Source organism: Aotus nancymaae, unplaced genomic scaffold (genome assembly GCF_030222135.1).
Source record: "Aotus nancymaae isolate 86718 unplaced genomic scaffold, 86718_ANA_hifiasm-v0.15.2.pri h1tg000049l, whole genome shotgun sequence".
Classification (NCBI taxonomy): domain Eukaryota; kingdom Metazoa; phylum Chordata; class Mammalia; order Primates; family Aotidae; genus Aotus; species Aotus nancymaae.
In genome coordinates, this window is record NW_026988463.1 from 2549160 (window position 1) to 2679775 (window position 130616).

Sequence of the window (130616 nt, forward strand, 5' to 3'; positions counted from 1 at the left end):
ACCCTCTGCGGGGACATGGGGCCTCCATCCTTGGGCCCCTCAGAGAGCCCAGGCCCTGCACTCCAGATCCCCAGCAAGGCAGAGGTGTACAGGGTAGCTGGGTGAGAAGCAGGACCTGGCCTAGGGACCCCCCGTACCAGGGTGGGCAGCTCCTATGGCCACATCCAGCCTCCCTGGCCTTACCCCAAGGTCCCCACAAATAGGCTGGGGGCCCCAGCTCAGCCACCAGAAGTCTCAGGGACTCCCACTCAGGACAGCCACTGCTGAGGCCAGCAGGGGTGGGGGGTGGGGGGTGGGGGATGGGGAGTGGGGGGTAGAGGGGCTGGGGAGGAAATGGTTTACAGAGAAAGGTTTTATTGCAATTATTTAGAGTGCGTCCCAAGGGGGAGGGGAGGAGGGGGCGCTCTGGTATTAAGTGGAAACACGTGTGGAGCTGGAGATCTTTTTGGAAAAAAAGCAAAAACACAAATTCCTTTCAGTCAGCAGGCCCGGCAGAGCAGCAAAGGCCCTCACCCTGCGGCTGCCGCTCTGCCTCTCTCTCTCTCTCTGTCTGTCTCTCTCTCTCTCTCTCTCTCTCTCTCTCTCTCTCTCTCTCTCTGTCTCTCTCTTACATCTCTGGGTCTCTCTCCCCCTATCTTGCTGCCACAGGCCCCCAGTACCTAGCGGGCAGGGTCAGGATGGGGGCTCACAGGGGCTGGGGCTGATTTCTGGGCAGTGGCAGGATCACCTTCCAGTCCACTGAGGCTTGGGGAGCTCGGGGCGGGCTGAGGCCCAAGGTCCGTGCAGGAGGGGTCCCAGGGCCCTGAGACAGGCAGGGAGGGGCTCAGAAGTTGCTGAAGATCTCTCGCTTCCGGTTCCAGTCCATTTGTGGCGCACGCTTGTTGACTCTCGTGGCTCGAGCCTTCTCCTTGGCCTCAGCCGCTGTGGGGCTCAGGTGGAGGCCGCTCTCCTGGAAGGGGTCTCGCTTCCAGGCACTCCCATCCTGGGGTGGGCATGGTGGGTGGGGTGCCTGGAGTAAGCCCTAGTTCCACACCCCAGATAGGAGCCCCTCCCAGGGACCAACCACCAGAGGCCGCCTGCTGGGGCTGAGGCAGTGGGCTCTCGAGGGCTTCCTGGAAGCACAGACCCCCCTGCCCTGGCTGACATCTCCACAGATACCCACCCCGAGGTCTCTGGCACCCCCGAGTGTGAGCTCAGGAGTGGTGGAGAAGGACATCCATACCTCAGTGTCCTTGTCTGAACCAGGCAGGTCACTCCGGGACGAGCACGCAGAGCCACCATTAAGCTGGGAAAGCAAAGGCAGGTTGTGGCTTCAGGGCTCCCGCCCAGGGAGCCGCCAGTTCACAGACAGACACAATACCTGCACACGTGCACACACGCACACACGCACACATCCCACAGCTGTGTGTGCTCCTCCACTTGGCTGTGGCCTCCGGCCTCAGGTGCACTCCACCTGCGGCGGGGCAGGCACTGGGAACCCGGCAATAACAGGCGGGCATCCTGGCCGGCTCATGGTGCAGAGGGAGTCTGGGCACAGGAACGGCCAGCGTGACCAACGCCTGCGGTGAGGCCACCACCAGCTCCCTTAGGAGGCAGAGACTGGAGAGCTTACCAACTCCTTACCAGGTGCAGCCTAGGAGGGGATGGAAGGCAGCGGCCCCAACCCCAGGCGCCCCATGTAGCTTGGGTGTGGCACTGACCCAGGACTTGATCCACAGGGGCATTAAAGGGAGGTGACAGGGCCAGAATTGGGTGTCACTACCACACCTCCTCAAGGACAGGGATCTCCAGGGAGAAGGGGGCCTCTGTCGGCCTCAGTACCCCCAGAGGCACCATGTCTCATGGCACCCCATCCACTCACCTGGGCAGGGCTGGTCCCGTTGGTGATGGGTGTTGGCAGAGGACCTGTGGGTGGGGATGGCGTGTCGGTGGCTGCTAGGGCACCACACCGTGCCCGCCCTGTTCCCCCCGGGCTGTGGCCCACCTTCCACGTGCTCCTCGGTGGGGGTAACCCGAAGCCGCTTGAAGTGTTCGTCTGTCTCCGGGTCCACCACCAGCAGCCGGGCCTCATCCTCCCGGGCCTTGATGCTGGCCACGACCTCGGAATGGCGCAGCCCCTCCACATTCTGCCCATTCACCTGCCACCACCAGCACACGTCAGCCCAGAAGTGGGCCCAGACAGCCCCCCACACCACGTGGCCAGGTGTGGCATCAAATATTCATCACAACCACCGCCCGCTGAGGCAGCAGGAAGCATGCCAGCTCACGTTCCCAGCGGCTCCTTCGTCCCTGCAAGGACCCAGGGGCCCGATGCGGACGGGCATGGGGTACCCAGCACCCTGCAGCCCCGGTGGGCTGGTACCTCAATGAGCCGGTCCTGGGCGCGGAGGCCAGAGCGAGCAGCAGGGGAGCCCGGGTCCACAGAGCGGATGTACTGGCCAGGCCGGGACTTGTCACTGTGCAGGTTGAACCCGTAGCCCTGAGGTCCCTTTCGCAGGTGGCAGAGCCGAGGGCGCAGCTCCCTCAGGGGCCCACTGGCATCCTGCAGGCCCAAGACAGGATCAGTCTCTTGGCTCCAGCCTCCCACCCTGAGAGGCTACTCTCAGGTGGAGCTGCCCCTGCCCAAATTCAGTACCATGCCCCCCGACAGGCAGACCCAGGTCTCAGGGGCAAACGCTCTGGGTGCCCAGGCTGCCTGTGATGGAGCTCTAGCTGTGGGAACTTTCGCAAAGCCCCTAAACCCAGGAGCCTCCCAAATGGGCCCAGCAGCTTTCCCAGGTTGCTGGGAGAATTCTCTGGGCTCAAGGCCAGCGCAGTGCACAGGCGGGGTGGGAGGAAGCACCAGGTGGGACGAACTGTCACCGTCGGCCTCCTAGGCGGCAGTCCCCGAGGGCCCTGCCTGTGTGTCCCCCTGCCCCGGGCTCGCCTCCAGAGCGTGGGCCAGGCGATCCTAGGCCAGCACTTTTGTTTTCTCTCCAGAGTCCTCCGTGAGGCTGGCTGCGGTGGCGGCTCTGTTTGCTTTCACATTCCGGGAAAATGAGCTGCCCCACCCCCATGGGCCCAGCAAGCAGGGGCTGGGGCCGGAGCTTAGAGTGGACAGGGCACAGAGCGCCTCCTGGTCCCCGAGGGACCCCCGATACCATCCCAGGGCCCTGCCCCATGTTACCTCTGGCATCCTGCAGTGGGGCTCTGGGCCAGGGGACCGTGCAGGCAGGGGCCAGGCCCAGTGATCCCCCCAGCCAGGGGCTGGGCCGGGCGGGCAAGGTGGCAGTGGCCAGCGGCTACCCGTGCTCAGATAAACATGGCGGTGGCCGGAGCAGGCGGGTGACAGCTCAGGTTTCCAGGGAGTGCCAGGCTTGAGGGTGTGTGCAGGGGAGAGTGTGCAGGCAGGGTGGGGGGCCACCCCGGCCCCTCCCTCATCTCCTACCTCCCTGTGTGTCCCTGAGGGACCACAGGCCAGGCCAGGGCCGGGCTAGCATGGCGGGAGGGGCACTCAGACCTCAGGAAGGCAGGTCTCCAGGCCTCAGATACCCCCGACCCCTCCAGCCACCTACCTTCAGGCTCACTCCAAACCCCAATGGACTGGGAAGAGCCATGCTAGTGGGGGGGGCGGTCAGGGCGCACAGGGGTCTTTCCCCGAAAGGCCGTGCCCTGTCCCCTGGGCTCAGGCCCTGCCCTTGGTCTGGAACACCCTCCTCCTGTCCCACCTGCCAGACACCTCTTGTGGAGCCTCCTGCCCACCCTCTGAAGCCTCTCTGCATGGCCGCCACCCGGCCCATCACACCAGGAACTCCAGGGACAAGGCTGGGGCTCCTCAGCCCCCCAGGGGCTCAGCTGGGCTACATGGGTTGAATTGGAGGGTACAAGACCCCCAAAATCTCCAGGGCCCCACCACACAAACCCGCCCTTCCTCCAGACACACCTGGTGGCACAGGCATGGGGCTTTAAGGCTGACCCTGACACCTGCCCACGGAGGCGCCCCTCAGGGATGCATCAGAGCTCAGCCCCCGCGGCTGGCCTGAGACAGAGGGAAGGTGTGGGGACAGGAGCCCAATTCGGGAGGGGACGTGGGGGCGTGACACGGGCCAGGCTGCAGACACACGTCACACGGTCACAGACACGAGACGTCCAAATACACCTGGGAATACGCATAGCCGCCCACACATGTGGCCGGCCCCACAGTGCTGGCCCCGCAGCCCTTCCCACACCTGCACAGAGGCCTGCAGGGCAGGGTTTCTCAAGGCACCAGACAGGAAGCAGGATCTGGTGGGGCATCTGGGGCCCCGAGGCCAGGCCAAGGCCCCCTCCACGTTCCCGGGGTCATTCTGGCCACCGCTCTGTGTCTTTCATTCTACAAGGCAAGAAGTTCTGCCTGTCATCAAGCCTAAACCCTCCTCATTGTCAGCAGGGTCCCGCGGTGCCAGGCATGGCACTAAACCCTCAGCTAGAGGGGCTGCAAGGTAGGGGCCGGGGTGGGCTGCTGGCAGCACACGGGGCAGGGCAGGGGGGCCCAGAATGCGGAGGAGCTTGGGCGGGGCTCATAGCTCACATTCCTCCTCGCTGCACTGGCTCAGCACACACTTCCTGCCACCTCCCGCCAGGCCCTCTGGCTCCCATGGGCTCCAGGCTCCCTCCCCGCCAGTGGCCAGCGCAGAGCCGGGCCATCCCTGGTCCCCCAGCCATGCCTGTGTCCAGACAAAGAGGCTGGCATGGGGGTACCCTGGGACCCCCCCAGATGGTGACGCACCAGCCCTGGCAGAAAAAGGCCTCCATTGTTGCTCAGGGGCCAGCCTGCTTACATCAAGGTCCTAGAGTCCCCTCCTCCCACCCTGGGAGGCTGAACGGCTGCTGGTTCCTCTGAGCCCTCCCTTCCTCCCACCCCACCTGACCTGTACCATTCCCTGGGATGGGCTCCGTGGAGGGGCTCCTGGAGCCCGAGCAGGTGGTGTGGCTCTCCCAGTGCGTGCCATGACAGCAGGACGGTGGCAGCGGGTGTCCAGCCAGGGTGGCCTGAGCTCTCTGGTCGACCCAGGCTCCCACCCGACTTATCTACCTCCCTCAGAGGCCCTGACTCCCCAGGGATGGGTGGGGACGTGGGGGCTGAGTCACTTTGGGGAGCAGGGTGATGACTGAGCCCACTCCCCTGCAAAGGCTCCAGCCCAGCGTCCCCCACCCAGCTGGGTTTCCGTCCTAAGAAAGGAAGGAAGGAAGCTGCTGGAAGGCCCTGCCCTGCCCCAGGACCCAGGGCTGGGGGGACAGGGAGGAGTCCCGGCCCCAGAACACAGGACAGCGCTGCCGAGGTTCCAGAGGAACAAGAACCAGGGGAGCCCAGAAGCCCCCACAGGGATCGTGTCCCACCCACACAGCCGCCTCCCGCAGAAGTGTCGCCCCCACTCGCTCTCAGCCACTGTCACCTGCTCTTAGCCCCCAAAGCCCTCCAGATGGGGGTGGGACATGGGCTGGGAGCAGGGGATGGAGGGCCCGGGTCTGCCACCACCTCCAGAGCCTGGCACCGCTGGCCGCACTCTCTGTTTGGGGGCTGTCCCCTGTTATCACCACGAGGATCAGCTGTACTGCAGCTGTGACCATCCCTAGCCCGGTGTGGCCCAGGCCTGAGTCATCACTAACAAGTCTTTCATGGCCCCAAAAGGAGGGTCAACCACATCAATTCCTCCCCTGCCCACCTCCCTATCCCCAGCCAGGACAGAGGACACAGAGAACCACCCTTACCCCCCGGGGGACACCCAGCAGTGGGCCCTCTCCACCCTGCACCAAAGCCAAACTACACACAGTCCTCCCCAGGGCTCTGCCTCTCTGTCACCAACACCCCCACTGGAGCCATCCTCACAGGGTACGCTCTGCCTTTCCGGGCTCCCTGACCGTCTCGGGCTTGCCCTGCACCCAGGCTGAGGAGGGCAGGATCTGAGCCTACTCTGTGGAGGTCAGATGAGGCCCAGCTCTTCCTGTCCATGCTGGGAGCCCGGGTAAAGAAACCTCAGGTCTCGGGCCAGGCACAGTGGCTCACACCTGTCATCCCAGCACTTTGGGAGGCCGAGGCAGGTGGATCGCTTGAGCCCAAGAGTTCAAGACCAGCCTGGCCAACATGGCGAAACCCCGTCTCTACTAAAAACAGAAAAATTAGCCAGGTGTGGTGGCACATGCCTGTAATCCCAGCTACTCGGGAGGCTGAGGCAGGAGAATCGCTTGAACCCAGATGTAGGAGATTGCAGTGAGCCAAGGAAAATAAAAAAAGAAACCTCAGGTCTTGATGACAGAAGAGAGGGGGAGACCTGGTTCCTTGGGTGTCCTCTGACCCCCTGGAGCCCCTGTCCTCAGCCAGACTCACGCACAGAGGGACCTGCCACTCAGGCCACCCTTTGTTCCTCTAAAAATACGCCCAGGGAAGCCCCTCCTAGGGCTTCCTGCAGCCCCTAGAGCCTGAAATAGCAGAGGGGGAAGGTCCCACCCAAGGCAAGGTGCCTCAGCCACCGCACCCTCCAGATAAAGTCCGAGGGCCGGATTTTTCCACAGGAAGGTGACCGGTGCATTTGTGTCCCAATCAATGGACAAATGCCTGGGGCGGAGGGGGAGCTTCCTCCTGGGGGAGGGAGGGTGCCTGGGAAAGAGGGAGGCCCCGGCCCTCAGCCTGGAGCCAGGGGCCCGGGCCGGCCAGCCCCCCGTAAGGCCAGCCCCCGCCAACCCGCCCCGGGCTGGGCATCTTGGCCCTGAGCACTGCCATAGCCTGCCCTCAAGCCCCAGGAACGAAACAGATCCCAGAGGACCTATGGCCAGGCCTGTGCCCAGGCTGGGCTCCCCACAGGGAATGCCGTCTCCCTGCCAAGAGGGCCCCCGGGGCGCAGCTCCAGGGGAAATGTTTGGGAAAGGGAGAAAGTCAATGTGCAGACCCCCCTGCTCCCCCAGAAACTCCACATCTCACACCTCCGACCCAGGCCCGAGGTTCTCAAAGTAGGGCCTGGGGAACCCGTGGACTCAATCCCCTGAAGGGATTTCTTTGAGAGCATGAAGACGATGGCAGGGTGTCCAGGAAGGCAGGACAGACAGCTTCAGGCTGTTCCTCTCGGCCCCCAGGCCTGCCACGCTGCCCCTCCCAGCGGCCACCTAGCCGGAGGTGGAGCAGGCCGCGCCTCAACTTTTCTGCGTCTCCTGGCTGGGAGCAGGTGCAGGGGAAGGAGGAAGTGCTGCCCAGCAGGACTCCAGAAGGAACAACAGACAGGGTCCGTGGGCCTCCCTTATATCTAGGGGGAGGGTGGGCTCACCCTGGAGCCTCCTGGACCCCCAACTCCACTCCCATGCTCACTCCCTGCTCCCAGCCCCACCCACGACAGGCCTGGTAGAGTGGCCTCCTCATGGCGCTGCCTGCAGAGGTGGCCAGCCCGCTCTCAGGCCTTCCCAGTGTGTAGATGCCTCAGACAGAGACAAGGACAGAGCCACGGACGACTCCCAGCACAGACACACAGCAGGGCACACGGAGACCCGGAATGCCTCTTCCTAGGGTTCCTCAGCCAACAGGCTGGGGGCTGGGGAGGTGGTGGCTTATCAGAGTGACCCCTCTACGGAGGAGCAGTGGCTCTGGGGCGTCCCAGAGAAGAGGAACAGATCAGGATGCTCTGACTCCTCCCAGTTTAGAACCCGGGCTGAGGATGGAAAGAGTGGCCCCCAGTAGCCAACAGGATGGTCTCCGGGGCAGAAAAGGAGCCCCAAAAGGCACAAGAGACCAAGACTTCTGGAGGGGACCAGAGGCAAGACCGCTGTCGAGAGAGGCTCTGGGAGAGGCTAGGGCAGTCCCTGTGGCCCAGCCCACCATACCTTCTTGCTGGCATCGGAGCTGCGGCCGCCCACGTGTGCCCAGTCCGGCTTTGGCTCCCAGGGGTCGTGGGCGGGCGGGAGCCCTCGCTGGGCCATCTCCTCAGTGCAGGTCAGCTGCCGCCGGCGCAGCTCCTCATCCGTCTCCTGGTCCACCACCAGCAGCCGGGTCTGCCCCTCCACAGCCTTGATCCTTTGCACCACCTGGGACAAATGGGTGGCAGAAGCGGGTCAGTGGCCTGCACTCCGGTCCACACATGGGCAGTGGCACCGCTCTGGGCTGGCCTGGGCATGCGGGCAGGCGGCTGGTCTGCATGGGTGGGTGGCTGCACCAAGAGGCCTGCCAGCCCCGCCCCCCACCCCCGGACTCCAGCGGCTCCCTCCCTCTGCTCCTGGGCTCTGGACACTAAAGCCCAGGCTGTCAGGGCTTCAGGGTCCTCCTGGGGTCTTGCTCTTAGCCCTGGGTCTTCTCCAGAGGGGGCCAGGAAGGGGCTGCAGGGTACAGCAGCTGGGGAGTCCGGTCTGGAAGTGACGAAGATGGTGCCCAGCTGAGCTTCAGCTTTTCGGTCTTGTTGTGCATGTGCACGTGTGCATCCATCTGTTTCAAAGACTCTATTTCCCTCTGGGTTCGAGGAAGACAAGGGTCTCCGTGGGCCCCAGTTTGGGTGTATCTATGCCCATTCCCGTCACTCTCTGCCACGCAGTGCGGGAGTCTAAACCCCTGACCCCAGGCCCATCTGCTCGCAGACCATGACCATGAGCCCATTCCCACGGGACCTGCGGAGCGGGAAGAGCTGGGCTCCTGGCTCAGGCACCCACACGTAGCCCGGGAAGCAGGCAAGACTGAGGTGCAGCTGTCGAGGGAGAGGGCAGGTGCACCTGTGGACAGCTGTGGGATGGCTGTCAGCATGTGTGTGCAGGTGCCTGTGAAGTATCTGGATCACAAAGGGGCCAGCATGCACCCTCAGAGAGAAAGCAGTGCCCACTGGGCTGTGGGAAGGAGGGGGGGCAGCCCCATTTCCACCTGCGGCCTGCGGGAAGGTGGACAGGGCTCCCCACCAGCTGCCAGGCTCAGCAGGGGTGGTGAACAGATAGGAGGGGCCGAGCCAGGCCCATCTTCCCACTGGTCCCCTCTCCCCATGACACAGAGTGAGGCAAAAGGAACCCAGTGCCCAGCTGCTTCTTGACTATGTGTCCCAGACAAGTCACCCCAAATCTCCGGATTCAGTTTCCTCATCTGTCCCACGAGGCTGTAACTACCCCTCCTGCCCTCCTGGGGCAGAGGGGAGGGTCCACCATGACCTGTGTGTCCAGTCCTCGAGACCAGCACCCCAGGGGCCTTGGATAAGCAGGTGTTCCCAGGGCAAGGGCGGCAGTGACGTCAAACAGCAGCCAGGCCCTCACCCTGCCAGCCACACCTTCAATCCCTCAGGCCCAGGCCCCCAGCCTAATCCCCACCTTCTTCAGCAAACAACACTACACAGCAGACACTATGGGTGGAAGGCAGGGGGCGAGCTGCAGAGGAACAGACAGGTACTGGGTAAACAGGAGACCAGCTCCAGGCCTAGATGAGAGCCAACCTGCTCATCTCTTTTTTTATTTGAGAAGGAGTCTCACTCTGTCCCGATGTGATCTCGGCTCACTGCAACTTCTGCCTCCTGGGTTCAAGCGATTCTCCTGCCTCAGCCTCCTGAGTAGCTGGGACTATAGGCGCGAGCCACCACATCCGGCTAATTTTTTTGTATTTGTAGGAGAGTCGGAGTTTCGCCGTGTTAGCCAGGATGGTCTCCATCTCCTGAAATCATGATCCGCCCACCTTGACCTCCCAAAGTGCTGGGATTACAGGCGTGAACCACCTCGCCTGGCCCCAACTTACTAATCTCTAGGATCCAGGACCAGCCATGTAGACAGGATTTGCTGGTGCTGTGAGGGACAGGGGACCTGGAGGACAAAGGGTGTGTGGACGCTGGACTCCCACCAGGGTCTGGAGGGAGTCCCTGGCCTGTGGGAGACAGACAGACCTCAGGGGTCAGAATGCACAGAGAAAAGGCTCTGTTCTCACTGGCCAGGAGGCAGGAGGCTTCAGCCAATGTCCCCAGCCAAGGTAAGCAGCCTCTAAGGAGGGGCAGTGCCTTTGGAGCTAAGGAATGTGATTGCCACCAATGGCCAACTCCCACCTGGTCCCAGACACAACCGGCTGGGACACACGAGAGTACGGACACACAGACTCACCGGCCTGCAGACACACAGTGACAAACATACAGGCCAGGCGTGCAGACACACAGGACTGGACACTCATGTTCACACACAGAGTCCAGCTCTCACACGACCGGGAGTCTAAATCTGTGTGTACACACACACACACACACACACACACGTATGCAGACCTGGATTCTGGATTCTCACATGCACACTCCAGCACACACACAGGTGCAGACACACTGATGCCCTTAGCGGGCCCCCTCCTGGGTACACACAGGCAGGCGGGTGCACACATGGCTGACCCCAGAGGCACCTGCACACACACACCCAGCTGTGTTCACACGCACACGTGTACACACACACCCAGGCAAAAGCACCCAGGTCTCCACCTTCCTGGAGGGGCCCCAGGCTGCCTGACACCCTCCTTCATGGCACACTGAGGCCAAGACGCAACCAAACAGCGAAGCCAACGGCCAGGAGCCGCAGTGCGGGCCCCTCCCTGCCAGGATACACCCCCACCCCGGTGGAAGGCTGAGCTTCCTGCGCCGGGACTTGCAAGGCGCCGGGCCACTGCCTCCCGGCAACGTCCGCGTCCTCCCCGCGGGACGCCCCTCGGGCCCCGTGCGACCCCCGCCCGCCCCAGGGAGACGTGCTCGTGGAGGCGTGGGCGGGCCGGGGGCGAGCTCGGGCCCCCACCTGGTGGTGCGTCTCGCCCTCCACGTTGACGCCGTTGACCTCGACCAGGCGGTCCCCAGCGCGCAGCGCGGCGGCCTCGGCCGGGGAACCGGGCTCCACGCGCCGGATGAACTGCCCGCGGCGGCCCTTCTCGCCGTGCAGGTGGAAGCCGTAGCCCTGCTCGCCGCGCACCAGGCGGCACAGACGCGGCCGCAGCGCCTCCGGCGCGGCCATGGCGCCCGCTGCCCACCGGACGCGGAGGCAGGGGCGCAGGGGAGCTCGGGGGCTGTGGCGGCGCTGGGCACCCGGCGGTGGCTTCGGCGGCTCCCGCTCGGCTCCCGTCGCCTCGGGCTCCGGCTCCGGCTCCAGCTCGGGCTGCGGCACCGCCCCCGCGCCCGCCCCTTCCCCGCCCCCGCCGTCCGGCCGCCCCCGCCCCCGCCCCCGCCCCCGCCCCGTCCCCGTCCCCGTCCCAGCCATCCCGGCCAGGCCCCTGCCTCTGCGCCCTGCCAGTCCAAGGGGGTGCGGGGGGAGGGGGCAGGGCCAGGGAACCCCCCCAACCACCGGGACCCCTCTGTCTCGCCCCTTCTCTGGACGGCCGCCTTGGTGCCAGCGCCTTTGCCCTCTATCCCAGGAACATTTACTGGAAACCCACTCTATGCGCAGCACTGAGGCAGGTCTTGAGGTGGGAGACGGGTTGGAAAAAGGGTCTCCAGGCCAAGGGACTTCCCCCACAAAGGGGCCAAAGGCTAAGAACGAGGGCCACAGCCCTCCACCCTCCCCAGGTAGCCCTCCCCGACCCCCTTGCCTGTCTCCTCTCGGCTGTGCCTGATCCCGATCCCTCCTGCAGCCAGAGCTGCCCTGTGGCAGGGTAGCGGCTCAGGACCGCCCAGGAGGTAAAAAGAGGGGTTTAAAAGTGACACGCAGCAGCCCCTTTCTGCACCCTGGGGGCCGGTGACTGGGAGACTCCCTGGTCTACCCACCGTGTTCCGGCTATCTGCACCGAGTCCCGGTTATCTGCACCGAGTCCGTTCCCGAGCCCTCCCCGCATTATTTCCCTTGGCTGGGCCCCCTCACTTGTGTCCCAGTCCACCCCAGGCCTGGACTGTGACTTTGCAGTCACAGGCTTGGATGAGGGTGGGGGAAGAATCTGAGTCTCAAGGATCTCTGCTACCCGCTCCTGACATGGGATACGCTGCACTGAAGTGTCTGGGTTCTGAGCTCTGGGTGGGGGCCAGTGTGCACAGGCAGACCCCTGTAGGCCTCCCCTCCCCTGGCCCACAGCCTCTACCTGAAGCACAAGTGTCCCCACTTCCCCAACAGAACAATCACCATCACAACAAAATCATTTACGGCTGAGAGCATTTTACCTAGGGGCCCGGCCACTTTACAGATCTGAAAACTGGGGTCTGGAGAGGGAAGAGACCCACATAGTTTCCTCAGCTCCATTTGGGCCCAGGGATGTGAGATTCAGAGTCCATGCTCTTCACTACCCAGCTCTTCCTCAGTCTCCAATATGGGAAGGCAGCTGAGTCCAGGCACAGTCCCAGCCTGCCCTCCTCCCCAGTCCAGCCAGGCCCCCTGCACATACCTGGTTCCCAGGAGTTAGGCAGAGCCAGCCCAGGCAATTCCCCATGTGAGCTGGAGAAGCAGGCTTGACGCAGTCCTCCTCTCCCTCTCCTCTCTCCAGCGCCCTTGGCCTGGGCTCCCCTGCCCCCTCCCAAGCACAGGGCCCGCCTCTGGGCAGCCTCCTGGGCCATGGCCCCCTGGGTACCCACATCCCGGCAGCTGCCCCTAAAAGCCACTTAGGCTGAGGCCCCATGGTTGCTCCCTACCCCCACCCCTGCAATTCCTGGCTGAGGCTGCCTCAGGCTTCCGCCTGGCTGGCCACCTCCATCTGTCTGTCTGCATGTCCAGAGGCTGCCTATCCAGCCTGTGGCTGGCCTGCCTGGACATAGCCTGGAGCTGCCATCCTTGGAGCCTGTGAGGGTGGTTGTGGGCAGTGTGAGCCACCACGCACCCCACACACCACTCTGGGTGGGGCTTAGGGGGTCATCCCACATCAACCAGGGCCACCCAAAACCTGGTAGGCTGTAGCTTCAGGGCCACACCAGAGTCAGGAAGGTGGCTGGATGGGAGCCCCCAGCAGGGTAAGGTGGGTAAGGGGGCTTGCAGACCTTTCCCCCTAGCTGGGGCAGACTCCCGATCAGCCTTGGGCGTACATCAGCCTTCCCTGGCCCAGGACTCAGCTGATTCCTCCTCCCAGTGACTGAAGATGGGATGGGGGGCCAGGAGCAGTGGCTCATGCCTATAATCCCAGCACTTTGGGAGCTGAGGCAAGTGGATCACCTAAGGTCAACAGTTCGAGACCAGCCTGGCCAACATGGCAAAACCCCATCTCTACTAAAAAGACAAAAAAAATTAGCCATGGTGGCACACACCTCTAATCCCAGCTACTAGGGAGGTTGAGGCAGAAGAATCACTTGAACCCAGGAGGCAGAGGTTGCAGTGAGCCAAGATGGTGCCACTGGACTCCAGCCTGGGTGACAGGGAGACTCTCAGAAAAAAAAAAAAAAAAAAACAAGGCCAGCACAGTGGTTCATACCCGCAATCCCAGAACTTTGGGAGGCCGAGGCAGGTGGATCACCTGAGGTCAGGGGTTCAAGGTCAGCCTGGCAAACATGGTGAAATCCCATCTCTACTGAAAATACAAAAATTAGCCAGGTGTGGTGGCTAATGCCTGTAATCCCAGCTACTCAGGAGACTGAGACATGAAAATCACTTGCACCAGGAGGTGGAGGTTACGGTGAGCCAAGATCATGCTACTGCACTCCAGCCTGGGAGATAGAGTGAGACTCCATCTCAAATAATAGTAAGAATGACTTTTAAAAAGATAGGATGGGGAGCAGTGGGATGGAGGGAAGGGCCACCAGGGATGGGAAGTCACAACCGGGGCCAGGAACCTAGGATGTATCACTGGACACACTGCCGCTACAAAGTAACAAAGGAGTCCCCAAAGCCAAGAAGGAGCTGAAGAAGGGCTGAGGAAGGTAACAGAGTAGCAAAGGGCTGGGCAGCAAAGGAAGTGGGCCTGGCACAGGGGGAGGGGGGGCAGGATGAATTGAGGCAGTCAGAGAGGAACTGGAGGTCACAGTTTCAGAGGAGGTGCAGAGTCCTTGAGAGGGGACAATGAGTCCGGGGGCCTGGAGGAACAGGCGAGGAAGGGTGACTCAGCAGCTCTCGGGGGCAAACCCTCCCAGGCCTCTTCTCCAGCCGCCCCCGGAAGCTCTCAGCCCTGCTCCCAGGCTGACCTCAGCCCTCACACGTGCTGCGCTAGAGGCAGAGCAAGGTGAAGGGAAGAGCCTGGGCAAAGGTGTTTAGGGGCTGTCAGGTGCTTGGAGTTTCAACAAAAGGGCTACGGAGGCTGGGTGCCGTGGCTCACGCCTGTAATCCCAGTACTTTGGGGGGTTGAGGCAGGCGGATCACGGGGTCAAGAAGATCGAGACCATCCTGGCTAACACAGTGAAACCCTGTCTGTACTAAAAATACAAAAAATTAGCCGAGCGCGGTGACTCACGCCTGTAATCCCAGCACTTTGGGAGGCTGAGATGGGTGGATCACGAGGTCAAGAGATCGAGACCTCCTGGTCAACATGGTGAAACCTCGTCTCTACTAAAAATACAAAAAATTAGCTGGGCATAGTGGCATGTGCCTGTAATCCCAGCTAGGAGGCTGAGGCAGGAGAATTGCCTGAACCCAGGAGGCGGAGGTTGCAGTGAGCCAAGATCGCGCCATTGCACTCCAGCCTGGGTAACAAGAGCGAAACTCTGTCTCAAAAAAAAAAAATACAAAAAATTAGCTGGGCATGGTGGCACGTGCCTGTAATCCCAGCTACTCGGGAGGCTGAGGCAGGAGAATCACTTGAACCCGGGAGGTAGAGGTTGCAGTGAGCCAAGATCGCACCACTGCATTTTTTGAGACTCCATCTCATAAAAAAAAAAAGAAAAAGAGAAAGAAAAAAAGGACTAGGGAGGTGGGTGGGAGGGAGTAGGGTCAGCACCGAGAGGAGGGTGGACTTTCTTTTGCTCGTTCTGCAGGGTTCATGTGGGGTGACGAGGGCCCCCCAGGGCAGCAGCAGCAGGGAAGAAAGTCAAGTCAGGGCGATCGGAGGCTTGGGAGATCCCCCCTCCCCACCCAAGCCCCTTGTTCCCAGCATGCTACCCAGGCACTAGTCCTGTCCAGTAGAGGGAGAGCAGGTCTCAGCCTGCTCCGCTGCGCTGTGGGTGGGGGCTCCACCCGGGTGGGGGCTGCCCCTGCGCTCCTGATGCCGCAGGACCTTTCCTCCGGGCCTTGAACCCGCATCTCTCCAGCAAGGCCCCAGCGACCTCAGGGAGCCCGAGCCTGGGCCTGGACGTGGGCTATGTGGTGTGGCCGTGGTCTGGGGCCCTGTCTGGGGGTGGGACCGCTATTCCGAAGCCCCAGTAATGGCCCAGAGCTGCTCAGGCAGGCGTAGCTTCCTAATGGACATTAATGGCCCTGCAAGCATAACCGGACCGCGCCTAGGGCCTCTCCCTTCAGACTGCACCGCGCTTCTCTTTAGATTCCGAAACTGGAGCAGGAGGGACGAGCGCGACAGGAGAAGGTGACCAACAGAGACCCAGACGCGAGAAGGAGAGAGAAGAGGGGCGCTGCGACGACCCAAGAGAAAGGAGGTGGAGGAAACCGCCGCCTCGGACGGGGCGGCCCCGCCCACCCGCTGTGGTCCCGCCCACTGCGGCTTTAGCCCCGCCCATTGCTGGGGATGTGGGTCGGGGGGCTGCCTCCCGGAACCATGGCCACGCAGCGCCATCTGGCAGGAACTGCTGGCATTGCATCGTCCGAGGAGTTGCCCCAGGTCCCCCGCCCCTCTGACTTCCTTTCGATCCAGTCCTGTGGGGTGGGAACTGGAGTGAGGCTGGAGCCCTAGGGCTGGGGCGCTGCAGAGGAATAAGGGTGTGGAGTCGGGGAGGCAGAGGAGCCCCTAGTCGGTTTTGCCTCCTCATCTTGGACCTGACAAGCACCAGGGAACATCACTGAAACCCCCCCCCAAAACAGTGCTTTGAGCATCTTGGCCTGTGCAAGGAGAGGTGAGAGCTGAAGCAGCCTCAAGAAGGATATTTAACCCAGCCTGTGGTCCTGGAGTCCTCATTCAGGGAGGGAGTTCCCAAGCTGTCGTGGAACCTGCAGTCTGGAGCAGGTGGTGGGGACGAGGAGGGGGTAGTGGGAGGGGTGGTGACAGCAGACAGGGCTCACCCTGCCAGAACACCAGTATTGTCCCATAGGCAGTGGGGAGCCCTTGAGGCGTGGTTTGGGGGGTGACAAGGTCAGGACATCCATGTTCTTAGAGGTCAGGTTTGGTGAGGAACAGGGGCAGGAGTGGGAAGGAATGAGCTCTCAGGGAGGAGAATGGGTCGCCCTGTGGGGTGTGTAACCACCTTTTCACCCAGCACAGAGCCTGAGGGAGGGCTAGATGGAACCAAGGCATCCATAAGAATTGGCTGGTGCGCCGGGTGCTGTGGCTCACGCCTATAATCTCAGCACTTTAGGAGGCCGAGATGGGCAGATCCATTGAGGTCAGGAGTTCAAGACAAGCCTGGCCAACACGCTGAAACCACATCTCTACTCAAAAAACACAAAAATTAGCTGGGCATGGTGGCAGGCACCTGTAATCTCAGCTACTGGGGAGGCTGAAGCAGTAGAGTCGTCTGAGCCGGGGAGGCAGAGAGGCAGAGGTTGCAGTGAGCTGAGATAGTGCTACTCCAGGCTGCGAGACAGCAGAGCAAGACTCCATCTCAAAAAAAAAAAAAAAGAACGAACGAAAAAAAAAAAGAATTGGGAGTGTGAGAGCACCCACATTTGGGAGAAGGACACACCTCGGAGATGGAAAGGCCCTACCAGTGAGGGGGTGGGGCTTCCAGAAGCGGGGGTGGGGAGCTAGTTCCACGGGGCATCCTGAAGCCAGGCCCAGGACCACCCCTCCCCCAGTCTTTGCTGGGAGAACCCTGCCAGATGGCCACGGGAGGACTCCAAGGGTGGGCTGCATCAGGGCAAGTGACCTCGGTGGTTTGGGGTCCAGGACAGTCCTTGGAGTCCCAAGCCAGATTAGAGAGGGTTGAAAAGGGAGTGGGAGGGAGGAGGGGCCCAGATCCTTGGGAGGGGAGGTGGAGGGGGCAAGGGTGGAGGGAGGCCCTCGCTGTTCAAAATGGCAGGGCACATTTACATGGGGGGCTGGAGCCAGTGACCAGAAGTGCATGCAGAGGGTGACAAGACGTAGAGGAGCTCCTGAGGAAGCAAGGGGGCTCAGGTGGAGGAGCCGCTCCTCCATAGGAGGGGAGCAAGGCCCAGAAGAAGGGAACCAGGGGTTCTTAATCTTCTGCGGAAGACTTTGGCTGAGGGAGGGAGGAGGTGCCGAGAGATCCCGGTTTGAAATGAATGCTGAGTGCCTGGCGCTTCCCCTGGTCGGCGAGGGAGGGGCCACTGACATTTGCCAGGGCGTGGGCGCGCCTGTCTGGTCCCTGAGCTAGACGGCAAAGTACACAGGCAGACGAAGGGGTCCTACGCGGGGGCGCAGGAGTCAGGCGGATTTTATTGACCGGACAGCAGGCCGGGGCTGTGAGCAGCGCCTGGAAGCCGCAGCAACTTCTCCTGGGTCAGGCGCGGAGGCTCGGGGGCGCGTGGGGACGCTGTCAGGACAGTTCGGGGGCCAGGCGGGGCCAGCCAAGGCGGTTTGCTGCGGGGACCACGGCTGGGCGGGAGACATCTCTCCGAAGTCTCTAGCGAGAACAGAGCAAGGCCGTGGGGAGGGGGCCGTGCGCCCTCCACCGCCGCTCCCGGGTGCCAGGGTCGAGCCCGTCCCAGGAAAGCATTTGTGGGAGCGGAGCGGGGGATGAAAGGGCCCGAGAGTGCCGCGCAGCTCGGTGCTCTGGCTCAGACCTCCCGAGACCCCCTTGCCTGCGATGGTCCAGGCCTCCTCCCCTCTCACGTACCTGGCCGGCTCCGCCGAAGTCCAGGGACTCGGGTTCGAGTGCAGGCTCAGGGGCGCGCGGGCTCCCGGGCGCACGGACGGGGATCCCTGCCTCGGAGCTCCTGCGTCGCGCCTCCCACAGCTCCTGAACCCACGAGGGCGGCAGGAGAGGAACCTCGCGGGCGGCGGGCCCGGGGGAGAAGGTGTCCCTGGCCAGGGTCTCGGCGGCCGGGTGCAGCGCGCGGCGCCACAGGTAGGGTGAGCGGCGCAGCCCCATGAGCAGGCCGGCGGCGCGGCCCACCGTGTGATAGCGGGGACTCGCCACGTGCTTGTACCAGGCGCTGGCGGGCAGCGGCAGCAGGAGCAGGAGCAGCGGCAACGCCAGCGCCAGGCGCAGCCGGCTCGCGGGAGCCTCCCGCACCCCCCGGCCCGGCGCCAGGGCGCTCGAGTCGACGGCCGCCCTGCGGGGCGGGCCACGAACCGGCTCGGTTGGGTTTGGGCGCGCAGCGGAGTTGGAACGCCGGGTATCGGAGCCCAGGAGGCAGGAGGCTAGAGGCGAGCCGTGGGTCCCCTGCGGGTCCAGCTTTAACCGCTCGGTGGCCCCGCCTCGGTCCGCCCCTGCGGTACCCGCTCGGCTCCCCAGATGGGGGGAGGGACACAAGGAGGAGAGGGAACCCCCGCAGCTGGAGGGGCATGGGTTCCCGAACACCTCACTGAGTGGGCCGCTGGTTGGAACTGGGCTCGAGGCTCCCCTAGGGGGCCTTGTCCCCTTTTCTGCCTGCTCAGCCTCCTCCCCCCACGAGTGGACGTGCCAGGGAGGGAGTCCTGGGACGTGGGCCTCAGGGGCCACTGATGAGGGAGTAGGGGTGAGGGATGCCCCTTTAGCCAGAGCTCCTGCAGGCGGGCGCCAGCAGAGCGAATGCCCAGGGACCCGCAGAGCTACAGTGGCTATCACAGGAGAGTTATCGGGAGCCCTCAGCACCATTCAAGACCCCTCTGGGTGATTCCCTGCAAGAGTTGTCCCTTGTCCATGCCTAGCACAGCTCCCAAAGCTGCCCCCACATCCTGTCCTGTCTTCTGCCACCGCCTGCTTCTCCCCACCAATCCACCTCCCAGCAGAGCTGAATGGAGGCTTAGAAGCCTCATGTTGGCTACACCAAGCCAACCCTGAGGTCTCTGCTTCCCCGAGGCCTCCAGGAGAAAGAGTCAACCTTTTCATAAACTTCTAACTCTGAAGGGGCAGGACAAGACCTTGCAGACTTCCAGAGCCTTGTCCCTGGGCATGGTCCCCCCAGAGAACTTTCTCCAGCCAGTCTCAATTTTTGTCTGAACCAACAGCCTGTGGCTTTGCCTGCCTCTGTGCATCTGGGCCTAGAGCATCGTTCCCTCCTTCTCAGCCTGGCGAACTCCTATTCATCCTCCAGGATTCCACTAAATGGCCCAGGTCCTTGGCCAAGTGCGGTGGCTCATGCCTGTAATACCAGCACTTTGGGAGGCTGAGGCAGGTGGATCACCAGAGTTCAAGACCAGCCTGACCGATATGGTGAAACCCCATCTCTACTGAAAATAAAAAAAATTAGTTGGGTGTGGTGGTGAGCAGCTGTAATCCCAGCTACTTGAGAGGCTGAGACAGGAGAATCTCTTGAATCCGGGAGGCAGAGGTTGCAGTGAGCTGAGATTGTGCCACTGCACTCCAGCCTGGGCAACAGAGCGAGACCCTGTCTCAAAAAAAAAAAAAAAGGCACAGGGCCAGACAGTTCCCCAGAATATCCCTTTGTGCCCACCTGGGCTTAACAGCCCCCTCTCAGCCAGGCGACATGGCTCATGCCTGTATTTCCAGCACTTTGGGAGGCTGAGGTGGGCAGATCCCCTGAGGTCAGGAGTTCAAGACCATCCTAGCCAACATGGTGAAACTCCATCTCAAAAAAACTAGCTGGGTATGGTGGCACACGCCTGTAGTCCCAGATACTCAGGAGGCTGAGGCAGGGAAATGGCTTAAACCTGGGAGGCGGAGGTCTGAGCTGAGATCATGCAATACTCTGTCTCAAAAAAACAAACACAAAAAAACAGCCCCCTCCCAGAGGGCAGAGAACTCTTTCCGGACCTCTCAGCAAAGGTGAATCCAGCCCTCCCTCAGTAACCACACCAGTCATGGGGCAGCCCCTGGGTCCCAGACACTAGAAATCTTGTTTCAAGTCGTCATGAACAATCTCAACTTGACCTCCAGACAGTGCCAGGGATGGAACTATTATTGACTCCACTCCCCAATGAGGAAACTGAGGCCCAGGGAGAAGTTACCTGCCCCAGAGCATGTTGGGTAAATGGTGGCGGTGAGATACACGCTAGCTCGTGAGCCCAAGAGCCTCAGCTTCGGGGAACAGGGTATCCCCGTCCAGAAGGGCACAGAAGGGCTGGGGGCAGGTTGGGCACGGTGGCTCATGCCTGTAATCTCAGCACTTTAGGAGGCCAAGGTAGGTGGATTGCTTGAGGCCAGGAGCTCAAAACCAGCCTGGCCAATACAAAACTTAGCCAGGCGTGATGGTACACACCTGTAGTCCCAGCTACTCAGGAAGCTGAGGCAGGGAAATCATTTGAACTTGGGAGGCAGAGGTTGCAGTGAGCCAGGATGGCACCACTGCACTCCAGCCTGGGGACAGAGCAAGACTCCATCCCAAAAAACAAACAAACAAACAAAAACAGAAGGTCTGGGGGCAGAGTCAGGCCGACTCCTGAGGTATGAGGGGCCCGGGGGGCTCTAGTGAGCCTGAGGAGGTTTAGAAGCAGCAGCCCTCCTCACAAAGGCCCTCCCTGTTCAGGGCATGGTGAGATGCCAGCCCAGCTTGACAATCGCAGCTGAGGGCAAGAGGATAAAGCTCTTGGCCTCTCCTGCCTCAGTTTCCTCATCTGTAAACAGCGGGTAGAAACAGTGGCCACTTCATCATCTTGTTGGCATTGATAATTCAGAGGTGGGTCTGGGAACTGAGCCGTGCCTGGTACCCAGTGGGCACTCAATGAACGCTGTGGCTAGGATCTAGCCTTGCTGCGCCAGGGGATGACCACCCCCAGCCTGTCAGGAAACACTGTGACGGGGGCAGAATGGGGGATGCAGATGGAGCTGTCTGCGCCACCTGGAGGACCCCAGGGACTAGAGGCCCTGCAAGAAGCTGTCCTCGCCGCGCTCCCCCAGGGCCCCTTGTACTTGAGAGATGCCTGGAGTGTGTGGTGGGCGGGCAACACAGCACGATACGGGCCAGAGCCAGGCCCCATCAGGGTCCCTTGGCGCTGCCGCCTGCTCCCAGCTAAGGTGACGTGGGTGTCTCTGGAGCCCTGGGGGACTGTAGCCCAGTCCAGAGAGGGTCCAGGATGCCCCCTGGAGGTGGCCCGGGTGGCTTCTGCAGGGGGAACTGTGGAAACTGATCAATCAAAGTCTACTGTGGGATGGAAGTCCCTGTGACAGAAAACAGGAGAGCTGTAACAGCATAGACACATCTCAAAAATGCAATGGCGTACAAAGGAAAAAACTCCCTGCAGCACGGTAGGTTCTGTGTGCTGCCATTTTCTGAGCTTAAACCCCAGCAGTGGGCTGGGCGAGGTGGCTCACACCTGTAATCCCAGCACTTTGGGAGGCCGAGGCGGGCGGATCACCTGAGGTCAGGAGTTCGAGACTAGTCCGGCCAACATGGCAAAACCCCATCTCTACTAAAAGTACAAAAATTAGCCGGGCATGATGGCAGGCACCTGTAGTCTCAGCTATTCAGGAGGCTGAGATAGGAGAATCCCTTGAACCCAGGAGGCAGAGGCCCCAGTGAGCTGAGATCACACCACTGCACTGAGCCACTGCTCAAGGCAGGCACCTGCCTGCCACAGGCACAAAGCCTGGCCCCGAACAGGAACTCCCTGGTAAGGAGGAGATGAATAAGCAAATCTGTTTTGTCATCTTTAAAATTATTGGCCAGGTGTGGCATGGTGGCTCATGTTTGCAATTCCAACACTTTGGGAGGCGGAGGGGGAGTGAGAGAGCAGCCTGGGCATTTTTTTTTTTTTTTTTTTTGAGACAGTCTCTCTCTGTCACCCAGGCTGGAGTGTCGTGATGGGATCTCGGCTCACTGCAACCTCTGCCTCCGGGTTCAAGAAATTCTCTTGCTTCAACCTCTCAAGTAGTGGGATTACAGGCATGCACCACCACACCTAGCTAATTTTTGTATTTTTAGCAGAGATGGTGTTTCACCTTGTTGGCCAGGATGGTCTCGACCTCTTGACCTCATGATCTGCCCACCTGGTCTTCTCAAAGTGCTGGGATTACAGGAGTGAGCCACCGCGCCCAGTCCACTGCTGGGATTTAAGCTTAGAAAATGGCCTTTTCTCTCTTTTTTTTTTTTTTTTTTGAGACGGAATCTCTTTGTGTTGCCCAGGTTGGAGTGCAGTGGCACGATCTCAGCTCACTGCAACATCTGCCTCGCAGGTTCAAGAGATTCTTCTGCCTCAGCCTCCTGACAGCTGGGACTACAGGCGTGTGCCACCACATCCAGCTAATTTTTGTATTTTTAGTAGAGTTGGGGTTTCGCCATATTGGCGAGGCTGGTCTTGAACTTCTGACCTCATGATTTGCACGATCTCAGCAACCCTGGCCTCCTGGTTCAAGCAATTCTCCTGCCTCAGCCTCCCATGTAGCTGGAATTACAGTTATGCACCACCATGCCTAATTTTGTATATTTTTTTTAGTAGAGATGAGGTTTCTCCATGTAGGTCAGGCTGGTCTTGAAGTCCTGACCTCAGGTGATCTGCCTGCCTTGGCCTCTCAAAGTACTGGGATTATAAGTGTGACCCACTACGTCTGGCCTACAATTTTTTTTTTCTTTTTTTTGAGACGGAGTCTTGCTCAGTTGCCAGGCTGGAGTGCAGTGGCACAATGTCAGCTCACTACAACCTCCAACTTTCAGGTTTAAGAGATTCTCCTGCCTCAGCCTCCTGAATAGGTGGAATTACAGGTGCAAGGCACCACACCCGGCTAATTTTTTGTATTTTTAGGAGAGACGGGTTTCACCATGCTGGCCAGGATGGTCTCGATCTCTTGACCTCGTGATCTGCCCACGTCAGCCTCCCAAAGTGCTGGGATTACAGGTGTCGGCCACCACACCTGGCCTAAAAATTTTTTTTGTAGAGACAGGGCCTGATTATGTTGGCCAGTCTGGTCTGATTTTGTTGGCCAGCTAAACTCTGGCCAGCAACCAGGCCACCCCAGCCTCCCAAAGTGCTGCAATTACAGGCTTGAGCCACTGTGCCCGGCAGCTTTTTTCAGTAAGTGGAGAAACTGGGGCTTCAAGCCCATTTCTGTCTGTTTCTAAAGTCCAAGCTCACTGGGCTTGGATCACCTAAGCCAAGGAGGTTGAGGCCTCAGTGAGCTGTGACCATACCACTGTGTTCCAGCTAGAGCAAGACCTGGCCTCAAATAAATAAATAAGTAAAGTTCAGGCCTCTTCTACAGTATATTGCCTCTTTTCTAGAAGGGTTCAGATCTGGACCAGCCTTCTGGATGGCAGAGGGAGGAAGGTCCTGAGTGTGCCTGGCCTCCAAGGGTAGGGAGGAGGCCCTGTACAGCAGCATCCATACAAACACGCCCTGTGCTGGGCCCAGGGTAAAGAGGACACGTTCTGTTCCTGCCTTCTAGAGGCCCCTCCTCGGCAGGACTGGCAAGACTGCCCTGGGCTGGGAGATGGACATCACCACGCTGCCTTTCGTGTTGTCTTTCACGTAGGGATTTGAACAGGGCATTAGGGAAATGGAGGCGGGACGAGGCTTCTGCGTGTTCCAAATACCAGAGGTCGGCTTCCTAGTAAGTTGGCCAGAATTAGCAAACGCAAATACAGCACGTCCAGTTAAACGTGAATTTCAGGTAAACGAGGAGCAGCATTTTAGTATGAGTCTAACCCATCAATATTTGGGCTATAGTTACACTAAGACATGACTCCTTGTTCATCTGAGATTCAAACCGGGTGTCCCGTGTTTCATCTGGTAACGCCAGTCCGTGGAGCCCAGCGAGGATTGACATTACTACACGCGTGGCCCAGAGGAACCAGGGACAGCCTGGCCAAGCTGGCGGCGCGCACTTCCGAGTGGCCAGCTCGGGCTAGAGCGGCCGCAGCCCAAGACCCCGCTCTAGCCGGCGCCTCGTTGGGGCGGAAGTCGCGACGCGCACTTCCGCCAGGCGGGCCCGTTGCTGGGCGGGGCGGTGACGTTAGCCCGGAAGGGGCGGGCCCGCCAGAGCCAGGCCGCGCGGCGCCGCGCCGGCCGGGAGGGGGCCGGAGTCCGGACCATGGCGGCGGCGGCTGGTACCGAGGGGCGGCGCGCGGCCCTGGAGGCGGCGGCGGCGGCGGCGCCCGAGCGGGGCGGCGGGAGCTGCGTGCTGTGCTGCGGAGACCTGGAGGCCACGGCGCTGGGCCGCTGCGACCACCCGGTGTGCTACCGCTGCTCCACCAAGATGCGGGTGCTCTGTGATCAGCGCTACTGCGCCGTGTGCCGCGAGGAGCTGCGCCAGGTGCGGGGCGCCGGGGTCGCGGCTCGGGGTCGGCGGGGCTCCTGGCGGCCGGAAGGGGATTTTGCCTCCCTACGGTCCGGCCATGGGCGCCGACTTCCGAGACAGGCCTGAGGGCCACCCGGGGCGGGGTCCCGGCCGTATGGCTGACGGCGGGGCGTTGGGGCTGGGAGGCAGGAGGCGGCCGAGCGGGTTGGAGAGCGAGCATGCCCTGTGGGGACAGCCTGGGGACTTCCCCCACGTCCCTGGGGTTCCTGCCGGGCCACAGGAAGGGGGCCTGATCAGATGGAGAACTCTGTGACCTGCTCGTCTTCGGGAGTTGATTTCCCAGGGGCCTCAATTCAGGTGGAGGAAACAAGGCAAGGGGGATCCCCCCGATCCGTCCTGGCAGCAGAGTGTCAAACCCTGGGAATTCTCAGCCCAGCTGTTTCTCGGCCCTCATTGGGTGACCCTGAGCAAACTTCCAAGACTAACGTTTTCCTCTGTGGAGTGGAGATGACACCAGTCTCGGAAGGAGACCCACTCACCGGAGGGGAAGGTCTCCTCCCGGTTCTTGGCGGGAAGGGAGAAAAGTGTTGGGAAGTTCTCCTCCTCCTCCTCGCCGCCTCCTTTGATTCATCTCTAAAGCGAATGGGAGACGTTTTTCACTGTCCAGACTTGGAAGCCCTGGAGGGGTCAGAGGGTACCATGCAGTGTTCCCCCACCCTCCCTGCACTGCCTGCTGCTGGCTGCGGGCACCTGGCTGGGGCCCCTTGGTTTGCTGAGCTTAGAGATTTGTTTGCTTCCAGCATTGTGAAATTCTCCCGGTTTGTTCATAGAAGGCTTCGGCTGGTGACAGCTGCCAAGATTCTAACTTTCCTTTTCCTAGAAGTGATGCAGAGCAGTATTGAGGGATAGGTTCGTTCTTTCCTTTTTTCCTCTTCTTTTTTGAAAGTAGACGTTACGTCAAAGGAGCTGGAGAGACGCTGTTATTCTCTGAGCAATTTGTGGGCATCTACCGTGTGCCCTTTTTGGAAAAAGACATTTGGAGATGCTGTCAGTCATGTGACAGAAAGAGGCATACCCAGACCCAGGGGGGATCTCGGCTGCAGGAAGTCACAGAGGACCTTGGCTGGTGGCTTCCTCAGAGGGCGCTTCCTGGCTTTGCCAGAGCCTGGCTTGCCGGCCAGGCCTGCATAGCATGACGTCACTCCAACAGCCGGGTTTCCCAGCACACCTGTAGCTTCCCTCAGGAAAGATGATGCTAAGAAGTTGTTGGCACGTGAGGTCCCGGGCAGGCTGCAGGTCTGATGCAAGACATGAGTGAACATCGACATATGCTTACTCCAGCAGCCTCTGCCCACGCTCATTCCTCGCAGGCCCCACACCCTCCAGGACTCGTGGCCCGGGGCTGTTGACAGGAGCTGTCAGCCGGGGTGGCACTGGGTGCCCTCAGCTGAGCCTTGGCCTCCTCTCAGGCCTGTCCCCACCCTGCTGGGCTGAAGGAGGGGTCCTGGGAAGTTTGCTGTTGGCTGCTCCCCTCTGCTTGGCATTCATCCTGTTTTCCTTCCCATCTTGAACTTGCCGATTCACTCTAGCCTCTTTTCCCTTACTGAGTTCGGCGTCATCCCGAGTATGTTCTGTGTCCCATGCGTGCTCAGGAATTCCTACTGCAGGCCTCAACTCCTGAATCCTGGCGTTGCCATGGCCTTCCTTATGGGACTGAGGCTTTGCGAAAATTAGCAGGAAAGTCCAGGACGCCCTGTGGAATCGGCCGACTCCATGTGCTTGTTAGTTCCACACACCTGGACCCAGGCCTTCCCTGCAGAGGCCACGACTGCTGCTCAGGCGAGGAGCCAGATTGGCCCAACCCCTGGCAGGCCAGGGTGGAAGCTGAGGCTGGGTCCCCTTTGTGGGAGGTGGGGGCACCGGTCTCAGCCATGGCTGACCGAGCCCCTGGGGTGGTGGAGCCCCAGGTTCTGGGCCTCTTTTCTGGCCATGTGTTTCTTAAGGGCTGGTTCCTGCTGTTTGCATCTTGTTCTCCAGCTTATACTGGTCCCTGGTGTTACTATGGGAGTCCTGATGGGGCTGCGGGGCCCCCCAGGGCAACCCACCCCCACCTCACAGGGAGGCAATGGGAGGGGCAAGGAGGGCCAGCCCACAGCCACCCAGGGCCCAGGTCAGGAGGGTGACCTGCTAGCTTGGGTCATGCTTCCCTACTCCTACTGTCCCCTCCCTATCTCCCATGGCCCTGGCCCTCTCTGTAAGATGCTCACTGCTGCTGTCCCCATCTGGGCTCTTCCCCACCTGTGGGCAGGCTCTCACTGCCACCTCACTTTGCCAGCCCTTACAACTGTTCTTTTGTGTGCCTGTGGCATGTTAGGGGGTGTGGGGCGGCAAGGCCCCAGGCAGACACCACACCTGTCCCTGTGGGGGGCCAGGGGTGCCTCCTGTTCCTGAGCAGGCGTCTCCCATCTGCTTCTTTCTCATTCTCCTTGGGGCCCGATCTGGCCATCTCCAGGGCTCACACAGGGCGCCCTTCCCCCATCGTTGGATGCCTAGCCCATCCCCAAGCTTCTCCCCATGGTTTCTGTATTTCTGTTCTCAGACGTGCAACCCTCTCCCTCTCTCTAGGGGCGACCTAGAGCTGTTGCCTCCCTGTGTAGTCCCAGTCCAGCCATCTCCCCCGACCCCCACGTCCCACCCCGGCCATCTCCCACCAGCCTCTAAATCCCACTCCCAGCCATCTCCCCTGCCGGCCCCCAAGTCCCCTACTCCCAGCCATCTTCCCCGGCCTCCATGTCCCCTACTCCCAGCCTGGCTGTGCTGACGTGCCACCAGGCTGGGAGGGTCTTGCTGGTTGGCTCCTAGGTGGACCGTGCCTGACTCCAGCCTGTCTACCATGCTGTAGGGTGCAGTCTTGTCCAGCCCCCTCCTCACCCTCTGCTAGGGGTGGGTCCTCTGCCTCCAGCTGCTCCCTGGCTTCAGAGAGGCTCGCTTGACCAAGTCCGCCAGCCCCACCACTGCCATCCCACACAGGTTTCTCGGGACTTGCGATCGCATGGGGCGTGGGTGCCTCCAGGCAGCAAGGACAGAGGAGTCTACGTGCTCCTCAGCGGGGTCTGGCACTGTGCTCAAACACGGGCGGCACTCCGAAGATGCACGAGTGGAGGTTGGCTGCATGTTATGGGTGCCTGGGATGCCCCGTGCCCGCAGTCTGAGGGGTTGCCACCCAGGTGGATGAGAGCGTGCAGCTGAAGGGAGGGGTGCCAAAGTGGGGAGGCAGGGCCGGGGGCGCCCCTGGCATGGGTTTCCTCTAGGGAAGGAAGTTGTGTCTCCTTGGAGTCTGATGGGCTTGGCTGCTTTTTGGCAGTCTCGGGGGCTTCCCTCACAGCCAGACGCTAGCTTCCTCGCCCGCCCGTGCTACTTCAGGAGCTGTGGCGGGGGAGTGGCCCTGTCTGGTTCCTGGGAGTCCCGGCACTCAGCTCCCCTGGGAGGCTCATGCTCTGGATTCTGGCAGCACCCTGAGTGGTTCTGCAGAGCACGCCCATGAGGGTCAGGCTGGAGAGGCTCCCCTGAGACTAGAAGGCAGGGCTGGGTGTCAGCTGCCCCGAGGGTAGCTGCTGTGAAAAGAGGCCGCACAGGGCCCGGGGCCTTTCCCCATGTTTGGGGTGTGCTGAGATGCTGCTCGGAGGGAGGAGAGCTGGGGGACAGATCAGGGTGGTGTGGCCCACAGTGAGAGCCTTTGTAACAGGGCTCTGGGGTGGGGCTGCAACTCCCATCTGAAGGCGTGGGAAGCAGCTGTGATGAGGCGCCCATCTAAGCCCAGCGTGTGATGGGGACAAAGAGGTGGCCTAGTTCATCCTGCCCAGCCTTGCCTGATGTGACAAGGGCAGGAAAGGTCTGGGCTGCTGTTCCTGCAGCTTGAACTGTCCACCCCGCCCTAGCAGAGCTGACTTCTGTCTGCGGGGCTGGGGGCACCCTCCTCACAGCACAGCAGCCTGTCATGGCAGAAGTGGAGGCTGAGCTCTCCTGGTGCTCCTGACCCTCCCGGGGAGCCAGCTTTAACTACCCGCTTTAGGTGACAGAGATCACCCCAGGGCCCCCCCCCGAGCACGGGTGGGACGGACTCTCCCTGCCAGGCCTCAGGTTTCCCAACTTCACGGCCGTTCTGGCCCGACGTCCTCTTTGGCTAAGGCTAAATGTAACGTGACCTTAGTGTGATCCTTCCCAAGGTGAGGACGTCCCCCTGCCCTGGATGTGCCCGTGAGGCCTCGAGCTGCTTTCAGGGCCCTGAGCCGAGGACGGACCAGTGCCAGGCTTGGGACAGTGGCAGAGCCAGAAGGGGGTCTGACCAACCCAAGAGGTGCGGTGGCACCGAGGGTCCTCGCCAGCAGGGCTCTGTGGAGAGCAGAAGTGCTGAGCTGAGCAAGGGCACCTGGGCCATCTGGAGGCACAGGGCAGACAGGGGCGGGTCCTTCCACAGCCAGCTCTGCAGGTCCTGAGACCCCTGGGAAGGAGCTCATGCAGAGGCTCTGCAACGCCTGCTGCGTGTGTGTGGAGCTGAGGTGCCTGGCTTGAGCCTTCGGCTGTGGAAGTTCCATGGAAACATGGGTGTGGGGGCATCACGGGGTGGCTGGGCCTTGTCACCTGATGCATCCCTGGCTGGCTGCGATTGGTATTCTCTCAGCAGCTGGTTGGAACGCATCTCTTTTCTGTCCCGGAAAGCAACGCAGAGTGACAGCTGCTCTGTTCCCCGAAGGGTGGAGCCGCAGGGTGAGGGCCCCTGCCGGTAGGGCAAGGCCGCTTTGGAACTGGCCTGGCCGCCCCCTGGTGGAGAGCCCGGGCGTTGTGTCTCTGTGCTCTGCCCCTGGCCACTGTCTGCCACTGTCTGTTGGGGCCTCCCGGGAGGGCTCCTGATGCCTCCTTTCTACTCAGAGGGGCTGTGAGGGCTCCCTTGCCTCTGAACCTCTGTGGCATCCCAGGTGGGGGTCTCATCCCAGCCCTGCTCACCACCCCTCTGGTCTTTGGCTTTAGGTGGTCTTTGGGAAGAAGCTTCCTGCCTTCGCCACCATACCCATCCACCAGCTGCAGTATGAGAAGAAATACGATATCTACTTTGCAGATGGAAAGGTGTATGCGTTGTACAGGTGAGCAGGGCCTCTCCCTGGCTCCCGGCCTCCCTGTGTCTGGCCCTTCACCTCCCGCTCTCCTCACAACTGGAGGCACTTTGGGGGCCACATGGTGCATTGATGCTGGGGCCGGGCACCCAGGTTCCTGTGACGGGACGGTCACCAGGTCCTCCTGGGGGTAGAGCTGGCGGGTGTGCTGGGGGAAGACATGCCCAGGTGGCACAGCACCTGCTTCAGGGGCTCCTTGAGGGGCACTCGAGCTTGTGTGAGCCAGGCCTGTGGCCTGAAAACCCAGTAAAGGGCACAGCTGTCCCAGGGCTGGTCTCCCAGGGGAGGGGCAGCTCATGGGCTCAGGGTTAGAGCCAGGCTTCTGACCCAGGCCGTGTGCAGGCTCAGCCATGGTCTCCTGGGTCACAGACTCCAGCCTACCCGTGGTCTTGCGTCTGGCCTGGGTCATGGGCCTGGGGCCTGGTAAGTGGCCCCACTTCCAGCGGTGACACTGAATGTCCTGGGACCGTGGGCGGCTCTCGGTGTCTCCCTAGGCAGCTGCTGCAGCATGAGTGCCCGCGGTGCCCCGAGCTGCCGCCCTTCAGCCTCTTCGGGGACCTGGAGCAGCACATGCGGAAGCAGCACGAGCTCTTCTGCTGCCGGCTGTGCCTCCAGCACCTCCAGGTGTGCCCCCGGAGACCCCAGAGAGAGCCCAGGCGGTGGGTGGTGCAGGGGACGCAGCCACACAGCGGGGGGGGGGCTTGGCCACCTGCTGCCTCTGGCCCTGGGTGGCCCCCCCGAGGGTCAGGCTGCACGTAGCAGGGAGGACTCTGGCGGCTGGCAGGGCCCTCTCCTGGCCGCTACTGCTCCGCTGCTGGCCCGTGGGAAGAGGCGGGAGGCCTGGGTCCCCCAGCCCGTGCCCAGCCCCCTGTGCTCTGCAGATCTTCACATACGAGCGCAAGTGGTACTCCCGCAAGGACCTGGCCCGGCATCGCATGCAGGGGGACCCCGACGACACGTCGCACCGCGGGCACCCGCTGTGCAAGTTCTGCGACGAGCGCTACCTGGACAACGACGAGCTGCTCAAGCACCTGCGCCGCGACCACTACTTCTGCCACTTCTGCGATTCTGACGGCGCCCAGGACTACTACAGGTGGGCAGGGCGGCGCACAGACAGATGACCCTCCCCCGCCCGGCCGCGGCTGGGAGCTGGCCAGGCTGCAGTACTCCTCCTGACACCCCATCTCCTGCCAGCGACTACGCCTATCTGCGTGAGCACTTCCGCGACAAGCACTTCCTGTGTGAGGAGGGCCGCTGCAGCACAGAGCAGTTCACCCACGCCTTCCGCACGGAGATCGACCTCAAGGCCCACAGGACGGCCTGCCACAGTCGCAGCCGCGCCGAGGCGCGCCAGAACCGCCAAATCGACCTGCAGTTCAGCTATGCGCCTCGGCACTCGCGCCGGAACGAGGGTGAGCAGGCGCCTAGCCTGGACACCCGTGGGGTGGGGCTGTGTGACCACGCCCTGCTCTGGAGCCTCAGACCAAGCTGCAGATGTGGGAGGTGACCTCCCGCTCTCTGGCCAGGCTGGAGCCCCCGAGCACCCCGTGTGTGCCAGGAGCACTTCCTGCCTCAGGGTCTCAGATCTGCTGCTCTGGGTGCCTGGGGCCTTTCCCTGGAGCAGGAGGCTTGTACTGAGCACCTGCTGTGTGCAGAGATCACCAGGGACCGGGGGCCCTACTCCTCTTCCTTCCCCCTGTTCCTGTAACTCAGCACCTAGGTCGTTGAGGCCCGTGGCTGGCGTGGACCCTGCAAGGCACCTGTGCCATCCCTCGGTCTCATGTGCACTGTGGGTGGGCAGCCTCTGCTGCCCAGGCCTGAGCATTGGCCGGGTGTGGCCTTGACGGCAGGCCTGTCCCTCCTGTTGTCCTGGGGTCCCGGGAAGTGACACGTTGTCTGCTGGCTGCAGGGGTTGTCGGTGGCGAGGACTACGAGGAAGTGGACAGGTACAGCCGCCAGGGCCGAGCGGCCCGGGCTGGCACTCGTGGAGCCCAGCAGAGCCGCCGAGGAAGCTGGAGGTACAAAAGGTGGGGGGCCTTGTGTGCCGCTGACATTCTTCTGTGCTGACTGTGGCCAGTGGCCAAGCTGGGAGTAGGGATGGGGTCAGGGATTGTGGCCAGAGATTGTGGGGTCCTGAGTGGCAACAGGGTCTCCCCAGTGTCTTTGGTGCACAGAAGTTTCTTCCTCTTTCTTCCAATTCCAGCTGCAGCCAGATCCCAGGGTTAGTGTGGGTGAAAGGGGCCTTTGGCAATTGGGCAGTCACAGCAGCTGTCCAAGGAAGCACTGGCCTGGCAGGCTCTGCAGGGCATCAGATCCCAGATACTGCGCCACACACTGGGCCCAGGCACTGCCCATGCTCAGCCTGAAGGCTGGCCTCCTTGTCCCAGGGAAGAAGAGGACCGGGAAGTAGCAGCTGCAGTCCGGGCCTCCGTGGCTGCGCAGCAGCAGGAGGAGGCACGCAGGAGTGAGGACCGGGAGGAAGGTGGCCGGCCCAAGAAGGAGGAGGCAGCTGTTCGGGGTCCCGAGGAGCCTCGTGGCCCCCGGCACCCACCCCGGACTAAGGGCGAAGGCCCAGGTGAGTCAGCCCTACCTGGGGGTAGCTCTGCCCACACAGGAGGCCAGTGGCCAGCTCTTAACAAGCTTGGTGCCTGGGACCTTTACCTGGGAGGTCAAAGAGCACCCTGTGCTCCCAGTCCCCAGAGGGCTTGTCCCCACACTCTGACCTAGGGGCCTTGTGTTTCTCATAGGCCCCAAGGAAACCTCGACAAATGGTCCTGTAAGCCAAGAGACCTTCCCGGTGACAGGCCCAGCCACCCCAGGGTGTGTGTGGCTGCCAGGGTGAGGGTGTGGGTGCCCATGGGTGAATGGTGCGTGGGCAGGTGGGTGCTAGGAGGGCAGGTGTGGAGCCACAGAGCCTGATAGCCGCTGACCAGCTCCCTTCCCTGCGTCCAGCCCCCTCCCACCACCCAGCCCGAAGCTGAAGGACGAAGACTTCCCCAGCCTCTCCGCCTCCACTTCCTCCTCCTGCTCCACTGCAGCAACCCTGGCCTCTGCGGGGTTGGCGCTGCCATATGCCATCCCTGCCAGGAGCAGGAGTGCCTTCCAGGAGGAGGACTTCCCCGCCCTGGTGTCCTCGGTGCCCAAGCCTGGCACCACCCCCACCAGCCTCGTTTCTGCCTGGAACAGCAGCGGCGGCAGCAGCAAGAAGGTAGCGCAGCCCCCACCCTCGGCACAGGCTGCCAGCAGCGGCCAGCCCACCAGGAAGGCTGGGAAGGGGAATAGGGGCGGCAGGAAGGGCGGCCTGCCCCTCACAGAAGAGGAGGAAGGTGGCAGCCCGGCCGCACAGGAGCCTCGAAGCACACGCCCCACGGGCTCCGTCTCCTCCGCGCTGCGGCCAGCCTCCATTCAGCCCTCTAAGGTTGGCAAGAAGAAGAAGGTGGGTTCGGAGAAGCCCGGCACCGCCTTGCCACAGCCCCCGCCTCCCAGCTGTCCCCCAGGGCCTGCACAGGCCCCGGAAGCTCCTGCCACCAGAGCCGAGGGGCCAGTTGCCATCATCGTTAATGGACACACAGAGGGCCCAGCCCCGGCTCGGAGTGTCCCCAAGGAACCACCAGGGCTCCCGAGGCCCCTGGGCTCCTTCCCCTGCCCACAGGAAGACTTCCCAGCGCTCGGTGGCCCCTGCCCGCCCCGGATGCCGCCACCCCCAGGTACGTGTGCTGGCTCGGGCCTGCTCCCTGGGCGTTGGGAGGGGCTGTGGTCAGGATGGAGCAACAGGCACAGCCTGCAGCTGGGTGGTGGTGACCCCTATGCACTGCCATCGGCCACCCACGTGACCTGCAGCCTTCCCTTAACTGCCTTGCATCCGTTGCCTCTGTGAGACCAGCCCTCCTGGCACTCGCCGGGACTGAGGGTGCATGAGGTGACATGGGCTGGGCCTGCCACACCATGAGCATGGCTGTGGACAGAAGCTGGCCCCGAAGGCTGGGCAACCCGCACTCAGCGAGGGCTCTGGGTCTCGTCCCGCCGCCCCTCAGGCTTCAGTGCTGTGGTGCTCCTGAAGGGCACGCCTCCCCCACCCCCGCCGGGCCTGGCGCCCCCTGTCAGCAAGCCGCCGCCCGGCTTCTCTGGCCTCCTGCCTAGCCCCCACCCAGCCTGTGTCCCCAGCCCCGCCACCACCACCACCACCACCACGAAAGCGTAAGTGTGGGGGGATTGCCTGGCATCCACTGGGGGCTGGAGGAGGGTACCCTCCCCTTGGGCCGCCCTAAAGGCTGAAACCTCCACCTCCTCTTCACCTCCTGACCCCCAGACCCAGGCCAACGCCTGCTCCACGGGCCTACCTAGTCCCCGAGAACTTCCGGGAGAGGAACCTGCAGCTCATCCAGTCCATCAGGGACTTCTTGCAGAGTGACGAGGCCCGATTCAGCGAGTTCAAGAGCCACTCGGGGGAGTTCAGACAGGTCAGGCGGGCCTGGGGAGTTGAGATGGGTCAGGTAGGCCGGGCCGGGTGGATAGCCCGTCTTCATCCAGGGCCTGGGCCGGAGGGGATGACTGAGTCCAGCTCTCTGGCAGCAGGGCCTGATCTCCGCAGCCCAGTATTACAAGAGTTGCCGGGACCTGCTGGGGGAGAATTTCCAGAAGGTCTTCAATGAGCTGCTAGTCCTGCTGCCCGACACGGCTAAGCAGCAGGAGCTCCTGTCTGCACACATGGACTTCTGCAGCCGCGAGAAGCCTCCCAGCACCAAGTCCAAGAAGAACAAGAAGAGCGCATGGCAGGCCACCACCCAGCAGGCGGGCCTGGACTGCCGTGTGTGCCCCACCTGCCAGCAGGTGCTCGCGCATGGGGACGTCAGCAGCCACCAGGAGCTGCATGCTGCCCGGGACGATGACTTCCCCTCCCTGCAAGCCATCGCCAGGATCATCATGTAGCTCCCTCTAGCGTGGCCGGAGCTATTGCACCGTGAACGTCCTTCCTCCTTCCTTCCTCTCTGGGCTGCCAGGCAGCCAGGTGAGGCCGCCTACTCCGGCCACTTGGCTGGCCAGGCCCACCAGGGAATTGCCAGGACAGTCCACCCACCCTGGCGGCAGACTCAGATGGAAGTCCACCCTGCCTCACTGGTGGGCCGGTCTTGGTTTGCATTCTTGTGCTTTTGGAAGGCGCCAGGGGAGGGAAGGGCTGGGCTGCTGGGACCTGTTGCTGCTGTCAAAGCCAGAGGTCACAGTGGCCTGATCCAGGCCCTCCCGAAGCTGGAGCTACTGCAGCCCCAGAGCTGAAAGCTGCGGCTCCACTGGTGCCAGTCAGATGTCACGGATGTGTGTTGTATAAATAGTCGGCTGTTTCGTGTTTCGAGAATGTTAGGGATTAAAAGCAGACACGAAATTGTGCTACTTGAAGTTGAATCTTTTTATGAGACAAGCTGAATCTGGGATCTCAAATTGCCTCTGACCTTTTATAAGACAGTTTATCTTCAAATAAATTTATTTTGCAATACTGCACATAACTGGTGTTCTGAGCTTCTCTGTCTTCTGAGTACACCCTGAAGCCAAATTTAGAAACAGGGTGGAGGGACGCCTGAAATCTGCAGCAAAATAATTTGAGCTCAATTATCTGGATCTAGGGTTTTTAGAGGGAGACCAGACACATACATACGATAACTACCTTTCTGCTTCCAGCACGTGTAAGTAGGAAAAAAGCTCTAAACACAGCCATATTAAGGCCAAGAATACATCCTTAGATCAGAGAAAGTAGAAATATTTCTCTGAAGTAAGCAGAAAGGGATCTCGTGGTGATGAAGGGCCAAAGTCAGTGGGCTGCAGAGGGGCTGGGCCAGAGCATGTGGTGGCATTAGCACTGTCCCCCTGAAGCTGGGGACTTGGTCAGTGGGACTCAAGTGGTGTCCCCTGGGTGATGGCCATCCTGGGGCCAGCTAGGAGATAAGAGGCTGGGTAGATGCCACCTGCATTCCCCTCACAGCAGACACGCCTCACAGCTGATGCCACTTTGCAGGCGATCACAGGTTCCAGCCCCACAGAAGAGTAGAGCAGTCTGGGAAATGGGCTGTTTCCTTAAGGTTAGTGAAAATAACTTTTTATTTTTTTTTTGAGCCGGAGTTTCGCTCTTGTTGCCCAGACTGGAGTGCAATGGCACAATCTTGGCTCACCGCAACCTCTGCCTCCCAGGTTTAAGCAATTCTCCTATCTCAGCCTCCCAAGTAGCTGGGACTATAGGCATGTGCCATCACCCTCAGCTAATTTTGTGTTTTTAGTAGAGACGAAGGTTCTCCATGTTGGTCAGGCTGGTCTTGAACTCCTAACCTCAGGTGATCTGCCACCTCAGCCTTCCAAAGTGCCAGGATTACAGATGTGAACACACCACACCCAACTTGAAAAGAACGTTTTATTAGCTGGACGTGGTGGCACGTGCCTGTCATCCCAGCTACTCCTGAGACTGAGAAAGGATAATTTCTTCAACCAGGACCCAAGAGGTGGAGGTTGCAGTGAGTCGAGATCGCAGTACTATACTCCAGCATGGGTGACACAGAGAGACTCCATCTGTGGAAAAAAAAAAGCTGGGATTACAGGCATATGCCCCCATGCATGGCTACTTTTTGTATTTTTAGTAGAGATAGGGGGTTTCACTATGTTGACCAGGCTGGTCTTGAATGAACTCCTGACTTTGCGCCTGGCCTTTCCCAACCCACCCCCACCACTCTGTCACCAGGCTGGAGTGCAGTACAACAATATCGGCTCACAGCAATCTCTGAGTCTCAGGTTCAAGCCATTCTCCTGCCTCAGCCTCCCGAGAAGCTGGGATTACAGGCATTCGCCACCATACCTGCTAATTTTTGTATTTTTAGTAGAGACAGGGTTTCACTATGTTGGCCAGGATGGTCTCAAACTCCTGACCTCAGGTGATCCACCTGCCTTGGCCTCCCAAAGTGCTGGGATTACAGGCATGAGCCACCGTGCCTGGCCAAAAAATGACTTCTTAAAGAAGTGTAGGGCCACAGCCCTATAGGGTCGTGGGGTGTCCCCTATCACTGTGCTGAGGCACAGGATCCCAGAAGTAAAGAGACGTGACACCAAAGGACTGGAAAAGACAGCTGGGCTCGGTGGGCCACCAGTCGTCCAGGAGCATCTGTATTTATTAGGTATAGGTTAGGGGGCAGGGAGGTGAGTGAGGTCATCTTAAGAACAGTGATAGGGTCAAGACAATCACGTGTGCAATAAGCAAAGGGTCCACCCCCCTTAGGTCACCGAGGCAAGGAGGTGGGCCATGCACAGCGAAGAGGGTGCGGTGTGCAACATTTCTTATATAGGGTCAGGCTACTTCTAAGGAATTCTACAGGAGGATGCTTTTGAGTCAGCACAGTAGCTAAAGAGCTGGCAGGGTCTACAGCCACCTGCTGGCAGCTTCCAGTGATTTCTATAGGAGGAGGATCTGAGTCAGCACAGTAGCTAGATGTAGGGCTGAAGTCCCTACAGGGTCATGGGGTGTCCCTTATGCTGTGCTGAGGCGCAGGATCCAAGAAATAAAGAGACAGGACACAGAAGTACAAGGAAAATGCAGCTGGGCTCAGGGGGCCACGCCACCAACGAGCAGAGTCAGGCAAGGCCCCGAATGTGCAGAAGCGTGAGTATTTATTGTGTATAGGTTAGGGGGTAGGGCAGTGAGTGAAGTCATCTTTAAGGATAGTGATAGGGTCGTGAGCAATAAAACAAGGAGTCCACCCCCATTAGGTCACCTAAGCTAGGAGGTGGACAGTGCGCAGCAAGGGGCCCATTCCCATGAAGGCAAGGGCCGTGTGCAGTAAAGGGTCCACCCCCATTAGGTCACTGAGGCTTGAAGGTGGGCCGTGCGCAGTGAAGAGGGTGCAGTGTGCAATGCTTCTATCTATGGGCAAACTACTTCTAAGAAGATTTATAGGAGGATGCTTTAAGTCACATAGCAGTGGCAGAGTTATCAGGGTTACTGCCACCTGCTGGCAGCTTCCAATGAGTTCTATGGGCACATGCTTTTCGAGCAGCATAGCGGCAAGAGCTGATAAAGTTCACAGTCACCAAGGTGGATTGCCGGTCTGAGGGCAGCCCTCCACAAGAACTGGAGCAAGGTCCTACAACTCCTTCATCAGGAGGAGTGGCTCTCGCCCCAAGCCTGCCATACAGCGGGTATCTTTACGATACTGAACGCTGCCGCCTGGGCCATGGGTTCTTGTCCTGGTGTAACTGTTTGTCCCTTAAATCATGCTCTGCACTGTGTCTGCTCTAGGCATTCCTCCAATTATAAGCTGCTTAGTCCTTAATTCATGCTCTGTACTGTGTCCGCTCTGGGCATTCCTCCGACTATAAACTAAGATATAATTATAGGTATATATGTAGGGAAATATTCTTTAGGCACTCATACTATCAACTATTATATGATTATATATAGAGGATTATATAAAAGGATTCTTCAAGCCCTAATTCTATAAACTAATATATGATTGTATGAAGGATCATATAAAAGGAAATAGCTGAGTAGTAACACTATAAAGTGAGACACTCCTCAAGCCCTAACTGTGCCAGAATTCCGCTTAGCTCTCATTCCTCGGTGCCTATATGGGGGGTTACCCACACTACACAGCTGACAAGTTATACAGTCACCAAGGCGAGATTATACCGGAGGGGTTTAAGCCCTCGGACGCTCGCAGGATTCCCGGTCTGAGGGCAGCCTTCCACAAGAACTGGACACAAGGTCCTACAACTCCTTTTTCAGGACGAGTGGCTCTTGCTCCAAGCCTGCCATACAGCGGGTATCTTTACTATACTGAATGCTACCGCCTGGGCCATAGAGTCTTGTCCTGGTATAACTGTTTTTCTCTTAAATCTTGCTCTGCACCATGTCTGCTCTAGAGGTTCCTCTGACTGTAAGCAAGATATGCTTATATATGTATAGCTGTTTATCCCTTAATTCATGCTCTGTACTGTGTCTGCTCTAGGCACTCCTCCAACTATGAACTAAGATATAATTGTATATATGTGTGTGTGTGTGTGTGTATATGTGTGTGTGTATATATATGGAAATAACTGAGTGGTAAGATATTCTTCAGACACTAATTCTATAAACTAATATATGATTATATATAAAGGATCATATGAAGGACATAACTGAGTAGTAACACCGTAAACTGAGATATTCTTCAGGCAATAATTGTGCTGGGATCTGCTTAGCTCTCCTTCCTGCGTGCCTAGATGGGGGTTTACTCACAAGAAGGAGCAAGAATGAGAGGAATGTGAGGCAACACTGCAGTGGCAGTTGTGACAAGCACTGCTGCAAGCTCCATATGCCTAACCACAGAGTCCTCATCCTCCCTCGCCACAGGAACCGTGAAGATTTACAGAAGGAGGACTGGAGGCACAGACAGGTTGAGAGATGTACCCAGGATGACCGAGCTAGAAAGTGGCAAACCCAGTATTTTGGCTCCAGAGATGGTTCTTAGCTGTGCTTCACTCAACCAGCAGGTTATGAAAAAAAAAAACAATTAGAAATCCTAGGAATGGGCCCAGCAAAGTGTTAGTAATCCCAACACTTTGGGAAGAGGCCAAGTCGGGAGAATCATGCGGTCGGGAGTCGGGAGACCAGCCTGACCAACATGGAGAAACCCCGTCTCTACTAAAAAATACAAAAATTAGCTGGGCGTGGTGGCACGTACCTGTAATCCCAGCTACTTAGGAGGATGAGGCAGGAGAATCACTTGTACCTGGGAGGCGGAGGTTGCAGTGAGCCGAGATCGGGCTGCTGCATTCTAGCCTGGGCAAGAAGAGCAAAACTTCACCTCAAAAAAAAAAAAAAAAAACAAGCCGGGCGCGGTGGCTCACGCCTATAATCCCAGCACTTTGGGAGGCCGAGACGGGTGGATCACGAGGTCAGGAGATCGAGACCATCCTGGTCAACATGGTGAAACCCCGTCTCTACTAAAAATACAAAAAATTAGCTGGGCATGGTGGCGTGTGCCTGTAGTCCCACCTACTCGGGAGGCTGAGGCAGGAGAATTGCCTGAACCCAGGAGGTGGAGGTTGCGGTGAGCCGAGATCACGCCATTGCACTCCAGCCTGGGTAACAAGAGCGAAACTCTGTCTCAAAAAACAACAACAACAAAAAACAAATCCTAGGAATAAAAAGTAATTGAGACAAAAATCCCAATATAGATAGGTTGAAACGTAAACACCACCAAGCTGAGGAAATCTCCCCAGGATGTAACTGCGAAAGGTACTGTGAGAAATGGGGAGGGGCGTGGCCATGGAATAGGGACCCAGCTCTGGACGCTGCACAGTAAATCTCACGGGAGTCCCAGGAACAGAAGGTGCTGAGAAGAGGACATGGAATAGTGACTGCTCCCCTCAACACCAAGAGGGGAAAAACAAACCATCAAGGACCAAGCACGGTCAATGACAAAAAATTCTTGTCTAGATAAGGATAACTTATAAACAATGCAAATGGTACCAACAGCATTACCATCACTCATCAGCATTGCAGAGTGCTGGGACATTAAGAGTGAAATTATCACGGATGGACACCCGAAATCCCAGCACTTTGGGAGGCTGAGATGGGAAGATCACTTGATCTCAGGAGTTCAAGACCAGCCTAAGCAATATAAGGAGACTCCGTTTCTACAAAATACTTTAAAATTAGCTGGGCATGATGGCACATGCCTGTGGTTCCAGCTACTCAGGAGGCTGAGCAGGGAGAGTCACATGAGCCCGGAAGGTAGATATCGCAGCCTGCTAGAGGCTGAAGTGAGCCAAGATTTTGCCACTGCACTCCAGCCTGGGCATCTGGTTTTGTTTTTTGTTTTTTTTATTTGCTTTTGTTTTTGTTTTTCCCTCAACAAACAAAAAACAGGCCAGAGGCTGTGGCTCATGTCTATAATCCTAGCACTTTAGGAGACCAAGGTGGGCAGATCACTTGAGGTCTGAAGTTTGAGACCAGCCTGGCCAATATGACAAAACCCTGTTTCTACTAAAAATATAAAAATTAGCTGGGTGTGGTGGCAGTCGCCTGTAATCCCAGCTACTCCAGAGGCTGAGGTAGGACAACTGCTTGAACCTGGGAGGCGGAGGTTGCAGTGAGTGGAGATTGTGCCACTGTACTCTAGCTTGGACAACACAGCGAGCCTCCTTCTCAAAAAAAAAAAAAAAAAAAAAAGCAAGGGGTCTCTCCAGAGAACCAGACTAGTGTGATATGTGGTGGTGGGGACCTATGGACCTGGGGCCTCCAGAGCCTGGGAGTCAGCTTGGCCTCTATCTTCCTGTCCCCTCCTGTGGGCCCTGGTGCCTCTCAGATCCCAATCCCTGGCACCAGGAAGGGCAGAGGTAGAAATGATTCTGGGAGTGTCCAAGTCACAGTCAACTCAGTTACAGTCTTTATTGTAAAGAAGTTGCAGTCAGAACATGGGACACTGAAAATACACCATCTCTGGTCTTTCAGGAGAGGGGGAGAGAGAGAGAGAGAGAGAGCGATATATACAAAAATTGTAAACATTTCACTTAAATATCCACACAGAATTGGTCTAGGCTACAATGTAACAAGGTTGTCACTCAACTGCAACTCCAGAGGGAGGTGTCTGTCTGTCTGATGAAATGTGGCAACCGTGTTTGCTGTCGACTTAATGTGAAAAGCCAGCTTTGAGCAACGCATGAGTAGGCAGCTACGCAGAGGGACTCCAACCTGGGACTGGGCCAGGAAGTGGGGTGCAGGTGGAGAGGCAGGGACTGGTCCAGGAAGCCAAGGTAAAGGGAACCGCAGGGGCCGTCTCCTGGGGCACAGTGGCCAGCTGGAGCCTCTGGGCCTCTCTCCTGCTGAGGGGGCCTGTCTTGCCTGGCACCCAGGTGTCCTTCACCTCCCCTGACAAGGTCTTACTGAAGGGCCTAGACAGGACTGGTGTCCAGGCCCGCAGCTAACTTGTGCCTTCCTAGCTAGAACCACCCACACCTGGGCAGGGGCCAGGACCACAGACAGAGGAGTGGCTTGTGGGGCACTAGGAGGTGAAACCCGAAGACAGGACCACGATCACAACACTGACAGGGCCGGGCTGTTCTATGAGCCTGTGAGAGAGAGTGGAGAGCTGCTCCGGACAGGACGCATCACCATGACAAAAGCGAGACAGTCACTACCCACAGGGACATGGGATGGGAACAGTGGCAAGGAGCCCCAGCCTCGGGGCGAGAGTGGTGTCTTTGCCCTGCACCTGCTTTGTCCTGGGCAGTGCCTGCACCTGATCGTAGAGGGCAGCTGGACCTCTGACCCCACTGGAGTGGGCAGGTGAGCCGCAGGGTGGCTGGCCCAAGAGGGGAATGCTCCCCCAGGCCAGTCCATTCGCGGCTTGGAACACACGTCCTGGACGGTGCTATCCCCTTCTCAGGACCTCAGGCCTGGGGCCAGGTGCTGAGGGACTGGGGGAACTCAGCAGGGGACAGCCCAGGCACTCGAGGGGCCACCCCCTCTTGGCCCCGAATGGCCCAAAGTGGCCACCCACTCTGTCCCTGGCGCTGAGCTGGAAGGACCCAAGGGAGGTCCCGGAGACCTTGGGGCCGGCGTTGGTGGGGTGGCCTTGGAGCCCTGGTCTGTGCCTGCCAGCCACTAGTAGGCGGGCATCTGATACCCTTTGGGGCTGGTGTCCAGGGTCTCGGTGAAGGGCGGGCTCTGGTAGGTGTCGGTGCCCTCCACGCCACTGCCCACCGGATAGCCGGGGTAGGCCTGGCCCGCCCCGGCGCTCAGCTGTTCGGTGGCGAAAAGCGACATGTCTGTGCCCAGGCGGAACCGCTGCAAGGCCTTCACCGTGAGCGCCACCTGCGCGGGGGCGGGGTCAGCCAGGGTCAGCAGGGATCGGTCGAGCGCCCCGCCCCTTCGCCCCGTCCTCCCAGGCCCCGCACTCACCCAGCTGAGGATGGAAAAGAAGCTGAAGGCGATGGCGGCCCGCGCCGCGTCTCCCGCCTGCGTTGTGGCCGGCCCGGGCGCCGTGCGCTGCCACTGATTTGTGAGGAAGCAGAAGCCCACAAACCACAGGAAGGACCAGAGTCCTGCGGGCGGCACGGAGGGTCAGGGCGGCGCTCCACAAGGGGCCCACGGCGTCCTCTCCCGGAAGAGGAGGGGTCGGCAGGCACGCGGCTGGAGGCGCCTCGCCTGGGCTCGCCACGTGGCGCGAGGCCCCGCCTCCCTCCTCTCCGCTGACCCCGCCCTCCCCGGAGCGCCAGCGGCGTTCCGCGCCCAGGCCCCGCCCCCGCCCACCTAGGAATTCCCTCGGCTCTCCCCGTCCAGACCCCGCCCCTTCCCCGCCCACCCAGGAGGCCCACGGACTCTCGCCGTCTCAGGCCACGCCCACCTAGAAACTCCAGCGGCTGGCCCCGCCCAGGCCCCGCCCACCCGGAAGGCCCATTGACGCTCGCCGCCTCAGGCCCCGCCCCAGCCTCCCGCTCCCCGCCCACCTGAGAAGCCCAGGTCTAGCAGCACCGCGCGCCGGCGGTCGCGGACGCTGCTGATCTGCTGGAAGCGCACGTCGAGCAGCAGGAAGGCGGCGCAGGCGAGGAAGGCTCCGAGGCCCAGCGCGACGCCGAAGCGGCAGGCGCCCGCGTTCCCGTTGAACACGCAGCGCAGCTCCGGGCCGCTGTCGGTGTTCACGTAGCCCTCGTTGACGATGGGCCCGAAGACGGCGATGGAGAACACCTGCGGGCGGCGCGGTGCTCAGGGCCCTGCGGCGACCGACCTCTGCGTCGCCCACCGGGAGCGCCCGCGCCCCCGGGCCTGTCCCTGCGTTCCCAGGCCGGTATCTGGATGGGGGGCATGGTCACCTCTTCCTTCCCCAAACCCTCGCGTATTTAGTAATTGTTGACAACACGGACCGTTTAGTTAGCATATACTGTGCCCAGGCATTGTCCTAAACCGTCACTTTACATGCGTTCCCTCACCGAATCATCAGAAAGTCCCCATGGGATCTCCATTGTTCTTACCCTCTTTATAAATGGGGACATAGGGGCTCCAAAGGGGAAGTGTCCGGGAATGCAAGGGTGACAAAAGGCGGGGCACCGCTTGGGCCCGTGATGTCCCCTCAGAACCCACCCAAGAGTGTGGGAACAGGAGCCTTCACCTGGGCCCATGATTCCCAGGCTGGCGCCGGCAGGGCGAAGTGGAGGTAGGAGTGGAGCGGGCAGAGCGGGCCGGGAGGAGGGCATGTGGGCAGCGGGGCTGTTGCTCCCTGCGCGGTTGGGAGCTGTCTGGCCTGTTTCTAGCATGCAAATAGGGTGACGGGCAAAACTCCTGGAGTTCTGGGACAGAGACGTCCACCCAGCTTTCTGCACGTGGTGGGCACCTGAGGCATCACGGCCCCCACGTGACTGATTATTAATATCGCCCCTAAGTGTTTGGCCTGAAAGGATGACACCGTTGACCTCTGGGAGTCAGTCAAACCTCAGTGCCTCCTGCCCACCAGTTCCAGGAGGCAGGCAGCGGCGGAATGAGTGGGGAACGCAGTCATTTTAACCAGCGCTGTAGGGGGCAGCCCTGTGTTTCCAAGAAAAGACTTCCAGCCTCAACCTCATCCTTCATCCCTTCGATCTTTTCCCGCTCCAGCTCCGAGAGACCAAGGTGAGGGGGAAGCCAGGACATGCACTTGTCCCCCCAGGAGTGGGCCACAAGTCGGGACATGAGCTCATACTGGAACGCAGCGCCCTGCCTCCCGGTCTGGTCAGAGCCACTTCGAAGGGGAGACCAAAGCCCCCTGCCTCACCGTGGGCACCGCCCTCCTCCAAGATAGGCGCCGAGGTCACCACCTGGACAAAACCCAGAGCTCCGCCACCCACTTGCCACCTCCCCTGCCAGAGGGCAGGAAGGAGCAGCAGGGCCCTCCCAGAGACACCCCAGTGGGCTAGGCTGCCCCAAACCTGCCTACCACACCACCGCCGACAGGAAGCCCTCCCAGCCCAAACCTCTCCTCCCTCAACTCACAGCTGGACCTGGGGGCCAGGGGACAGGCTCCCTGCCAAGGAGCCCGGAGAGTGTGTGTGCAGGGTAAAGGGGAGGCGCTGCCCGATCTCTCTCGGTTCCCGTAGCCCCCTCCTTCTGCCCCTCGGTGAATCCCGTCCCCACCCGGAGCCTGCTTCCAGGTCACAAGAACAGGAAAAACAGGAGTAAGGGCTGCGGAAAGGGACTGGAATTAGACCCGGGGAGGAGGCAGGGGTAAGGGCCACCGGCGGTGACCTCTCAAGGTCCCTCTCCGTCGCCGTGGGCCCCTCCCCCGCCCGCAGGTGGGCGCGCCCTGCCCGGTGACGTCACCCCAACCTGAGGCCGGCGGGGGAGGGGCCGGCAAGGATGAGAGTGAGGTTGGGGGGCGAGAAGCAGGGGTCAGGGGGCGGGTAGGGGCATGAGGGTCGCGAGGCAGGGGCGGGAGTGGGGGCCCGCGCAGGGGCCACTCACCCAGGACGCGACCCTGAGCAGGGTCTGGGGCCGCCGCGCAAAGCTCACGGGGTCCAGGGCGGCCCCCGCGCGGCCCGCGCCAAAGGAGGCGCCCTCCATGGCCGGCCCGGGCGGGATGCGCGCCCCCGGCGCCCTCTGTCCGCCTGTCCGTCCGTCCAGCCCCGCCCGAGTCCGCTGCCGCTGATGCTGATGCTGATGCTACCGACGCTGCAGCCGTCGCCGCCTCCCGGGAGCGCGCGCCGGCCGCAGCGGGGGCGCGCGGGACGGGGCGGGGCCGAGCCCGCGCCCCTCACTAGGTCCACGCGCTCGGAGAGAGGGCCCTCCTCTCCCTCCGCCGAGCCCACCTCCCATCCCCCACCCTCACCTGCCTGCCCCGATCTTGAGATCGAGACCATCCTCAGGAACCCGCCAGCCAGGTCCCCGGGGTAAGGGGGCGAGGGCTCTGGGCGCAGACTTTGCCATAGCCGGAAGGACAGACAGGAAAAGGAACCCGCTCCTTTGCGAAGGGCCCTTGGGTGAGGAAATGAAGGAGTAGGAGGTCCACGGGCTCCAGCATCTTTCCCCAACCCTCGGGAGAGGGGACTGGCTCCCTGGCCCTGGTCCCAGGAAGACCAGATGGGCAACTGGGGTCTTTCCCATGGCCCCCCACAGTGCTCTAGCTGGTCCTTCAGCAGGTTCTAGCCTCGGGCTGGGAGAGTCTGGTGGAAAGAAAGGCCTCCACCCCGGGAGCACCTGTTGAGGGACGAGGAGGGCCACCGTGGCCAGCACCGATGAGAGTGTCGGTTTTGGTGTCTCTGCCCCTTGCCCGTGGCCAGGTGCTGGCGCTCCCAATGCCCTCCCTACTCCTGGATCTCCCTAGGGCACTTGCAGCACCTAGTCTGGAATCGAGGGCAGGGAGAGGCGTCAGAGACCAGCAGTTGGGTGGGGCTGGTGCCTGGCTGCCCCCTGCTGGGTCCCCTCCAGACCCCAGCCCTGGGTGCAACAGGGTCCTTCCCCTCACGTTCCTGCCGGGCTGGAAGTTCAGATGACTCCTAGGTTTCTGTCTAGAGCATTGAGACGTCTGCACTGACTGAGAATTTACAACACCAAGTGCATCACCTGTAGAGGCAGAGTCTGTTACCACCCTGTTCTTCAGACGGAAATAAACAACCCAGCTGCCTGCTACGAGAACCTGCTGTACAGGCGGTGCTGCCTTGGCCAGCCCCCCTGGAGCCCATTGGTTCTGGTCTGGAGCTTTCTTCAGTCTAGCTGGGCACAGTCGGGCGGAGCAGGTGTTGCCAGAGGCGCCACTCACTGGATTTCAAATCCATCATACTGCGCGTCCGATCCCGACCCGTCTCACCCATTGGCCCCAGGCCTCCCCTCTGTGTCATTCATTTTCTTCTTTTACTTCATCACTTAACACCAGCACCCAGACATGCTACACTTTCTCCTAAAAAGCCAAACACTATTGACCCCACCTCCCCTCCAGCTGCCGGCAGTTACTGCTCCCTTGAGCAGCAAACTTGAGTTTTCTATCCTCTGCCTGCACCACCCCTCCTCTCTCTCTCTCTGAGACCTGGCAGAATCAGCTCCCACTGCCACCTAAACTCAAGGTTGCCACTGACCTCTCCGTGCCAATCCCAAGGGCAAGTCTGATGCTGCTGTCAGCTCAATTTTTTTTTTGGGACAGAGTTGCACTGTCGCCCAAGCTGGAGTGCGGTGGGTCAATCTTGGCTCACTGCACAACCTTTGCCTCAGAGGCTCAAGTGATGCTTCTGCCTCAGCCTCTGGAGTAGCTGGGATTACAGGCATGCCACCATGCCTGGCTAATTTTTAAAATATTTTTAGTTTTGGTTTCGCCAGGCTGTGCTCTAACTCCTGATCTTAAGTGATCTGCCCACCTTGGCTTCCCAAAGTGCTGGGATTCCAGATGTGAGCCACTGCACCCCACCTGGAGATCCTCCTCCCTCCTGGTGCTCCTCCTACCTCATGGGCCCCTCCTCTGTGACCTGTGAGCCTTAGGAGCCCAGGGCTTGATCCTGGTGGTGGGGGGGCGGTCTCTCCTCCCTCTGTGCTGGCTCTTTTGGTCTGCGTGTCAACAGCTCTGGAACACTAGCTTGAGCTAGAACCTTTCCTTGAACTTCAGTTCCACTGGCCTGGATGCCCTCAACAGCCTCTGAGTCAAAGTGAAAAGTTTTATTTGGGAGTGAAACTTCAAGGAAGACAGGGAAAAAGGGAAGTAAGGCAGCTAGGAAGGACAGCAGATACAGGCAGTGCGTTCCTGAGCTGACCACAGCCTCACCAGAGGACCCGGCTGGTTCCTGAGGCACTCACAGGCCTCGAAAAAGGCCAGAGAGAAGCGCTGAGTCTGGGTGAGGAAGGGGCACCTTCTCTCTGGCCGAACCCCATCTCCCCTCTCTCATTTGTGCCACATGGCCCCCCGGGCAGCCTCTACAGAAGCCAGCAGCCCCACAGGACCAATCTGGTGGGGGATATGGCAGCTCCCTCCACACAGGCCTCAGGATAGAGGTCCCTGGAGCTTTATGGCCACAGGAGACACTGTTGCTGAGCTGCTCTGGCTGAGGAGGCCCAAAGGCTGGTCCCAGTCACCCCCTACTCGCTGCACTCATAGACTTTTCTGTCTCCAACACACACAGCAGTGCCCAGCAGTCTCCGAGGACTCCATCCTCACCTCAGGGTTCTCAGACTCTCCCCAGTGTACACCACGTCGGCCCCCAACATGAGGGTGAGTCTCCTCTCTGGGGTCACTCAGGGATTGCTCCAGCTTCCTCGCCAGCCCCCCTGCTCCACCCTTACCTGCCTCATCCCAGCTCAGCAGCCAGAGGACCCTTCAAAGCCACATCACTTCCTGCCAAGAACCTACTGTCACAAGAGCTGGGGGCAAAAGCCATGGCCCTTCTGGGGCCTGGGAGGCCTCATGCTGTCTGGCCTCCCTGTACTCCTCGAACCCCCATATCAGCTACTCTGGCCCCCTCTTCCCCAACCAATCAGCGTCCTTGCTGTTCCCTCTCCTCCTGAGGAACCAGGACCCCAGCAGGAAATGCAGCTGAGCACAGGAGGACAGAGCAGGCCCCGTGCACTGCTATAGGCCCCAGCACAAAGCACACGAAGCCAAGGTCCTCAGTCACTTCAATGTTTTATTTGGACCTCAAACTCTGAAGAAGCGGGCAGCACAAATCCCCTGTGGACAGGCATGGCACAATGCTGGCAGGCATCAGCCAGGCAGGGAGTGGGCAGGATGGTGGACCCTCAGACAAACCCCACCTGAGCTTTCCCGTAGGGACTGAGCAGAGTGGAGAGTTCAGTCCATGAAGTGAGCAGCACAGAGCCATGGGGGGCAGGGGCCCTGCGGGCATCCCTGGCTGCACAGTGGGAAGGCAACGGCCCGGGCTCCAGGGACAGGCACGGGGTTGCCCAACCAGGCCCAGTCTTCCTGTGTGAGGAGTGAGGCACCAGGGCATGGGGTGAGCAGGAAGCCACATCCTGAATGGCAAGGGGCAGCCCAGGCTCCTCCGGCCTCCCTCACCTGCAGTTCAGCTGCTGCTCCTTGGGGGCTCCACTGAGGAGGAGGCCAGCAGGTGCCTGCTGTGGGTGCCTCTCTGTTCCAAACCTGAGAGGGGCAGGGCCCCCCGGGTAGTGTCCTGGGACCACTCAACTGAGGCACAACAGGCTCTGGGCCTGATGCACTTTAATGAGTGCCCTGCCCCTATCCAACCAGGCTACTGCAAGGGCCCTGGCTGGCTGTCCCATGGGCTCTGGCTGACCAGCCTCTAGTCACAGGAGCCATCCTTCCAGCCGTCACGCCAGCGCTCATCCACTTTTGAGCAGTCAAAGTCAGGCTTGCCCAGCTTGCGGTTCACCTCATTGTGCAGGTGGCAAAGCCACTGTGTGAAGCATGCCCGGGTGCGGGTGTCTGGCTGGTTCCTGCACAGCCTGCGTAGGGAGAGCATGTGAAGAATGGGAGGACGCAGCGGCTCCACTGCCCCTGCCAGCTCTGTCTGCTCTCAAGGACAGAGAGCTGGGCCACTGCTGTGCGCTTCACCTCGGAATGCCCTCATGCTCCAAGGGATGGGAATTCTCACAACAGGCCTGACCCTGCAGCTCCCTGGGTGTGGTGAACTCCCAGGGCTGCTGAAACACCAACAGGGCCTCAAAGAAAAATATTACAGCACAGACCTAGCAATTTTACAAGCTCCTAACACCCAGGAGGCGGCATCTAGTGTCCCTGGCCCCAGGCAGAGTGTGGACTGGCTGGGGCTGGGCACAGCCTTGTAACTGAAAACTGGACTTGAGTCTTAGCACCTGAGGCTCTGATGCCTCAGTCAGCAAGAGACCTCATTCTGACTGCCCAGGCTGAAAGCAACAATGGCAGCTCTGCCCCACATGTCTGGCCTAGAAACACCTGCAAGGGCCACTTCTGGCTCTTGGCTGCCTCAGTGAGGAAGCGGTGGCTCTTGGGAGCAAAAGTAGTGGGTTTCCAAGATTTTAATACCAGCAGTCCAGAAGTCAGGCAAAGTGGAGTCCTCCCTAACCTGCGGGGAGCTGCCTTTGGTGCCAAACAAGGCAGGAAAGCCCTTCCTGGGAGACCTGTGGCTGTGGGAGAGCAGTTGCCAGCAGCAAATCCCGGCAGCTTGGCCTCTGAGACAAGAGGAGGAGGCTCAGATAGCCCCAGTCCTGACCTGTTGGTGGTCCCTGCTCCTCAGCAAGCTTCTGCCACCTCTGCAGGTTTCTCTAGGTTCCCCACTATAAGGTCAGTCAGGAGCCCCAGGCCCAGGCTCCAGTGCAAAGCTCTGATGCCTGCCAACACATCTTACCTTTTCCTTAGGTCTTCAGCACACTCCTCACAGGGATAAAACTTGGAAAATAAATGTATGAACTGGGCCATGTCTTGCTGCTGTTCTGGGGTGGGCAGGTCGGGGTAGTAGGCGGCCAGGGTGTGGAGGACAGCCCAGCTGTGGCGGCCCAGTTCCTCGCGATCCGGCGGGCAGTCCTCCCTAAATTTGCTGTCCCGCTGCGGAAGGCCGACCGAGAGTGAGTTCATTCTCCGAACAGAAGCGCCCAAAGCTCCCCCCTTGCACGGCCCAGCCGGTGGCCCAGTGGACTCCGGCCAGAGTCCTGCAGACGATCCAGCCCAAACGCGGATGAAGACTGTAAGGCCGGACCTATCTGGGGGACAAGGTTCAGGGAAAGGCAACCCTGGGGAGCTCCGCTGGGGCACCTGGGCGGGGGCGGGGGAGGTCGGGCAGGGATCTGCACCTTCTGCTGTGTCCGCATCCACGTCTTGAAGTCCACGCAGGCCCGGCACGGCCGTCTCCGGGAGACGTCCTCGGCGACCTGAGAATCGGAGGTTGGCGCCTGGGCTGGCGTCGGGGCTGACCTCTCAGACGCGTCTCTCTGCCCCGCTCCCCGGCCCCGTGCGTCGGTCGCCAGGTCGTCCATCACTTCGGAGCGCGCGCCACCGGGCAGGAAGAAGTAGTTCCCGCTATAGAAGCGGCCCCGCTCGCCGGGCGCCGCCATGTTGCCCGCGCAAGGTCTGCCGGGCTAGCTCGGCCTCCAGATGAGCCTCCAGGTCGGCCTCAAGGCCAGAGCGCAAAAATACGAGCCGGAGGCGCGCGCGGTGCTCGCGGGGGCCGGACCCGAGAGGGGGCTAGGGGCGGAGTCGGGGGCGGGGTCCGGCCAGCGGGCCCGGGTGGAGGCGGAGCCACAGGCCGCGGCGCTGGCCTGAGAGGGGACGGAGCTGGAGGATCCAGCCGCTCCGCGACCCGCGCCGGGTTTGCGCAGTCCGTGGCGGCGCTCTCGCCTCCTCCGGTAGAACAGCAGAGTGTGGCGGAAGGTGCGCCGCGGCCATGCTGTGGACCTGGGCTGAGGCCCAGGCGAAGTCCGTGTCGCGACCCGCGACGCCCTCATCGCTCCGCTCTGAGCGTCCTGCGTGCCCGCGGCCACGCTCTGTGCCCTCCGCTGAGGGGCGCGTCCACCCGCCGGGTGCTGGGAGCCCTGGCAACGCGGGGCCGGCGTGACCGCACAAGGTGCGGCGCGCGCTAGGGCCCTGAGCTCGCGGCCCCGCCCCGGCGCCATGGCAACGGGCGCCTGGCAACGCGGGGCGGGGCGCAGCTGCCGAGGGTTTCAGAGAGCCTCTGGCTCTCGGCGCGTCCCCGGCTGCCACTGATCCTACGACCTGGATGAGGGGTCGGGCTCCCAGTTGGAGCGACCTCTGGGATTCCTCTGCCTCCTTGCGTTCATTCAACCATTCCGCTATTATTTTTGCAATGGCCGCTCTGCTCCAAGCGCTGTTCCAGGTACTGGGCAGAGCAGGGAACACGGCTCTGCTGCCTGACCTCCTCTGTTCATAATTCAATGGTCAAGACGTGAAAACAAAAACAAAAACGAGTCACGCTCATGAATGTTCCCGTATAAACTGGTGGGGCTGTGCAAGGGCGGGGTAAATCTGGAAGGCCGAGGTGACCCTTGGGCAGAGGCCTGAAGGATAAAAAATCAGCTGAGGAGCGCCTTTGAGACCAAGCTCAAGGTGGCAGGGTCTTGGCGTTTTGCAGGAACAAAAAGGCCAGTGGGCCCATGAAGGACCTGGTCAGCAGCTGCGGGGATTGGAAATTTATTCTAAGGGTAGGGGGAAGCTGTCAGTCAATTTTGGGCAAGGCTACCCAATCTGATCCCATTTCAGTTTGCTGCAAAGATTCCTCTGGCTATCATATGGGGAGTGGATTTCTTTTGATTTTCTTTCTTACGGGGAGTGGATTTTTCTCTTTTCTTTTCCTTCCTTCCCTTCCCCCTCCCCTCCCCTTCTCTTTCTTTCCCCTTCCTTCTTTCTCTTTTCTTTCTTCTGGTAGGGTCCTGCTCTGTTCCCCAGGCTGGAGTGCAATGGCACAATCATGGTTCACTGCAGCCTCGACTGCTTAGGCTCAAGTGATCCTCCCACCTCAACTTCCCAAATAGCTGAGACTACTGGCACGTGCCACCACACCCGGCTAATTTTTGTATATATTTTTTGGTACATATTGGAGGTCTCATCATGTTGCCCAGACAGCTCAAGCAGTTCCCCGGCCTTGGACTCCCAAAGTACTTGGATTACAGGTGAGAACTACCGAACTCGACCTTAGAGTGGATTTTGTAGGGACAAGTGAGGAGGATATGGATGGAGGGTAGGGTGGTTTTCTTACCATTCAGGTAAGAAAAGAGGGTAGGAGAGAAAAAAGTGGGAAGGATCCAGGGCTGATGTGGTGTGGGGCAGGCTGTGTCAGCTGGGGTGTGGAGGGGCCTCAGAATTCCTCTAGGCTTCTGCTTGTGAATAAATCCTCCCTAGCTTCTCCACTGTCTTCCAGGAGAGCAAAGTCTCCCCTGGGTTGATTCACCACCAGGTCACTGGGGCCCTCAGCTGAGACAGGGAGAAGGTGAGAGCTGGCTGGGGGTGCCCTGCAAATCAGCCCTATGTGAGCAGGTGTTCTTAGTCCATGCCAAGACCAGGGACAGCTTGAGGGCCTCAGAGAGTGCTGGTGAGACACACACAAAGGCCCTTTGTTGCAGCCAAGGCAGATTCCTGGAGGGATGCCCCAGAGGCTGACCGCTCCCTGAAGGGGCTGGAGTAGGGGCATCCCAACACAGACCTGGTGGCTCCAGCACCAGGAAGAGCCACTGTGTGCCAAGGTTGAATGTGGCTTCCGAAGCTCAAACTATAAGGAAGCAGCCAGAGAGGTGTGGCACTGGGCGAGCCTCTGACTAGGCGGCGTTTGCAGTAAGTCACGGTAAATCATGAGTTGAGAGGTGGCTCTCAGAACAGTCCTGGTGACCACTTCCCTGACCACCCCTCACCCCTCAAGTGCCAGTGACTACACAGATGGGCCCTGTTTCTCTTACCCCAAGTCTCCTCACTGCAGGGGAACCCCTGGGGTGAGCCTGTGAGGTCTGCCCCTCCCCCAACATATACAGAAAAACTCACAATAATTATATATTTAGCACACATTTCCTCCTCTGTGAATTAGGAACATTAAGAGACCTTTCCTCCAGCATTAGGATTAAGCCAGACAAAGCACTTAAAGCCTTGAACACTGAGTCCTTGGTTCTGCACAGAAACCCCCAGGCCAGTTCTAAGACAGAGTTGTTGGGCGCACCCTGGCAGGAGGTTACACCAGGCCAAGTACCTCGAAGGGTGGGGGAATCCAGAGACGTGGGCAGGACTGGTGGCATTTTGATGGGCCCCGCCTTCTCCTCCCTCCTCCCTTGGCCAGAGTCAGGCAGGAGGGCCCCAGGCAGCAGTTCTTCCCACCCTCTGCCCCTTAGTCTTGTACGCCTCTAGGCCGGGACGCTCATTCTTCCTCCTAGCAGCTCTGCCTGGAAGTCCCCCAATCCCTGTGCTACTGTTCCCAGATCTTGGGCTTGGGGGACAAGAAGAAAGCTTCAAAGAACTCAGCTGAGACAGCCCCACAAGGACCCTACAGGCTTGAGGCATTGCCAGGATTCTAGCCCAGCCAGCCAGGCTCCTGGGTGCCCCAGAGCCCTCCGGAGCACAGGGATCCTTACCCATTTCAGGAGTCTGCAACCTGAAGGCCACAGCCATGGCAGGCCCCCGATACCCAGTTTCAGTACGAGGGGCAGCTCTGGTGCAGATCAAGAGGCTCCAAGTAAGACCTAGCTGCGTCTCTAGTGGCCCTAAGGAATAGGAAGGGGGTGCCTCGATCAGCATCTCCAAGGCACCCACAACTTTACGTCCCCTAGACGTTTGCCTTTTCCGTGCGCTGGTCAGACGGCAGCGACACCTTTGTGCGCAGGAGCTGGGAGGAATTCAGGCGGCTCAAGGTGAGTGACCCTGGGCCACCCTAATGCCATGGTTGAGGCTTCCCCGCCTGAGTACCTACCAGTGTAAGACCTGTCAGTGACTCTAACTGGAGGCCCTTCATCCTGCCTGAGGCTCCCAGCCCTTGCCATCAGGGTGAAGGACCCCACCCTCCTAAGGGTGCACAGTGGGCTCTGGGAGACTGATGCCCCGGTTCCTGCCCTCAGAAGACCCTCAAGGAGACCTTCCCGGTGGAGGCGGGCCTGCTGCGGAAATCCGACCGCATTCTCCCAAAGCTTCTCGGTCAGGCCAGCCTGGGTCCGGGGACAGGGAAGGCGGTGGCTTGCTGGGGGTGGGGGGGTGGGGGTGGGTTTGTGGCTCAAGGGACCAGTGAAGCCCGAAGCGGGGTCTCACAGTACGTTTTTGTGGTGTCCTTAGATGCACCGCTATTGGCACGCGGGGGGCGCACGAGCCGCGGCCTGGCACGCCTGCAGCTGCTGGAAACCTATTCTCAGAGGCTGCTGGCGACTGCAGAGCATGTGGCTCGGAGCCCGGCGATCACAGGCTTCTTCGCACCACAACCTCTGGACCTGGAGCCTGCACTGCCACCCGGCAGGTGCCTGACTCAGCGTTTGGAGCTGGGGGGAGGTCCAAGGTGGGGGTTACAGCCAGTGAAGAGCAGCAGACTGGGAGGCTGGCGGTCTTGCTGGGGTGGCGTGGCACGCCTAGTTTCACCCTGGAATCTGCCTACCTCTAACCCATGTGGGCTGCCCTTCCTAGCCGGGTGATCCTGCCCACCCCGGTGGAGCCACCTCTCTCCCGTGCTGCCGGCCGCCTCTCCATCCACAGTCTGGAGGCTCAAAGCCTGCGCTGCCTGCAGTCCTTCTGCACTCAGGACACACAGGACCGGCCTTTCCAGGTGCGGGCCCAGGAGACCCTGGATGTGCTGCTGCGGCACCCCTCCGGTAGGGCCCGCCGAGAACCCAGGGATTCGCCTCTCTGCCCCTGTACGCCCGAGAGCCTCAAGATCTGAGTCCCCACCCACCTCTTGTGCACAGGCTGGTGGCTGGTGGAGAACCAGGATCAGCAGACAGCTTGGTTTCCAGCGCCCTACCTGGAGGAGGTGGCTGCGGGCCAGGACCGCGAAGGAGGCCTGTCTCTAGGGAGCAGTGGTATGTGCCTAACCCCCACCCCTCATGCCATCACTACGGCTGGACCATGTGGCAAAACTGGGCCAGAAGCACTGCGGGAAGGGCGGCTTGATGGGGCCCCGGAGCCCGTGCTTGGTCACTGAACCTACAGGAAACCCTGAACCGGTTTTAGGGCGGTCCCGGCGTCAGCAGACTCAAGCCACGAGAATCCGGAGAAGGGTAAGGGCCCTGGCCTCTGCGGCCCAATGGTGACCCCAAACAACCACCCCCAGGTCCCCAGTTCTGTGCTTCCTGTGCCTATGAGGGCAGCCGTGCAGATGAGCTGTCTGTGCCCGCTGGGGCGCGCGTGCACGTGCTGAAAATGTCAGATCGAGGCTGGTGGCTCTGCAGGTGAGGAGTGGGCATGGGCAGGGCAGCCTAGCTGAGGCGGCGGGGCCCTAACCACACCCCCCCGCCCCTACCCCTGACAGGTACGGCGACCGGGCGGGCCTCCTCCCTGCGGTGGTGCTGCGGCCTGAAGGGCTGGGTGCGCTCCTGAGTGGGACGGGGTTGCACCAAGGAGACAACTCAGTGGATGAGGCCCAGGGCTCCCCCGAACCCTCCCAGGCCACTGCCCCTGCCCCCACCGTCCCCACCCCCACCATCCCCACCCGACCTTCACCAGGCACCATCCAGAGCCGCTGCTGCACCATCACCCGCAGGGCCCTGGAGCGGCACCCAGGGCGCCAGGGCCCCCATGGAGGGTGCGTGGACCCTGTGCCACACGCTACAACACAGCAGTGAGCGCGAGGATCCCCACGGGGGGGACGGACTGAGCCATCCCAGGGCCGGGGAGGAGTGGGGAGGGCGGATCTCCCTGGCCAGCAGGGATGGGAGGGGGCGATTTGCTGTTCCTCTGAGTAAAGCTTGTTCTGAATGACCCCTGCCGTCTCAGCCTGCTCAGCCGGGTCTCTGCCAGGCCAGGGTGTGGGGATGGGCTAGCAGGACCGAGACCATCGGCTCCAGTGCCCCTTTGGGTGGCTAGGTAGGGTGTTGGCCAGGATGGGGTCTGGACTGGAGCCCAAAGAGACCAAGCTGGCTAGGTGAGCGCGCCTTTGTGGGTTCCCCAGGGGGTTGGGATGGACTGGAGAGACAGGCAGCCAGCTAGGAGAGGGCGCCTTTATGGGTTTCCCAGGGTGTGGGAAAGCACAGGCAGCTTCATGTTGTGCCACAGGAAGTCCAAGAAGGTGGCGGCCTGGAGTGTCCGGCTGAGCCGCTGAAAGTGCCGCTCTGGGGAGGACAGAGGGAGGTCGGGGGGTATCCACACATCCCCCGGGATGTCCCCAACCCCAGGCTGTGCCTGCGTACCAGTGTAGGGCAGCAGGGCCTCAAGTGCTGCACGCACTCCTCCGTAGGCCAGCAGCTCCTCGGGGGCCTCGTGCCGCAGGAGCACGCCCAGCACGGCCTGCGCCTCGTGGCAGTTGCGCGAGTTGGTGTTCCACGTGACGCAGAAGCGCAGCAGGGCCTCTGTGGACGACAGGACCGTCATCCTCTCGCCCGGTCAATCCACCATGATTGGCCCCTGCCCACCGGGCCACCCACCCTGACCGGCCCCCAACCTTTCTGGTCTCGCCTCAGTTGGAGCACGGTGGCTTCCAGCTTCTCACAGGCCTCAGGGTCCCTCCGAATGGCTGTGGGAAGAGGGAAGGCTGAGCTGGGGAAAGCAGAGCCCAGTGGTCCAGAGACCCGGCTCCTCACCCCCAGGGGTGGGCCCTGACCCTGGATGACGGTCAGCACGGTGTGGGGCCGATCCAGGGAGATGGCCAGGCCCAGCGCCCGCAGGTACCGCTTCTCATGCAGCAGGTTGTCCAGCTCTTGTTGCCTGCCAGGAGGGGAGGAGAGGCCACTGAGGGTCGCTGGCTGGGGCTGCAGGCAGAGCTATCGGAGTCAGCAGGCGGTGGGCCTGGTGCTCAGCCTCAGTTTCCCTACAGCACAGAGCAGGGGTGATGCTGGGAGAGGCGCCACTGCCCTGGCTTTACCTGACCACCTGCTCCTCCTGCCTGGCCTGCTCCTCTGCCTGCTCCGCCTCGGTTACATCCTGGGGTGAGACTGGGGTCAGATGGGGCCCCCATGCCACCCCGCCTCTTCCCTACCCTCAGGCCCACAACCTTCCAGAGGATGACTCGGGAGTCGCTGGCGCCAGTGAGGGCGCGGTCATCCAGCCGGCTGCAGTGCAGCCCCCAGACCTTGTCATCGTGGGCATCCAGCGTCCGCACACACTCGTTGTTCTTGATGGTCCAGAGCTTCACGAGGCCATCTGAGCCGCTGGGTTTGGGGTGCAGAGAGGCTCAGCACAGGCAGCTCCCCACCTGGCCCCATCACTGCCCCGCCCCAGCCCACTCACCTGGATAGCAGCTGTGTGCCCCGGCTCACAAAGGCCACCTTCAGCACGGAAGCATCATGCCCCTCAAACGTCTGCAAGGTTGAGGGAGGGCATGAGATATCACCAGGGCAGGAGGCGTGGAGGGCCTGGAGCGCTGCTTACCTTGAGACAGCTGAAGTCCTGGAGCGCCCAGAGCTTGATGGTGCCGTCAGCTGAGGCTGTGGCCAGCACCTGGTCCATGGTTGAGAACTGGACACACCAGAGGCCACGCCGGTGGCCTGAGAAGACGCCCAGCAGCTGGCACCGCGGCAGGGCCCAGAGCTTGGCCGTGCGGTCCTGTGAGCCCGTGGCCAGTAGCTTGTCATTGGGGGCAACAGCCACGCTGTTGATGTCCTGGCAATGGGAGCAGGTGGTGGCTCAGCATCCCCATCCCCCTGCCAGCAAGGGCTGGGCCACACCCCCACCCCAGTGGCTACGGATTCACCTTATCGTGGCAGCGCTGAGTAGTCTGGGCCTGCAGGAGGACAGGGCCGCCGTCTGGGGCTGTGTTCTTAGACAGCAGGGCTTTGGGAAGGGGCCACAGCTTCACAGTGCAGTCCTGGCTGCCCGTCACCAGGAAGGACTCCTTCAGCCTGTGGCCCAACAGGGTAGGGAGGAGGAGACACAGCTGGGTCCCGGCCAGCCTTGATGGACAGCTCCCAACGGGGCCAGCCTGGGAGCCCCCGGCTCAGACCATAGGGCCTGTCCCAGGATGCAGATTGGCCTGGGTCACCTCTAGGCACCTGAAGGACCAAGCCCTGCCTACGCTGTCCACCTGCAGCACCTGGTGACTTAGCTTCAGCCACAGGACCCCAGCCCCACACGCAGGCCTCCACTCTCCACCTGGGCCTGATGCAGAGTCCCTCTCTCTGCCCCAGTGCCCCTCCCTCTTTAACTACTTTGCCAGGGATACTTCTGAGGACTGCCCCCAAGGCACCTAGGGATTCCCCCATCCTGTTCTGTTCCACACGTCTGGGCTGGAGCCTCAAAGCTGCCACCTCCTCATATCCCTGAGCAGCAGCCCCTGCTGGCAGGCCTGGACATCCACCTTCCCTGACACTCCGGGCCCAGCCCCGACTCACTCACTACCTAGAGCAGCAGACGGTGCCGACACTGTGCGTATGGCCGGAACCCTGAGCCACGCAGACCACCTGGCCAGCCTTGTTCATCCTCCAGATTCGGACACTCTGATCCTGGAGACAGGGAGTGGAGGAGAGAGGCTGGTCTGTGGGCCTACCGTGTGGCCTCCCCACCTAGTGCCCCTGCCCCAACATCTCAGGGCACCTCACCTTGGCACAGCTGGCAAAGAGCCACCCCTTCCGGAACACGTCCAGAGCCAGAACGATATCTGAAAACATGTTGGGGGGAGGTAGAGGTCACAGGGCAAGACGGGGGAAGGGAAGCAAGCAAGGGACCCATGTGGGTCCCAGGGTGTCAGGTGGGCTGGCCCCACTCACCCGTGTGGCCATGGAGGATCTGGCAGGCTGATGTCTGCAGCTCAAACACTTTCAGGCAGGGACTATTGGAGGCCACGATGATGTGGGAGTCCTCAGGCCCAAGAAACCGGACATCCAGGACCTCCTCACTATAACCAGCAAACTATACAGGGGCAGGAAGCAGGAGATGTGAGCCAGGACCCAGCAAGAGGAGGGCTGGCACCCACAACCCCTCCGCAGGCTAGGCAGGGGCAGATGTGCACCTGTTTCTGCAGCTGCAGGGAGTGAGCCTCGTAGAGCAGCAGGTTGTGGTCGGCAGTGGCGGTGAGGAGCAGGCCGGCGGTGCGGGCCAGGGTGCAGTGGGTCAGCTCCCGCCCAGGGCCCGGCGGCTGGGCCTGCGTGTACACACACTGCCCAGAAGCTGCCTCCCACACACGCAGAGTGCCTGGGGGCGTGGGGACAGGCTGTGAGACCCTAAGGTTCACAGGCCTTCCCCAGCCCCTACCACCTGCCTGTGGCCCGGCCCCACGCACCTTGGTTGCCAGCTGTCAGGAAGTGCAGGCCTGGGGACTTCACACCCAGCTCAGATGCCGGCTCCTCTGGCAACAGCACAGCGGACTCTACACTCTGGAGACGAACTGGGTCACAGGCTGCTGACACCCCCCCCCAAACCCAACTTACCAGGCCTGGCCTCCAAGCGTCCCTACCTCAAACACTGGCACAGTCCTTGTGGCCTGGTGGCTCTGAAGGTCCCAGATGATACAGATCTTGTCACGGCCGGAGCTGCGGGAGCAACAGCTACCTGAGGTCAAGTCTTAGCCTCGGCCCCCGCTTTCCCAGCCTCCCCCCCCACCAGGGCACGCTGCTGACCTGAGCATAGTGTGGCCGTCGGCACTGAAGGCCAGTGAGGTGACAGCGCTGTAGTGGGCAGTGAGCACAGCTAGGCACGACCGATCCTGCAGCGACCACACACGGATGGCGGCGTCCGCGGCCGCGGAGAAGAGCAGCAGGCATGTGGGGTCTGGGTGGAAGGCCACCAGGCTGCAGGTGGGACAGGACGGGTGAGCTGAGCCGCTTGGGGGTGCCTCTGCACTCTCCCTCACCCTGCTCATTCCCCTCACACTCACTGCACAACACCAGGCGAGCCTCGGAAGTGGTGTGTCCCGTAGTGCCGCACAATGTCCCAGACGCGCACAGCCCCGTCACAGCCGCCTGCGGGGAAGCAAGGTGAGGGGCTGGAACGCCCAAAGACCTTCCATCTGTGCCTGCCACCCACCTGCCCAGCAGGGCCCTACCCGTGGCTAGCAGCGTGGAGGTGGGGTCGAAGGTCATGGTGGCCACGGGGGCTGTGTGTATCGCCTTCCAAAGGCGGGTAACGCTGCCCTCTCGCCAGGCCCATTGAGCCAGCAGCAACGCCCGGCTGGCTGTCACCAGCACCTAGCGGAGGATACAGGTCAGCAGAGGGGTGGCAACACCCTCCTTGCACCTTCCAGGACTCAGTCCCCACTGGACCCCACCCTGCATACCTCATCATCAGGGCTGAGATCAAAGGCAGTGATGTCCTCCTGGTCCTCCTAGGGGAAAGAGCAGTGTGCAGAGGGCTGTGTGAAGGGACTGGCCCCGCCACTTGCCCCTCACCCACTCAGGTTGCCCTCACCTGCTCCAGACTCTGCAGGACGGCCCCTGAGGCCACCTCCAGAATGTTGACTCTGGTGCCACAGACGCAGAAGAGGTGCTGGCCAGTCTGGTCCAGCTGGGGACAAAGGGGTCTCAGCCAGGCAGCATTTGACACCCCCGCAGCCTCTGGCTGCCCCCCCCACCCCTCCCCAGACCTGTACCTGTGCTTTGCCACCCTTGTAGAAAGGTTCGATTTTGCGCTCCACAACATAGCTAAAGAAAGAGTGGGGGCAGTTAGCGCCACCCACCCCCTCGATCCCCAGGGTCCAGCCCTCTGCTGGGTGTTCCTCTTGAGGTGACCACAATGGCCCCTGCCCTTGAGTTTCAGGGCAACAGCAGGGATGGGGCAGGGGGTGGAACCAGCAGCACCGCAGGGGGCTGTTGCCACTCCCAAGTCACTGAGAAGCAGAGACTCAGAGCTGGCTGGTGATCCTCGAGGCAGTAGGGGGTGGGCCTGCGTCAGGCGGAGGAAACCCAACACTCCAGGGCTCCCAGGGATTCCTCAGCGAGAGCCAGGTGAGTCCCTGGGGCCACCCCTGCTGGCAGTGGGTAGCCAAGCCTGGGTAGCAGCCCAGAGCACAACCTCCCAACATCTTCATCCCTGAGATCTGCTATACCTCTTCCCCTCCCTGGCTCCTCCCTCTGTCCCCAGGCCTACCCAGAGTCCAGGTCCCATGAGCAGCTGTCAGTTCTGTGACCTCACCCTGCCCCTCCTCCTTCCCTCTCCACTGCCTCTACCTGATCCAGACCATCACAATCTCTGGCCACTTCACTGGGCCCCCTACCTACGTCTAAACCCTGCTGCTAGGTGCCTTTCGGAACATAACTGAAGATGTCACTGCTCCACGTCAGACCCTCACTCTGTCCACATGCCTCCCAGACCTTCTCCAGAAGGGCTTCTGACAACCTTGCCTCTGCTTCTCTTTCCTCTCATGGCCCACCATGGTTCCTTTCCCAGCCCCTGGGACAGGTTTCTTATCTTCCCCCTGTCCCCTGTGTGCGGCCTGGGCTTCCCTTCCCAGATGTCAGGGCCTGGCTCAGTGCGCTTCTGGAAGCTTGATAGCCAAGAAGAAAGCAACCCCTCAGCCCCTGAACCCTCCTACGGCGGTGCTGTCAGCCAGGGGCTTTCCTTTACCAGTGCTAGGCACAACCAAAGCCCCACAGCCACCAATAGAAACGATAATCTCATGAGACTGCGCTGCCAGGGCGGAGGCACCAGCAGTGCCGTTCAGCAAAGGCTTGGGGAGTGACAGGGCACAGGACTGAGGGACTCCTGGGCTTCTGCAGATCTGCCCCTCTCCTGCTGTCTCCTTGCTCCCTGGAGAAGAGGGTTCGCGGGTGGTAAGTCCCCAGGCTGACTGCTTAGAGGTGGTTCTTCGTCTCCCGCCGTTTGCCGGGACCAGCCCCGACCTACGCTCAGCCCTCCCCTCCCCTCATCCGGACTTCTGGTCCCCACTTCACCCCACAGCCGGCTTCTCGTTGAGCCCACGCTGCTGCGCCCGGGCTTAGGTCCCTGTCCTCCCCGAGAGCAGTCGGGGCCTGCTCTCCCACTTGGTATCATCGCAGCCTCCGCGACCCCGCGGGCCGGCGCACACATAGCCTCTCCCCTCCGAGACCCCAATGGGCGCCCACTCCACGCGCGCCTCCGCTACGCCTGCTGCGAACCCGGCTCCCTCCCCGCGTGGCCCCAGCGCTCCGAGCTCACTTGGCCTTGAAGCGGCCCACTCCGGCCGCGGTCTCTGCCATTTCGCAGCTGCCGCTCCCGCCGAAACCGGCTAGAACCCCTGCAGCCTCCGCCGCGTGAGGAGTGAGGTTGGCACGGAGCTCCGCACTTCCGGCGCGCTGCGATGGCGTCACCACGTACTACCCCTGTGACGTCACCGGGGCAGCGCGCTTGTCGCCATCTTTGCTGCAGGCAATGGCGGCTGCATCCGGAAGTGGAAGCGGGCGGAGGCGTGTCCGGCCTGGAGGGTGGGCCGTGAGCCGTGACGCTGCTGCGCGGGCAGGTGGGGGTAAACAGGCGTGGGTGACATCGCCGTAGCCTGGCCTTTTTTTTTTTTTTTTTTTTTTTTTAAGACAGGTTTCACCATGTTGGCCAGGATGGTCTTGGACTCCCAACTTAGGTGATCCGCCCTCCTTGTCCTCCCAAAGTGCTGGGATTACTGGCGAGAGCTACCGCGCCTGGCCAGCCTGGCCTTTTGATAGCAGTATAAAAAGGCATTCGTAGCCAGCGTTTACTCCTGCTCTCTGGCGTTCTGGGAATTGGGGCAGCAGCAGTCAGGTGAGGTCCAAGCCTAGAGCGGTGAACCTGACCCTGCCTCGGGGCTTGCAGTGTGGGTCATGATAAATAACACAGGAAAATGAATAAACCGTGTAATCTCAAAGGCATGCATATATTGAGCACCTTCTGTGTGCAAAGCACTGTTCTTGGCACTTGGGGAACACCAGAGAAGAAACTGAACGGGAGAAGAGTCATAGTTGCTGAGCGCTGTGGAAAAAAACAGAAGGGATGGAGTGGAGGGGACCCCGGAGGAGGCTGTATTGAGAAGGTGACGCCTGAGCAGACACAAGTTCGCGAAGCAGGGAGCCCTATGGTGACCTTGGGAACGAATGGTGCTGAGGAATGGTCATGGCACAGGCCCTGGGCTGGGGGTGCCAGGCGTTGAGTGGCAGCAAGCTGGGTGGCTGCAGGGAGTGGGTGCAGAGGGCAAAAGCCATGCCGTTGCCTGTGAGCCTTGGGAGGAGTTGGCTTTTACTCCGAATTCACGGTTTTGAGCCATTTGTGCTACTGGCTGTGAAGCTGGTAGAACAGTCTGGTAGAAAGTAACTGGGCCAGGCCGGGTGCAGTGGCTCACTCCTGTAATCCCAGCACTTTGGGAGGCTGAGGCAGGCAGATCACGAGGTCAGGTGTTCGAGACCAGTCTAGCCAACACGGTGAAACCCTGTCTCTACTAAAAGTACAAAAATTAGCTGGGGGTGGTGGCGGGAGTCTGTAATCCCAGCTACTTGGGAGGCTGAGGCAGGAGAATTGTTTGACCCTGGGAGGTGGAGTTTGCAGTAAGCTGAGATCACAATGCCACTGCACTCCAGCCTGGGCGACAGAGCAAGACTCTGTCTCAAAAAAAAGAAAAAAGTCTCAGGAAAAAAAAAAAAAAGAAAGTAACTGGGCCCGTCTGGGCATCGTGACAAGACCCCGTCTCTACACACACATACACAATTTAGGCGGGGCAGTGGTGCGCCTGTTGTTCCAGCTACTCCAGAGGCTGAGGTGAGAGGGTGTACTGAGCTGTGATCGGGCATCTGCACTCCAGCCTGGGCGACAGAGACCCTATCTCAAAAAAAAAAAAAAAAAAAAAAGAAAGAAAGAAAAACCAAAAGTAACTGGGAAGGAGAACTGAGAGGATGATCAAGGAAAAGCTCTGAGAGGAGAGACATTTGAGTGAAGTAAAGCAGGCCAGCGTGGTGGCTCACACCTCTAATCCCAACACTGTGGAGCAGAGGCAGGAGGATTACTTGAGCCCAGGAATTTGAGATCAGCCTGGATAACACAGTGAGACCTCATCTCCACAACAAACACAAAACTTATCCGGCAGTGGTAGTGTGCGCTGTAATCCCAGCTACTCAGGAGGCTGAGGTGGGAGGATTACTTGAGCCCAGGGAGGTTGACGCTGCAGTGAGCCATGATCACGGCACTACACTCCAGCCTGGGCGCTAGAGCAAGACCTGGACCCAAAAAAGAAAACAAGAAAAGGCTGTTGTGTCTATGGAGTAGCCATTCTTGTATTCCCTTTATTTATTTTTATTTTTTTGAGATGAAGTCTCACTCTTGTTTCCCAGGCTGGAGTGAAGTGGCTCAATCTTGGTTCACTGCAACCTCCGCCTCCCAGGTTCAAGTGGTTCTCCTGCCTCAGCCTCCTGAGTAACTGGGACTACAGGTTTGTGCCACCATGCCCAGCTAAGTTTTAAATTTTCAGTAGAGACGGGGTTTCGCCATGTTGGTCAGGTTGGTGATCCACCTGCCTCTGCCTCCCAAACTGCTGGGATTACAGGGGTGAGCCACGGTGCCCGGCCCCCTTACTTTAAAATCCCAGCCTGTAATCCCAGCACTTTAGGAGGCCGAGGCGGGTGGAACATGAGGTCAAGAGATTGAGACCATCCTGGCCAACATGGCGAAACCCTATCTCTACTAAAAATAGAAAAATTAGCTGGGCGTGGTGGCATGCGCCTCTAGTTCCAGCTACTCAGGAGGCTGAGGCAGAAGAATCGCTTGAACCCAGGAGATGGAGGTTGCAGTGAGCCGAGATTGTGTCATTGCACTCCAGCGTGGCAACAGAGACTCCAAATTAAAAAAAAAAAAGATTCCAGGAGAACTTCCCCAACCGAGCAAGGCAGGCAAAAAACAAAAAACAAAAAGAAAGAAAAACAACAAAAAAGATGAAAGCAGGCAAATGGAGGCGAAGGGAAGAGCTCTCCAGGCAGGGGGAGTGGCCTGGCCAAGCCCAGTGGTGTGACAGAACACAGAGCCCATGGAGAAAGCCCAGAGTATCCCTGGGAGGAAGGGAGCCATGCCTGGAAAGGGCAACAGGGACGCACAGGTGACAGTTGTGAGGCCCGCAGGCACAGAGGCGGGCCAGGCCTGGGCTCTGCGTTTATTTATTTACAAGGTACCTTGGCCCTGAGCACCCCCCACCTCAGCCCAGAAGCTGCCTTCTGGGGCAGCCTCGGCCTCGGCCGCCTCCTGTGGGGTGCCCTCCAGCAGAGCAGAGTCTTCCTCCAGGAAGTTGCCCAGCTCTGCCAGCTCTCGGTGGACAACGCTGGTGGCCCGCTGCAGCCGGCGCACATGCCTCAGCACGTCCAGCAGCAGGGTCCGACTGCGCTCCTGGCGCGCGCTCCAGGCGTTGTGCAGCTCGCGGTAGCAGTTGTGGTGAGCACGCTTGGTTGGGTCCAGGGTGGCCCCACAGCCCAGGGGGCAGCGCTGCTGGGCCCTTTGCTGGCAATGCTTCCAGTGCTCGGCCAGGGCCCCACACGGGACCCGCAAGGTGCAGCCTTCGTTGGGGCAGGCCATTGGCTCGAAGGGGCACGAATCCTGGTGCCCTTTGCAATGGGCCAGGGGGCATGTCACCATGCAGCCAGCGTCGGCGTTCTTGCACTGAGGGTAAAGGAGAACAAGTGTGAAGCAACCCAGGCGGGACACTCACGGAATCCCCCCATCCCTGGCTTTCCACTCACCAGGAACCAGGGTACCAGGAGCCTCCCACACTTCTCTAACTCCAGTGAGGTGGTGGAGAGAGAACACGGGCCAAATGCATGGAAGTGGGAAGAAGGTAGACATTCCAGGGGAGGGGTTGAGGCCTGACGCTTGGGGAACTGGAGGGTCCACGATTGGGTTGGTCTGGCGAGTGGTATGGATGCCAGGCTTCCCCCCTTGCCCCTGACAGAGATGGAGTCTCATTTTGTTGCCCAGGCTGGAGTGCAATGGCATGATCTCGGCTCACTGCAACCTCTCAGGTTCAAGCGATTCTCCTGCCTCAGACTCCCAAGTAGCTGGGATTACAGGCGTGTGCCACCATGCCTGGCTAATTTTTGTATTGTGTGAGTAGAAACAGGGTTTCACCATGTTGTCCAGGCTAGTCTTGAACTCGTGATCCACCTGCCTCAGCCTCCCAAAATGCTGGGATTACAGGCATGAGCCACCCATGCCCATCTCAGGTTTTCCTTTTTAACCTCAGTTTACCCATCTGTAAAACTAGGGGGCTAGAGAGTAGTGGCCAGCACACCAGGCACTTCATCCTCTAAAACTCCTTTATAATCTGCATTTAACAGCTGAGACCCCAGGGGATCGGAAAGGTTAGGTGACTTGCTTAAAGTCACACAGCAACTAAGCGGTAGAGCCACGATTCAAACTCAGCCATGTCTAATCACCCAAGACTGCACTATTTCTCTCCGAAGATGGGAATTCTCCTTACCCCCTCTCCTGGCCCTGCCCCACCCCTTCAAGGGTGAGAAGGGTCGGGGGTCGGGGGTCGGGGGAGTGGGTCCTTTGAGCTACCTTGACTTCCAGGCGGCTAATGGTTTTCCGGAGTTTATTCTCGTAGATGATCTTTCTCCTTTTCACCTGTTTCCTGCAGCACGGACAGGTCTTTTGTCTGGAGGGAGGCATGAGTGGGGGTGAGTGTTGGGAATGGGAAGGGAACCCTGGTCAGCCCTTCACTCAGTGACCCAGGTGGTCCCTTCATCAGCTAGAGGAGGCATCATGGCACATTACAGGGAGCTCTCAGCTATGAGGCTGGGGCAGGGGTCAGCAGACACCACCGAGAGAGGGGCACACGTTTTAGTTTAGGGAGATTTGGTGGCCGAGTCTTCTGGCTGACTTTCCCCTCTGCTGTGGGCCACAGCAGTGCCCCGTCTCACTGCTGCCCTCCCAGCCCCGTAGGTACCCGGTGGCACCTGGTTAGCCACTGAAGGATGCACTTTTTGCAGAAGATGTGGCTGCATGGCAACTTCACTGGCTTCTTGAGAACCCCATGGCAGACGGAGCACAGGAAGCTGGAGTCAGGAGGACTGACGAAGAGGTTGAGATCATACCCGCCACTCTGCAAAGGTCAAGCTGGTGTTGGGACCTGGCTGGGAAAGTAATCCAGTACCTGGTCCACATACCCAGCAAGAGAGCCCAGAAAGCTTTGGGTGGGGAGGTGGGCCACAGGAGAACAAGCAGAGGGGCTGGCTCAGCACCCACTTTGAGGGGGCAGCTGTGGGGGTTAGGGCCCCCATCCCAGGACTACTAATCCCTGGCTGGAGACGGTGGCTTTAGCCTGGAGTTAGACCTAGCCAGAGCCTTCCAGGTTTCCTTGTAGCATATGGGGCCTGCAACTCACTGCCCACCCTTTCCGAGTGCAGTGGGGTCGATCCCTGGACAACTGGGCATGTTTCTGCAGGCTCAGGGCTGAAGGCAAGAGGGCCCCAGGCTCACCATGATCTGTGACTAGACAGCAGTGCCACAGGCCCCCAGGGCTCAGGAGCCTGCATTTAACAGTGGGTGTGGGCTGACATCACAATGGCATTGTCCAGCTCGAGCCAATTACAACACTGGTTCAGGGCCCAGAAAACCTGCACAGCTCAGCAACGATCACAGTTAGCCAGGCACAGCGGCTCACACCTGTAATCCCAGCAGTTTGGGAGGCCAAGGTAGGAGGATCACTTGAGCCCAGGAGACCAGCCTTCAATGCAGTGAGACCCTACCTCTTTAAAAAAAAAAAAAAGTCACAGGGCTGGGTGCAGTGGCTCACCCCTGTAATCCTAACATTTTGGGAGGCTGAGGTGGGTGGATCACTTGAGGTCAGGAGTTTGAAACCAGCTTGGCCAACATGATGAAACCCCATCTCTACTAAAAATACAAAAAAATTAGCCGAGCAAGGTAGCAGACACTTGTAATCCTAGCTACTTGGGAGGCTGAGGCAGAATTGCTTGAACCCAGGAGGCAGAGGTTGCAGTGAGCTGAGATCCTGCCACTGCACTCAAGCCTGGGTGACAGAGAGAGACTCTGTCTCAAAAATAGAAAAAATGTCACAGGGAAGGAGTAGGGCAGCAGGGCAGCTCCTGACCTCGGATAGGTCAATGGAGCCCCGGGGCTTGAAGGCAGCTGACAGCTGATCCTCAGGAGCACTGGGCCAGAACCAAGCTTCATGGAGATATTTCCCCAAGGCCAAGGCTTCAGTGGGATCACAGTGATTGCTACCTTCTTCTTCTAATAGTGCCGCCCAGGTGGCTGGAGCTCCTAGGGCTTACGGGCTTTGGGCATTGACCCACTGCGGGTCTTCGCTTAGGATCCAATACTCAGGTGGTAGCTCCAGGGCAACAAGAACTCTAGGGTGACCTGCTGCCCCAGAGCAAAGGGCCCAGCCTCCCAAACCAGGTGTCTGATCCACTCCAGCCTAGCACCCTTAGAGCGTTGCGTTTATCTAGGCCTAGTTGGTCAATCCTTTAGAATCTCACCTGGTCTCACAAAGCAGCCACTCAAGTCTCTGAGCTTCCCATCCTTGCTAGCGCTGTTGGCCCCACCTGGCACCCCTTACTTAGGCCAGGGCACTTTACCTGCGAGTGTAGCGTTTACCTGAGACGTGCATGGTCAGATGACTGTTCCCAATCTGGCTCTGCCACTTAAGAAGTGTCCGACCTTAAGTGTCAACTGCCAACCTCCTACATCCTATCCTTGTGTCCAAGCAGAGCTGGGATGGCCAGGAAAAAGGAAGAGGCATCTCGCTAGGGTTCTCCCCAACACTTGCCAGGCTCATAGGCGGGACGGGGCCCCAAGAACACCCGCACGCAGTTAGACAAACAACTTTATTTGGAAGACATTTCCAGCCCAGTCTCCCCGACCTCGCAGTCCTGGCGACGTCGGTCTCAGGCGTGGGAAAAACCAGTGTCCTGCGGAGAGAAGACAGGGCTAAGGATCGGTGGCCAGGGTCAGTCCTCGCGAGCGACGGCATCCGGGCGGAGGCTGCGGCGCCTGTCGGGGCCTGGGTTTCACCGCCGCACACTGGGCAGCGCGTGGTGAGCTGAGGCCCCCGGAGGATCTAGGCGCCGAATCTCACCCGCGGCCACGGCCAAAGCCGGGAGTGATTTTCAACCAACGCCGATCTCCCCACCTACCAGAGGGATGCGAACAGCACACACAGCAGGACTTACCTAAGCACCGAGACCGGAGCATCCGGCACGCGAGCGTTTATAGCCGCTTTTCCGGTGACGTAGATTTCACGGGCCGCGGCTGGCGCCAGACGTGCAGACGCACGCAGAGCGCGGCGAGGGCGGGGCACCACGGAGCCAATCACAGGCTGTCTTATGGGAGTTTGTCGCGCTCCCGTCTGGGGCGGGGCAGCGGAGATCGCGCGGGGCTTGGCTTGATATAAAAGCTGCCTCCCAGCAGGCCTCGCTCTTCTTCTCCGATAAAACACGTGAGTGGCGTCGGTCGCTGCTGTAGACTTTGGCGTGGGCGGCGGGAATCCGTGGACATCGGATCGGGTCTAGTTTCCCGCGATTGCGCTCCTGGGCGGGAGCCCCCGTCTGGGTCTCGCGGGCGTCTGCTAGACGACTAAGTTTCCCTAACTGGTTCTTGTCGCTTTCTCCAGCAAATGGCGGATGACGCCGGTGCAGCGGCGGGGCCCGGAGGCCCCGGGGGCCCTGGGATGGGGAACCGCGGTGGCTTCCGCGGAGGTTTCGGCAGTGGTATCCGGGGCCGGGGTCGCGGCCGTGGACGGGGCCGGGGCCGAGGCCGCGGAGCTCGCGGAGGCAAAGCGGAGGATAAGGAGGTAGGTACCAGCTACGCGCGGGGTCGGGCCCTTGGGCGACGCCGGGGAGCGGCCCTGGTCACCCGCGCCTTTTCTGTTTCCAGTGGATGCCTGTCACCAAGTTGGGCCGCCTGGTCAAAGACATGAAGATTAAATCTTTGGAGGAGATCTATCTCTTCTCTCTGCCCATCAAGGTACTCGTCGGTCGCTGGGGCGCTGAGGAAAGGCGACCCCGAAGTCGGCTGGTGTTGGAGGGTTGACATCTGCCATTGACCCGCATTAAAGGGCCCAGCGTCTCGTTTGAAAGGTTGAGGTTGTGTTGTGAGCTGGCTGAGGAGAGAGGATTCGGTTGGAGAGAAAGGGCTGGATGGATACCTGAGCGAAGCAAGAGCCACCAAAGGCGTTTCAGAGCGTTTTCTCACATTCACTGCGAGATTGTTTCCCCCGTTGCCGAAGAGCTGAGACAGAAACACAGCGTTTGGTTCATGCCATCCAAGAGGGTGACATTCAGGTTGTGGGAGGACATTAAGGGTTAGCAAATTGGCATAGTTCGTGTGTATGGGACAGCTGTCATCCACGTGTAGCGGGTGCAGTGGGGAAAGGCTAATAGCACAGTTGGCATGTGAGCGTTCACTCCAGCAAGGTACTGTGGTCGTGGCTTGGATAAAGTAAAAGGAAACAGGAGTGGAAAGCCACATCTCATCAAACAAATGGGAAAAGGACAAATAGGAAGAAACGATTGAGGAAATGTAGAATTACAGTAACCTCGCATTTACATATATAAGCTTCCATTAAAACTGCCAAAACCAAGGGGAGAGGAAAAACTAGGGTTCATGACTTGGGTGTTTTTATTCTTTTTGAGGTAGAGTCTTGCCTTGTTGTCTAGGCTGGACTGCAGTGTTGTGATCTCGGGTCACCCCAACCTCAGCCTCTCGAGTAGCTGAGATTACAGGTGTGAGCCACTGCACCTGGCTGTGACTTTGGTTCTCGAATGGGATAATGGTGTTGAATTTTTTTTTGAGGTGCTGTCCACAATTCTCGTTTGTTGCAGGAATCTGAGATCATTGACTTTTTCCTGGGGACCTCTCTCAAGGATGAGGTTTTGAAGATTATGCCGGTGCAGAAGCAGACCCGTGCTGGCCAGCGCACCAGGTTCAAGGTATTCAGTTGTCCCGGAGAGGGCTGGGGCTGGACTTGGCTTCCCGGGCCTCTCCCAGCTCTGCATAGTTGCACTTGGCTTCACCCGTGTGACTTTCGTAATGGGGAGAGAGAGAAAAGATCTCCTCAGGACCTCAGATGGGCCTTACTGTGGCCTCTCTTTACTTGAGGGGCGCAACAGTCCTGGGGTCTGGGCAGTGATGGGTGTAGGGCCACCAGCCACCTCATACGTGTCTCTTCGCAGGCGTTTGTTGCTATTGGGGACTACAATGGTCACGTCGGTCTGGGTGTTAAGTGTTCCAAGGAGGTGGCCACTGCCATCCGTGGGGCCATCATCCTGGCCAAGCTCTCCATTGTCCCCGTGCGCAGAGGCTACTGGGGGAACAAGATCGGCAAGCCCCACACCGTCCCTTGCAAGGTAGGCTGGTGGGAGGTGGTGGGCCTGCCATGGGGCAGGCTCCCTCAGGCCCTTGTCTGCTGACTCCTGCCCTCACCAGGTGACAGGCCGCTGTGGCTCTGTGCTGGTGCGCCTTATCCCTGCGCCCAGGGGCACTGGCATCGTCTCAGCACCTGTGCCCAAGAAGCTGCTCATGATGGCTGGCATCGATGACTGCTACACCTCAGCTAGGGGCTGCACTGCCACCTTGGGCAACTTCGGTAGGTGACCAATGCATGGGCATAGCCACAGCCTCTCAGCTCCGCTTAATCACATGGGTCCAGTGTGTGCTTGGTGTGTTTTCAGGGAGGTAGAGAAAGGCTCTCCTAATGCACGACAGACCCGCCCAGAATGGCCTCTCTGTTCCTAGGAGTGCAACAGTTTTTGGGTTGGGGGTCTTGCCTTAAGCACATCACTGACCTTCCTGGGATTCTTTTGTTCAGCCAAGGCCACCTTTGATGCCATCTCTAAGACTTACAGCTACCTAACCCCTGATCTCTGGAAGGAGACTGTATTCACCAAGTCTCCCTATCAGGTACTGGGCCTCCTGGTGGGGCGGGGTGGGGCTGGCCACTGCCTAGACAAGCACAGGCCCCAACAAGGTCCCATCTTGTGTTTTAGGAATTCACTGACCACCTCGTCAAGACCCACACCAGAGTCTCCGTGCAGAGGACCCAAGCTCCAGCTGTGGCAGCAACATAGGATTTTTATACGAGAAAAATAAAGTGAATTAACATTGCATTTTTCCTGTGTCCTGCATGTTTAGTGGTGGTTTTAATCCGGGAGGTGGGGCCAAGAGATCACAGTAGAAACAGATTGAAGGGCTTTATTTTAGCAGTAGCGCCATCATACAGAGCTGCACAGCGGGTCTGCCTCAGGAGGTGGCAGCAGCGGCTGCTTTTGCAGCTTTTCTCTCTTCCAGCATCCTCTGCTTCTGTTTGGCCAGACATTTCCTGGCAGAATAGTGGGCCCCCAGGTCCTGATCTGGGAAAGCAATGGAAACAAGCTGGGAACCCAGGCCTGTGCTATATGCAAATGGAGCAAATTCAAGTGGGCAGAAGGGAGAGGGCTGGATTTGCAGTGGTGCTGGCCCCCAGGCCTCAGGAGGCCTCAGGCAGTGACACTGACCACAGAAGGATGGGGTTCACTCACAGCGATCCTGGTAGGCCCTGGCCACCTGGGTGAACAGCTCCACTTCCTTGGTACAGTTCTGCTTGTAGTTTTCTCCCTCCCTCTGCTGACAGGCCTTGAGCCGTTCCTGGATAATGTTGACAATTTTTTGATCAACTTTGCTGGGGAAGAAAGAGAGAGAGAGGCTATTCGCAAAGAATCCTTTCTCTGTACCCAGGAAGAAAAGTTGAAAGCAAGATCTTGGGGTCTGACTCCTCCCACTTCACCCCTGAGATCTGGACATATTCTGGGTGGCTGAGGCCACCCCGTGGCATCCCAGGGACCCCTGGCCCGGCAGCACACATGGTGCAGGTCACACTCCCAGCGCGGCTCACGTACTAGTCTCTCCTCCACTGCATCTCGGCTTCAAATATGCACAAGACATCATTCTCCTTGCACTCCGTGATGTCCGGCACGCGGCGGTACTGCCGGTGGTAGTAGTAATACCTGTTCTTAGCGTGCTGCCGCTCTATAAATTCTGCAAAGAAAAATCCACAGACAGCCCCATTGGGTTGGACAGGCTTTTAGCTTTGTCATTTCTCATAAGCCCACTGAAGAACTTCCTGAATGTTCCGGCATTTAGAGAACAGGCAATCAGTCTCTAAGAAGTGTGGCCAGCCAGGCAATCCTGTGAAGGCCTAGGCTACAGCTGATGGAGAGCATTACCTTACTCTCCCCCATGACCCCGCCAGCGGCTCATTCTCACAGACGGGACTTACTGGGACGCAGCTCTGCCAGTGCAACTCCCCCAGCTGCACAGGGAGCCTCCAACAAGCAGAACTTGACCTCCTTACCGCCTCAGCTTCCCCACTGGGAAATGAACAAGCTAGACAGAGAGCTCAAACATCCAGACACATAGGACAGAAGTGTTCTAGGACTGCCACAGAAGAGGGAGCTGAGTCCCACTGCTGCACGGTTTCCAGATCCTTGGGGATTTGATTGGCAGACTTCATCCTCTTAGGAAAGAACCCCCGGAGTATGCTACACACCCTAGTGTTCAAAGAGAACTGAACCAGGCTGAGCATGGTGGCTCATGCCTGGAATCCCAGCACTTAACGGAGGCCGAGGTGGAAGGATCGCCTGAGGTCAGGAGTTTGAGACCAGCCTGGCCAACACGGTGAAACCTCGTGTCTACTAAAAATACAAAATTTAGCTTAGCATGTTGGTGGGTGCCTGTAATCCTAGCTACTGGGGAGGCTGAGGCAGGAGGATCGCTTGAACCCGGGAGGCAGAGGTTGCAGTGAGCAGAGATTGCACCACTGCACTCCTGCCTGGGTGAAAGAGCGAGACACTGTTTCCAAAAAAAAAAAAAAAAAAAAGACAAACTGTACTCAGAAATAAACTTTAGGCTGGGCATGGTGGCTCATGCCTGTAATCCCAGCACTTAAGGAGGCAGAGGCGGGAGGATCACCTGAGGTCAGGAGTTTGAGAACAGCCTGGCCAACATGGTGAAACCTCGTGTCTACTAAAAATACAAAAATTAGCCGGGTGTGGTGGTGAGCGCCTGTAATCCTAGCTACCGGGGAGACTGAGGCAGGAAAATCGCTTTAACAGGGGGCGGGGGGAAGCAGAGGTTGCAGTGAGCTGAGATGGCGCCACTGCACTCCAGCCTGGGCAACAGAGCAAGACTTCATATCAAAAAAACAAAAACAAAAAAACTGAACTGGACATTCTCCTGGTTGGTTACAGAGATAGTGAATTTGGGCATCTAGGCCATCACCCAGACACCTGGTCATCTGGCAGTGAGACGGGTCTAACCACCCCCAGGATTTAGATGCTTCCCGGTGCAGACCCCCTCTTAACATCTGAGAGGGGCCTGAGGCCAACCGTGCAGTGGAGAGGTTCCCCGGGCGGCGGGGGCCCGAGAGCAGTGCGGGGTCCTGGGGCAGTGGGCGCTGGGTGCGGCATGGAGGGAAGAGTCCTGAGAAGAAGCGGGGCGTCCCGGGGTGTAGGGGAGATGAAGAGGTCCCGGGAGGTGAGGTCCAGGGTGCAGTGGGAGGCCAAAGGAGGCGACGGAGCTCGGGGGTCTGCGGGGGTGGGGGGTGTTCCCAGAGCGACAGGACCCCGGGGTCATTGGGGGATCCAGGCAGGGTGCAGGTCCAGGGGTCTCCGGAGGCCGACGAGGGAGCCCCGGGCTGGGTCCTCGTACCTCTCACGAGGGTCACGGGTCGGTCCACGATGAGGTCGAAGGCCTTCGTCAGGTAGACGACGGGGTTGGGTAGCCAAGTCTGCGACGACAGCGCCGGGGTGCGGGTCGGGGGCTCGGGGTACACATCCTTGTCCCAGGTGTCAGGCATGGCGGTGGCAGGCGCGGACTCCGCTCCCGGACACGCCGCCCAGGCCTCCTGCTCGGTGTGGGTACCGCGGCCTAGGTCGCCCGCTACAGAGGACGTCGAGAGCGGCTGCGCCTGGGCGCTGGCGGCCACGAGGCACCATGGGACTTGTAGTTCCCCGGCTCTGCCCAACGCGGGCGGGACCCGTCTCTCCGCAGGGCGCCCTCTCGTGGAGCCTCCGTTCTCTATCTGTGCCCAGCGCCTGCGCAGTGCTGGGCGCTGATCTGGGCGCCTGCGGGCAGCCGCGAACCAGACAGATCCTTGCTTACCGTTAAAGAAACAGAGAACAGGCAACAGACATAAGGACTAGGAGGGAGTCATTAGGTTCCCATTGCGTGCCGGGTATTGTGCTGAGTGCAGCAGCGAAGATAAACAGCCCGGCTCTGATAGTGAACAGAGGCCGTTAGAGCACACATGACAAAGTGAACAAATAACATGCAATTCCAAATGCCCTACTCCTCCAGGAAGCCTTCCTGGATTGCCTAGCCCTTACAGACTTCTCTGGGCCCCCCTCTCTACCAGGGCCCCTCATGGACTGGCTGGTGCCAGTGAACTTGGGGGCCTGCCTGGGGCAGGGCAGGAGGCAGGGCTTGCCCCTAGGCAATACAAAATTAGCCTTCTCTCTTACAGAGAGAAGGGACTCCTACTTTGGGCATAGGGCCCTCTGGCAGGCTTCGATGGTTCCATCCTGGCCCTGGGCACTTTGGTGCTTCTAGGCAGCTCTGCTGAGCAGACTCCTGCTCGCGCCATCTGTAATTACACCGGGCATGGCCCCTGGCTGGTATCCAGGAGGACACTGGTCATGTCCTGCCCTGAGGCTGAGGCCAGTGACACAGAGCCATCAACCCTACAGACAAACAGGATCTAAAGTCACAGAAACATCAGATCTTCACATTATGAACTTTTTTTTTTTTTGAGACAGAGTCTCACTCTGTCTGCCAGGCTGGAGTGCAGTGGTACGATCTCCGTTGGCTGCAACTTCTGCCTCCTGGGTTCAAGTGATTCTCCTGCCTCAACCTCCCAAGTAGATGGGACTACAGGCACCCACCACCATGCCCGGCTAATTTTTTTGTATTTTTAGTAGAGATGGGGTTTCCATGTCACTGGTCTCACCTGACCTCAGATGATCTGGCTGCCTCGGCCTCCCAAACTGCTGGAATTAACAGGCGTGAGCCACCAGGCCCAGCCAAACTCGTGGAAAGAAATACGAACCATGAGACCTAAAGAATCTTGACATTTTAGTAGCCTAGAATCTTAGTATCTATTGATGAAAGCTCCACAGATCTTAGAGACATCATAGGCCTGAAAATCTCTAGAATTCCACTGCTACAGAACTTTACAACCATAGAATCTTTGAATTGAAAGTGATTTCAAGGGGCACAGTGACTCACACCTGTAATCCCAGCACTCTGGGAGGCCAAGGCAGGTGGGTGGCTTAAGCTCAGGACTTGGAGACCAGCCTGGGCAACATAGTGAGACCCTGTCTCTACAAACAATATAAAAATTAGTAGTGCATGGTGGTAAGTGCACTTGGTCCCAGCTACTTGAGAGGCTGAGGCAGGTTTGCTTGAGCCCAGGAGGTTGAGGCTGCAGTGAGCGCTATGACTGCACCAATACATTTCAACATGGGCAGCAGAGAGAAACCCTGCCTAAAAAAAAAAAAAAAAAGAAAAGAAAAAGAAAAAATAATAAGAGATTTCAACTTCCTTTTCATTCAAAACTAAAGTTCAAAATTTAAATTTGGCCAGATGCTGTGGCTTATGCCTGTAATCTCAGCACTTTGGGAGGCTGAGGCAGGAAAATCACTCGAGGCCAGGAGTTTCAGACCAGCCAAGGCAACATAGTGAGAAGCCCACCTCTACAACACAGTACATTTAAAAATTAGGTCCTGCACTTTAAGCCCAGAAGGTTGAGGCTGCAGTGAGCTATGATCACACCACTGCGCTTCAGCCTGAGCAATGGAATGAGACCTTGTCTCTTAAAAATAAATAAATAAGGCTGGGCTCGGTGGCTCACTCCTGTAATCCTCTGTAATCTTTGGGAAGGCAAGGTGGGCAGATCACGAGGTCAGGAGTTCGAGACCAGCCTGACCAACATGGTGAAAACCTGCCTCTATTAAAAATACAAAATTAGCCAGGCATGGTGGCAGGTGCCTGTAATCCCAGCTACTCAGGAGGCTGAGGCAGGAGAATCACTAGAACCCGGGAAGTGGAGGTTGCAGTGAGCTGAGATCGGGCCACTGCACTCCAGCCTGGGCAACAGGGCGAGACTTCGTCACCCAGACTGGAGTGCAATGCTACAATCACGGGTCACTTCAGCCTTGACCTCCTGGTTTCAAGTAATCCTCCTGCTTCAGCCTCCCAAAATGCTGGGATTAGAGGCGTGAGCCACTTCGCCCAGGCAGGGATCTCAGTCTTGAAGCGCAGCGCTGGTGATCCTCAAGGTGCAGCCGGCCCTCTCCCTCCTGTCTCCCATCATTAGCCCTGCTCCCCGGCTGTTTACCCAGCTGTCTCCCAGCCCACAGGATGGGAATCCCCTCTGCCTCCATGTCAGGAAACTGCCCCGGGCCCCTCCTCTTGGCTGCTGCCCAGGAGAAGGTCCCCACCAGGCTACCGTGGCCTCCACCTTGCCCAGCCAGTCCTTTCCTGGGAGGGTCATGACCTAGTCCCAGGGCCACTGAGGAAAGGAGTATCAGCCCTGGCTCTGGGTGACCCTCCCAGGCTGCCCATCTGATGCCCCCAACACTGCCCCGCCCCAGCCTGCTCCTGGCACCAGAGACCCTGCTGACTGTGCCAGGGGCTAATCTGAGAGCTGGCAGCTGTGAGTCCTGGCTGTGCCACTCGACCTCTGGCGGCGAGCAGGGAGGCCCCTTCCTGACCTTCAGGGATCTGCCACCATGGTTGGTGGGACCAGGGTGACATGGCGGGTGGGCTGGGGTTGGAGCTGGAACTCGGGGGGAGGGGACAGCTGGGCTTCTGGACGCTCCCTCAGAGGGACAGCCTTCTGGCCTGTGAGGGGACAGGAGGCTGGAGGGGGCAGCAAGGGGGCGAGGGCTGGGCTGCTGGCCCTGGAAATGAACAGGCAGCAGCGGCCACCTGCCCCAGGAGCTCTTGGCTGCAATGTGGGCACGACCCTCCTGGACCCCAGCCTGAGCCCACAGAGGCAGGAAGCCTGTGGCTACGGCGGCCCCATCCATAAGACGCTGCCCCTTGGCAAACCTTCCTCCTTCCTCCTATAGACGGACGGGGGAGGCACGGAGCACCGGCCTCATTCTGGGGCCTCTAGTCCACTGTCCCAGGTGTGGGTTCTGGGATCATCCAGCTCCACCGCCACGGACACCCGGGCTCTGACCTCCTTTCTGCCCCCTAGTCCCACCGGAAGTTTTCCGCCCCTCGGCACGGACACCTGGGCTTCCTGCCTCACAAGAGGAGCCGCCGGCACCGGGGCAAGGTGAAGACATGGCCGCGGGATGACCCCAGCCAGCCCGTGCACCTCACGGCCTTCCTGGGCTACAAGGCGGGCATGACCCACACCCTGCGTGAGGTGCACCGGCCGGGGCTCAGTGAGTCACCGTGGGGCCCCTCGGGGGACGGGGAGGGCCGAACCTTCCAGATGCTCAGAACCAGCAGGGCCGCAGTCCCAGCACGAGGCCCCGCCCCCGGGAACGGTGGTGAGCGCTGGGCACACGCAGGGCTTCCGGGGGGTTCTGTCACGGCCCCAGCCCGCATATGCGGACATCAAGGCACAAAGCAGTGAGGAAACTGGCCCAGGCACACAGGCAGTGAGCGCAGGTATGGGATTCAAACGCCAGCTCGGCGTCCCAAGCCCTCGGTTCAAACCACCTGCCAGGACGGCTGCACTTTTTGGCCACTGTTGGTCTATTTCATGTACCATGATTTCAGATGTACACCTATGTATATAGTTTGGTTTTCACTTTATTATTTATTTTTGAGACAGAGTTTCGCTCTTGTTACCCAGGCTGGAGTGCAATGGCACGATCTCGGCTCACCGCAACCTCCGCCTCCTGGGTTCAGGCAATTCTCCTGCCTCAGCCTCCCGAGTAGCTGGCACTACACGCATGCACCACCATGCCGGGCTGATTTTGTATTTTTAGCAGAGACAGGGTTTCTCCATGTTGGTCAGGCTGGTCTCGAACTCCCGACCTCAGATGATCCACCCACCTTGGCCTCCCAAAGTGCTGTGATTACAGGTGTGAGCCACCGTGCCCAGCCGGTTTTGGTTGTTTTAATCTAGATTTACAAGTACTTGTAAGAAATAATGCAGGCCGGGCACGGTGGCTCACGCCTGTAATCACAGCACTTTGGGAGGCCAAGGTGGGTGGATCACCTGAGGCCAGGAGTTCCAGACCAACCTGGGCAGCATGGTGAAACCCTGCCTCTACAAAACATACAAAAATTACCTGGGCGTGGTGGTGAGTGCCTGTAGTCCCAGCTACTTGGGAGGCTGAGGGGTGGGACGATGGCTTGAGCTTGGGAAGTCGAGGCTGCAGTAAGCTATAATTGCATCCAAGACGCTGTCTCAAAAAAAGAAAAAAAAAAACCATTGTAATTATTTAGCTAACAAACGCTCATTTGGGCTCAGCCCCACCCTCTGGGGAAATGCTGCCCTGGCTGGCCCCATGCTCTCCTGGCCTGCCCCTGTGAGCCCAGCTTTTCACTCCCTCCCCCATGGGCTTTAGGAGCTCCCCTTTCATGCCCCATCCCTGCGTCTCATTCAGAAATTTCCAAACGGGAGGAGGTGGAGGCGGTGACAATTGTGGAGACGCCACCCCTGGTGGTGGTGGGCGTGGTGGGCTACGTGGCCACCCCTCGAGGCCTCCGGAGCTTCAAGACCATCTTTGCAGAACACCTTAGTGATGAGTGCCGGCGCCGATTCTACAAGGACTGGTGAGCACCGCCCTGGGTGGGCCGCCCAAGGGCTGCTGGGACCACAGAGGTTGGTGCCTGAGGCTCTAGCTCTTGCTGGAATGATAGGCGTGGAAGAGTAGGAAGAGAAGACTCAAAGTGTGCGCCTGTAATCCCAGCACTTTGGGAGGCTGAGGCAGGAGGATCAGTTGGGGTCAGGAGTTCGAAACCAGCCTGGCCAACATGGTGAAAGCTCATCTCTACTAAAAAAAAAAAAAAATTAGCCGGGTGGTAGTGGTACGCACCTGTAATCCCAGCTACTTGGCAGGCCAAGGCAGGAGACTCACTTGAGCCTGGGAGGCAGAGGTTGCAGTGAGCCAAGATTGCACAGCTATAGTCAGGGCAACAGAGTGAGACAGGGCGCGGTGGCTCACGCCTATAATCCCAGCACTTTGGGAGGCCGAGGTGGGTGGATCACCTGCAGTCAGGAGTTGGAGACCATCCTGGGCAATATGGTGAAATCCCATCTCCACTAAAAGTACAAATATTATGCCTGGGCATGGTGGCTCACGCCTGTAATCCCAGCACTTTGGGAGGCCGAGGTGGGCAGATCATGTGAGGTCAGGAGTTTGAGACCAGCCTGGCCAACATGGCGAAACCCCATCTCCACTAAAAATATAAAAATTAGCCGGGCATCGTGGTGCGTGCTCGTAGTCCTAGCTAGTCAGAAGGCTGAGGCAGAAGGATCGCTTGAACTCGGGAGGGGGAGGTTGCAGTGAGCCGAGATCGTGCCGCTGCAGTCCAGCCTGGGTGACAGAGTGAGACTCCATCTCAAAACCAAAACCAAAACAACAAAAAAGAGGCTAATTTTGATGGAATGTTAGCATTGGCTCTGAGTTTCCTAGCAGCCACAGTGAAAAGTGAAATAGCCAGCTGAGAAGTTCTTATACATAGGAAGAAAGGTATTCTCGGGCTTCAAATCGTCCTTGGCAGTAAGTCCTGAAAGAAACCTTGGTTTCGGCCAGGTGCAGTGGCTCACACCTGTAATCCCAGCACTTTAGGAGGCTGAGGCAGGCAGACCGCTTGAGCTTAGGGCTTCAAGACCAGCCTGGGCAACACGACAAAACCCATCTCTACCAAAAAATACAAAACATTAGTTGAGCATGGTGGCACACACCAGTGGTCTCAGCTAAACGGAGGGCTGAGGTGGGCAGATTGCTTGAGCCTGGGAGGTCCACGCTGCAGTGGGCCGTGTTTGTGCCACTGCACTCCAGCCTGGGAGACAAAGTGAGACCCTGTCTCCAAAAACAAAAATGAACGGATGGCTTCCAAGCCCGAGGCGTGGTGCCTAGCCACAGCACCCAGCATAGCCTTGAGAAGTGGGACCAGCCGTCCGAGCCACGTGGCAGGTGGGGGTGGCCTCTGGGTGCCTGGACTGCAGGGCTGGCCAGCCCCTTCTCTGAGCTTCTGCACTTCTGCCCCTCGCCCTCAGGCCCAGGGAGACAGTGGGGGTGCTCACATTACAGAGGAGGAAACCGGGTCCTAGACAGGGAGGGACCATCTATGTTCAAAGATGGTGGCTGGAACCAGCTCCGAGGCCTGCGGGATGGGGGGCAGACCCAGTGGTAGGACCCCTGCTTGGTGGGCTGGGGATGGGAATGGGATGGGGGCAGTATGGGCCTGGGGAGCTGCCCCAGTTGGGGGGCCTCTGAGCACCCTCCTGTGTGTGGCTCAGGCACAGGAGCAAGAAGAAAGCCTTCACCAAGGCCTGCAAGAGGTGGCGGGACACAGACGGCAAAAAGCAGCTGCAGAAAGACTTCGCCGCCATGAAGAAGTACTGTAAGGTCATTCGGGTCATCGTGCACACGCAGGTCAGCCCCCAGCCCTCTGCCGTCGGCCAGTCCCTAGGCCTGCGCCCCTCACCTCAGCTTCCACGGCTCTGGCAAATGTCAGCCTAAAAATAGCGGAGCCCTGGCACAGGCCCAGAGGAGTGGCTGACTGGCCTTGCTGGCCACACGCGACCCCAGGGATGGGTGCTGAAAGGCATCAGTGCCTTTTGGGGTACCAGGGGCGTCACCCACACCAGCTAGTCATCTAAGGCCCTGGCACGTGCTGAAGGGCTGGGTCCCCAGCCAAGTGTGGAGGGCTGGTCACCTCTCTTCGGGTTCCGGCGTAAGTGTGCGTGGGAATTGGGGTTTGTACCTGGGTCTGGCTTGCTGTAGGCTGACAGGCAGGCGGCGTCCTCCAGCTTATTCTGGAATACTCTTTAGCATCCTTGTCCTCAGGAAAAGCTTCCCCAGGCCCTAGAACAGTGCCCCCAACCTGAGCCTCCCGCAGCCCCCTGAACCCACACTCCCCCTAGGAACTCACACTTTCACAGGCCATGCCTGGACCAGTCACCGTGGCGTGTCCATCTCCCTGGACAGACTCCAGAGGGACAGAGGCCCTAGGTGGGGCCACAGCTGCCACCAAGAGCCTGGTATGCAGGAGGTGCTCTATAAACACCGGCTCCATACATATGCTCCATACATACCTGCCCCATGCACACCAGCCCCATACACACCAAACCCATACACACCAACCCCATACACACCAGCCCCATATACACCTGCCCTGTACACACCTGCCCCATACACACCAGCCCCATACACACTAGCCCCATATACACCTGCCCTGTACACACCAGCCCCATATACACCAGCCCATACACACCAGCCCCATATACACCTGCCCTGTACACACCAGCCCCATATACACCTGCCCTGTACACCTCTGTCCTGTATACCCCTGCCCCATACACACCTGCCCTGTACACACCTAACCTGTACACCCCTGCCCCATACACACCAGCCCCATACACACCAGCCCATATACACCTGCCCTGTACACCTCTGTCCTGTACACCCCTGCCCCGTACACACCTGCCCCATGCATACCTGCTCCATGCATACCTATGGGTCACTATGTGGTGTGTGCTGGCATCTCTGTCTCCACCGCTACATTGCACAGCCTGTGCTTCACACAGCACCAGCCAGAGACCTCACAAAAAAAAAAAAAAAAAAAAAAATCAGGGCCATGCACAGTGGCTCACACCTGTAATCCCAACACTTTGGGAGGCCAAGGTGGGTGGATCACAAAGTCAGGAGTTTGAGACCAGCCTGACCAACATGGGGAAACCCCGTTTCTACTAAAAATACAAAAATTAGCCTGATGTGGTGGCATGCACCTGTAATCCCAGCTACTCAGGAGGCTGAGGCAGGAGAATTGCTTGAATCTGAGAGGCGGAGGTTGCAGTGAGCCAAGATCGCCCCACCGTACTCCAGCCTGGGTGACAGAGTGAGACTCCGAGTCAAAAAAGAAGAAAAAAATCAGATTACATCACAGTCTGCACTTGGAAGAAAGTCTGAGCTCCCCGATCCCAGTCCTGCCTGACTGCTGCCCACGCTCCTTGCTCCCCCACCGTCTGGCCACAGTGGTCGCTCTGTCCCAGCAACTTCCCAAGACCTCCCCTGCCAGCAGGGCTTTGCACGTGTCGCCCGCTGTCCAGAGCCACTCCAATCTTTGCCTAGTGGTTCCTTCTTGTTAGCAGCCTCACCTCCTCAGAGAGGCCCTTCCTGCCCCTACCACTGTATCTGAAACACCAGCCCTCATAGCCTGTCAGAGCACTCTGTCCTCACCAAGAGTTACCTGGCTTAGGCCAGGCGTGGTGGCTCACGTCTATAATCCCAGCACTTTGGGAGCCCAAGGCAGATGGATCACGAGGTCAGGAGCTCAAGACCAGCCTGGCCAAGAAGGCGAAACCCCGTCTCTACTAAAAATGCAAAACAAAGAATTAGCTGGGCGTGGTGGTGGGCGCCTGTAATCCCAGCTACTCAGGAGGCTAAGGCGGGAGAATTACTTGAACCTGGGAGGTGGAGGTTGCAGTGAGCTGAGATCGTGCCACTGCACTCCAGTCTGGGTAACAGAGCGAGACTTCATCTCAAAAAAAAAAAAAAAGTTACTTGGCTTCCTTCTGTTCTCCAGCGAGATGGTGGCTCCTGAGGTGTGGGACTGTCTGCCTCATTCCACCCTGCATCAGCAGTGCCTGGCACTGCAGTCTCATCTCGGGAACACCTGTGAAAGAATGCACGTGTGAAAGACGGCAGGGGCCACGGCTGGCCATGCCATGTTTGGTGGGGGTGTGATCCTGTGGGCCATGGCGTGACCTCCAGTCATGTCCTGCAGATGAAACTGCTGCCCTTCCGGCAGAAGAAGGCCCACATCATGGAGATCCAGCTGAACGGCGGCACGGTGGCTGAGAAGGTGGCCTGGGCCCAGGCCCGGCTGGAGAAGCAGGTGCCAGTGCACAGTGTGTTCAGCCAGAGTGAGGTCATTGATGTCATTGCTGTCACCAAGGGCCGAGGCGTCAAAGGTAGGGCTCAGTGGGGATGGCAGCTCCAGGGCAGGCTGCCTGGAGGCAGTGGGGACCAGCCTGGCCTCTCAGCCACCAGCCCCACCCACTTGCAGGGGTCACAAGCCGCTGGCATACCAAGAAACTACCGAGGAAGACGCATAAGGGCCTGCGCAAGGTGGCCTGCATCGGTGCCTGGCACCCGGCCCGCGTGGGCTGCTCCATCGCCCGTGCCGGGCAGAAGGGCTATCACCACCGCACGGAACTCAACAAGAAGGTGCGTCCACAGCCGGGGGAGGGGGACACTGTGTGGTTGGACCCCTGCCCTTAGTACTGGCCTCGGCAGGTGGAGTGCATGACCCAGACACTGCCAGGGTCATGAGATGCCCTCACCAGCGCTGAGTCTGAGCACGTGTGCTGATGGGCGTATATGGGCTGCTGGCCCCAGAGACCACCTCCTGCCCCTGGCATGTGCCCCCTTTTTCTGGCAGATCTACCGCATTGGCCGGGGGATACACATGGAGGATGGGAAGCTGGTGAAGAACAATGCATCCACTAACTACGACGTGACTGCCAAGTCCATCACACCGCTGGTGAGGCTGGGAGGGCGCGTCTGCCAGGCCCATCACACCGCTGGTGAGGCTGGGAGGGCGCGTCTGCCAGGCCCATCACACCGCTGGTGAGGGCTGGAGTGGGGTCAGGCTGGCCCAGGGGGCCTTGGGTATGCCCCAGCTGGGTGCGTCCACCCCAAGGGCTCAAGGTTTGTGCCCCCAGCTGGACGCTGCCCCCCAGACACGCTGGGACACAAGGCTTTGACATCTGGGCAGTCATATGGGACCCTTGCCTCTGCTGTCCAAAACATATGGATGTAGTCACAAGCAAGAAATCCCTGCTGCATCCCACATCCTCCAAGCCTCCTCTGGAGGCAGCTTCCACTCCAGCTGCTGTCATGTGGGTGTGGAGTGTGGCAGCTCCTACTGTGGCCTGGGAGTCAGGCCTCATGGGCTCAAACCGCATCTCCAGGACTTAGCAGCTATGGAGCTTGGAGCAAGCAACTCTACTCTGATCCTCAGTCTCCCCCAACAAAAACGCAGACTGTTGAGTAAGATAACGCATGAAAAGTTCTCAGCAACCGGGCGCGGTGGCTCACCCTGTAATCCCAGTACTTTAGAAGGCTGAGGTGGGCAGATCACAAGATCAGGAGTTTGAGACCAGCCTGGCCAATATGGTGAAACCCCATCTGTACTGAAAATACAAAAATTAGCTGGGTGTGGTGGCACACGCCTGTAATCCCAGCTACTCAAGAAGCTGAGGCAGGAGAATCATTTGAACCCGGGAGGCGGAGGTTGCAGTGAGCCGAGATCGCGCCACTGCACTTCAGCCTGGGTGACAGGGTGAGACTCCGTCTCAAAAAAAAAAAAAAAAAGAAAAGGACTTAGCTTGTGACTCAGATGCTTTCCTCATAGGGGTGGCGTTATAGTCACCCCTATACCTGGGGGCTGGGCATGGGGCTCCTTCCAATCACAGCCCGCTATGGGGATTCTCCTAGGGCCCCCAGCCACCTGCTAACTCAGAAGCCCTGTCTGGGCCTGGCCCCTGACCTGTCTCCTCTGCAGGGTGGCTTCCCCCACTATGGGGAAGTGAACAATGACTTCGTCATGCTGAAGGGTTGCATTGCTGGTACCAAGAAGCGGGTTATTACACTGAGAAAGGTTGGAAGGGCCGGGTGGGCCGGGGAGTGGGTACCCGAGGGATGCCAGCCTGTCCTGCCCTGCAGCCTGCTACAAGGCAGATGCAGTGGGGGGAACAGAAAGGGAGGGGTCTGGCAGGAACTAGGTGTGCAAGACCTTCCTGGTGTAGCCTGGGGGTCACAGCAGGGTGATCAACATCCCCACCCTTGATGTCTACTTGACCACGATTCCCCAGTCCCTCCTGGTGCACCACAGCCGCCAGGCCCTGGAGAATATTGAGCTCAAGTTCATCGATACCACCTCCAAGTTCGGCCATGGCCGCTTCCAGACAGCCCAAGAGAAGAGGGCCTTCATGGTGAGCTGTGTCCCCCATCCTTGTTCTTCTCTTGGGCTCCCATTCCACATCCAGCCTGCCCGAGTAGGGAAGCTGGAGCTGGCAGGGACTCCCCTTCGGTCATCTGCAGGAGAAACTCTTTTTTTCTTTCTTTTGAGACGGAGGGCACTGGTGCGATCTTGGCTTACTGCAACCTCCACCTCCTGGGTTCAAGCGATTCTCCTGCCTCAGCCTCCTGAGCAGCTGGGACTACAGGCGTGTGCCACTACACCCAGCTAATTTTTTTGTATTTTTAGTAGAGAGGGGGTTTCGCTGTGTTAGCCAGGATGGTCTCGATCTCCGGACCTCATGATCTGCCCGTCCTGGCCTCCCAAAGTGCTAGGATTACAGGCATAAGCCATCGTGCCCAGCCTGCAGGAGAGGCTCTTAAGGGTCTACCCCTGGACACTGATTCTCTAGAAGAGAAGGGGTAGGAACCAGCCTTGGAATGGGTGACCCGGAGCCTGGCTGAGGGTGGTGTTTCTGGCCAGACTCCTGTGACTAAGCCTCCTCTTGCACCACCCCCACAACCAGGGCCCCCAAAAGAAGCACCTGGAGAAGGAAAAGCCAGAGACCTCGGGAGACTTATAGGCGTAGGGTGGATGAGCCCTAAAGTGCAGCGCACCCACTGTTTGCCCTGATGTCGAATAAAGGCCGGAGGCGACTCTTCCTGCAGTGTCTCGGAGCGATTTGTAACCGCCCGAAGGGGTTCACCTTGCCCACCACCTAGACAAAGCTGATTCATTAAGACAGGGGAATTGCTGGCCGGGTTGGCTCACGCCTCTAATCCCAGCACTTTGAGGCCGAAGCAGGTGGATCACCTGAGCTTCGGAATTTGAGACCAAACTGACCAATATGGAGAAACCCCATCTCTACTAAAATACAAAATTAGCAGGGTGTTGTGGCGCATGCCTGTAATCCCAGCTGCTCAGGAGGCTGAGGCAGGAGAATTGCTTGAACTCGAGAGGCGGAGGTTTCAGTGAGCCGAGATCGCGCCACTGTACTCCAGCCTGGGCAATGAGAGTGAAACTCCATCTCAAAAAAACAAAGAGAAAAGGGGATTGCAATAGATAAAGAGTAACTCACGCAGAGCCGGCTATGCGGGAGACTGGAGTTTTATTGTTACTTAAATCGATCTCCTTGAGCATTCAGGGAGCAGAGTTTTTTGTTTTCTTTTGAGATGGAGTCTTGCTCTTGTCGCCCAGGCGGGAGTGTAATGGCACAATCTCGGTTCGCTGCAACCTCTGCCTCCTGGGTTTGTGTGATTCTCTTGCCTCAGCCTGCTGAGTAGCTGGGATTACAGGCGCCTGCCACCATGCCGGGCTAATTTTTGTATTTTCAGTAGAGACGGGGTTTTGCCATGTTGGTCAGACCGGTCTCAAACTCCTGACCTCGTGATCTGGCCGACTCAGCCTCCCAAAGCCACAGGCCTGAACAGAGAGCAGAGTTTTAAGATAACTGACCTGTCTTCTCTGCAGGATGTGGGGAAGCCAGTGAGCCAGGAGTGCTGACTGGTCAGGGATAAAATCACAGGGAGTCGAAGCTGTCTTCTTTCCCTCAGTCAGTTCCTGGGTGGGGGTGGCAAGATCGGATGAGCCAGTTTATCAGTCTGGGTGGGGCCGGCTGATCCATCAAGTGCAGGGTCAGCAAAATATCTGAAGCACTGATCTTAGGAGCAGTTTAGGGTCAGAATCTCGTAGCCTCCAGCTGCATGACTCCTAAACCATAATTTCTAATCTTGTGGCTGTTAGTCCTAAAAAGACAATCTAGTAACCCTGGCAAAGAGGTGTGCTTTGGGAAAGGGCTGTTACCGTCTCTGTTTTAAACTATAAACTATAATCTGAGTTTCTCCCAAAGTTATTTCAGTCTACCACCAGGGATGAACAAGGACAGCTTGGAGGTTAGAAGCAAGATCGAGTCGCTTAGGTTATAGCCCCTTCACCGACTCAGTCATAATTTTGCAAAGGCAGTTTCAGCTGGGCGAGGAAAGGCTGCCTGACCTGCGGTGGCTCGGGGCTTAGCACCAGGGACTGAACGGGGAAAACACGGCCCTACGTTGCGCGCCACCACTTACCTGGCGAGGCCCCAAGTGGGCCCCCAGCCACCAGAGCGCTCCGGGAGACAGGGACGGGGCCTGGGGAAGCAGCCCAGAAGTGGTCCCGGGGAGTTACTATAGGCGGGGCCTGCTGGGGAGATAGGATTGGACCGGCCCCCGGGAGGGGCGGGGCCTAGAGGAAAAGGCCCAGCAGTGGTCCATGGGAGTTATTGATGGGTGGGGACTACTGGGAAAATGGGATGGGACCTGCAATTGGGAGGGGGCGGAGCCTCAGGGAAGCAGGCCAAGAGAGGTCCTCGGGAGTTACCGGTGGGCGGGGCCTGCTGGGAAGATCGGATTGGACAGGTCCTCAGGAGGGGCGGGGCCTCCCAGAGGCGGAAGCCGGAATTAGCATCCCGGGGAGCGATTGGTCCTCGGGAGGGGCGGGGAGTCGGGCGGGGGTCCCGGCGGTCATTGGGTCGACAGTCTTGGGTCTGTAGGCGGCAGCGAGTGCGTTGCGGTTACGGTGGCGCCATGTCGTTCTGCAGCTTCTTCGGGGGCGAGGTTTTCCAGAATCACTTTGAGCCGGGTTGGTCGTGCGGCCTCTCGCAGGGAGGGCAGAGCGGGGGCGGGGGTGGGGAAGGGTGGCGGGGACGCGCATTAGAGGGGGCGCCGCCGTCCTCCGGGGCTGATGTCTCCTCTAAGCCGGGAATGGGGGTGAGTGTGGCCGCCAGGGAGAAGCGAACATAAGTCAAGAGGACTGCAGAGGAGGGGGGATCCTGGGGGCGCGGAGAGTGGGGTACCCGATGAGAGGGAGCTTTGGAGGGTCACCGTCCTTGAGGAGGGCAGGCCTCGAGTGTGAACGTGCCCTTTCGGGTGGGGCGAGTCGAAGCGACCGGGGTACGTGGGGATGGTACCCCTTCCCTGCCCATTCACTCCAAAGTGGCGGCGGTGGGGGAATTCCGGTTAGGGTCGGGACCTTGGAGAGGCGGGACAGTTTTTCTCCAGGGCCAGCTCCTGTGGCCGGGCCGCCCCTCCGCAGGTCATCCCACAGGTCATCCCACAGGTGTTACCCTGGCCCTTCCCATTCCCCCAGGTCAGGGATCTGTGGGAGGAGTCCAGCAAGCATAGAATGTCCCCTTCAGATTTTAATGTGCCAGCCCAGGTTCCTCCTCACCTGCCCAGGGACTCCAGATTGGGGAATCAGGAGTGCCACCAGGCCTCTGCCAACGGCCAGTGGAGTTTGACCAGGCAGACAGGATGGGGTGGTCGGGGGCATGGCCAGCCCTCAGCACTGGTCCCAGGCTGTGAGAGGCCCTGGGGGCTGGGCTGTCCTGGTAGTGGACTAATTTGGTAAAAACACATCCACAGGCACATTTTAGATGCTGGGGCGGATCTGCTGGGTGTCAGCCCTGTAGGGGACTGGGCTGTGGCACAGAACCACCTGGCAAAGCCTCCCCCAACAAGACTCTCCAGATGTGGACCCCAGTTGTCCTCAGGCTGCTCTGCCAAGCCAGAAACTCCTCTCCCACGGCAGCTGCTGGCTCCTCTTTGCGTTTTCTCCAGTTCCTGGAAAAGGCTGGGTAGTTTAGTCTCCATGTGAGGCTATCCCCAGGTGATGGGTGAGAGGTGACTCACCACCCCTGGAGGTTCCTGTTTTTAGTCCTTCAAACGGTTTTGCAAGTCAGTTTTGCAACTTTCCTACTCGTTTCACACCAAAGTGATCCTTTGGGGGTAGGCTGAAATCTGTCCTCCCCAGCCCTCTTTCTTCCTGGGCTCCTGTGTGGCCTGGAGGCCTTTCTCTGGAACTGTTCTCTTCCTGCCTGGAGAGCAGGGCAGTGCCTGGGTGTCCAGCTTAGGGCCTTGTTGGGCAGCAGGGAGGGCCACTTGAGAAGGGAGAGGGACCAGGTGGTTGGGCCACATCAAGGCCCCTGCTGTGTATGTCCCCTGGAGGGCTGGCGGGGCAAGGGGGAGCTCCGTGTCCTCATCGGACTGCCCAGGTTCCTTCATACTGCACACGCTGTAGCTGGGTGTTTTTGCATCACCAAGCAAAGATGGAAATGGTACGAGAGGCCCCATCACGGGACTATGTGAAGAATCAGGGAGCTAATTGTGAAAGATGACTCCCCAGTCTCTGGCACATCTACTAAACATGAGCTCAGTGCAGGTTTCCCATGTCGGGTACATGGGGACGGAGTGTGGGGCCCACCCTGGGAATGGGGACAGCGCTGCCTTTGCCTGGGCCCATGGATTTGGGAGCGTGACGCCAGAAAGGCCAGAGCTGACAACTCCACACTTGCCTCTCCGTTTACCACAGGCATTTACGTGTGTGCCAAGTGTGGCTATGAGCTGTTCTCCAGCCGCTCGAAGTACGCACACTCGTCCCCATGGCCGGCGTTCACTGAGACCATTCACGCCGACAGCGTGGTCAAGCGTCCGGAGCACAATCGATCTGAAGCCTTGAAGGTGAGAGGCCACGGGGATGGGGGAGGCATGGGGGTGGCCAGGGAGAGCAAAGAGCCCACCTCACCTTCCTCCCTCTGCTTGCCCCATGGTTCCAGGGGCTTAGAGGCTGTCTGTTCCAGGCCTGTGGCCTTCACCAGGGAGCTGCCACCCCGGGCTATCAGGAGAGCCTGGCCTTCTGGTGCAAATGTGGGAAACAGGACAGAGTTCCTGTGCAGGCTCCAGGACAAAGATCAACCTCTTACATTGGGGATCTGCCTGGGAAATGGATGTGTGTGAAGAAACACCATCTGCCGTCCCCAGTGAGGGCCTTTACTGTAGCTGTTTCATGGCCAGAAGCTCATGAAGCTGCCTTGTGATCTTTCCAGGTGTCCTGTGGCAAGTGTGGCAATGGGCTGGGCCATGAGTTCCTGAACGATGGCCCCAAGCCGGGGCAGTCCCGATTCTGAATATTCAGCAGCTCACTGAAGTTTGTCCCTAAAGGTGAGCTTGCCTTGCACAGCTGGGGGTTAGGCCTGTTGGCCTTCGAGCCCAGGGTTGGGGGTTCCAGTGTTTGTGCCCATCCACTTACCACGACAAGGTACGGGGCCACTAAGTCATGCTGCCTGGGAACTGCTCAGGGTCCTCCTGAAAGGTGGCTGCAGGGCCGGGACAAGGGGGCCCGTGTTCTGCTTCCTCGCCTGGTTGATCATGAGTATACCAACAAGGGGCACTGGAGTGAGAATGTGGCAAATGCTTTTCTCAGGTGTGGCCTTACCCTGAGGCTGGTGTCAGGAGCGGGGCTGACAAAGCCTGAGGCTCTGGTCTGTGCAGCTGTGTCTCCCACTGGCTGGGACTGTGGCCTTTCTTCACAGCGCTCTGAGTCTGCCTCCTCCTCTATGGATTGGACATGGTAGTAGGGCTGCTGAGGACAGCTGCGTGTCATGTGCGCCTGCGCCTGTCATACCATAATAGGTTGATGATTCCTCATCTTTTTTTTTTTTTTTTTTTGAGACGGAGTTTCGCTCTTGTTACCCAGGCTGGAGTGGAATGGCGCGATCTCGGCTCACCGCAACCTCCGCCTCCTGGGTTCAGGCAATTCTCGTGCCTCAGCCTCCTGAGTAGCTGGGATTACAGGCGCGCGCCACCATGCCCAGCTAATTTTTGTATTTTTAGTAGAGACGGGGTTTCACCATGTTGACCAGGATGGTCTCGATCTCTTGACCTCGTGATCCACCCGCCTCGGCCTCCCAAAGTGCTGGGATTACAGGCTTGAGCCACCACACCCGGCCTGATTCCTCATTCTTTTATTTTGAGACAGGGTCTTGCTCTGTTGGGCAAGCTGGAAGCCATCTCGGCTCACTGCAATCTCTGCCTCGCAGGTTCAAACAATTCTTCTGTCTCAGCCTCCCGAGTAGCTGGGATAACAGGCGCATGCCACCACACCCAGCTGATTTTTGTATTTTCAGTAGAGACGGGGTTTCACCATGTTGGCCAGGCTGGTCTTGAACTCCTAACCTCAGGTGATTCGCCCACCCCAGCCTCCAAAGTGCTGGGATTACAGGTGTGAGCCCCCGGGCCCGGCTGATGAATCCTCATTCTTGTCGGCAGTGTTCTTTGCGTTGGTAGCTTGTGTCTGGGTGCTGTTTGGCATCTCCGTGTTTCATCTGAGCACAGCCTCCTCTCTGGTCCACTGCCCTCCTGCTCACACAGATCCTCAGGCATCATTGCACGTCTGTCTGCAGGCCCAGCCTCCCTGAGACTCTTCCCTGAGCTCTGCGTTGGAATCCCAGCTCATCCCTCAACATCCATAGGACCGTGGCCAGTTCCCTATTCTCAGCTTCATTCTCTTTAAAATTTTTTTTTTTTTTTTCATTAAAAAAAATCTGTATTTGCTGATATTTTCTTTTTTTTTTTTTTTTTTGTAGAGATGAAGTCTCACTCTGTTCCCCAGGCTGGTCTCGAACACCCTAGGCTCAAGAGATCCGTCCACTTTGGCCTCCCAAAGTGCTGGGATTATAGGTGTGAGCCACTGTGCCCAGCTTTTTCTTAAATTTAAATTTAATTTAATTTTTTGAGATGGGGTCTCACTGTGCCACCCAGGCTGGAGTGCAGTGGATGGAACAAGGCTCACTGCAGGCTCAAACTCCTGGGCTCAAGCAGTGCTCCTGTGCCAGCCTCCCAAGTAGCTAGGTCTAACGTGCATGTCAGCGCACCTGATTCGTTTTTTTTTTTGAGACAGAGTTTCGCTCTTGTTGCTCAGGCTGGAGTGCAATGGCGTGATCTTGGCTCACCGCATTTCCGCCTCCCAGGTTCAAGCGATTCTCCTGCTTCAACCTCCTAAGTAGCTGGGATTACAGGCGCCTGCCACTACGCTGGACTAATTTTGTGTTTTTAGTAGAGATGGGGTTTCTCCATGTTGGCCAGACTGGTCTCGATCTCATGACCTCAGGTGATCCGCACGCCTTGGCCTCCCAAAGTGCTGGGTTTATAGGTGTGAACCACCACGCCTGGCCCCCACCTGGTTAATTTTTAAAATTTATTTTTTTTGAGACAGTCTGGTTCTGTTGCCCAGGCTGGAGTGCAATGGCCGATCTCAGCTCACTGCAGCCTCCGCCTCCTGGGTTCAAGCAATTTTCTTGCCTCAGCCTCCCGAGTAGCTGGGATTACAGATGCGCGCCACTATACCTGGCTAATTTTTGTACTTTTAGTAGAGACGGGGTTTCACCATGTTGGTCAGGCTGATCTGGAACTCCTGACCTCAGGTGATCCACCTGCCTCAGCCTCCCACGGTGCTGAGATTACAGGCGTGAGCCCCTGCGCCTGGTCAATTTTTAAAATTTTTTGTAGAGATGGGGGTCTCACTGTGTTGCCAAGCTGGTCCTAAACTCCTCAGGGCCTTGGCCTCCCAAAGTGCTGGGACTGCAGGGGTGAGCCACCACGCCTGGCCTGAAATGGGGCTGTTAACAGCACATGCTCATGGCAATCGCAGTGCTGTGGGGTAAAGACAGCAGCCTGGTAAATATCCATGGTAAACTTGCAATGATATTTTTGTTCTTTTGTCATTATTTGTCCTCCATGTGAGTGGAGGGAGGAGAGACTCTGGGTTCCCCTGTGGATCTCAGAACAAAATGGGGTGCACAGACTCCCATGAGTTGGGCACCTGGTCCTTTCAGCTCCCCTGTGGCCTGCAGGCCAGGGCAGAGGTGAAGGGCTCAGGAAACGGTGACTTTTCTCTCCCTTCTCTCCTTTCTTTTAGGCAAAGAAACTTCTGCGTCCCAGGGGCACTAGGCGGGCAGCCCATACCCACCCCGGATGGCCACCGCACTGAGGCCACACACTGGCCATTCCACCTTGGAGTTGGGATCCTAGGCATGAAGACAGGAAGTAGGCAGGGCATGGTGTTTGAAACATCGGGAAGCTCCCGAGGCCTCAGCTCTGAACAAGACCTTCTTGTTTCTTGGAAAAGACACTCATTTGCTGATGGTTCATGCCTTCTGCCAGGACAGGCCTGGGCTGCACAGCCACTCTGTTGACTGACTTAGCTCCCCCCACCCACTCGAGGTGCCTCCAGGAGGTGGGCTCTGGGCGCAGCTGGTCTCTGAATGAGGTTACACCCCCACTTTCTTTTCCCGCCCCGTCTCTGCTCATTGGGACCATGGGTCCCAATTCCAAGACAGACTCTCATCGTCACCGAAGCTTAGGCCCACATCTCCCAGGCTGTGTAGGAGACAGAATGGAAATGGAGCCTGCCCCTGCCACCCACCCCGGCCCTTGGTCACTGCATGATCCGCTCTGGTCAAACCCTTCCAGGCCAGCCAGGGTGGGGATGGTCTGTGACCTGCTGGGAAGGCAGGCTGATGGGCAGACCCTGGGCATCTCGTCCACAAGGGGAGAAACCTAAACCCTGTTTCACAATCTGTGCGGAAGTAGCTTGCCTCACTTGGGCTTAGGAAAGCGCTGTTGCTCCATTGCTCTCACCGGCACAGGGCAGGGGCCCTGAGTTCGCACCTGCACGGAGGCCCTTCAGAGGTGTGTGACTGTGCCTTACTGGAAGTGCTCGGAGGTCTTTCCATACGGGAGGGTGGGTGATGCTGACGTCACCCTCCATCTTAAGTAATTTCTTTTCGGAGTAATCAGATGGAAATCAATAAACAAATGAAACACCCAGACATACTGTCTTTTTTCTTTTTTGAGACGTGGTGGGGTCTGGCTCTGACATCCAGGCTAGAGTGCAGTGGCGCAGCATGGCTCACTGCAGCCTTGACCTTGTGGGTTCAAGCCATTCTCCCACCTCAGCCTCCCAAGTAGCTGGGACCACAGGTGTGCACCACCACGCTGCATCATTTTTACATTTTTTGTACAGATGGCATCTCACCACGTTGCCCAGGCTGGTCTTGAACTCCTGGACTCAAGTGATCCTCCCACCTTGGATTTCCAAAATGCTGGGATTACATGTGTGAGCCACCGTGCCCTGCCCCTGCTGTCTTTATTAACATTAGAGATGCCAGGACATGAATGTCAGGCCTTTATATAATTAAAAAACTTCTTTGAGGCTGGATGAGGTGGCTCATGCTCTGTCTCAAAACAAAAAACAAAAAAACCTTTTTTTCCAAATATTTACTGAGTATCCTTTCAGTAAATATGTGCAAAAAAGGGCTGGGTGTGGTGACCACACCTGTAATCCCAGCACTTTGGGAGGCCAAGGAGGGCAGATCATGAGGTCAAGAGATTAAGATCATCCTGGCCAACGTGGTGAAACCCTGTCTCTACTAAAAAGACAAATATTAGCTGGGCATGGTGGTGCGTGCCTGTTTTCCCAGATACTCAGGAGGCTCAGGTAGGAGAATAGGTTCATCCCGGGAGGTGGAGGTTACAGTGAGCCGATATGGCGTCACTGTACTTCAGCCCAGGCAACAGAGCGAGACTCAGTCTAAAAAAAAAATAGAAAATAAAAAAATAAAGCCAGGCGGCCGGGCGCAGTGGCTCACACCTGTAATCCAAGCACTTTGGAGGCCAAGGCGGGCGGATCACCTGAGGTCGGGAGTTCAAGACCAGCCTGACCAACATGGTGAAACCCCATCTTTTAAAAAAAAAAAAAACAAGGAGGCCGAGGTGGATAGATCACCTGAGGACAGGAGTTCGAGACCAGCCTGGCCAACATGGTGAAACCCCGTATCTACTAAAAATACAAAATTAGCCTGTTGTGGTGGCACATGCCTGTAATCCCAGCTACTGGGGAGGACGAGGCAGGAGAATTGCTTGAACCCAGGAGGTGGAGGTTGTGGTGAGCCAAGATGGCACCATTGCACTCCAAACTGGGCAACAAGAGCAAAACTCTGTCTCAAAAAAAAAAAATTGCCAAAAAAAAATGGCTGGGGATGCAGCTGTGTGATGCTAGCATGTGTACAGGAAACTCCAGGGGTGGGGTCAGGGAGGGGGACTCTGAGGAGGCCTTAGCTCAGCAGTGACGGGCACAGCATGTGCACAGGCTCGGCACACCCGGACCTGCCTCATGCCCTGGAGGGCATGGAACAAGGTGTGACCCAGGAGAAGGCGTGCCGTGAAATGCAACGTCTTCCCCATTTATATCCACAGAAATCAGGGAAGCATGTGGGAATGGATATTAAGGGTGGATGTTTTGTCCTCCAGAACCCATAGCTGGCAGTGCCCCAAGATGGGGCCAGTTGGGATCTGAAGTAAGGAACACTGACCACCAGGGTGTCCAGAGCTTTTATTTACTTTTATTTATTTATTTTTTTAAGATGGGGTTTCACCATGTTGGTCAGGCTGGTCTTGAACTCCCGACCTCAGGTGATCCGCCCGCCTTGGCCTCCAAAGTGCTTGGATTACAGGCATGAGCCACCGTGCCCGGCCTATTTACTTTTATTTTTTATATTTTTTGCACTCTGTTAGGCTGGAGTGCAATGGTCTCATCTCACTGCAACCTCCGCCTCCCGGGTTCAAGTGATTCTCCTGCCTCAGCCTCCTGAGTAGCTGGGATTACAGGCGCCCTCCACTAACCCCGGCTAATTTTTGTATTTTTAGTAGAGATGGGGTTTCACCATGTTGGCCGGGCTGGTCTTGAACTCCTGACCTCGTGATCCGCCCGCCTTGGCCTCCCAAAGTGCTGGGATTACAGGCATGAGCCACTGCGCCCGGCCCCCAGTGCATTTATTAGGGGAACACACAGAAGGCCGCAGCGTATCCTTGCGACACACAGCAAGAGAAAAGGCGTGCCCCGCCTCACTATCTCTGCAGCAAGGGGACAGGGTGTGGGATGGATATGGGAGTTAAAAGGATTTGGTTCAGGGCTGGACCAATTTCTTTCCATGTTTTAGCCAACAACCTAGATTTTTTTCCTTTTTTGAGACGGAGTCTTGCTCTGTCATCCAGGCTGAAAGTGCAGTGGCACCATCTCGGCTCACTGCAACCTCCGCCTCCTGGGTTCAAGCAATTCTCCTGCCTCAGCCTCCCAAGTAGCTGTGATTACAGGCGTGCACCACCATGCCCAGCTAATTTTTGTATTTTTAGTAGAGACGGGGTTTCTCCATGTTGAACAGGCTGGTCTCAAACACTGCATTCAGCCTCAATTTTTTTTAATTTTTTTTTTGTTTTTGAGATGGAGTCTCGCTCTGTAGCCCAGGCTGGAGTGCAGTGGCATGATCTCTGCTTCTAGGCTTCCGGTTCAAGCAATTCTTCTGCCTCAGCCTCCTTAGTAGTTGGGATTACAGGCATGCGCCACCATGTCCAGCTAATTTTTGTAGTTTTTTTCTTTTTAATTTTTTTTTTTTTTAAATAAGATGGGGTTTCACCATGATGGCCAGGCTGGTCTTGAACTCCTGACCTCAGGTGATCCACCCACCTCAGCCTCCCAAAGTGCTAGGATTACAGGCGTGAGCCACCGCACCCAGCTAATTTTTGTAGTTTTAGTAGAGACAGGGTTTCACCTTGTTGCCCAGGCTGGTCATAAACTCCTGACCTTGTGATCTGCCCACCTTGGCCTCCTAAAGTGTTGGGATTACAGGCGTGAGCCAGTGCACCTGTCCTTTTTATTTAATTTTTTTAAAAATAGAGATAAGGCCTTACCATGTTTCCCAGGCTGGTCTTTAGTTCCTAGGCTCAAGCGATCCTCCTGCTTTGGCCTCTGTGGGAAGTAGAAAAGTTTCTTTTCTAAGTTTCCTTTCTTGTTAAAAATGTAAGTGTGCTAATAACTTTAAGCCCTATCCTATGTAGCTGTCAGACACGCCACGCTTACAGGCACGTAGTACAATCTATGTCCTTGTACTTTAACCAGGGTATCTGTGCTGGACGTGCTCACAGGCCTGTCCCAGCTCTCCATTGCTTTTACCTGTTTATAAAAGTTGTAAGTTGTTAGCCAATCGGGTTTTAGTTTAGATTGTGAGGTCTGGCTCCAGCCAACGGAGATCAGACACAGCAGAAAGGACGACTCCAAATGTGTAAGGGATAAATGTGTCTGTTTTCCTTTGTTCACTGTGCTCTCATGGCAGGATGGCTAGTCAGGAGGGTACCCTTCCTGCAGTCCAGGAAGTAAAAATTGCGTTGCTGAAACATCCCTTGTCTTAGTGCTGATTTTTCTTTGCGGCACCGAGCATCCATTTCCAACAGCCTCCCGAAGTGCTGGGATTACAGGTGTGAGCCACCACGTCTGGCTGCACTTCGTGGTATTTGGTCATGACACAGAAAGCAGGGGAGGCTGGGCGCGGTGGCTCACGCCTGTAATGCCAGTACTTTGGGAGGCCAAGCAGGTAGGTAACTTGAGGTCAGGAGTTCGAGACCAGCCTGGCCAACATGGTGAAACCCTGTCTCAACTAAAAATACCAAAATTAGCCAGGCGTGGTGGCGGGCACCTGTAATCCCAGCTACTTGGGAGGCTGAGGGACGAGAATCACTTGAACCCAGGAGGCGGAGGTTGCAGTGAGTCGAGATGGCACTGGTGCACTCCAGCCTGGGCAACAGAGCGAGACCCTATCTCAAAAAAAAAAAAAGCAAGCAAGCAGGGGGAGCCAGGAGACCTTACAGCAGAAATAATGGGGCAGGAACAGAAGATTGAGTCAGGTTGCAGTGACTCATACGGGTTCACTAAGCAGAGGTTCTGGACTCCATGCTGCCACTGCTGGGGTTTGAAAGGGCTCTGACTGGGGCCAGGTGTAGTGGCTCATACCTGTAATCCCAGCACTTTGGGAGGGCGAAGTGGGCAGATCACAAGGTCAGGAGTTTGAGACCAGCCTGGCCAACATGGTGAAACCCCGTTTCTACTAAAAACACAACAATTATCCAGGCATGGTGGCATGCACCTGTAATCCCAGCTACTCGGGAGGCTGAGGCAGGAGAATCGCCTGAATCCAGAAGGCGGAGGTTGCGGTGAGCCAAGACCACACCATTGTACTCCAGCCTGGGTGACAGAGCGAGACGCTGTTTCAAAAAAAAAAAAAAAAAAAAGGCTCTGACTGGTTGGTTGGTTGGTGAGCTACAACATAGACCAAAAAGTGACCTACACAAAGTGAGGCTGACATGCCAGGTCTACCTCTGTGCACGGTAGAGAATGGGACTCAAAAGCTTGGGGAGGTTGGAGCGTCAGAGTGGATTTATCATTTGAGACCTACTCACCCGCCCTGGGAGAGAGCAGAGGACACGCCTCTTACTTCCCCCATGAGAAATAAATTTGTGAGGGAGCACGCCTCCTTCAAGAGCTCTGTGATCGCGTTTCTCCCGCAGGTCTGGAATTAAACTGGCAACGGCAGTCCCTGGCTCGGGAAACCTATGTGGAGGGCAGTAGCTAGATCCCGGGTAGCAGGGGCCAGGTGGCAGGGCTCAAAGGCTCAAAACAAGGTGCGCGTGGCTGCTGCAGTGAACAGCATTCAATCTGCGACCACAGTAATGTGGGTGACCCCCCATCTAGGCACCGAGGAAGGAGAGCTAAGCAGAACCCTGGCACAATTGAGGCCTGAAGAATATCTCAGTTATAGTCTTATCACTCAGTTATTTCCCTTTATACAATCCTCTCTATATAATCATGTCAGTTCATAGAATGAGCGCCTAAAGAACACCTTACCACTCAGTTATTTCCATGTATATATATAACTATATCTTAGTTTATAATCAGAGGAATGCCCAGAGCGGACACAGTGCAGAGCATTAATTAAGGAATAAGCAGCTTATAATCGGAGGAATGCCCAGAGCAGACACAGTGCAGAGCATGATTTAAGGGACAAACAATTACACCAGGACAAGAATCCATGGCCCAGGCGGCAGCGTTCAGTATCGTAAAGATACCCGCTGTATGGCAGGCTTGGGGCGAGAGCCACTCCTCCTGATAAAGGAGTTGTAGGACCTTGCTCCAGTTCTTGTGGAGGGCTGCCCTCAGACCGGCACTCCACCTTGGTGACTGTGAACTTTATCAGCTCTTGCTACTGTGCTGCTTGAAAAGCATCTTCCCATAGAACCCATTGGAAGCTGCCAGCAGGTGGCGGTAACCTTGACAGCTCTGTCACTGCTATGTGACTTAAAGCATCCTTCTATAAATCTTCTTAGAAGTAGTTTGCCCAGGGCCGGGTGCGGTGGCTCAAGCCTGTAATCCCAGCACTTTGGGAGGCCAAGGCAGGTGGATCACAAGGTCAAGAGATGAGACCATCCTGGTCAACATGGTGAAACCCCATCTCTACTAATACAAAAAATTAGCTGGGCATGGTGGCATGTGCCTGTAATCTCAGCTACTCAGGAGGCTGAGGCAGAAGAATTGCCTGAATCCAGGAGGCGGAGATTACGATGAGCCGAGATCGCGCCATTGCACTCCAGCCTGGGTAACGAGCGAAACTCCGTCTCAAAAAAAAAGAAGTAGTTTGCCCATAGATAGAAGCATTGCACACTGCACCCTCTTCACTGCACACGGCCCACCTTCAAGCCTCAGTGACCTAATGGGGGTGGACCCCTTACTGCACATGGCCCTTGCCTTCATGGGAACGGGCCCCTTGCTGCGCACTGTCCACCTCCCGGCCTAGGTGACCTAATGGGGGTGGACCCCATGTTTTATTGCTCACGACCCTATCACTGTCCTTAAAGATGACTTCACTCACTGCCCTGCCCCCTAACCTATACACAATAAATACTCACGCTTCTGGACATTCAGGGCCTTGCCTGACTCCGCTTATAGGTGGCGTGGCCCCCCTGAGCCCAGCTGCGTTTTCCTTGTACTTCTGTGTCCTCTCTTTATTTCTCGGATCCTGCACCTCAGTACAGCATAAGGGACACCCCATGACCCTGTGGGGCCCTCAGCCCTGTACAGTAATCTGACTCACAGAGACCCACGGCATTGACCCGTGGACCATGGTGTTCCCAGAAGTAAAACAGATGGAAGCCGACTGAACTCTTTTTTTTTTGAGACAGAGTCTCACTCTGTCACCCAGGCTGGAGTGTAGGGGTGTGATCTCGGTTCACTGCAACCTCTGCCTCCTGGGTTTAGGTAATTCTCCTGCCTCAGCCCCTGGAGTAGCTGGCTAATTTTTTTTTTTTTTTTTTTTTAGAAGGAGTCTCGCTGTCACCAGGCTGGAGTGCAGTGGTGCGATCTCAGCTCACTGCAACCTCTGCCTCCAGGGTTCAAGCCATTCTCCTGCCTCAGCCTCCCGAGTAGCTGGGACTACAGGCATGTGCCACCATGCCCAGCTAATTTTTGTACTTTTAGTAGAGATGGGGTTTTACCATGTTGGCCAGGATGGTCTTGATCTCCTGACTTCGTGATCCACCCACCTCGGTCTCCCAAACTGCTAGGATTACAGGTGTGAGCTACTGTGCCTAGCTGGGGTGTTGGTTTTTTTGAGACAGGGTCTCAAAACCTGTAATCTCAGCACTTTGGAAGGCCAGGGCGGGAGGACAGGTTGAGCCTGGGAGGGTTCCTTGCGTCCTGCTCTCTGTCTGAATGTCCTCTGCCAAGAAACAGACATCAACAAGTTCCTTCTGCCCAGCCAGATCTCCCAAGGCCCCGGGGCTTCTGAGGGTCCACACTGCCCGAGCTCATCTTGACCCCTGTCTAAGCCAGATGACCAGGAAGATGTTCTGTCTGTCCATCCTCCAGCTGTGAGACACGCGGAGGGTCAGCCTGATGTCGTGGCTGGGAGAGGATCTGGGAGGGGAGATGGGCTGTGCTGCTCACGCTGCTGGGCCCAGTAAACCTCGTCCCTTGGGGAGGTGACAAGGAGGGCCAAAGCAGGAGGAAACGGAGAGGGGAAGAGGCGGGGAAGGTCTCATTTGAGACCTACTCACCCACCCAGGGGAGCCAGGCCATGCTGGGAGGAAGGCCCTGCCAGGCCTCAGATCCAGGACCAGCGTTCTGGCTACATCTGTGCCCCCTTCACAGACTGTAACTATTTCTTCGATTTTTCTTTTCTTTTTCTTTCTTTTTTTTGAGACAAAGTTTCACTCTTGTTGCCCAGGCTGGAGTACAATGGCAAAATCTTCTCAGCTCACTGCAACTTCCACCTCCCAGGTTCAAGCCATTCTCCTGGCTCAGCCTTCCCAGTAGCTGGGATTACAGGTGACTGCCACCACACCCAGTTAATTTTTTTGTGTTTTTAGTAGACATGGGGTTTCACTATGTTGGCCAGGCTAGTATTGAACTCCTGACCTCAGGCGATCCACCTGCCTCAGCCTCCCAAAGCTCTGGGATTATAGGCCTGAGCCACAGTGCCCAGCAACTATAACTATTTCTTTGTGGGTGATTTTGATCCCTGTCTCCACCTACTCATGAGCTCTAAAAGGGCAGTGACAGGTTCAGTCTTGATTCCTTTCATGGCTCCACGCCTGACCAGAGTGAGAGCTCATGTTTGTTGAGTGACTAAGTGACTGCGCATGCTCCTATGCGTGTGCGTGTGTGTGTTGTGTGTCCCTCCCTCCCTGACACCCCTCTCTACCTCTTTCCCAGTCTGTCCCCTCCCCAGGGTGGGCACCCCCAGCCTGGGCCCTCACAGGTAAAGGCAGTGTCTGTGAGCTGTGGCCCCACTCTGGAAAATGATTAGTGGCCCAGCACTCCACAGGGAACAGCTGGGGCAGATTTCACACAGCGAGGAGGAGCTCCGAGAACTCCCTCTCCCTGAGAACCACACCCTCCACCCCTGAGACCTGCTCTGCCCCATCTGATCTGCACCCCCACTGCGCACTGCCTGCCAGGATTCCTGTGACGGGAGCGAGAGGAGGGGGCTGCGGCCGGAGGGCAGGCCCAGCTGTCCTGGATTTGCGTGGGGTTTTTCCACTTTGGATGCCTGATTAGCCTGAGCTCATAAAGCATGTGGTTTCCTCCCAGGGAGGGGCTCCACAGAGGGGCCAGCCCCCCATTCCTGCCCTCCCCGAGGGCCCACTGTTCCCAGTTCACCCTGGTGGGAACTGAGGCGGGGCAGGAAGCCTTTGCTAGGGGGTGGGGCAGTGCTAACAGCAAGGGCTGTAGGGGCCCTCGAGGCTGACTCAAGGCCAGCTCCGGGCCCGGTGTGGTAGCTCATGCTTGTAATTCCAGCACTTTGGGAAGTCGAGGTAGGAGCATCACTTGAGCCCAGGAGTTTAACGCCAGCCTGGGCAACATAGTGAGATCCCATATCTACCAAAAACTGTTTTTCATTCTTGACCAAGCCACTTTAATTTGTAACTTAAACGTACAATATAAAGTGGATAATCCTTGAAATTCTCACCTGGCTCTTGTAAAGAGTGAGTCTGAGTCTACACCTTCAGTCTTCGTTATGAGGAGGGATATGTAATTCTTCATCTGTCCACTGGAAAGGATCAGGAGATGGATAGTGACTCAGCATGACTTCTGAGTCGTGCCAAAAGCGCCAGAGAATCCAGAACCACATGGGTGCACTTAAGATCTCACTCCAGATCACCTGGGTTCTGGTCGGTTGGGGGAACTGTCTATACCAGGGCTCAACGTGCACACCACCATCAGCACGAAGGACTCCATCTCCAGCAGTCCGTGCGCGGCCGCTTCTGAAAAGAAGGCCTCCAACGCCAGCGAAAGACGCCAGCCAAGTCAGAGCCAATATGCTCGCCCACGTCCGTCCCGTTGTCCCCGGCCCAAAAACTGTTTTAATTAGTCAGGCATGGTGGTGCACACCTGTGGTCCCAGTTTCTCAGGAGGCTGAGGTGGGAGGATCTCTTCAGCATAGGAGGTCAAGGCTGCAGTGAACTATGCACCACTGCACTCCAGCCTGGGCCACAGAGCAAGACCCAATCTCAGGAAAAAAAAGCCACCTCTGTCCCCTCCTAGTAGGTGACCTTAGCAGGAATCCAGGCCCTGTGATCCTGTGAGCCTCACTTCCCTACTGTATTAAAGTTGGCACTCGCCCCACTCCCTGAGCACTGAGCTCCTAAGTGCTTGGTGACTGTTCTGTATGGTAAGGACCCAGAGAACATGCAGAATGGGTGCCCGGAGGGTGCTCCCACCCTGGGGAGCCTAAGTACCTACCTCATAATCCCGTCTTTTCTGCAGACAAGGCTGGAGCAGAAGGGCATCACTGGCCTCACGGTAGCTTGCTGAACCCAGGGACGCCATGACAGGGAAGGGTTGTGGGGTGCCCAGGATTTGCCAGGGCAGACCAGATTCCCAGCGTTGGGAAGGATGCTTCCCCAGTCTTCAGTCCCACTCCTGCTGGGAGCCTGTCTGGGGCTGCAGGGTTTGCCAGAGGAGCCAGACCTCTCTCCTGTGGAGGGGTGGCCCCCAGCCTGCTTCCAGTCACCCTCGCTCCTTTCCCTTGGGTCTTCCTGGAGGAATCAGCACAGACAGAAGGCGATTTGTTACTAGTTCCTGTCCACCTCCCCCAATGAATAACTGGGCCCTGCAAACTGATTCTTGCCCACTAGCCTGGCCCAGCTCAATTTGTAACAATGTTGGCTAGGCATGGTGGCTCACGCCTGTAATCCCAGCACTTTGGGAGGCTGAGGCAGGGGGATCACAAGGTCAAGAGATCGAGACCATCCTGGCCAACATGGTGAAACCCGTCTCTACTAAAAATACAAAAATTAGCCAGGCGTGGTGGTGTGTGCCTGTAATTCCAGCTACTGGGAGGCTGAGCCAGAAGAATCGCTTGAACCTGGGAGGGAGGAGGAGGTTGCTGTGAACAAAGATCATGCCACTGCACTCCAACCTGGCAACAGAGCTAGACTCCATCTCAAAACAAACAAACAAAAACATAATTGACGGAGCTCAGGAGCGCACACCTGTAATCCCAGCACTCTGGGAAGCCGAGGCGGGGGATTCCTTGGCCCAGGAATTCAAGGCCAGCCTGGGCTCAGGCCTGTAATCCCAGCACTTTGGGAGGCCAAGGCAGGTGGGTCATTTAAGCCCAGGAGTTCCAGACCATCCTGGACAACACGGCAAAAACCCATCTCTACTAAAACTACAAAACTCAGCTGGGTGTAGTAACCAACCTGTAGTCCTAGCTATCCGGGAGGCTGAGCTGGGAGGATCGCTTGAGTCCAGGAATTCGAGGCTGCAGCGAGCCATGGTCGCGCCACTGCACTCCAGCCCAGGTATCAGAGAGCCCCTTCTCAAGAAGAAACAACCAAACCGTAATTATGACAAACGAAATCAAACTGGAGAGGTGGGGTCAGCCCAGGTCAGCGCAGGCAAGGACTGTGGAAACCTCTGAGGGGGCGACCTGGTCTGGTTATCACTTTGCAGAGAGGCCTCTGGCTGGGGGAAGGCAGCTGGGAGCTGTCTGGGTTGTCGGGAAGGGAGGTGGGCGAGGAAAGAGGCCTGGGAGGTGGAAACCCAGGATCTGGCCCTGACGGCGGGCCAGGGCCGGGCAGCCTAGGTCCCACCCAGCTACCCCGGAGAAGCGGGTGGGGGCGTCCTGCTTCCACGCACGCCCCACTCACGCCTACCGTTCTCACCGGCCGCGCCGCCCCCGCCCCCAGCTCTGTCCTGCTCCGGTGGCCCTGGAAAGGGCACGCGCGGCTGCGACTGCGCTGCCTGTAGCGGTCACTTCGTGAAGGCCAGCAAGCCCCTGCAGCCGCCCCTGCACCCTCGGACGCCCAGAGGCCTTGGCCTGGGTCCCAGGCACCCGCCGGAGGGCGGGCGTGGCGGAGGAGACTTCTCCTCGAGGACCTCTCGCCAACTCCGCCGCGCCACCCCGCGGCTACCCGGGGAACTGCAGCGTCGGCCCATTCCCCGCGCCTGCGCACTCAGACCCGCCCGGCCCGGCAGCGCGGAGCGAGCTCGCCCCCTGCCGGTCACGTCTGCGCACGGTCCCGCGCCCGGGTCCGGGGTGCCGCCTCGAGGGCCGGGGCTTGCACCGGGCCGCGGTGCCTTCCCAGACCCTTCCAGAGGCCCCGTTCACACCAGCCGGCCGGTCTGCGGGTAGGCGGCTCCCGGAAGCGGCCCACGGGCCTCACCCCCACCAGGGGCCGCGGTCCCACCAGGGCTAGGTTCTGCGCGGCACCCGACACTCGGGGGAGCGGAAAGCGGTGGGTGAGCAACAGTCCAAAGCGTGGTCAGTCCCCGTTCGTGCCGCAGACGTCTCCTGGTGGCTGCTCTGAGCCAGGCCTGGGCCCTGGCCAGGGATCACAGTGTCCTGGACACAGAGTTCCTCTTTCTACCCCGTCCCTCGCCCGAGGTGACCACCCAGCCGTGCCCAGGCCTGCCCGCTGCTCCTGAACCCAACTCTTGAGAGGCAAGGCTGTGCCCTGGGGAGGAAGGGGCGGCACCCTCAGAGTCTTCTGTTTCTCAAGGAAATCGAGAGGGCAGCCCCGAGGATGGGGTGTAACCCAGAAGGAGCTGGAGGGCGGGGTGGCTGATTCTACACAGACTACCTCCATTGCTGGAAACACCACCCCGTTCTCTAGTGACGCCGGCACACAGCCCCTGCCCACAGCCATCCCTTGCTGGGCCCTCAATTTGGAGTCGACTTTGCTGCCCAGCCCCAGAACCCAGTCGCCCCCTCCCACCCTCACCTCCCTACCACACCCCTCCTAACATGGATGTGGCCCTGGGATGCAGGCAGCAGTCACTACTCCCCAGACCCCCGCAGGCTCAGCACCCCTGCGCTGCTGTGGTGAGATCTCCCGGCACCAGCAGGCCTCCCGCCTCCCACGTACAGGCGCAGACACAGCGACACAGTGGAGCCCGGGACACAGCCCTGGGGACACAGCCCTGCACACAGGGGCCCAGTTTGCAGGTGAAGGCCAGTCTGCTCTGGGGCCTGAGTCCACTCTTGGGGACATGCTTGCCCCAGATACAGAGGTGGGAGTGCTGGGAGAAGGCAGCACAGTCCAGACCCTGCCTGACCCCGCGCCTTTGAAGTCCACTGCCCGCTCAACAACTCCCTCTCTGCTGCAGCAGAGCCGCCTCCACAGGCCCTGCCCACAGAGCCCTGCCCAGAGCCACTGTTCCTCCTGCAGGGAGAAGCAGAAAGGGGCAGGTGTGGGTAGAGAGGACCTGAGCTGGCGGCCTGGAGCAGTACTGGAAGCCCTGTGCACCCCTGCCAGGCTGACCATCACCAGCTGAGCCGGCATGGCAAGACAAGGACCCTGATCAGAGGCCACTGGTGGTCGGCCACGTGTGGCACGGAGTGGCAGGGCCCTAGCCCAGGGAGGGAGTTCTCGGAGCTCCTCCTAGCTGTGTGAAGTCTACCCCAGCTGTCCCCGGTGGAGGGCGGGGCTGCTAATCATTTTCTAGAGTGGGGCCACGGCTCACAGGCCCTGCCTTTGCCTGTGAGGCCCCAGGCTGGGGGTGCCCACCCTGGGGAGGGGACAGACTGGAAAAGAGGTAGAGAGGGGTGTCGGGGAGGGACACACACACACACACACACACACACACACGCAGTCACTTAGTCATTCAACAAACATCAGCTCTCATTCTGGTCGGCGGTGGAGCCATGAAAGGAATGAAGACTGACCCCATCTCTGCCCTTGTAGAGCTCATGGGTAGGTGGAGACAGGGATCAAAATCACCCACAAAGAAATAGTTACAGTCTGTGAAGTGGGCAGAGACACAGCCAGGACACTGGCCATGGATCGGAGGTCAGGCAGGGCCTTCCTCCCAGCATGGCCTGGCTCCCCAGGACTCCCCGCCTCTTCCCCTCTCTGTGTTCTCCTGCTTTGGCCCTCCTTGTCACCTCCCCAAGGGACGAGGTTTACTGGGCCCACCAGCGGGACCAGCACAGCCCATCTCCCCTCCCAGATCCTCCCGTCCCAGCCATGACATCAGGCTGACCCTCCGCATGTCTCACAGCTGGAGGATGGACAGACGGAACATCTTCCTGGTCGTCTGGCTTAGACAGGGTCAAGATGAGCTCGGGCAGTGTGGACCCTCAGAACCCCCGGGGCCTTGGGAGAATCTGGCTGGGCAGAAGGAACTTGTTGATGTCTGTTTCTTGGCAGAGGACATTCCGACAGAGAGCAGGACGCAAGGAACCCTCCCAGGATGCAGGGACACTCCCCACCCTCTGTCCCTACAGCCTGGTCTGTCCATTACCTTGTAGCTCAGAGAAGGGGATCCACAGTCCACGGGTCGTACAGGAAGGAGCTGGCAGAGCATCGGACCTGGGCCCCCCAGCTGCAAGGCCAGGGAGGAGCTGCTCAGGTGTCCTGGGACGGAGGGAGGAAAGCTGCTGGGTGGGTGAGGAGCATGGATAAGAAGTTCCTGAAATTATCAGATTTAACCTTCACAAGCCACTCAACGCAGAGTTACTATATGATTGAGCAATTCCACTCCTAGGTATGTTCCCTATAGACAGGAATCCTATGTCCACACAAAACCATCTACCTGGATGTTCACGGCAGCATTGTTCATAAGAAGCCCACGGTAGACATGAATGAGGGAATCCACAAAAGGCGTTCCATGCATGTGATGGAGTACTACTCAGCCACGAAGAGGAGTGAGGCACGGACACGCGCCACAGTGTGGATGAAACCGGGGCACGTTACGCTGAGTGAGAGATGCCAGACACAAAAGGAAACTGTATAATTCTTTCTTTTTTTTTTTCCTTTTTAGAGATGGGGTCTCACTCTGTCTCCCAGACTGGAGTGCAGTGGTGCAATTTCAGTTCACTGCAACCTCTGCCTCCCAGGTTCAAGGGATTCTCGTGCCCCAGCCTCCCACGTAGCTGGGACTACAGGTGTGCACTAGCACACCTGGCTAATTTATTACTTTTATTATTTGAGGTGGAGTTTTGCTCTTGTTGACCAAGCTGGGATCTCGGCTCACTGCAACCTCTGCCTCCTGGGTTCAAGTGATTCTCCTGCCTCAGCCTCTCAAGTCACTGGGATTACAGGCCTGTGCCATCATGCCCGGCTAATTTTTTGTATTTTTAGTAGAGATGGGGTTTCTCCATGTTGGTCAGGCTGGTCTTGAACTCCCAACCTCAGGTGATCCACTCGTGTCAGTCTCCCAAAGTGCTGGGATTACAGGGGTGAGCCACTGTGCCCAGCCCACATCTGGCTAATTTATGGTAGAGACGGAGTTTCACCATGTTGGCCAGGCTGGCCTCAAATTCCTGACCTCAAGTGATCCGGTCGCCTTGGCCTCCCAAAGTTCTGGAATTACAGGTGTGAGCCACTGTGCCTGGCCATATTTATTTATTTATTTATTAAGAGATGGGCTCTCACTCTGTTGCCCAGACTGGAATGCAGTGGTATAATCACAGCTCACTGCAGCCTCAAACTCCTGGGCTCAAGTGATGCTCCCACCTCAGCCTTCTGAGTAAGCTAGGACTACAGGTACATACCATCCTGCTTGGCTAATTTGGAAATATTTTGTAGAGACTGGGACTCTGTGTGTTGCCCAGGCTGGTTTTGAATTCCTTGCCTTGAGTGAACCTCCTGCCTCAGCCTTCCGAAGTGCTGGGACTACTGGTGTGTGCCACTGTGCCTGGCTAATTTGTAAATTTTCTGTAGAGACGGTGTTTTGCTTTGTTGCTCAGGTTGATTGTAAGGCCGGTTGCCTCACCGGGAGCTCGGACACACATCCCCACCCCGCCACCGCTTTTTTCCGAAAGCTCAGACATGCTCGGGCATGTTCCCTTTTCCCCTTCTTGCACAGCCTGGCTTTCCCTTAAAGAACCCAGTATGCAAGCGGGGTCTTGTGATTCTAGTCAATAGTAGCCAAGTCTTTCTAGCCAATAGCAGCTGAGTAATTCTAACCAATAGCAGCCAAGTCCTGTATGCAAACAAAGGCTTCTAACCTTACCCAATAGTAGTCTTGCTCTCCCACAACCAATCAAGCTCCTTCACTCCCTATAAAACCCCACGTCTGAGAGGAGTCTGCGCAACTTCTCCGGCCCCTCCTGTCGGACCGCAGAGCCTCACCCGGGAGCCTGAATAAATTCCTTCATATTGGATCTTCTTATGTTGGCCTCAGTTTCTTCCTTTTAAACTCGGCAAGAAACCAAGAACAAACCTGACATTGATCTTGAACTCTTGGCTTCAAACAATGATTCTCTTTCTGTGAAATGTCCAGAAAAGGCAAATCCATGGATACAGAAGTAGATTCCTGGTTGCCAGGGGCTGCGGGAAGGAGAGAATAGGGCATAATTGCTAATGGACACAGAATTTCTCTTTGGGGTGACAGAAATGTTCTAAAATTGATTGTGGTGATGATTGCACAACTGTGAATATACTGAAAACCAATGATTTGCATAGAACAAGTGGCTGGAGTGTATGGTGTGTGAATAACATCAAAATAACGCTGTTACCGAAGAGACCCTTCAGAGTCATGACTGGGGTCTTCGTTTTACAAAGAAGGGTCTGGGCCAGGCGCAGCAGCTACGCCTGTAATCCCAGCACTTTGGGAGGCTGAGGTGGGCGGATCATGAGGTCAGGAATTCAAGACCAGCCTGACCAACATGGTGAAACCCCGTCTCTACTAAAAATACAAAAATTAGCCGGGCGTCGTGGCACGTGCCTGTAATCCCATCTACTCTGCAGGCTGAGACAGGAGACTCACTGGAACCCGGGAGGTGGAGGTTGCAGTGAGCGGAGATAGAGCCACTGCACTCCAGCCTGGGCGACAGAGCGAAACAGTCTCAAAACAAAACAACCTGGTGGCTCAGAGTTGGTGGGAGCCTGAGGAGGAGGCAGGGCTGGACCAGCCTCAGACCAGAGTCTAAGCTCCCTGTTCCTGCTGGGCCTTACGCTCCACCCCATCCTCTACGTGGTTCCTTGGCCTGAAATGCTGTTCTCCTCCTCTTCACCAGGCTGTCACCTCCAGAAAGCCTTCCCGACCTCTCCTCCCACGCATACCCTTCCACTGAGCGACATTAATGGAGTGCCTACTGCGTCCCAGGCTGTTAGGTGCTGGGGATCCACTGGTGAACAAACAGCCCCGGTGCTGCCATCCTGGGCATCCCTGGGAGTGCAGCCACCCGTCAGCCGACTGCCAGATGGAGGGAGGGATCAGCTTCCAGCAGAACCCTCGGAGCTGACTCCCGGTCCCTGGTATCTCTCCCCCTGCCCCCAGTGAGTTCCACATCCTGCTGTTCCGGTCAATTCCTCCTGGAAAGTCCTTTGGCCCTCAGCAGGGACTAAGGAAAAAGCATCCAGCAGGGAGATGGACGGCAGAGGAAAGGCCGGGAGATGGACGTGACCATGGCGGGGCTGGGCAGGGGGCTGGAGGGGCGGCCAGGGAACCAGTGCTGGAATTTCAAGTCCTGGTGGGGACTGCTGACATTGTGGGGTGGGTATTGCAGGGTGGGACACCTGCTCCTGCCCTGAGCCAGTCCATCTGGAACAATCCCGTGTCAAGCTAGACCAGAAGAACTTCCTGTGCGCTGCATGTGCCAATGTGCTGTCCTCACAAAGCCGTGCCCAATGCCTGCCCATGGGGCTCCTGTGGAGGCTTGCACAGACGAGCTGGTGCCACCCATATGTCTGGGGCCCAGGCTGGGGGTCTGGTCAGCGGTCTTCACCCCATCAGCCCCGTGTGGCCCCCTCTGACCAGGGCTACCGCTGGGTGGGAGCTGTGGAACGTCTGTGGGTCATGGAGGCCCTCTGCCCCTTGAGGCAGCCCAGCTGCTGGGACTTGTCCAGATACCATTAGGGCTGGAATGGCTCAGTAAAGAGCAGAGCTCAGGGCAGGGCCTGCGAGCCAGTGGCTGGAAAGATGCTGGGCCTTTTCGGGGAGCCTGTGCCTGCCTGGCACCAACCCTTCAGCCAGGAAGGCTGGGGCAGAGGCAGAGAGAGGACCTGGGTCTGATGCCATCTTTCCCCTGGGATGGGGCGAGTTGCTCACCCTCTCTGAGCCCCGCTGGCCTCCCCTGCAGGCTGTTGCTGGGCATTCAGTGAACCTGGCGGGATGTGAGGTTGCTGCAGTGTCCAGTGTCCCAAAGGTCCCAGCCGAGAGACCCCTGAATCTCACGCCCCTCAGAGGCAGCCCCTAGGGCAGGTCCTGGGCTCCTTCTCTTCCCCAACACAGAGCTCCCTGAGTCCTTCGCACCTCCAGTGGGGGCCACTTTGCCAACTTCCAAAATGTGTCACTGACGTCTCAGGGGAGTGCCAGGTGGACCAGGCTGGGCAAATGGGGTGACCTAGTAGACAGAGTAAGTCTCAGGCCTGAATGCAGCTCACCACTGGGAGGGAAGCCTGTCTTCTCTGAGCCTGTCCCCTCCATTCTAAAACTGTAACTAGAGGTGACTTGGCCTCTCAGCCGCCAGGCTGTGACCCTGATGTGTGGCAAGGCAGACTGTCAGCTGGGAGTGTAGGACGCACCCCATTCCCGGCCGCAGACTTCCCCCACACGTTCTGGGATCCCTGTCTGCACACTAGGGTGCTGGCCGGTCCTCGTTCTCCCTTGGCAGGCCGAATGCCCGGATCGACGCGCTTCCTCGGTCCCCTTGGTCTGGCGATCAGGCTCCCATTCCTGCAGGCCAAGGCTCAGCCCGTGCACCTGCTGCGCACGTCCCGGAGTAGGTCGCGGCGGGGGAGGGCATCCGCTTTCAAACAGAAGGTCCGGGGCCCGCGCGCCGCCCTGCCCCTGCCCTGCGTCCCGAACCGCCGCCGCTGCTGCATCAGCCCTGCGCAGGGGCGAAGACGCCCTAGCCAAGCGAGCCAGAGCCTGGGGTCTCGGAGCGGGAGCGTCCTTGTAGTCCTGGCAGCTTGAGTCGCGCCCGGGTGGTGGCGGCTGCCGGCTGGTCCCAGCCCCGGCAGTGGCCTCGGAGGGGGAGGGCGTCCCGGCCCCGCCTCTGGACCCGCCCCGCGCCCGCTCCCAGGCTGCGGGGCCGCGGGGCGCAGAGCAGAAACCGGGCGCCCACAGGCTGAGTGTCGCGCGGGCCGGGATGCGCGCCCTCCTGCCGCCCCCGCTCCCGCGACAGGGCGCGGCGCGACCCCATGGCAGGTAGCGGCGACCTGGGCGGCGGGGCCGTGGGCGGCCAGGGCGCGGGGGCCGGGCAAGGGGCAGCTCTGCCGGCATCCCGCGCGCCGCTGCTGCTGGTGGTCCTGGTACTCGGCGCCTACTGCCTCCGCGCCCTCCCTGGCCGCTGCCCGCCGGCCGCCCGCGCCCCGGGGCCGGCCCCGGCGCCAGCCGAGCCTTCCAGCTCCGTCCGCCGCCCGGGAGCCACGGACCTGCCCGTAGCCATTGGCCCCAGCCGCCGGCGCTTCCCGCAGGCGCTCATCGTGGGCGTGAAGAAGGGTGGCACGCGCGCCCTGCTGGAGTTCCTGCGGCTGCACCCCGACGTCCGCGCGCTCGGCTCCGAGCCCCACTTCTTCGACAGGTGCTACGAGCGCGGCCTCGCCTGGTATCGGTGAGCACCCTGGCCCGTCCGCCCCGTCCGCGCCCCGGCCAGCGCCTTCCTGGGGAGGGTATCGTGCGCCCCAGGGAGCAGCGGGGCGAGGTCTCCAGGCACTGGGGCTGGGACCACCCTGTTGGGGGGCCCAGGCTTGACCCGGGGACGCGGCTCGGGAAGGAGGAATGGTATCTGGCTAGGATTCCCTAAAACTTTGAAGACACTGGGGGAAAGCCCCGGTTCTCTTCGCTCTGCTGAGGGACCTACCGGGACTGGGGGAGGCGGTGCGATCCCAGCCCGGAAGTCCTTCCTAGCCCATGGGATTACCTGGGGAGCGTTAGAAATGCCTCTCCCACCCTGTCACTGGGCGCGCAGGTGTGACTCTCTGATCCCTGGCCAGGTACCCTAGAAAGGGCCCTCCAGGTTCCAGGCTGGGCAGATGGGGTGACTTAGCAGACAGAGTAGGTCTCAGGCCTGAAAGTGTCCTTCCTCCCCAAGACCCCCAACTCTGGGCACAGGAACCCTCTCGGTGGTCATGGGAGTCCGGAGAAAGTCTGGGCTTTGGAAAGGAGGAGGCCGCCTTTAGGTGAGTGCCCAGTGACTCCAGCCCCGCGCATGGGGCTCTGTGGCTGTTCTGCCTCTACTCAGGATGGATGTGGGCTGTGGCAGGGGAATGTGGGGAGCATGCAGCCCCAGCTGAAGCACCCCGCTCTGGTGGCTGTTCACCCCCAAGCTTGGACCGAGCCCCTGCCAAGAGGACCCTGCCCAAGGTCACCTGGCAAATGAGTGGGAGCGGCAGGACCCAGACGCTTCACCTCCAGATGCTCCAGTTTCTCTGTCTGGATCCGCTGATCCTCTTCCTCCCCCAACTCCTACCCCTATTTGTTAACTTTGCCTTTTGCCTTTTGTACTAAAACTACTCGGGTTTGGAGGGCAGGCAGGGAGGGGCTCCGTGAGAGCAGGGGGGCTAGCTTTTGAGATCTGGAGGGCTGGTGCCAGCAGCGGGTGCTGGGGAAGTCAGGTGGTGGCTGGGGATGGTGGAGTCCATCCTGGGGCTCACCTGGCTGAATCAGGCATCCTCAGCTCAGGCTCCGGGGACAGACCTCACTCCCCTGATGGCGGGCAGGGTTCAGAATGCATCCCTAATCCCTGCTGCTGGGAGGAGGGGAGGAGGAGCTACTTGGGAGGCTGAGGCAGGAGAATCGCTTGAACCCGGGAGGCAGAGGTTGTAGTGAGTCGAGATAGCACCACTGCTCTCCAGCCTGGGCAACAGAAAGAGACTCTCAAAAACAAAACAAAACAAAAAACCAAAAGAAAAGGAAGAAGAGGCAAGGAGTGGGGTGAGTAGGGGAACCCCTTAGTTCCTGGGGTGCAAGAGCAGTGGGTGCAGGGAGGGACCCAGGCTTCTGTGGGACTCCACTTGCCATCGGTCCTGGAGAGAGGCTCCTGTGGTGGGGATGCAATCCCCCCAGCACTTTCTGGCTGTGGCATCCGCTGAGTCCCAGGCCCGAGGTGTGGGGCAGGAGGAGGGAGGGTCACCCAGGGCTGGATGGAAGCCGCAGGGAAATGCACACCAGATGAGGTGGGCTCCGCAGGGAGGGAGGGTCGGGAGGGTCCTCAGAGCAACTTGTCAGATGTTTGTCACACGGAGGTCAAGTCCTCTCCCCTCCCTCCTCCCCCATCTCTCCCACCCTCATCCATACCCGGGCTAGGACAGGCTTCGGATGCCTGGGGAGGGAAAGTAATTGATTCCAAAGATCTCAAATCTCTGAGCTGGTTTGTGCGAGAGGGGACCTCGAAAGCCCTTGCCGCCTCTCCGTGTTCCCACCCCCCTTCCACAGCAGGGGGTCTGGGAACTCCATCCCGCTTCGGAGTTCTCGGACTCTTTGGAGAGAAAGCCTGGGGGGCGAACATTCCTGCGTCGGTGCTGGTCTCTCCAGCAGCGTGAAGAGGAGGATATTCAGTCACTGGTGTGGCGTTTGGGAAAGGAAAGGGGTGGGCTCCTGGTCTCCCCCGGTGCCTGAGGTCAGGGTGTGTCCATGATGGGAGGGAAGGGCCTGGGGTATGAAGGGAGGCAGTGACTTCTGATGAGGCCTGGCAGGGTCTGCCCTCCCTGGCTTCTCTCTGTGGGTATCGTCATCGGGGTCCTGTGGTGGGGGGGTGCCTCCCCTTTGCATGACCTCCTTTCAGGGACAGGAGTGCCCCTCAGCTGCTGGGCCTCAGACCACCTGAGGTCTCTGTGTTTGTTCCTGGGACTCTGGGTGTGGTTCCCAAGTGGATTCCAGCTGCAGGAGGTGGGATGGGGAGTGCAGGGGTTCGGGGACTGACCCCACCCTTCCAGGTGGGCTGGAAGGAGGCAACCCCCAAGGCTGGGAAGAGGGAGGGCCGAGCCCCACGCTCACCCCTGGCACCCCTCCCTGTCCCAGTCTCAGTGTGGCTGCCTCCAAAGTGGCAGCAGGCCGGTGGAGGGAGTCCCTGCTCCCTCTGCCACCAAGATGGAGGAGGACTTGTCCGGTGACGTCTATAGGCCAGCTCTGCCCAGGGCCTGGCTCTGAGGGGCCAGTAGGCTCCCGTGCCGCCCACCCCCACTCTGCCCTGCTTATGGGTGGTGTTGTGGGGAACCCTGGATTCTCTCCACACACATCCTGTCCCACCTCCAGCATTCTCTGCTGAGCACCCCAGCCGAGTTTTCCTGGGGGTCTGAGCAGGAAAAGGGGACTCAGGTCCTGAGTCTGGGGGTCACTTCTGGTATATCAGCCTCCCAGCAGGGGGCACTCCTGGGGCAGTCAGCAGGGATGTGGGAAGCCCCCTCAGAGGGCAGGAGGATGAGGAGCCCCCTCAGGGCTGGGCATGACCGGGCAGGGCACCCCTCCCTAACACAGGTCCCACAGCCTCTGCCTCTATTGACCTAGTTCCCAGCCTTCCCCAGCTCTCCCTCGGAGCTGTTTGCTCAGCTGACCTGCTCCGCCCCGCTCTGCCCTGCCCAACCTCACCCTGCACTACCTGGCTGGCAGGTGCTGCCCTGGACACTGCTGGGGGTGCCTGGGCCTGCCTGGGCTGGGCACCAGGATGGGCTCTCTGCCCAGGTAGGCCAGTCCTGGGGTAAGGTCGGCTGATTCCCCTGGGACCTTGGGACTCCGTCAGTGCCCTCCTCCCCTGTGTCAGAATGAAAGGCCCCCTCCCAGGCCTGGCACCAAGGCAACTGGCAAGATCTGGGGGGCCACAGCGGCCCAGGGTCTTGGGAAGGATCCTCAGACCGGCACGGCCACTTTTCCGACTTTCCTCACATGTGCTGGGCTCTGCTGGTAGCTTTTTGGCCTCCCAAGTCCAGGTGCAGGTTGATGAGAATTCGCAGACCTACAATTAAAGTACTGTAATCCCAGCACTTTGGGAGGCCAAGGAGGGTGGATCACTTGAGGTCAGGAGTTTGATACCAGCCTGGCCAACATGGAGAAACCCCGTCTCTACTAAAAATACAAAATTAGCCGGGTGTGGTGGTGCATGCCTGTAATCCCAGCTAATGGGGACGCTGAGGCAGGAGAATTGCCTGAACCTGGGAGGTGGAGGTTTCCGTGAGCCGAAATCATGCCATTGCACTCCAGCCTGGGCAACAGAGTGAAACTCCATCTCAAAAAACAAAACAAACAAACAAACAAAAAAAAACACAAAAAATGGATGGGGAGAGAGGCTGGGCCGGGTGGCTCACCCTTGTAATCCCAGCACCTTGGGAGGCTGAGGTGGGTGGATCACTTGAGGTCAGGAGCTCAAGACCAGCCTGGCCAATATGGCGAAACCCCATCTCTACTAAAAATACAAAAATTAGCTGGGTGTGGGGGCGGGCACCTGTAATTCCATCTACTTGGGAGGCTGAGGCAGGACAATCACTTGAACCCGGGAGGCAGAGGATGCAGTGAGCTGAGATCACGCCACTGCACTCCAGCCTGGGTGACACAGCGAGACTCTGTCTCAAAAAATAAATAAAGATGGAGGGAGAGATGTAGTTACATCAGGGCGGGGCAGGGAGGGCCACTTTATGTTGAGGACATTGTCAATAATTGGTGATTTAGGGGATGCTCTCAGCCACTGAGTGAAAGGGGAACCTGGAGGGATGACGGCTGGGAGGCCTGGGGGGTGGCAAGTCTAGGTGGGCCGGCCTCAGCGTCCTTGGTCTGGAGTGAGACAGGAGTTGGGGCAGCCTAGTTCCTGGAGAGGGTGGGTCCAGTGGGAGGGAGCTGGCGCTGGAGGCGAGGATGGCAGAGACTGTGTAGGGAAGATACATGGGTGGTGAGGGGCATGTTGGGGCGTTATCCTCAGAGCAGCAGGAGGCAGGGCAGGTGGCGCTGGGCTGTGCACCCCCACAGTACAAGTTCCAGGCTGCCCAGCCACACACGTTAGGGGCGTGGGCCGGGCGGGGAGGAAGCCTTGCCTACCTCGGAGGCCTGGGCGTCTCCTGGGGGCGGGTCTAGGGCTAGGGAGGCTGAGGCCCCCTCTGCTCACACCCGTCCCACAGGAGTCTGATGCCCCGAACCTTGGACGGGCAGATCACCATGGAGAAGACCCCCAGCTACTTCGTGACGCAGGAGGCACCCCGCCGAATCCACGCCATGTCCCCGGACACGAAGCTGATTGTGGTGGTGCGGAACCCCGTGACCCGGGCCATCTCTGACTATGCCCAGACGCTCTCCAAGACCCCGGGCCTGCCCAGCTTCCGCGCCCTGGCCTTCCGCCACGGCCTGGGCCCCGTGGACACAGCCTGGAGCGCCATCCGCATCGGCCTGTATGCCCAGCACCTGGACAACTGGCTGCGCTACTTCCCCCTGTCCCACTTCCTGTTCGTCAGTGGGGAGCGCCTGGTCAGCGACCCGGCCGGAGAGGTCGGCCGCGTGCAGGACTTCCTGGGCCTTAAACGGGTCGTCACGGACAAGCACTTCTACTTCAACGTCACCAAGGGCTTCCCCTGCCTCCAGAAGGCCCAGGGCAGCCGCCGGCCCCGCTGCCTGGGCAAGTCCAAGGGCCGGCCCCACCCGCGCGTGTCCCAGGCTGTGGTCCGGCGCCTGCAGGACTTCTACCGGCCCTTCAATCGCAAGTTCTACCAGATGACGGGCCAGGACTTTGGCTGGGACTGAGTGGCGCCCTGGGGATGCCCAGCACCTTGACTGACATCCGCTCACCCGGCCAGAGCAGGCTGTGTGCACATGCTGCACGGAGAGGAATGGTTAAGAAATAAAGCTTGGGACCCGGTGCGGTGGCTCACGCCTGTAATCGCAGCACTTTGGGAGGCCAAGGCAGGCGGATCACAAGGTCAGGAGTTCGAGACCAGCCTGGCCAACATAGTGAAACCTAGTGTCTACTAAAAATACAAAAATTAGGCAGGTGTGGTGGCTGGCGCCTGTAGTCCCAGCTACTCGGGAGGCTGGGACAGGAGAATCACTTGAACCTGGGAGGCAGAGGTTGCAGTGAGCTGAGATCATGCCATTGCACTGCAGCCTGGGTGACAGAGTGAGACCCTGCCTCAAAAAAAAAAAAAAAAAAGCACCGGGCGCGGTGGCTCACGCCTGTAATCCCAGCACTTTGGGAGGCCGAGGAGGGTGGATCACGAGGTCAAGAGATCGAGACCATCCTGGTCAACATGGTGAAACCCGTCTCTACTAAAAATACAGAAATTAGCCGGGCATGGTGGCACGTGCCTGTAGTCCCAGCTACTCAGGAGGCTGAGGCAGGAGAATTGCCTGAACCCAGGAGGTGGAGGTTGCGGTGAGCCGAGATCGCGCCATTGCACTCCAGCCTGGGTCACAAGAGTGAAACTCCATCTCAAAAAAAAAAAAAAAAAAAAAAAGCTTGGACCCAGATTTTTCCTCAAGACCTCGAGGTTGGAGGGTGGAGGCGCCACCCCCAGGTGTGTGATAACCATACCAGTGAACTCTACTGGGCACTGACTGTGTGCCTCTTGTCACCCAAAACTCTTTTTTTTTTTTTTTTTTTTTTTGAGATGAGGTAAACCTCTGTGGCCCAGGCTGGAGTGCAGTGTCGTGATCTCAGCTCACTGCAGCCTCCACTTCCCGGGTTCCAGTGATTCTCTTGCCTCAGCCTCTCAGCTAGCTGGGGCTACAGGCGTCTACCATCACACCTGGCTAATTTTTGTATTTTTTGTAGAGATGTGGTTTTGCCATGTTGGCCAGGCTGGTTTCGAACACCTGACCTCAAATGATCCGCCTGCCTCGGCCTCCCAGTGTGATTACAGGTGTGAGCCACTGCACCCAGCCCAAAACTCATTCTTTGTACACCCTCAGAGGTGGGCTGTGTGCCTTGTCAGGTCTAGCATGTGAGCTTGGAGAGGCTTAGGGCCTGCCCAGTGACATGCGGCTTAGCCCTAGTGACACTCGGGGCCACACACTTCTCAGACCTGGGAGGCTGGGCAAGGCTATCCTCAGGTTCAGGATGAGGAAACTGAGGCCGCAGGCTGCTCTGTGGACTGGTGGGGCAGGATTAAAGTCGGGTCTGCACCTACCACCTTGGTTCATCCCGCATCCAGGTGCGCAGTGGACTCTTCCTTCTGGAGCTTTCTGTGGAACTGCCCAAGTGTTCGAGTGTTCGTGAGAGCAGCTCAGCGAGTGTTGGGTGCGTGGGCAGAGCGATGATTAATAGCCTCCTAGACTTCCTTGTAGAGCCCCACCCACTCCCCCAGGCCCCACCCACTCCCCCAGGCCCCACCCACTCCCCCAGGCTCCAGCTGCCCCAGTTCCGCTGTGTTCTGCGCCCTCCACTGGGGATAGGGCTGGAACCAGTAGCCATCTGCAGCTCAGCTGCCCGCTCGTAACTGAGGCCAGACTCAGGCAGGCTGGGATGCCCCGCCTAACCCGTGTCCCGGGCGTGGGAGGGTCCTCTTAGTCATGACTCTCACCTGCTCCTGGCCACGTGCGGTCTTCCAGGTGCTCACCAGCTGTCCTGACGATGACCCCGGGGCTGCTTGGGCTCAGCTCCAGGCCTGTCTCGGGGCCTGGCTGTGGTCTCCACAGCCCGGCTGAGCCTTGGGTCCCACAGCCCTGATGTGGTCTTTCTGCCTCTCTTAGAGGCCCAGAGATACAGGCAGTGAGGAAGGATTTGCAGGAGGGCAGCCTGTCAGCCTCCCCTGCCCTCTGGCTTTGAGCCGCTGTCTCTGCCACACGACGGCTGGGTGAGGAGGGGAGGCAGGGGCTGCGTCTGGACACCCACCCCCGTTCCTGTTAGTTTCTGGGCCCAGTGGCCTCTCCCATCTGTCTGCAGCTGCCCTAAGGGGCAGGCGCTTCCTCCAGGCCACGACAGAGGCAGGTTCCGGGCTCCCCTCCAAGCACCCACCCAGAGACTGCAGTGGCAACGTGGTGGGCAGATGTGGCCCCAGATGTGGACAAGTCATAGGCCTCGAAGTTCTGATGTGGGTGGAGGGGAAAAAGCCCGCCTGACCGATAGTAGCCACGAGAGGAGGGAACAGACTCCACCTGGGATCCCTGCCCGGAGGGGATCACTGGGCTTGGCTGTTCTGTCCCCACCCCCTGCACGGGCGCCCCCTGTGAAGATGGCCCGGCTGCCTGCCCTGGGCGGTGGGGCTGGGAGGGAGACAGGACAGTCCCTGGCCCCTGGTGGCCCAGTTCCCACTGGGTGCATGTGGATTTCTTCTTCCCAGACACACCCTTCTCGTGCTGCTCTCCATCGTCCCAGCACCTCTTGTGTTCTACAGTGAGCTCTCTGGATGGCAGCCTGAGGCAGTCACAGAGTAAACCAGTTCCTAGTATTTTACAATGCTCTGATCCCTGCCTTTACCCCTTACTGGTTTTAGGATGAAAACCAGACTCCTGAATACAGCTGTTACGGCCCTATACGCCTTGCCTGCCTCTCAGCCCTACGTGCGCCCCTCATTCCAACACACCCACCACACTGGCACCTGCCAGCTCCTTCCCCACTGTGCTCTGTCCAAACTCATGGGCTTTGCATGCACTGTTCCCTCTGCCTGGAATGCCTTTCCCTGCAGAAGGTGCCCACGGAGATGGAGGCAGCCTTTGAGGGGCAGCTGTGCTTTCACTGAGGCTGTGCTACTCCCCTCTGTTTAGAGTTCCTTTTCTGAGCCCACCAAGTCACCCCACTGTTCCCTTCCTGACACAGAGCTGTGAGGGGTGGGGCACTGGTTTGCCTGGCTTTGGGGCCTGAGCCCAGGGCCCTGGGGGGCGGGCCCTGGAAGCATCGAGGGGAGAGGGTGGGCTGGCATGTTCCCCTGCAAGTGGGAACTCCACCTAACCGCCAGCACCCCATGAGGGTGAGGTGCCCAGCTCTGCCTCTGAACACACGGAGGGCAGATGTGGGGGGACCTACGGGCTGTGTGGGGAGGGGCTCCCTGGGAGAGTCATCGGCCTTTAATTAAAGTCCCTAAATTGCTTCCCTAGCTGCTTCGTGGGTTTTCCATGTTGGAATGTTCCAGATGGGTCTAGAAGTGCTGATTCAATTACCCTCTTCCTGTTCCGCCCTGGGGAGGGAAAGGGGCTTGGAGCATCTGCAGCCCTCCTGCCCCAGCCGGACTGGGATGGAGTGGGTCATGGGCTGGGGTCGGGCTTCTCACAGTCCTAGGAGTCCAGGGAGGGGCTCGGAGAAGCCTGGGGAGGAGGCTGCTTCCACCTCGAGGGTCCTCACAAAGCCCTGGCCCTCCTGTCCCTTCTGGCCGACTGGGACGGGTGGGTGGGACCGGGTGGCCATGCTCTCCACCCTGAGCCTTGCACACATGGGCATGGAAGCCTTGAGTAGGCCCTGGACCCAGCAACTCAGCCCCAAAGGGAAGACAGGGAGGGGTCAGCCCCTGGGCCCACCCTCTCCACAGGCCTGAAAATATTTATGAAGCCCCATAGCTGTGATAGAGGAAGAGAGGGGACAAGAAAGGGCCAGCAGCTTGCCTGCCTCTCACTGTTCCAGCACTTCCGGCGAGGCCCAACCCTGGGACCTCTGAGATCCCCGGTTTGCAGGGAGTGGTGGAGAACCTTCCTCCCCTGGTGCAGGGGTCCTCACTGGGCTGATTGCCTGACCTGGGGGTCCTGAGAGCTCAGTTGGGGCTGCTGACCCCAGCCCTCCGTGGGGGGATGGGTGGCCCCTCTGCCTGGGGCTGGGCCGGTTGCCCTGTGGTCACAGCATGGGGCTGGAGGGTCAGGGCAAGGTGGCCTCTGACTCCCTCCCTCGCAGGCTTCTCAGGGTGGTTGTGCAGGCCAGAGCCAGGGGAGGGACGGGGAAGCTAGCCCCCCACCTAGGGTGAAGCCTGGATTGTGGGGTTCCATGGTGGTGAGCGCCTGTGGGCCCCCTTTATGCAGGAGGAGAGGTGCATTGGGGAAAGGTCAGTTTCCCCTGGGCCATGTGGCCAGATCTGAGGCCCCTCACATGCCGAGATGGAAACATCCCGGGCTCCAGGAGGGGGCTGGGCCACAGGTGAGTGACTTAAAATGAACTGAGTCCCCTTGAAGCTTCTGTCCCTACCCCTTTCCTGGCTCCCCAGGCCTGAGCCCCTTCTCCTGTCTGCCAGCCTGCCCCAGGTGCCTTGTTCCCCTAAGGAGCTGGGTTTCCAGGTGCGTTGTGGTTTCCAGGCGGGTTCCTCTGCAGCCGCTGGGCCATGGCCCAGGACAGGCCGGGGACCCCATAAAGGCCTTGGATGCTTCCCCTGTCCCTGCAGAAGGGAGGGGCTGCAACTTTGTTGACCTCAGGAATGTGGTGGTTCATTTCTGCGGGGCCCTGCCTTTCTAGAAGGTTCCTCTCAAACTGGCAAGGGCTGACTTCTGCAGTCTCTGTCATTGGGACCAATGCTTATGCCAGAGGGTGGGGTGGGAGGCGGGGGTCAGGGGCAGCCTCGGGTTTGTGATGAATCCGTTTTATCCATTTTAGCCCTGGGGATGCTCTGGGCAGCTGGGAGCCGTCCGTGCCCCTGGGCAGGGCCATCGCCTACAGGAAGTGCCCGCTCTTGAGGCCCAGACTCCTTTCGTGCCCTCACGAGCTCTCGGGTCCTGGGCTTGCTCTTCCTCTGTCCTGCATGCCAGCTTTATTCCCCTGGCGGCACATGAGCCCCTCCTCCGTCTGTGCTCCTGGATCCAGGGAGGCTCTAGGAGTAGGGGTGGAACCCGGCTGAGGGTCTGGAGAAAGGGGAGGTGTTCAGGGCACAGTGTCTGAGGGCGCCCCATGGTCCATCTCCTTCCGTGGACAGGCACCCACCCAGGGCCAGAGCGTGTGCTTCTGAGAACTCCACGGCCCACAGGGCAAGGGTGGGGGGCCCACACAGAGGCCCAGCAGTGCGGGCGACGAGCAAACCACACAGCTGCCAAGAAAGCAAAGCATGGGCCGGGCGCGGTGGCTCTCGCCTGTAATCCCAGCACTTTGGGAGGCCGAGGCGGGTGGATCATGAGGTCAAGAGATCGAGACCATCCTGGTCAACATGGTGAAACTCCGTCTCTACTAAAAATACAAAAAATTAGCTGGGCATGGTGGTGCGTGCCTGTAATCCCAGCTACTCAGGAGGCTGAGGCAGGAGAATTGCCTGAACCCAGGAGGTAGGGGTTGCGGTGAGCCGAGATCGCGCCATTGCACTCCAGCCTGGGTAACAAGAGCAAAACTCCGTCTCAAAAATATAAAAGAAAAAAAAAGAAAAGTTAAAAAAATGAAAAGTTTATAAAGTAAAATATTTATAGTAAGCTAAGTTTCACTTATTATTGTGTATATATATATATTTATTTATTTATTTATTTATTTTATTTTTATTTTTCAAGATGGAGTCCTGCTCTGTCAGCCAGGCTGGAGTGCAGTGACATGATCTTGGCTCACTGCAACGTCTGCCTCCTGGGTTAAAGCGATTCTCCTGGCTCAGCCTCCCAAGTAGCTGGGATTACAGGTGCCTGCCACCATGCCCAGCTAATTTTTGTATTATTAGCAGAGATGGGGTTTCACCATGTGGGCCAAGCTTGTCTTGAACTCCTGACCTCAGGTGATTCGCCAGCCGTGGGCTCCCAAAGTGCTGGGATTACAGGCATGACCCACCGTGCCTGGCTTTCTTTTTTTTTTTTTTTTTGAGACAGGGTCTTGCTTTTGTTGCCCAGGCTGGAGTGCATGGCATGATCTTGGCTCACTGTAACCTCTACCTCCTGTGTTCAAGCAATTCTCCTGCGTCAGCCACCTGACTAGCTGGAATTACAGGTGTGTGCCACCACGCCAGGCTAATTTTTGTATTTTTAGTAGAGATGAGGTTTTGCCATGTTGTCTAGGCTGGTCTCGAACTCCTGACCTCAAGTGATCTGCTTGCCTCAGCCTCCCAAAGTGCTGGGATTACAGGTGTGATCCACCGCGCCCAGCCTTACTGTGCATTTTCTATGTATAGATATGCTTAGATACAGAAATACCTGTCATTGTATTACAGTTGTCTACGGTATTCAGTACGGTAACGTGCTGGATGGGTTTGCAGCCTAGAAGCAATAGGCTAGACCATGTAGCCAAGGTGTGCAGTAGGCTATGCCAGCTAGGTTTTTTTTTGAGAAGGAGTTTCACTCTTGTCTCCCAGGCTGGACTGCAGTGGCGCCATCTCAGCTCACTGCAATCTCTGCCTCCTGGGTTCAAGCGCTTTTCCTGCCTCAGCCTCCCAAGTAGCTGGGATTACAGGCACCCACCACCACGCCCAGTTAATTTTTCTTTTTTTCTTTTTTTTTTGAGACGAAGTTCGCTCTGTCGCCCTGGATAGAGGGCAGTGGCACGATCTCGGCTCATGGCTACCTCCGTCTCCTGGGTTCAAGAGATTCTCCTGTCTCAGCTTCCTGAGTAGCTGGGATTACAGGTGTGCACCACCACACCTGGCTAATTTTTGTATTTTTAGTAGAGATGGGATTTCACCATGTTGGTCAGGCTGGTTTCGAACTCCTGACCTTGTGATCCACCTGCCTCTACCTCCCAAAGTGCTGGGATTACAGGCATGAGCCACTGTTTCGGCTTTTTTTTTTTTTTTTTTTAGAGACAGGGTCTTGCTCCGTCCCCTAGGCTGGAGTGCAGTGGTGCGATCTCAGCTCACTGCAACCTCTGCTTCTCGGGTTCAAGCGATTCTTCTGCCTCAGCCTCCCGAGTGGCTGGGATTACAGGCGCCCACCACCATGCCTGGCTAATTTTTGTATTTTCAGTAGATACCGGGTTTCACCACGTTGTCCAGGCTGGTCTTGAACTCCTGACCTCAAGTGATCCGCACGCCTTGGACTCCCAAAGTGCTGGGGTGACAGGGGTGAGCCAGCCACCCCACCTCCTGAGGAACTAAGAGACTCTTCTGACGCAGTCACCAGCAACGAGCATTGCTGAGGCTTCCAGGGACACACAGGACAAGATCCTCCCCCTCAAAGCCAGGCTCTGGTTCCGAGGCTGAGGAATTCCTTTCATGCTGCCTAATCTCAGCCACATTGTGTGTGCTTTTTGCTGGAGGAACTGCCGAAAACAGTCAGTCAACCAAAACAGTTAATGCAAAACTGTTGCCAGCAGGATTTCATTTACAAGTGTTCTGATGACGGGAAGCCAGTCGCGGATCTTGTTCTCGTCTCTGCTCCCAGCACTCCTGGGCCGGCCCCGCCTGCAGGGGGAGAGCTGGACGGACCTGACAGCCTCCCACGGTCAGATGCCATCGTCCACGAGGGAGGACCACGGCCTATCTGATGGAAAGCTGGTCTCCTGCTGAGGACGGGCAGCTGTGCAGCAGGGGAGGGGACTCCTGCCAAGCACGCCGGGGTTTAGGGGAGAAGCATCTGGAGACTGTCTGGCCCCTGGTTTCACTGTCTGGACTCTGGCTGGGAACTGGGGCAGCTCCCTTGTGCAGGGATGATCGGGGGTTCTAGGCGTCCATCACTGGCTGGTCCTGTCAGGGTGCACAGTTGGGGGATGCGTGCAGGCCTGGGGAGAGCACGGCTAAGGGCCCAGAGTCGCTGGCAAGCCTCGGACAAGCTGGAGGACGCAAAATCGGGACTCCCCTGGTCCCTGGGGAGATCACTGCTGGACTCACCGTAAGCTTAGAAAAAGCCCAGGGTGGCCAGGATGGCTCACGCCTGTAATCCCAGCCCTTTGGGAGGCCAAAATGGGTGGATCACTTGAGGTCAGGAGTTCAAGACCAGCCTGGCCAACATGGGGAAACCCTGTCTCTAGTAAAAACATAAAATTAGCCAGGCTTGGTGGCACATGCCTGTAATCCCAGCTACTCTGGAGGCTGAGGTACGAGAATCGCTTGAATCCAGGAGGTGGAGGTTGCAGTGAGCCAAGATCGTAAAACTCCATCTCCAAAAAAATCAAAAGAAAACAAAACAAAAGTTAAACTTTAGCCAGGCATGGTGGTGTGTGCTTGTAGTTCCAGCTACTCAGAAGGCTGAGGTGGGAGAATCGCCTGAGCCCAGGATTTCAAATTCCAAATAATCAGTTGCAAACTGATTTTCTTTCTATACTGATTAGCCCAACTCATTCCAGGATTCCTGCAACACACTACGCTGATGTACAAAGATAAATAAGACGTTGACTTACTGATCAGAGGACAAAGAAGGAAAAATCTGGGTTGCATCATCATCCAACAAGAAGCAGCATTCCTGTGACTTGTATGCAAAGACGAGAAAACCAGGGAGACGCGATTTGCAGATCCAGTACGGGCTGTGCTGGTTTGTAAAAAAGAGAATAGCCAGGCGCGGTGGCTCACTTCCGTAATCCCAGCACTTTGGGAGGCCAAGGTGGGTGGATCACCTGAGGCCAGGAGTTTGAGACCAGCCTGGCCAAAAAGGAGAAACCCCATCTCTATAAAAATACAAAAATTAGCTGGGCCTGGCGGCAGGCACCTGCAATCCCAGCTACTCGGGAGATTGAGGCAGGAGGATCGCTTGAACTTGGAAGGCGGAGGTTGCAGTGAGCCAAGATTGTGCCACTGCACTCCAGCCTGGGTGACAGAGCGAGACTCTTGTCTCAAACAAAGAAAACGAAAAAGACATGCTTAAATTTTAGGTTTCATTTCTCATCTTCTAAAGCCGTGCTTCTCAAACAGCGAGCAGATGAATGGCCCAGGAATCTTGTTAAAATGCAGATTCCAATTCAAGGGGCCTGGGAGGAGCCTGAGGTGCTGTGTTTCAAACCAGCTCCCCGTAGGGCTGATGCTGTCACCAGTGAGATCCCTGTGCACACAGCCTGTGTAGGCTGGGTCTTCTCTAATTTGCATACACAGTATCCCAGCTCTGACATCCAGGAACATCAAGCTTGTTCTTTCCTGCCCCTTGATGCTGCTTTTCGTTCTGTGCCTCCTCTTGAACCCTACCGTCTGCTTGGAATACTCTCTACCACCTCTTCACTCCTCCTACAAGAAGCCTTCCTTGACTGCCTGCTCTCTGCCCTCCGAGGACTCTCCAGAGCAGACCGGGAGCAGCAGGCCCCAGGGCAGAGGTTCTAGGCCTTGGCTACAAATTAGAATCTGCTGGGAGCTTTAAGCCACCCACTGTCACACCTGAGACCAATTGAACCAGAATTTCTGGGGATGGGACCTAGCGTGGGTGAAAAGAAATAGTTCACAGGTGTCTATCAGGCACAATATTTGCAAAGTATTGACGGCATCTGATGTCTCTTTAAACCTGTTGGTAAAAGTTCACTGTAACAGTTCACCACAACCAGGTGTGGCGGCTCACGCCCGTAATCCCAGCACTTTGGGAGGCCAAGGCAGGCAGATCACCTGAGGTCAGGAGTTAGAGACCAGCCTGGCCAACATGGTGAAACCCCATCTCTACTAAAAATATAAAAAATTAGCTGGGCATGGCGACACATGCCTGTAATCCCAGCTACATGGGAGGCTGAGGAGAATGGCTTGAACCTGGGAGGCAGAGGTTGCAGTGAGCAGAGATCATGCCTTTGCACTCCAGCCTGGGCAACAAGAGCAAAACTCTATCTAAAAAAAAAAGAAAGAAAGAAATGTTCTGGCCCCTCGCCTGAAAGCCCCCTCAACAGCAGCTGCCACGTGCTCTAATCATGTACAAGTGCCCTAGTCCCTGGAATAACCGCTGTTGGGATTTTCCTTTGACGATTGCAGGGGAAGAATTGCACCCACACGTTCAGCCCGTCCTGCTCTCAAGATTCCCTCCCCGAGAACCTGCGTCCGGCCTGCCCTGGCCCCACAGGCAATGCCCCCGACCCTGGGGGCCGTGTGGACCCAGAGGCGCAACTGACCTGGAACACGACTGAGTGACATCAGACCCAGCGTCAGGCGCAGAGCTGTTCGTTCTGTTGGAGAACATTCCAGAGGTTCCAGCAGCCAGCAGGGCTTGGGTCTCACCTGAGTTTCTGTGTCAGGAGCTCTCCCCGAGCATCTGCTGTGACTCAACTCAAAAAAGCTTCACTGAGTACGAGCTTGGGTCAGGTCCCGAGAGGGGATTGAGGGAGGAACCACACAGATGGGGGGTTGCTGCCAGGGGGCACCGCCAGTGCTTGGGCAGAGCCCGGGGTGTCGGAGACACGTTCAGGAGCTGGGTTCACCAGTCTGTTTGGTCATGGGATCAATAGGCCCCCATTGGAAAGTTCTGGAATGAGGGACCCATCTCGGAGGGTGCGCTAGTGGCTGGCTGGCCACCGCCCACAAAGCCAGGGGTGGGGAAGAGGCTCCTGCCCAGCTGGCCAGTGGCTGAGACGCCAGGCTCCAGGTCGGCTGTGGGTTCCCTTCCCCCCAACCCCGGCATTCGCGGAACACAGGCCGTCGGGAGTGCATTCGCTCCATCTCTGGGCTCTGGCTTCAGGGTGTTAGTTCTGTATACACTTCTTTTCCTTTATTTTTATTTTTATTTATTTATTTTTTTGAGAAGGAGTCTCGCTCTGTCATCAGGCTGGAGTGCAGTGGCACTGTCTCTGCTCACTGCAACCTCTGCCTCCCGGGTCAAGCGATTCTCCTGCCTCAGCCTCCCAAGTAGCTGGGATTACAGGCATGCGCCACTACGCCTGGATAATTTTTGTATTTTTAGTAGAGATGGGGTTTTGCCATGTTGTCCAGGCTGGTCTTGAACTCCTGACCTCAGGTAATCGGCCTGCCTCAGCCTCTCAAAGTACTGGGATTATAGGCGCACGCCACCACGCCCGCCCTACGCTGCCTTTTTTTTTTTTTAGCTGGAGTCTCACTGCGTCACTCAGGCTGGAGTGCAACGGCGTGATCTCGTCTCACTGCAACCTCTGCCTCCCAGGTTGAAGCTATTCTCCTGTCTCAACCTCCCAAGTAGCTGGGATTACAGGCGTGCGCCACCACGCCCAGCTAATTTTTTGTATTTTTAGTAGAGATGGGGTTTCACCATGTTAGCCAGGATGGTCTCGATCTCCTGATCTCGTGATCTACCTGCCTCGGCCTCCCAAAGTGCTGGGATTACAGGTGCAAGCCACCGCGCCCAGCCGTACACTGCTTTTAAGTCTTATATTGTGCACCAGAGAAGAGTCAAACAAAGCAAGTATTAGCAGCAGAAAACGCCCTGTTTCTCTGTACACGCGACCCAGGTGTATCGCAGAGTGAACGCGGTGAGTGTGCGCACTCGGGAAGGCGCAAGAACTGACATTTTACCAAGGTCCCTGAAGGGGCAGAAAACAGGCCCTGAGAGGCACAGGTGCCAAAAATGATTGTCATGAATCAATGGGAAAGTGTGTTTGTGCAGCGCTACTGGAACCTGATGTGTTTGTTATAATTGGCTGCCGCCAGCCCTGTCTCCTTTATTAATTGCACATATTTCTCTTGACGAAAGTGACACGCTGATAGCAGCGATGTGGGCTTGAAGGCGAGAATGCCTTTCGATCTAAGCCTAAAGTCCCATCTGTGATCCGAACCTAAGACAGAGAGGAGCCCAAAGGTCACTTCTCCTCCAGGAATGTCTGGATGGATGTTACTGGAGCTGCTCGCATAATTGTACCACCTTGAGGTAGCCACATAGTGACAGTTTTCCTGGGTCCCTTAAATCATGATGCTTGATAGAATGACTCTGCCTGAAGCCTTCCAGCAGCTGGAGTTTGATTCTGCAGGCAAAGAAAACAAGGCCGTTCCGAGAACTTCCAGAATTCAAACCACTCAGTCCACCAATGATTGCTAAGATCGTGGGCTCGAGTTCAAGGAGGAACAGGATGTACACATGACACCAAAGTATCAAAACGAAAACAGTGATCCGGCTGGCGCGGCGGCTCATGCCTGTAATCCCAGCACTTTGGGAGGCTGAGGTGGGAGGTCAGGAGTTCAAGACCAGCCCGACCAATAAGGTAAAACCCCATCTCTACCAAAAGTACAAAAATTAGCCTGGCATGGTGGCGCATGCCCATTAATTTCAGGTACTCGGGAGACTGAGGCAGGAGAATTGCTTGAACCTGGGAGGCAGAGGTTGTAGTGAGCCAAGACTGAGCCACTGCACTCCAGCCTGGCCAACAGAGTGAGATT

At 58.5% G+C, this 130616-nt stretch overlaps 13 protein-coding genes, 2 long non-coding RNA genes and 3 other non-coding genes across 34 annotated transcripts; 8 read left to right on the plus strand and 10 right to left on the minus strand.

Moving 5' to 3' along the window:
- Positions 1-334: 334 nt before the first annotated feature.
- On the minus strand, positions 335-10950 carry NHERF2 (NHERF family PDZ scaffold protein 2). Of its 3 annotated transcripts, XM_012441799.3 has the most exons (7): positions 10723-10950; positions 7828-8028; positions 2363-2542; positions 1985-2138; positions 1862-1905; positions 1223-1285; positions 335-982 (listed from the first exon to the last, which is right to left on the minus strand). In XM_012441799.3, exons 1-7 carry the CDS (start codon positions 10933-10935, stop codon positions 824-826), a joined length of 1014 nt encoding a protein of 337 aa, XP_012297222.1. In that variant the 5' UTR covers positions 10936-10950; the 3' UTR covers positions 335-823. The 3 variants fall into 3 exon arrangements, with proteins under 3 accessions (XP_012297222.1, XP_012297224.1, XP_012297223.1); XM_012441801.3 differs by lacking the exons at positions 7828-8028; positions 10723-10950 and adding an exon at positions 4896-6553; XM_012441800.3 differs by lacking the exons at positions 7828-8028; positions 10723-10950 and adding an exon at positions 4890-6553.
- A 6346-nt stretch (positions 10951-17296) lies between these two features.
- Positions 17297-18686, minus strand: NPW (neuropeptide W). The gene is made up of 2 exons (XM_012441798.3): positions 17724-18686; positions 17297-17510 (listed from the first exon to the last, which is right to left on the minus strand). The coding sequence occupies exons 1-2, from the start codon at positions 18684-18686 to the stop codon at positions 17424-17426; spliced, it is 1050 nt and encodes a 349-aa protein (XP_012297221.2). The 3' UTR covers positions 17297-17423.
- A 5257-nt stretch (positions 18687-23943) lies between these two features.
- Positions 23944-34887, plus strand: ZNF598 (zinc finger protein 598, E3 ubiquitin ligase). 5 transcript variants are annotated; one of them, XM_012441794.2, is made up of 12 exons: positions 23944-24236; positions 29250-29362; positions 29887-30016; positions 30274-30485; positions 30587-30804; positions 31302-31419; positions 31780-31967; positions 32140-32230; positions 32345-33099; positions 33427-33589; positions 33702-33852; positions 33968-34887. In XM_012441794.2, the coding sequence occupies exons 1-12, from the start codon at positions 24015-24017 to the stop codon at positions 34319-34321; spliced, it is 2715 nt and encodes a 904-aa protein (XP_012297217.2). In that variant the 5' UTR covers positions 23944-24014; the 3' UTR covers positions 34322-34887. The 5 variants fall into 5 exon arrangements, with proteins under 5 accessions (XP_012297217.2, XP_012297219.2, XP_012297218.2 ...); XM_012441796.2 differs by having other exon boundaries at positions 32140-32212; XM_012441795.2 differs by having other exon boundaries at positions 24015-24236; positions 31302-31410.
- A 6630-nt stretch (positions 34888-41517) lies between these two features.
- Positions 41518-44939, minus strand: SYNGR3 (synaptogyrin 3). The gene is made up of 4 exons (XM_012441803.2): positions 44841-44939; positions 42857-43094; positions 42309-42451; positions 41518-42221 (listed from the first exon to the last, which is right to left on the minus strand). The coding sequence occupies exons 1-4, from the start codon at positions 44937-44939 to the stop codon at positions 42012-42014; spliced, it is 690 nt and encodes a 229-aa protein (XP_012297226.1). The 3' UTR covers positions 41518-42011.
- A 3023-nt stretch (positions 44940-47962) lies between these two features.
- Positions 47963-50360, minus strand: GFER (growth factor, augmenter of liver regeneration). Its single transcript, XM_012441860.2, has 3 exons — positions 50100-50360; positions 49658-49854; positions 47963-48776 (listed from the first exon to the last, which is right to left on the minus strand). The coding sequence occupies exons 1-3, from the start codon at positions 50358-50360 to the stop codon at positions 48614-48616; spliced, it is 621 nt and encodes a 206-aa protein (XP_012297283.1). The 3' UTR covers positions 47963-48613.
- Positions 50361-51095: 735 nt separating this feature from the next.
- On the plus strand, positions 51096-56040 carry NOXO1 (NADPH oxidase organizer 1). 3 transcript variants are annotated; one of them, XM_064362347.1, is made up of 10 exons: positions 51096-51932; positions 52383-52590; positions 53385-53476; positions 53571-53651; positions 53856-53931; positions 54067-54244; positions 54409-54593; positions 54687-54800; positions 55052-55169; positions 55250-56040. In XM_064362347.1, the coding sequence occupies exons 3-10, from the start codon at positions 53411-53413 to the stop codon at positions 55560-55562; spliced, it is 1131 nt and encodes a 376-aa protein (XP_064218417.1). In that variant the 5' UTR covers positions 51096-51932; positions 52383-52590; positions 53385-53410; the 3' UTR covers positions 55563-56040. The 3 variants fall into 3 exon arrangements, with proteins under 3 accessions (XP_064218417.1, XP_012297281.1, XP_012297282.1); XM_012441858.3 differs by lacking the exon at positions 51096-51932 and having other exon boundaries at positions 52580-53476; XM_012441859.3 differs by lacking the exon at positions 51096-51932 and having other exon boundaries at positions 52580-53476; positions 53859-53931.
- On the minus strand, positions 55922-62139 carry TBL3 (transducin beta like 3). Its single transcript, XM_012441856.2, has 22 exons — positions 61999-62139; positions 60455-60506; positions 60274-60369; positions 60143-60190; positions 59912-60053; positions 59744-59828; positions 59487-59657; positions 59324-59399; positions 59150-59243; positions 58880-59061; positions 58638-58779; positions 58470-58528; positions 58270-58373; positions 57626-57773; positions 57304-57534; positions 57163-57233; positions 56927-57083; positions 56798-56856; positions 56537-56640; positions 56378-56449; positions 56127-56285; positions 55922-56048 (listed from the first exon to the last, which is right to left on the minus strand). The coding sequence occupies exons 1-22, from the start codon at positions 62037-62039 to the stop codon at positions 55939-55941; spliced, it is 2403 nt and encodes an 800-aa protein (XP_012297279.2). The 5' UTR covers positions 62040-62139; the 3' UTR covers positions 55922-55938.
- Positions 62140-64854: 2715 nt separating this feature from the next.
- Positions 64855-67561, minus strand: RNF151 (ring finger protein 151). The gene is made up of 4 exons (XM_021667257.2): positions 67264-67561; positions 66741-66886; positions 66343-66439; positions 64855-65442 (listed from the first exon to the last, which is right to left on the minus strand). Exons 1-4 carry the CDS (start codon positions 67264-67266, stop codon positions 64951-64953), a joined length of 738 nt encoding a protein of 245 aa, XP_021522932.1. The 5' UTR covers positions 67267-67561; the 3' UTR covers positions 64855-64950.
- Positions 67562-68619: 1058 nt separating this feature from the next.
- On the minus strand, positions 68620-69041 carry LOC110567527 (uncharacterized). The gene is made up of 2 exons (XR_002477932.1): positions 68979-69041; positions 68620-68717 (listed from the first exon to the last, which is right to left on the minus strand). It is a non-coding gene; the product is annotated as an uncharacterized LOC110567527 (long non-coding RNA).
- LOC135269165 (small nucleolar RNA ACA64) lies at positions 68798-68924 on the minus strand. The gene has a single exon (XR_010337463.1). It is a non-coding gene; the product is annotated as a small nucleolar RNA ACA64 (small nucleolar RNA).
- A 377-nt stretch (positions 69042-69418) lies between the features above and the next one.
- Positions 69419-71912, plus strand: RPS2 (ribosomal protein S2). Its single transcript, XM_012441863.2, has 7 exons — positions 69419-69598; positions 69682-69771; positions 70629-70736; positions 70980-71153; positions 71233-71392; positions 71615-71706; positions 71793-71912. The coding sequence occupies exons 1-7, from the start codon at positions 69422-69424 to the stop codon at positions 71871-71873; spliced, it is 882 nt and encodes a 293-aa protein (XP_012297286.1). The 5' UTR covers positions 69419-69421; the 3' UTR covers positions 71874-71912.
- On the plus strand, positions 70785-70918 carry LOC135269140 (small nucleolar RNA SNORA64/SNORA10 family). Its single transcript, XR_010337445.1, has one exon. It is a non-coding gene; the product is annotated as a small nucleolar RNA SNORA64/SNORA10 family (small nucleolar RNA).
- On the plus strand, positions 71422-71554 carry LOC135269141 (small nucleolar RNA SNORA64/SNORA10 family). Its single transcript, XR_010337446.1, has one exon. It is a non-coding gene; the product is annotated as a small nucleolar RNA SNORA64/SNORA10 family (small nucleolar RNA).
- A 69-nt stretch (positions 71913-71981) lies between the features above and the next one.
- On the minus strand, positions 71982-74690 carry NDUFB10 (NADH:ubiquinone oxidoreductase subunit B10). Its single transcript, XM_012441865.3, has 4 exons — positions 74491-74690; positions 72681-72819; positions 72324-72463; positions 71982-72155 (listed from the first exon to the last, which is right to left on the minus strand). Exons 1-4 carry the CDS (start codon positions 74636-74638, stop codon positions 72046-72048), a joined length of 537 nt encoding a protein of 178 aa, XP_012297288.1. The 5' UTR covers positions 74639-74690; the 3' UTR covers positions 71982-72045.
- A 128-nt stretch (positions 74691-74818) lies between these two features.
- Positions 74819-105430, minus strand: LOC135269004 (uncharacterized). 7 transcript variants are annotated; one of them, XR_010337328.1, is made up of 9 exons: positions 105357-105430; positions 104901-105016; positions 103939-104234; positions 103166-103246; positions 97560-97617; positions 82766-83652; positions 82491-82578; positions 79095-81842; positions 74819-74934 (listed from the first exon to the last, which is right to left on the minus strand). It is a non-coding gene; the product is annotated as an uncharacterized LOC135269004 (long non-coding RNA). The 7 variants fall into 7 exon arrangements; XR_010337327.1 differs by lacking the exon at positions 74819-74934 and adding an exon at positions 78337-78924; XR_010337331.1 differs by lacking the exon at positions 74819-74934 and having other exon boundaries at positions 78966-81842; positions 82766-82863; positions 83227-83652.
- On the plus strand, positions 77476-86662 carry RPL3L (ribosomal protein L3 like). 2 transcript variants are annotated; one of them, XM_012441862.3, is made up of 10 exons: positions 77476-77573; positions 78044-78236; positions 79413-79581; positions 81275-81410; positions 83764-83950; positions 84046-84206; positions 84421-84522; positions 85546-85641; positions 85856-85975; positions 86528-86662. In XM_012441862.3, exons 1-10 carry the CDS (start codon positions 77571-77573, stop codon positions 86582-86584), a joined length of 1224 nt encoding a protein of 407 aa, XP_012297285.2. In that variant the 5' UTR covers positions 77476-77570; the 3' UTR covers positions 86585-86662. The 2 variants fall into 2 exon arrangements, with proteins under 2 accessions (XP_012297285.2, XP_064218419.1); XM_064362349.1 differs by lacking the exon at positions 77476-77573 and having other exon boundaries at positions 78055-78124.
- On the plus strand, positions 88483-94642 carry MSRB1 (methionine sulfoxide reductase B1). Of its 2 annotated transcripts, XM_012441864.2 has the most exons (4): positions 88486-88617; positions 90346-90494; positions 90860-90974; positions 93730-94642. In XM_012441864.2, exons 1-4 carry the CDS (start codon positions 88563-88565, stop codon positions 93759-93761), a joined length of 351 nt encoding a protein of 116 aa, XP_012297287.1. In that variant the 5' UTR covers positions 88486-88562; the 3' UTR covers positions 93762-94642. The 2 variants fall into 2 exon arrangements, with proteins under 2 accessions (XP_064218420.1, XP_012297287.1); XM_064362350.1 differs by lacking the exon at positions 90860-90974 and having other exon boundaries at positions 88483-88617.
- A 7272-nt stretch (positions 105431-112702) lies between the features above and the next one.
- HS3ST6 (heparan sulfate-glucosamine 3-sulfotransferase 6) lies at positions 112703-118427 on the plus strand. Its single transcript, XM_064362865.1, has 2 exons — positions 112703-113206; positions 117699-118427. The coding sequence occupies exons 1-2, from the start codon at positions 112794-112796 to the stop codon at positions 118312-118314; spliced, it is 1029 nt and encodes a 342-aa protein (XP_064218935.1). The 5' UTR covers positions 112703-112793; the 3' UTR covers positions 118315-118427.
- The last annotated feature ends 12189 nt before the right edge of the window (positions 118428-130616 follow it).

What these genes read in the sequence shown, in the direction of transcription:
- NHERF2 (XM_012441799.3), bottom strand. Translation starts at nt 10,935, where the DNA reads ATGGCCGCGCCGGAGGCGCTGCGGCCGCGTCTGTGCCGCCTGGTGCGC. An exon ending in AGGGCGAGACGCACCACCAG is followed by an intron (nt 8,029 to 10,722) that starts GTGGGGGCCCGA and finishes CATTTGTCCCAG; the next exon opens with GTGGTGCAAAGGATCAAGGC. An exon ending in GTTCAGACAAGGACACTGAG is followed by an intron (nt 983 to 1,222) that starts GTATGGATGTCC and finishes TGCCCACCCCAG; the next exon opens with GATGGGAGTGCCTGGAAGCG.
- NPW (XM_012441798.3), bottom strand. Translation starts at nt 18,686, where the DNA reads ATGGTGCTGAGGGCTCCCGATAACTCTCCTGTGATAGCCACTGTAGCT. An exon ending in ACTTCGGCGGAGCCGGCCAG is followed by an intron (nt 17,511 to 17,723) that starts GTACGTGAGAGG and finishes TGTTCTCGCTAG; the next exon opens with AGACTTCGGAGAGATGTCTC.
- ZNF598 (XM_012441794.2), top strand. Translation starts at nt 24,015, where the DNA reads ATGGCGGCGGCGGCTGGTACCGAGGGGCGGCGCGCGGCCCTGGAGGCG. An exon ending in TGTGCCTCCAGCACCTCCAG is followed by an intron (nt 30,017 to 30,273) that starts GTGTGCCCCCGG and finishes TGTGCTCTGCAG; the next exon opens with ATCTTCACATACGAGCGCAA. An exon ending in GGAAGCTGGAGGTACAAAAG is followed by an intron (nt 31,420 to 31,779) that starts GTGGGGGGCCTT and finishes TCCTTGTCCCAG; the next exon opens with GGAAGAAGAGGACCGGGAAG.
- SYNGR3 (XM_012441803.2), bottom strand. Translation starts at nt 44,939, where the DNA reads ATGGAGGGCGCCTCCTTTGGCGCGGGCCGCGCGGGGGCCGCCCTGGAC. An exon ending in TGCTCAGGGTCGCGTCCTGG is followed by an intron (nt 43,095 to 44,840) that starts GTGAGTGGCCCC and finishes CGCCGCCCGCAG; the next exon opens with GTGTTCTCCATCGCCGTCTT. An exon ending in TCTTTTCCATCCTCAGCTGG is followed by an intron (nt 42,222 to 42,308) that starts GTGAGTGCGGGG and finishes GCCCCCGCGCAG; the next exon opens with GTGGCGCTCACGGTGAAGGC.
- GFER (XM_012441860.2), bottom strand. Translation starts at nt 50,360, where the DNA reads ATGGCGGCGCCCGGCGAGCGGGGCCGCTTCTATAGCGGGAACTACTTC. An exon ending in GGATGCGGACACAGCAGAAG is followed by an intron (nt 49,855 to 50,099) that starts GTGCAGATCCCT and finishes GGCCTTCCGCAG; the next exon opens with CGGGACAGCAAATTTAGGGA. An exon ending in GCTGAAGACCTAAGGAAAAG is followed by an intron (nt 48,777 to 49,657) that starts GTAAGATGTGTT and finishes CTCCCTACGCAG; the next exon opens with GCTGTGCAGGAACCAGCCAG.
- NOXO1 (XM_064362347.1), top strand. Translation starts at nt 53,411, where the DNA reads ATGGCAGGCCCCCGATACCCAGTTTCAGTACGAGGGGCAGCTCTGGTG. An exon ending in AGGAATTCAGGCGGCTCAAG is followed by an intron (nt 53,652 to 53,855) that starts GTGAGTGACCCT and finishes TCCTGCCCTCAG; the next exon opens with AAGACCCTCAAGGAGACCTT. An exon ending in CATTCTCCCAAAGCTTCTCG is followed by an intron (nt 53,932 to 54,066) that starts GTCAGGCCAGCC and finishes TGGTGTCCTTAG; the next exon opens with ATGCACCGCTATTGGCACGC.
- TBL3 (XM_012441856.2), bottom strand. Translation starts at nt 62,039, where the DNA reads ATGGCAGAGACCGCGGCCGGAGTGGGCCGCTTCAAGGCCAA. An exon ending in GATCCTCCATGGCCACACGG is followed by an intron (nt 58,529 to 58,637) that starts GTGAGTGGGGCC and finishes ACATGTTTTCAG; the next exon opens with ATATCGTTCTGGCTCTGGAC. An exon ending in CTCAGCGCTGCCACGATAAG is followed by an intron (nt 57,535 to 57,625) that starts GTGAATCCGTAG and finishes TCCCATTGCCAG; the next exon opens with GACATCAACAGCGTGGCTGT.
- RNF151 (XM_021667257.2), bottom strand. An exon ending in ATCCTTCAGTGGCTAACCAG is followed by an intron (nt 66,440 to 66,740) that starts GTGCCACCGGGT and finishes GCCTCCCTCCAG; the next exon opens with ACAAAAGACCTGTCCGTGCT. An exon ending in TTAGCCGCCTGGAAGTCAAG is followed by an intron (nt 65,443 to 66,342) that starts GTAGCTCAAAGG and finishes CTTTACCCTCAG; the next exon opens with TGCAAGAACGCCGACGCTGG.
- RPS2 (XM_012441863.2), top strand. Translation starts at nt 69,422, where the DNA reads ATGGCGGATGACGCCGGTGCAGCGGCGGGGCCCGGAGGCCCCGGGGGC. An exon ending in CCCACACCGTCCCTTGCAAG is followed by an intron (nt 71,154 to 71,232) that starts GTAGGCTGGTGG and finishes TGCCCTCACCAG; the next exon opens with GTGACAGGCCGCTGTGGCTC. An exon ending in TCACCAAGTCTCCCTATCAG is followed by an intron (nt 71,707 to 71,792) that starts GTACTGGGCCTC and finishes CTTGTGTTTTAG; the next exon opens with GAATTCACTGACCACCTCGT.
- NDUFB10 (XM_012441865.3), bottom strand. Translation starts at nt 74,638, where the DNA reads ATGCCTGACACCTGGGACAAGGATGTGTACCCCGAGCCCCCGACCCGC. An exon ending in ATGCAGTGGAGGAGAGACTA is followed by an intron (nt 72,464 to 72,680) that starts GTACGTGAGCCG and finishes TTTCTTCCCCAG; the next exon opens with CAAAGTTGATCAAAAAATTG. An exon ending in CAGGGCCTACCAGGATCGCT is followed by an intron (nt 72,156 to 72,323) that starts GTGAGTGAACCC and finishes TTGCTTTCCCAG; the next exon opens with ATCAGGACCTGGGGGCCCAC.
- RPL3L (XM_012441862.3), top strand. An exon ending in GGGTCATCGTGCACACGCAG is followed by an intron (nt 81,411 to 83,763) that starts GTCAGCCCCCAG and finishes CATGTCCTGCAG; the next exon opens with ATGAAACTGCTGCCCTTCCG. An exon ending in GGGTTATTACACTGAGAAAG is followed by an intron (nt 85,642 to 85,855) that starts GTTGGAAGGGCC and finishes ACGATTCCCCAG; the next exon opens with TCCCTCCTGGTGCACCACAG.
- MSRB1 (XM_064362350.1), top strand. Translation starts at nt 88,563, where the DNA reads ATGTCGTTCTGCAGCTTCTTCGGGGGCGAGGTTTTCCAGAATCACTTT. An exon ending in CCAGAATCACTTTGAGCCGG is followed by an intron (nt 88,618 to 90,345) that starts GTTGGTCGTGCG and finishes CGTTTACCACAG; the next exon opens with GCATTTACGTGTGTGCCAAG. An exon ending in ATCGATCTGAAGCCTTGAAG is followed by an intron (nt 90,495 to 93,729) that starts GTGAGAGGCCAC and finishes CCTTTCTTTTAG; the next exon opens with GCAAAGAAACTTCTGCGTCC.
- HS3ST6 (XM_064362865.1), top strand. Translation starts at nt 112,794, where the DNA reads ATGGCAGGTAGCGGCGACCTGGGCGGCGGGGCCGTGGGCGGCCAGGGC. An exon ending in CGCGGCCTCGCCTGGTATCG is followed by an intron (nt 113,207 to 117,698) that starts GTGAGCACCCTG and finishes CCCGTCCCACAG; the next exon opens with GAGTCTGATGCCCCGAACCT.